This window comes from Phocoena phocoena, chromosome 7 (assembly GCF_963924675.1).
Source record: "Phocoena phocoena chromosome 7, mPhoPho1.1, whole genome shotgun sequence".
Classification (NCBI taxonomy): Eukaryota; Metazoa; Chordata; class Mammalia; order Artiodactyla; family Phocoenidae; genus Phocoena; species Phocoena phocoena.
The window spans coordinates 24,385,327-24,529,505 of NC_089225.1; the positions used below are offsets into that span (position 1 = coordinate 24,385,327).

At 40.1% G+C, this 144,179-nt stretch overlaps 1 protein-coding gene across 1 annotated transcript; it reads right to left on the reverse strand.

Annotated features, from left to right (window-relative positions):
- Nucleotides 1-1,289: 1,289 nt before the first annotated feature.
- NXPH2 (neurexophilin 2) lies at nucleotides 1,290-111,504 on the reverse strand. The gene is made up of 2 exons (XM_065880793.1): nucleotides 111,419-111,504; nucleotides 1,290-2,544 (listed from the first exon to the last, which is right to left on the reverse strand). Exons 1-2 carry the CDS (start codon nucleotides 111,467-111,469, stop codon nucleotides 1,801-1,803), a joined length of 795 nt encoding a protein of 264 aa, XP_065736865.1. The 5' UTR covers nucleotides 111,470-111,504; the 3' UTR covers nucleotides 1,290-1,800.
- Between the last annotated feature and the right edge of the window lie 32,675 nt (nucleotides 111,505-144,179).

Consider the following 144,179-nt stretch of genomic DNA (forward strand, 5'->3'; position numbering starts at 1 on the left):
ACACACACACGCACGAGCACACACATTAAACCACTGTGAGGAAAAGAAACAAGAACAGTCTTAAAAAACAACAACCCTGAAGCCATGTGACAGATTTAGCAAATTCTTTTTATTTACATAGAAATGTGTACACATACTTTCTCTGTACACAGAAAATTCTAAGTTTATATACATAGATGGTTCCCACATATTTTACAATAAATAGTATTTTAATCTTGTTTCTACGTGAAAATAAAAAGAGGTCTCAAAATATTTCACACCAACCACAAAATTACAAAAGCGCCCGATGAACTCAGAGCAAAAATTTCAAGCCTGTACTACCACACACTAAGTCTAGTACAATTTTTACAAAAGACAAAAACCAAACACTGTGCGGATATCACCAAGAAAAGGAAAGGAATGGAGATGCAAAATAGAGATGAGTGCTGCTGGCTTTTTGAACAATGTAGTAAGAGCATTTTTGTTGGTTAGGACTGGTCTTCCTTTAGTCCTCAATTTAATGTTTTACTTTAACTGATATTTTTCAGGTAAGAAGGGGGAAACAAGTTAACGTCTATCGTAAAAAAGAGTAACCATTCCATGAGTCTTACAGGTTCTAGAAACCTTTGTACTGGTCAGCCAGACTGTCTTTCTGTGCTAATTCAAAGACCATCCAGTTCTATGACACAGGATGACCGTCGACCCCCTCAGAGAAGATGAGGAGGACAGGGTTGTGAAGCAACATTATTAGGAAGTCATCTCAAAAGACTGGTGAATCATGCATCTTGGTTATTAACACTTAATAATAATTAGCAATGTTTAAATATACTCTTTATTTCCACAATTTGATCCCTCATGTAAATAATTAAATGCAAGGAGAACTTAATCTAAGAGGCTAGAAATAATGAATATATCATCCCAGGATTTCCTCCTTCCAATTCCAATTTCTTTCCCATTCTAGCCTAGGAAACAATCACTTTCTCTCAATTCAAGAGTTGTTCTACACCTGTATATAAAAACCATACTACCAAATGAATAGAATGAGGTTAAAGGGTGAATACAGATTTATGATATCTTTGACCACCTCACAGTACTGAATTTGACAAAACAATCTAAAAACGTCCTGATCGTCATTATTGTTGAACTGACTTACAATATATCCAGATTTGCTTTCTTAATACACTAATGTTACTACCTGCATGAGAATCCTGAGGCTGGTGACCAAACCAGGGCTAAGTGTTTAAATCCCACTCCACTCAATCACTGTGGCACTGTAACTGCACACATGAGTTTTGAAACAAATTTTACCCCTTCATGTCTCATATCAGTGACAGCACAGATGTGGGAGAAAAGACAGCAATAAAAAAAGAATTCAGTGTCAGAAATGCGATTCATCTACCCAATACAATCTTTTCAGTTGCTTTACTGCATCTGCTATTTTTAAGGTAATCTTCCAAAACATACTTCAAAGGCAGGCTCACTTCAAGAGCAATGTTTATCACATGCATAATTCGGTTCTTTCCTGTTACATGTTGCTACCATCGACTCTTAGAGAAACAACAATACCTGGAGGACTTAGCCATCCTATGTGAGAGCGATGGCTTCATACACAGTTTTACTCTTTAGATTCAGGTACTTATGATCGAAACAAACACAATTCACATTTAAAGATGTTTCTTTTTAAGTTTGAAAACCTTATAGGGAATGAAGGTTCACTGCCAGAAACAAAAGGGATCCCTTACCACGAAGAGCTGGGCTTGGTTCTTGGTCATTCTAATTGAATATATATTTGTCCTTCCTTTCTATTGGCTGTAGAAAGATTCAGCCAGAAGATAAGTATGGAGTCTCACTATGGTAATTGTAGTCAGGACAGACCTTTTGCACAAGTTTATAATCAACACTGTAAAAGGCAATGTAGATGCAAATGACCTTGAAGGGCTTGGAACACAACCAGGAAACGTGGCTCTGAGTCTGCTCCTGGTAGCAGATCTTGGACGGGTCGAAGTTGCACAGGGCAGTCTTCTTCGCCCGATCTGTTTTTTCATACTCAATGCGACAATTAAAAGATTTGGATTCCTTGGTCTCCAAGGTAGACTGTGGGGAAACTTCAAATTCCACCACTTTGGAGGGGGGTACCAAACTCACTGAAACATTGCCCAGGCCTGTGGAATTATGTCGGAAATAAACACTGAAGGTTCCATTTCCATGGTCAACGATCTTCCCCGTGATAAGGAGGTTGAGCTTAACAGTTTTAATGTTGGAATGGAAGTCGCCCCATCCAAACATTTTCTTAAATTTTCCCGTTTTCACTATTGGCCTCCGTTTAGTTCTTGCCAAGGGCTCCTGAACCTCCGTGATATTGGCCAGCCAATCCCAAAAGTTCTCCAAGCTGTCCGCATACGCCAAGTGTCCGGGCTTGGGGACTGGAGACTGTTTAACAAACAGACGCAGAGGATTGATGATCCTTGAGTGTACCACGTTTCCCACCAGTGTCCCGGCAGCATCTTTGTCTTCCCAATCCAGCCCTTCTGTGGCATGCACCACCTTTTTACTGTCACAAAATAGCTGTTCGAAAAGAAGAAAGAGAAACACACTTTAGGTTAGGCTTTGAGTGCCTTTTCTTTTTTTTTTTTTTTGCGGTACGTGGGCATCTCATTGTTGTGGCCTCTCCCGTTGTGGAGCACAGGCTCCGGACGCGCAGGCTCAGCGGCCATGGCTCACGGGCCTAGCCGCTCCGTGGCATGTGGGATCTTCCCACATGTGTGGGAACCCGTGTCCCCTGCATCGGCAGGCGTACTCTCAACCACTGCGCCACTAGGGAAGCCCCACCAGGTTAATTCTTGTAATTTATTTCAGTTCCTGCTAGATAGCATTTCACACACACAGCTGGGCTCCACAGTGTAACAAGATGACCATTTAATTCAAGCAATGTAAATCCATGAGTACGAAAACGGAAATGATGAGATCAAGAAGAGAGTACAGTTGGCTCTTTGTATCTGCAGGTTCTGAATCCAGTGGATTCGACCAACACTGAATTAAGTTAAAAACAAATGAAAACCCCCTCCAATACTCCCGCCCCCAACCAGAGATTTCCAAAAAGCAAAACTTGAATTTGTCATACTCTGGCAAGTATTTACATTGTATTAGGTATTATAAGTAATCTAGAGATGATTTAAAATACACAGGAGGATGTGCATAGGTTACATGCAAATACTAAACTATTTTATGTAAGCGACTTAAACATCCCTGGATTTTGGTATCCAAGGGGATCCTGAAACCGATCCCCCATGGATATCAAGGGTTGATTGTATTTCATTTTAATGGGTTGATGTGGTTTTAGTCTCTGTTCCCTAATCTTTACAATTCTATCTTCCCAGACTGGGGGAAATAGTATATTTTGGTCTCTTATTTCATAAAAACATTAAATTTGTAAGATCTTTTTTTTTCAGGTAGAAAACAACTCCAGAATGCTGAGGTTTCTATCATGGAGCTAGAAACCACCTGAATATAAGATATTGATAAGACTCTTAAAATATTTTTGCAGGTACTAAGGGTATTATTGTATTCAAAGCTTATGTCATATAATTTCATAATTTCTGATATAATTTGACTTCAAATTCTGTAACGAAAAGTAGTGTGAATAGGAAGTTCTACAAAAGTTTTAGTTGAAAAAATATAATTTCAAATTTAGCTGCCTTTATAGAAACAGAAGTAAATTGGAAATGTACATTTTGAATTAATTAATAGACCTATAGTTGATAAATTAAATTTTGTTACAACTGAATAATACCCTGAAAGATAGGATTGCCAGGAAAGAGTCATGTGCATGTGTTTTATGGATTCCACAGTATTTTGACTCAAATCATACCCACTGAAACATAGCACTTTATTTGCATTTGATTTTTCTTATTCTTTTTGTAGTGTAAGAGTCCTCATGATTTCTAAAAATCACTTAGCTAAGTCAATATGAATTTTGAGGGACAGAATCATAATATATGAATCTGTTGCCTGGCGTGAATATTTACGGATGAGTTATAAAGTCTGGAAAATAGAGGCTTCTAGTGGAAACACAGAGAGCCTCTTATCTCGAATGGCACAAAGCACTCTGGTAATGATTCTCTGGAAAAGTGTCAGCAAGATGAAAAGGATGAGAAAGAAGTGGGGCTGTGTTTATGTAGTTTCCCCAACCATTTCAAACTTGGCAAAGCACCTGGTAAAACCAGTCTCAGGTTGTTACAAAAATTATTGCTTTCAATACAATTTTGAAAAAAAAAAAACCTTGAATTATTAATATTGCACCTGACTACATGGTAGAGTTTAATAATATGAGGTTACATTTTATATATTCATAAAAGTTTTAATAGAGTTTTGTGAGAAGTGTTTTCATCTATAGCTTGTACCCAAACACTTTAGAGGAGGAGTCCAAGGACTTAAATATATGTGTAGATTTTTCCTTTTTTTGCTTTGGTGGGGAGGGAGCACATAATAATGTTTTGGTCCCTTTGATTAATTTCCCGAAGGCTTTCCCCCACTCAGGTCTGGTATTTTTAGAAATTCTTTTCTCTTTACTTAAATTACAGAGGTTTGTCAGACTGCATGCTGCATGTTCTTACTGTTTTGGAAACCTAAGTCCGTACTACCTCTTCTTAGGGGCTTACACATCCTGAGTTGATGCTTCTTTCTCTCTCCTGGCGTTAAAGGGCTGGCATATTCACCAGGAAAAGAGGTATCATTGCTCAGGATTTCTGGCTCAAAATACTCTGGGTATTTCTGATACTGTAACTAGCTTTCTGTCTTTGAACACTCTTAATTATAATGTGCACAAAACCTCATTCAGATCAACTGGTCATACAGCTCATGAAGGTCAGTACAGGCTCCAGATATGACTTGAGTTTCCTGGGAACTGATGCAACCTGGTCCAAGTGACTTGTCCTGTTCTCTCTCCAGGGAGACATTCAAGGACACATGGGCAGATAAGAAACCCCTTGCTGATCAAGGTCCAATTTCTCTTTTCTCTGATTATGACTCTTGCTGTCTATTACCTATTGTTTTGCCTGTTTCCAGTATTTCACGAGATGTGCCTTGCTTGGTCATTGCTGACAGTCACAACTACCGTTCCTGAGAATCACTGGTACTCAAGCTTCTCTTTACTTCCTGATCTCAACTCCCCTATTTGTACAACTTCCTCACTTCTTCCCTCGCTCCTGCCTTTCATTCTCTCTTTCATAGGGTAAATTTCCCTTTAGCTTGCTTTTTCAAAAAACGCCCCCAAATCTTAATTCTTACTTTTACACACCATGCTCCTGATGAATACTTTATTAGCAGAATTAAGATCCATTTTCCGTTCAAAAAATTTTTTTCACTTACAAGTATGACAACACTCTTCACTACCAGGAGAAACATGCTCTTTTTTAAAAAAATGTTTGTTTTACATTACACATTTTCCTGAGTTTTTTCTGCCTGGATCATTTTTCTTGATTTAGTCCTTTGCCTTATTTTTCTCCTTCCTTTTCTGTTATTGAAAACCTACCAACATTGAACCCATTGTTCAACAAGAAGTCTTCAATCACGTAGAGTCTCAAGTTAACTGGTATTAGCGTATTTTAGAATACATGATGGGCCCCCTTATGAGATAGACATTATGAGATCCTTCTTTTATCTCTTGGACTTCTGATGTGATGGTTCTGAGATTAGTCAATAATAATTACTCAGAAAGTCATTTATTGACTTTTAAAAAAACTGAAGATTTTCTTTGTAGTAACATGGTATAGCAACTTGACCCAAACATATGTGACTCATCCTAAAGAAATATGAGTGTAAAAAAAAAAACCTAAGCTTATCAAAAGGATACATTAGATATGATTATTTGCTTTTAGAAAGGCTTTTCAATTCTTCAGGAAAGATTCTCCAGATGAGAATTTAAAATGAAATTTGATTCCTAAAAAATATATTCTAACACAATACTCTTCAGGTTCAAACCTGCTCGAGGAGCCCTTGATTTTAAGGTTGGCCTATATAAAAATAATCAAATTTAACTATTAAGCACAGATCTATAATTGTTCTCTGTTCCAGTGAAAACCAGTCACTGACAGTTCCTTAGACAAAAAAAGTAGATGGATGTATCTTTTAGTTTTTTTGCTTTGCCCTAGACCATCACAGTTGTCACTTGCTTTGATAACATTAAACAAGGTGAGAAAAGCTGTGTATAACTTCATCTGTTTTTTACTCTAAAATGCATGGACGGTTCTTACAAGTACTGATTTCCAAATCTAAACCCAAATTTTAAAAAAACTTTTGGATGATGATGTATTGGTAGAAGAGTATAATTAAAAGGGTAAATATATTTCTAGTTGTCTTAAAAAGCCAACAATTGTACCTCCTCTCCCAACTTCCTCTCCCTTTGGTGTAACTTGTTCAGCCTTCTCTCTGGAATATTTTCTTAAAGGCATGCATCACGGCTGAGAGGGCACCCTCTCCTAAACAGGTCTACAAAGACAGTTGTGAGACCAAAGTCCCCAGGGCTCATGCTTCACCTCAAAAGACCTAACCGGGGATGACTGGGGTTTGGATCAACCACAACCCTGCCTGCACTCATCCACAGACTCCCAATATGAAAGCAGCATGGTGGAAAAAGCATAGGGTTTGGTGCCTGATGACCTCATCACCCCCTTAGCTTGAAGTATTTGATGTGAGCCCCAATTTTCTCACCTTTATGTCCTTTGCCGGTTGATTGTAAGGACTAAATAAAAGAATGGATGGAGACTTCCCTGGTGGTCCAGTGGTAAAGAATCGGCCTTCCGCTGCAGGGGATGCAGGTTCCGTCCCTGGTTGGGGAACTAGGATCCCACATGATGCGGGGCAACTAAGCCCTTGTGCCACAACTACTGAGCTTGCGTGCCTCAATGAGAGAGCCCGCGTGCCGCAAACTACAAGAGCCCGTGCTGTAAGGAAAGATTCTGCAGGCCTCAACAAAGATCCCACGTGCTGCAACTAAGACCTGACACAGCCCCCCAAAAAGAAAAAGAATGGCTAGAAATTACTGAGCCCAATCTCTTGCAAAAGGCATTCAGTGACTGCTGGCTCTTACGTGGTCCAAAGTGTAGTCCCATGCCTCCTATCCAAGAATTGTTTTCAAAGGATTTTATGGATTCTCCGGTCTCCAGGAAACTGATTAGTGGTTAATCAAGCAACTTGTTCAGTGCCATATGATACATTAACGAGTAGAAATTGACTTTCTCAACCCCAGAGCATCAGTCAAATGCTGCCTCGTGTTTCCAGTCTCGCTGACATCTGAGTCATATCCATATCACAGGGACAGGTGAGCTGTTTTTGCCAACAAAATGTGTTTGTGGATCTTTTATTCCAACCTACGAAATGAGTCAGCAAAGGATCTGAAAGTACAATGTGTCTGGCAGGTGCCCTCATTCCTATATAGACAATTTCGGTGATATAGCCTGCTGGGAGAGGACCGTAGGTGGTTCTGAGCCTGTTGGCAAACCACTCTGTCCAAGGCAAGGTTGTTAGATGTTATCTGCAAAACACAAGGCTGTATCCCCCATTACTTTTGTACTTGCTGGGGCTTCCTATGCTAATATCAGTATCACTGCTATCTTTGGTCCCACCATATTACAATAATAATGCAAAAACATTTAACGGCATGCACAAAATGGAGTTTAAAAAAGGGAGAAAAAGAGGAATTGCTGTGTTTTATCTGTTTGAACATTCCCTGATTTCAACACATTTATCAAAGCTTAAGTAATTTACGTCTTGGCAGGGTGTATCAATTTCACAAAGCACACACATTAGCTAGATACAATGATATCATATTAGCTTTTTCTGCATCTTAGAGAGGAGCTCAAAAAGATTAATAAAACCTCAAACCCTCATCAATTAAATGAAGCAGGTGGAAGGAAGGAAATAGAGGCAGAAGACTGTATTTCATTTCAGTTCTTTTGTTTTTAGGGGGGAAAAGGAGCTGACAAGTTCAAATCATTCATAACAGGCTGGAGTTGAATTTCACTGATAATTAAATGCATTGTTTCCCAAGAGGCAGAGAGGGTACAATGAATTTTATAGTAGCAGATGTGAGAACTGTCACGAATTATGGAAATAATTTATAAACTAAAAAGCATCTCCCTTTGCAAATACTATACCAGAAGATCTTTTTTTTCAACCGTATTTGTTATGTATTTTTCAATAAACATTTTATTTTAGAATAGTTTTAGTTTACAGAAAAGTTGTGTGGTACAAAGAGTTACCAAATACCCTGTACCCAGTTTCCTATATTGTTAACATCTTACACTTGTCACAACTAATGAACCAATGCTTATACCTTATTATTAACTAAAGTCCATACTTTATTCAGATTTCCTTAGTTTTTCCTTAATGTCCTTTATCTGCTCCAGGATGCCATCTAGGGTCCCACATGACATTTGGTCATCATGAATTTTTAGGCTTGTCTTGGCTGTGACCATTTCTTGGTCGTTCCTTGTTTTTGATGACCTTGAATGTTGCAGAGAGCACTGGTTAGGCATTTTGTAGAAGGCCTTTCAATTAGAGTTTGTCTGATGTTTTTCTCATGATTAGACTGGGCCTTGGGGAGGAAGAATACAGAAGTAAGGTGCCGTTTTCATTACTTCATCTCAAGGGTACATGCTAGCAGCGTGACTTAATCACTGTTGATGTTAATCTCTGGCTTAGGTAGGGAAGGTTTTTTTTTTAAGTTTTGCTTTCAGAATTTTCACAAGGCTTGTACATTTTTGTTATTATAAGCTTAGTTTAATTTACATTTAATTCAGTGGCACTTGGTTTAGGATTGATTTCTTTTCAATGTCAGGAACTCTCAAGCATTTCAATTTATAACCCTTTACCACATCACTGAATTATCTCAAATAACGTCAGAGTTGTTTAGGAAATCCTACACTATTCATAAATTATTCTGGCGCTCTTATGTGCTATAAGTATGTCTGTCATCATCAGTTATTATTATTGCTATTTTATTTAGTATTTATTTCTTAAAAATGGGGCCTATTTTGTTAATTGATAGTTCAATAAAGAAGAGCTTAGTCTATAAATATCTCACATGGAGTTGGAATTACTTAACATATTAGATTCAAACGTCCCTTTTCTCAGTTTTGGAGCTCCATCGTACTTGACTCTATACATCCAATGAGTCAGTATCAACATTTATGTGGGGCTTTCTTTGCAGGTCTGTTTACCAAGGGGAATGGAGCTAAGGAAAGAGAGCCTCCCAAAGCAGAGTTCTACATTCATAGTAAGCTGGGTGCTGCAGGACCATGACCACTACTCGCTTTCCCTTGGCATCTGAGACAGTCAGACCTCTGCCGTAATTATGGGATAACCATCTTCTATATGTCCCTCATTGTGATAGCTTTGCTTCTTCCCTGTCGCTGCATGTGGGGATGGGTCCTAAACTGTGGGGGGCAGGGGAAGAAGAGGGGGAGGAGATTTGTCTACACCCATGAGTAATAGAAAGGAAATGAGGGCATTTAAAATGTGAGCTTCTGGGGTTCAAATTCCATTCAATGTATAGCATACCATTATCAGTTCAAGTAGCTCTGTCCTAACAGGTATTATTTTTTATTTATTATTTGAAGAAACACCTGTGGATGAAATATCAAGACCAGCCTTGCTGTCCAGTCTGGGGTTTAGCAATTCTAATTGACACGTTTATTTAGCCCCTATCGACTCTTCACGTACACAGCACCAGGAAGTTGAAGGAGATGCTTCAATTTCCTAAGTAGTTGAAGCATAGCTCTTCAAGCTCACTGCTTCGAAATACAGCTCAAGAGACTGGATGAACTTAACACACCTTGTTTAAGGGAGTGGGAAACCTCAAATGGTTTAGAAATATTCCCACTTTATTTTTGCAGGAGTAAGTTTATGGCTCCACTGATTTTTATCTTTGCCTGCCATCCTATGAGCGCTACGGTACTCCCACATGGCACTTGCAAATTATTGGACGGAGAGAAAAAGTGAGTGTCCCAATCAAGTCTGTGCATTGCAGAAAAGAATCTGTTGGCACATCCTCCAGTGGCTGAACTTCCGTAAGTAAAAGATTGTTCTAAGAGTGAAGGAATGAATGAAAGAAGCAGGGGCGATGAACCCAATCAGAACAGGTAAAAACCAAAGCAGGAAAAAGCAAGCAATGGAAACAGTAATGCTTTGATTTCCTGGAAGGAGTTGGAGTCAGGAGCCCTGGGATGGAACATTGGTACTGTCACTTAGGTCCCATCACCTTGTGCAAGCCATGTGCCCTCCTGAGCCTGCCCTAAATGGTGAAAATGAAAGGTTGGAGTTGCACTTCAAGGAGACGAAGGAGGCTCTGAGGTAGGAAGTGAGCTAGAGTGAGGTGAGTCCTGGGGCAGGAACACCTGTAAGGAGGTGAGTTCTGTAGTCCAGGGAAGAAGTGCGGAGGCCGGGAACCTTGGTCACAAATGCATGTGTTCATTTATTTTCTTTCTTTTTCTTTTTTTTTTGCGGTACGCGGGCCTCTCACTGTTGTGGCCTCTCCCGCTGCGGAGCACAGGCTCCGGACGCACAGGCTCAGCAGCCATGGCTCACGGGCCCAGCCGCTCCGCGGCATGTGGGATCTTCCCGGACCGGGGCACGAACCCGTGTCCCCTGCATCGGCAGGTGGACCCTCAACCACTGTGCCACCAGGGAAGCCCTATTTTCATTTTTTAAAAAATTAAATTATAGTTGATTTGTAATACTGTGTTAGTTTCAGGTATACAGCAAAGTGATTCAGTTATATATATATATATATATACATACACATATATACATATATATACATATTATTTTTCAGATTCTTTTCCATTATAGGTTTATTACAAGATATTGAATATGGTTCCCTGTACTATACAGTAAGACCTTGTTGTTTATCTATTTTACATATAGTAGTGTGTATCTGTTAACCCCAAGCTCTTAATTTATCCCTCTCCCTGTTCCTCTTTGGTAACCATAAGTTTGTTTTCTATGTTTGTGAGTCTGTGTTGTAAATAAGTTCATTTGTGTCATATTTTAGATTCCACATGTAAGCGATATCATACGATATTTGTCTTTCTCTGTCTGACTTCACTTAGTGTGGTAATATCTAGGCCCATCTATGTTGCTGCAAATGGCATTATTTCATTTTTTATGCCTGAGTAGTATTCCATTGCATATATGTACCACATCTTCTTTATCCATTCATCTGTTGATGGACATTTAGGTTGTTGCAATGTCTTGGCCATTATAAATAGTCCTGCAATGAACATTGGGGTGCATGTACCTTTTGAATGCATTCATTTTAAATCACTGATTCAACATGTATCTATCAAATGCCTTCCAGGTTCAGCACCTGTGCTCTGGGCACTGGGAACACACTGCTAAACAGGGCAGATGCAGTGCCTGTCTTCATGCGATTTGCAGAAGATTAGGGAAAAGGAACATTACATATATAATCATAAATAACATCCCACTGATGAATAGTTGTCATAAGGGCCTGAAAATATATGTATATATGTCTATATCTATCTATCTATCATCTATCTATGAACAGAGAGATATATCAGGCAGGGAGCACTAGTCCTAATAAAAGGAGGCAACGGGCAGGGGGTGAACAGAATTGAGAAATTAATATCTTTATTCTTTATAGAGAAATGAAACCCAAGATATACTAGTTGATTGTTGAAAATGAATGGATCAGTGACAAGAAAATGAATCAATCTTGGTATTTATATTTCTTTTCATCTTGTTCCAAATCGTATATTGATTTGTTTATAATTATTATTTTTTTTGCGGTACGCGGGCCTCTCACTGTTGTGGCCTCTCCCATTGCAGAGCACAGGTTCCAGACGCGCAGGCTCAGCGGCCATGGCTCATGGGCCCAGCCGCTCCACGGCATGTGGGATCTTCCCGGACTGGAGCACGAACCCGTGTCCCCTGCATCGGCAGGCAGACTCTCAACCACTGCACCACCAGGGAAGCCCTGTTTATAATTATTAATGAGAGTGTAATAACAATGTAAGACAACAGTTATATTTTTCCTAGTGAAACACTCATTTTTAATTTTCTTTTCCAACTTTATTGAGGTATAATTGACAAATGAAATAGTAATATATTTAAATTGTAGAACACGATGATTTCATATATGCTTACATTGTGAGAGGATTCCTACCATCAAGTAATTTAAGTAACACATCCATCCCTTCACATAGCTACCTTTTTTCTTTTCTTTTTTTTGGTGAGAATCCTTAAGATAGGGTTCTTAGTAAATTTCAATTATACAATACAGTATTATCAATTACAGTCACCATGTTATATGTTAGATGCTCAGACCTTATTTATCTTATAATTTAAAGTACATGTCCATTTATTTTAACAATAAATAGGCTCCAAGTTTCAGTCAGTGCTAAATTCCTTACTTGGAGGTCTTGTGCTTGGGGGTGGCAACCTTAGCAGGCTTTGTGTTTCACCCTTAAACCTCCTAAGAGCTGTTAAAGGTAACAATAGTTATTTTTTGGGTTCTAGGACAGTCAGACCTTTGCCATAACTGTGGTGTAACACTTTTCTATTACCCTATATGATTATTACAATATATATTAATGCTTCTTGATAACGAACCAAGTATGTTCTGGGTAAATAACAATATTTTGAAATAATGTATGTTTGTCTTTATGCTTATAGGTGTGTGAAGATATGCTAACAGGCAACAAATCTGACTAATGTCTATGATTTTCACAAGAACTGATGAATGCTCTAAATGAAAGGTAGAGAGGACTTTCAAGATGATGGAGGAGTAAGACATGGAGATCACCTTTCTCATCACAATTACATCAGAAATACATCTACACGTGCAACAACTCCTACAGAACACCTACTGAACGTTAGCAGAAGACCTCAGACCTCCCAAAACGCAAGAAAGTCCCCACGTACCTGGGTAGGGCAAAAGAAAAAAAAAAGACAAAAGAATAGGGACGGGACCTGTACCAGTGGGAGGGAGGTGTGAAGGAGGAAAGGTTTACACACCCTAGGAAGCCCCTTCTTGGGCGGAGACAGCAGGTGGCGGAGGGGGGAAGCTTCGGAGCCGCGGAGGAGAGCACAGCAACAGGGGTGCGGAGGGCAAAGTGGAGAGATTCCTGCACAGAAGACCGGTGCCGACCGGCACTCACCAGCCCTAGAGGCTTGTCTGCTCACCTGCCGGGGTGGGTGGGGGTTGGGAGCTGAGGCTCGGGCTTCTGAGCTAAGATCCCAGGGAGAGGACTTGGGTTGGCGGCGTGAACACAGTCTGAAGGGGCTAGTGCACCACGGCTAGCTGGGAGGGAGTCTGGGAAAAAGTCTGGAACTGCCTAAGAGGCAAGAGACCATTGTTTCAGGGTGCACAAGGAGAGGGGATTCAGACCACTGCCTAAATGAGCTTCAGAGACAGGCGTGAGCTGCGGATATCAGTGCAGACCAAAGAGACAGGCATGAGACGCTAAGGCTGCTGCTGCAGCCACCAAGAAGCCTGTGTGCAAGCACAGCTCACTCCCCACACCTCCCCTCCCGGGAGCCTGTGCAGCCGCCACTGCCAGGGATCCAGGGACAACATCTGGGGGGAGAACACATGGCGCGCCTCAGGCTGTTGTAATATTATGCTGGCCTCTACTGCCGCAGGCTCGCCCCGCATCCATACCCCTCCCTCCCCCCCGGTCTGAGTGAGCCAGAGCCCCCTAAACAGCCACTCCTTTAACCCCCTCCTGTCTGGGCAAAGAACAGATGGCAGAGGGCGACCTACATGCAGAGGCGGGGCCAAATCCAAAGCTGAACCCCAGGAGCTGTGGGAACAATGAAGAGAAAGGGAATCTGGAATCTGGAAGCCTCAGGAGCAGCAGATTAAATCTCCACAATCAATGTGATGTACCCTGCATCTCTGGAATACCTGAATAGACAATGACTCATCCCAGAATTGAGGCAGTGGACTTTGGGACCAACTATAGATTTGGGGTTTGCTGTATATGACTGACTAGTTTCTGATTTATATGTTTGTCTTCGTTTAGATTTTAGTACTTGTCATTGGTGGATTTGTTTATTGGTTTGGTTGCTCTCTTTTTTTTTATTACTTTCATTTTTTATTTTAATAATATATTTTTAAACTTTTTATTTTAATAACTTTATTTTATTTAATTAAAAACAATTTTTTTCCCTCTCTTTTTTTTCCCTCCCTTTTCTTCTAAGCCATGTGGCTGACAGGGTCTTGGTGCTCCAGCCAGGTGTCAGGCCTGAGCCTCTGAGGTGGGAGAGTAGAGTTCAGGACACTGGAACACCAGAGACCTTGTGGCCCCACGTAATATCAATCAGCCAGAGATCTCCCAGAGATCTCTGTCTCAACGTTAAGACCCAGCTCTACCCAATGACCAGCAAGCTCCAGTGTTGGGCAAGCTATGCCAAACAACTAGCAAGACAGGAACACAAACGCACCGATTATCAGACAGGCTGCGTAAAATCATAATAAGTTCACAGACACATCAAAACACACCACTGGACTTGGTCCTGCCCACCAGAAGGACAAGATCCAGCCTCATCCAGCAGAACACAGGCACCAGTCCCCTCCACTAGGAAGCCTAGACAACCCACTGAACCAACCTTACCAACTGGGGGCAGACACCAAAAACAACGGGAACTGTGAACCTGCAGCCTGTGAAAAGGAGACCCCAAACACAGTAAGTTAAGCAAAATGGGAAGACAGAGAAACACACAGCAGATGAAGGAGCAAGGTAAAAACCCACCAGACTTAACAAATGAAGAGGAAATAGGCAGTCTACCTGAAAAAGAATTCAGAGTAATGATAGTAAAGATGATCCAAAATCTTGGAAATACAATGGAGAAAATACAAGAAACTTTTAACAAGGAAATAGAAGAACTATAGAGCAAACAACCAATGATGAACAACACAATCAATGAAATTAAAACTTCTCTAGAAGGAATTAATAGCAGAATAACTGAGGCAGAAGAATGGATAAGTGAGCTGGAAGATAAAATAGTGGAAATAACTACCGCAGAGCAGAATAAAGAAAAAAGAATGAAAAGAATTGAGGACAGAGGACAGACAGTAGAAGAAAGAACAACTACAATCCTGCAGCCTGTGGAACAAAAACCACATTCACAGAAACATAGACAAGATGAAAAGGCAGAGGGATATATACCAGATGAAGAAACAAGATAAAATCCCAGAAAAACAACTAAATGAAGTTGAGATAGGCAACCTTCCAGAAAAAGAATTCAGAATAATGATAGCGAAGATGATCCAGGACCTTGGAAAAAGAATGGAGGCAAAGTTTGAGAAGATGCAAGAATTGTTTAACAGAGACCTAGAAGAATTAAAGAACAATACAACAGAGATGAACAATACAATAACTGAAATGAAAACTACACTAGAAGGAATCAATAGCAGAATAACTGATGCAGAAGAACGGATAAGTGACCTGGAAGACAGAAAGGTGGAATTCATTGCTGTGGAACAGAATAAAGAAAAAAGAATGAAAAGAAATGAAGACAGCCTAAGAGACCTCTGGGACAACATTAAATGCAACAACATTTGCATTATAGGGGTCCCAGAAGGAGAAGAGAGAGAGAAAGGACCTGAGAAAAACATTGGAAGAGATTATAGTCGAAAACTTCCTTAACATGGGAAAGGAAATAGCCACCCAAGTCCAGGAAGCGCAGAGAGTCCTATACAGTATAAACCCAAGGAGAAACATGCCGAGACACATAGTAATAAACTTGGGACAAATTAAAGACAAAGAAAAATTACTGAAAGCAGCAAGGGAAAAATTGCAATAACATACAAGGGAACTCCCAGCTGTTAATCCATAAGGTTAACAGCTGATTTCTCAGCAGAAGCTCTACAAGCCAGAAGGGAGTGGCATGATAAAATGATGAAAGGGAAGAACCTACAACCAAGATTACTCTACCTGGCAAGAATCTCATTCAGATTCAATGGAGATATCAAAAGCTTTACAGAAAAGCAAAAGCTAAGAGAATTCAGCACCACCAAACTAGCTCTACAACAAATGCTAAAGGAACTTCTCTAAGTGGGAAACACAAGAGAAGAAAAGGAACTACAAAAAGAAACCCCAAACAATTAAGAAAATGGTAACAGGAACATACATATTGATAATTACCTTAAACACGAATGGATTAAATGCTCCAACCAAAAGAACCAGGCTTGCTGAATGGACATAAAAACAAGACCCATGTATATGCTGTCAACAAGAGACCCATTTCAGACCTAGGGACACATACAGACTGAAAGTGAGGGGATGGAAAAAGATATTCCATGCAAATGGAAATCACAAGAAAGCTGGAGTAGCAATACTCATATCAGAAATAAATACACTTTAAAATAAATAATGTTACAAGAGACAAGGAAGGACACTACATAATGATCAAGGGATTGATCCAAGAAGAAGATATAACAATTATAAATATGTATGCACCCAACATAGGAGCATCTCAATACATAAGGCAGCTTCTAACAGATCTAAAAGAGGAAATCGACAGTAACACAATAATAGTGGGGGACTTTAACACCTCATTTACACCAATGGACAGATCATCCAAAATGAAAATAAATAAGGAAACAGAAGCTTTAAATGACACAATAGACCAGATAGATTTAATTGATATTCATAAGACATTCCATCCAAAAACAGCAGATTACACTTTCTTCTAAAGTGCTCATGGAACATTCTCCAGGATAGATCACATCTTAGGTCACAAATCAAGCCTAAGTAAATTTAAGAAAACTGAAATCATATCAAGCATCTTTTCTGAACACAACACTGTGAGATTAGAAATGAATTACAGGGAAAAAAATGTAAACAACACAAACAAATGGAGACTAAACAATACGTTACTAAATAACCAAGAGATCACTGAAGAAATCAAAGAAGAAATCAAAAAATACCTAGAGAAAAAAGACAATGAAAACACAACGATCCAAAACCTATGGGATGTAAGAAAAGCACTTCTAAGAGGGAAGTTTATAGCTATACAAGCCTACCTCAAGAAACAAGAAAAATCTCAAATAAATAATTCAACCTAACACCTAAGGGAAGTAGAGAATGAAGAACAAACAAAACCCAAAGTCGGCAGAAGGAAAGAAATAAAGATCAGAGTAGAAATAAATGAAATAGATACAAAGTAAACAATAGCAAAGATCAATTAAACTAAAAGCTGGTTCTTTGAGAAGCTAAACAAAATTGATAAACCATTAGCCAGACTCATCAAGAAAAAGAAGAAGGGAACTCAAATCAATAAAATTAAAAATGAAAAAGGAGAATTTACAACAGACACCGCAGAAAGACAAAGCATCCTAGGAGACTACTACAAGCAACTCTGTGCCAATAAAATGGGCAACCTGGAAGAAATGGACAAATTCTTAGAAAGGTATAACCTTCCAAGACTGAACCAGGAAGAAACAGAAAACATGAACAGACAAATCACAAGTAATGAAATTGAGATTAAAAATCTTCCAACAAACAAAAGTCCAGGACCAGATGGCTTCACAGGTGAATTCTATCAAACATTTAGAGAAGAGCTAACACCCATCCTTCTCAAACTCTTCCAAAAAATTGCAGAGGAAGGAACACTCCCAAACTCATTCTATGAGGCCACCATCACCCCGATACCAAAACCAGACAAAGATACTACCAAAAAAGAAAATTACAGAGCAATATCACTGACGAATATAGATGAAAAAATCCTCAACAAAATACTAGCAAACAGAATCCAACAACACATTAAAAGGATCAGACGCCATGATCAAGTGGGATTTATCCCAGGGATGCAAGGATTCTTCAATATACGCAAATCAATCAATGTGATACACCATATTAACAAATTGAAGAATAAAAACTGTATGATCATCTCAATAGATGCAGAAAAAGCTTTTGACAAAATTCAACACACATTTATGATAAAAACTCTCCAGAAAGTGGGCATAGAGGGAACCTACCTGAACATAATAAAGGCCATGTACAACAAGCCCACAGCAAACGTCATTCTCAATGGTGAAAAACTGAAAGCATTCCTCTAAGATCAGGAACAAGACAAGGATGTCCACTCTCACCACTATTATTCAACATAGTTTTGGAAGTCCTAGCCATGGCAATCAGAGAAGAAAAAGAAATTAAAAGGATACAAATTGGAAAAGAGGAAGTAAAACTGTCACTGTTTGCAGATGACATTATACTATACATAGAGAATCCTAACGATGCCACCAGAAAACTACTAGAGCTAATCAATGAATTCAGTAAAGTTGCAGTATACAAAATTAATACAGAGAAATCTCTTGCATTCCTATACACTAATGATGAAAAATCTGAAAGAGAAATTAAGGAAACAGTTCCATTTACCATTGCAGCCAAAAGAATAAAATACCTATTAATACACCTACCTAGAGAGACAAAAGACCTGTATGCAGAAAACTATAAGACACTGATGAAAGAAATTAAAGATGATACCAACAGATGGAGATATATACCATGTTCTTGGATTGGAAGAATCAATATTGTGAAAATGAGTATACTACCCAAAGCAATCTACAGATTCAATGCAATCCCTGTCAAATTACCAATAGCATTTTTTACAGAACTAGAACAAAAAATATTAAAATGTGTATGGAGACACAAAACATCCCGAATAGCCAAAGCAGTCTTGAGGGAACAAAGCGGAGCTGGAGAAATTAGACTCCCTTACTTCAGACTATACTACAAAGCTACAGTAAGCAAGACAATATGGTACTGGCGCAAAAACAGAAATATAGATCAATGGAACAAGATAGAAAGCCCAGAGATAATCCCACACACATATGGTCACCTTATCTTTGATAAAGGAGGCAAGAATATACAATGGAGAAAAGACCGCCTCTTTAATAAGTGGTGCTGGGAAAACTGGACAGTTACATGTAAAAGAATGAAATTAGAACACTCCCTAACACCATACACAAAAAATAAACTCAAAATGGATTAAAGTCCTAAATGTAAGGCCAGACACTATCAAACTCTTAGAGGAAAACATAGGCAGAACACTTTATGATGTAAATCACAGCAATATCCTTTTGGACCCACCTCCTAGAGAAATGGAAATAGAAACAAAAATAAACAAATAGGATCTAATGAAACTTAAAAGCTTTTGCACAGCAAAGGAAACCATAAACAAGATGAAAAGACAACCCTCAGAATGGGAGAAAATATTTGCAAATGAAGCAACTGACAAATGATTAATGTTCCAAATATACAAGCAGCTCATGCAGCTCAATATCAAAAAAACAAACAATCCAATCTAAAAATGGGCAGAAGACCTTAATAGAAATCTCTCCAAAGAATATATACAGATTGCCAACAAACACATGAAAGGATGCTCAACATCACTAATCATTAGAGAAATGCAAATCAAAAGTACAGTGATGTATCACCTCACACAGGTCAGAATGGCCATCACTACAGAATGTACAAACAATCAGTGCTGGAGAGGGTGTGCAGAAAAGGGAACCCTCTTGAACAGTTGGTGGGAATGTAAATTGATACAGCCACTATGGAGGTTCCTTTAAAAAGGAAAAATAGAACTACCATATGACCCAGCAATCCCACTACTGGGCATATGCCCTGAGAAAACTATAATTCAAAAAGAGTCATGTACCACAATGTTCACTGCAGCACTATTTACAATAGCCAGGATATGGATGCAACCTAAGTGTCCATCGACAGATGAATGGATAAAGATGTGGCACATGTATACAATGGAATATTACTCAGCCATATAATGAAATGAAAGTGAGTTATTTGTAGTGAGGTGGATGGATGTAGAGTTTGTCATACAGAGTGAAGTAAGTCAGAAAGAGAAAAAGAAATACTGTATGCTAACACATATATTTGGAATCTAAAAAAAAAAAATGGTTTTGAAGAACCTAAGGGCAGGACAGGAATAAAGATGCTGATGTAGAGAATGGACTTGAGGACACAGGGAGGGGAAAGGGTAAGCTGGGATGAAGTGAGAGGGTGGCATGGACATACATACACTACCAAACGTAAAATAGATAGCTAGTGGGAAGCAGCCACATAGCACAGGGAGATTAGCTGGGTGCTTTGTGACCTCCTAGAGGGCTGGGATAGGGAGGGTGGGAAGGAGACGCAAGAGGGAGGGTAATGGGGGTGTATTTATACGTATAGCTGATTCACTTTGTTATACAGCAGAAACTAACACAATGTAACACAATTATACTCCAATAAAGATGTTAAAATAAATATATGAATAAAAGATAAAACAAAACAACTGAATTTTTCCCCATAATCATAGCATCTATACCTCAAGTGGATGTTTTCAGTTTTTGTTGTTTACACTGAATATAAAATATTTATAGCCCATACTGATTTTCTGTGAAATGCTTGCAATATTAGAAATAATGCACCATGCATAGATTGAATAGATCACCTTCCATTAACAAGGAAGGCCGTATCCTTAACTATTTTATAGTACATCAAAAATATGTAGTCCATCAAGGAAAAATAATTATGACTTTCCAGGATCAGGCAGAATGAGCTGAGTGCTCCAAACTTGTGAATTTATACCAAGCTGGGAGGATTGGCTTTTCCATGATAACAGGACTGGCATATGCTACTAGAGATAAATTGATACAGATCTGTACAAATATTTTTAAAGGCAGCTGGCTTGCCCCCACTGGATATCCTGGAAGCATTTATTAATGTTTTTTCACAGTGACAATCATTGCTAAGTGCCAGTTTGGAAGAATAACTGGTTTAATAGATTTGTTTATAGTACTGTTGCTGATAGAATACATTAATTATTTCACTGGGGTAGTATTAATTCAAGCCAAGGACCCCCAAAGTGACCACTGCTATACAACATAGAGGTGGCCTGCAGATCCCACTATAGCTGAACAATTATAGAACCAATAATGAAACGTGGTCTCAGGCATCATTTATGTTGCATATATATATAGCTTATATAACTGGATTGCTCTAACAATTCTGTCCCGTATCCTTCAGTTAAAATGAAACAACGACCTGCTCAGCAGGAAGAAAAGGGAAAAACCCTCTTATGATCGAAATTAGCACCCCATTAAATTTTTTGCTTGTAAACGAATTTTGGAAAGCATTTTCTCTGGGTCGAAATTTTGCAGAGTATCATCCCTGCTGACAAGAGAACACGTATCTGCTGGACAACCGGCAACACTATATTGATGATTAGTAGTATGGCTTGCCCTGAAGTCATATTTCTGGTGCTCCATTACAGAACTGCCACAGCAGATTAAAAGAAGAATGGCATAAAGGGAATGAAGAATGACAGAATCAAACATATATCAATGTATTAATTGTACCTATTAATATTTTGTGGCATAATGTGGCATTGTTTCAAAATTCATCTTGCAAGTTGAAAAACAAATGATTGCTTAGGAGAAGAAAGCTAAACAATGGACGTCCTTTCTGCTGAGGGTAGCAAATTCATTTTACCTTCCAGATATCTTTTAATAGCTACCCTTTACTTTTTTCTAAATTGATATAGGAACTAACAGGAAACATAAATGTGAAGACAGAAATCTTAGTAGTAAGAGCCAGAAAGCTAGATTGCAAGGCTTGGCATAGTTTTATTGCTAAGGTTAAATATGGCAATTCTTATTTTATCTTGATGACAGTAATCTGGAAAATCGATGACACAACGTCTGCAAAAAATCTTACACACACACACACACACACACACAGAAGCCCACATTCTGACACACAGAAATATCACGTGTATAAACGCATGTGTGCATGCACATACCATAATTTCTGTAAACATTTAAAAGAAATGGTGTGATACTAAGTGAAGTAAGCTAGACAGAGAAAGACAAATATCATATGATATCACTTTTATGTGGAATCTAAAAATAATTATACAAATGAACTTATATACAGAAGAGAAATAGAACCACAGACAGAAAACAAACTTATGGTTACTAAAGGTTGGGGGGGAGGGATAAATTAGGAGTCTGGGATTAACAGACACACACTACTATATATAAAATAGATAACCAACAAGGATCTACTGTATAGCACAGGGAACTGTACTCAACATTTTGTAATAACTTATAAGGGAAAAGGATCTGAAGAAGAATATATATAGATAGATAGATAGCTATAAAACTGAATCAGTTTGCTGTATACCTGAAACTAACACAACATTGTAAATCAACTATATTTCAATAAAAAAGAAAAGAGATGGTGTGAAAGAAAACAGATTTCATTTTGTATTCGCAAGCTGCATAAAAGGGCCTCTTTAACAAATTATGAACAGACTAGAAGTAAATTTTAAGATGCCTTGTGGTAGAGGGCTGCTAAATGTTAGGCTATGGCTATGCTTCCAAAGTAAAACAGGGTCAGAGTGCAATCTCATTTAACCCAAGTTTTGCAGAGTCACGGAAGGTATTCTTTTGATCATCTAATAGAAACAGTCCTTTCACTGTTAAGGAATAAGTGACTCAGCATGGTAAGTGGCACTGTCTCTTTTCACCCCCCATCCTTAGAAGCCCCATCCAAGTTTTCAATGAGAGAGAAGAGCTTTGCATGACAGGAACACATAAATACTTCTGAAATATAATGGCCTGGGAAAGACAACAGGCATCTGTGTCTTGACCCCTAAATGCTGGCATTTAAAAAGGAAAGTTTGCAACAGAGGGAAGAACAGTGAAAGGAGAAGTGGAAATGGCAGATATTGTATTTTTTTACGCCAGTTTAGGCAGAGTTTCAATGCAGGATGAGGAAACATGGCAGGTTGGTGGGTGGACAGGGCAGGAGACAGGGGTTAGGAGAGGTGTACTGTGTATGGCTTTGTACTCTACCATCAAATCCATTTGATATTTCAATCTTCAGTTACCAGTAATCCAGCAATTAGCACATACTGCCTGTGAGGGTTAGTTTTAATTGCCAACTAGGCTAGGCTCTAGTACTCAGTATGCAAACACAAGGTGCAAATACCAGGTGCTGCTGTGAAGGTATTTTGTAGATGTGGTTAACTTTGCCAATAAGTTGATTTTTCTTTTTTCAGTTAAAAATGTCAGCATTTATTGATTACATCTTTCACCAAACATTACATTCAGTAATTTAAAATAATTTTTCAAATGGTTTTAGATACACAGATGATATTTCACTTAAATGTAAATATTCATAGTCTATTGGGGATTTTTACAGGATCCTCCATAAAAATGCTGCTTTATGATGGTCCAATATAAGTATGTTTTGTAAGATCAGTGTCAGTTTCCACACTAAAAAGCATCTATTTAATAAAAAAAAACTCAATGCATATTGCTTGTGTATATGAAACTGATAACTGTGTCAAAATTATTTTTGCATTAATCACTCCTGACATTTATACTGAGAATTACAGAGTTTCTGTAGCCTGAGAGAACTTCAGAGACTTGCCCAAGGTCTAAGTATTGAGAAGTAGCAGTAAGTCTAGAAATCAAGTCTTTTGTATCACGTCACTGCTCTTTCCACACTAATACTGTAATGGACCTGACACACAAAAAAGCTTGAATAATGTAATATAAATAATAATATAACATTTGCCTTATAAATAAAAATTTTTTCTAAGTACAAAATGAAGTTTACTGTAGAAAATGAAACTAAGAAAACTGAAGAAAATTGGTCTTTACAATTACTAATATTTTAATATTTATTTATATTTTCTCCAAATGTAATAAAAATAATATATATCTTATATATTACTTTAATTATTTTTAAGGAAAATACATTGTATTCAGTCACATAATAATTCAAATGGTCTAGAAGAAAAAAATCTTGCTATTACTAAGAGTAAAATCTAAATTCTAATCTGGGTCAGTTTCCCCTAGACCTCCTCCCTAGATCTTGAAGGACATTTTACTGTTCCATCATTTGGGATCATGGATCTTTCTGGAAAGAAGCAAGCTCACTGTCCTCTGGGTGAGCTGCGGTAGCAGCCCCTCAGTCGTAGCCCAAGGAGGTATTGTCAGCCCTGGTCTTTGCATCCATGGCTCTGCCCGCAGAGTCATTCTTTCTTTATTTTGTCCCGTCTCTGTGCCTCTCAGTTCAGGCTGGAAAAGTTTTTTTCTTTTTTTTTTTTGACTGCCCCGCATGGCACGTGGGATCTTAGTTCCCTGACCGGGGATCCAACCCATGCCCCCTTCAGTGGAAGTGCAGAGTCCTAATCACTGGACCGCCAGGGAAGTCCCTGGCAATGTTTCTGATGGCATAAAATTCTTAAAACCTTGTCAGTTTCCTGTGTAGTTCACTGGGGTCCAAGCCATCAATAAGAGTGCCCTCCAAGCATCTTTTCTGGATAAGTGTGTCTCTGCTTCTTGTTTATGCTGAGATAGTTGATTGGATCCATGTGTCATACACCCAATATCTTCAGCAAAAGTTGTTCAGTCACACCCTTTGGTGTTTTCTCCAGAGCGAACAGTTTGACTCTAAGTAGATTATTCTTGATGTTGTGAGTGGGCCTTATCCAATCAGTTGAAGTGTCTTAAAAGCAAAACTTCTTCCCTGAGGAAGAAGACATTCTGCCTCAAGATTGCAGCATCGACTTTTTTTTTTTTTTTTTTTTTTGCCCACTGTTGTGGCCTCTCCCGTTGCGGAGCACAGGCTCCGGATGCACAGGCTCAGCGGCCACGGCTCACGGGCCCAGCCGCTCCGCGGCATGTGGGATCTTCCCGAACCGGGGCACGAACCCTTGTCCCCTGCATTGGCAGGCGGACTCTCAACCACTGCGCCACCAGGGAAGCCCACAGCATCGACTTTTGCCCAAGAGTTTCTGGGGTCTGCCCTATGGTGTCAGAATCGCCAGCCCCCATAATTGCAAGAACCAATATTTTGAAATACAGCTCTTTAGATTATCTATTATCTCTCTCTCTCTCTCTCTCTCTATCATCTATGTCTATTTATCTATCTATCTATCATCTATCTATCTATCATCTATCCTACTGGTTCTGTACCTTTGAAGAACTCTGATACACTGCCATTTGATTTTAATAATTATATCCATGTGTGAATGTCTTATTTTCATGATTCAATTATACCTCTTTCTTTCTTGTCTTCTCCATAGAACCGAATACAGTGGACCCTTGAACAACATAGGTCTGAACTGCATGGTCCACCTATATGCAGATTTTTTTCACTAATTACGCATTACACTACTACACGATCTGTGGTTGGTTGAATCTGTGGATGCAGAACTGTGGATATGGAGGGCTGATTGTACCCAGATTTTTGACTGTGCAGGGGGTGGGCAACTCTTAACCTCTGTGCTGTTCTAGGGTCAACTGTAGAGGGATACTTGATGGTGACTTAATTGCTGGTTCAGATTTAGGATCAAGGGACTTCATGTGGCTCCCAGAGGAAACTGTGAAAGTTTAGATCACTGCACTTGTCATATTGTTTATTATTATTATTAGTTATGTTTTACTTGACTCTTCCTCTTGTAAACTCTTTGGTGGCAGCTACCATATCTTGCTCACCTTTATGTTTCCAGTGTTCTTCACGGTGCTTGATTCACAGTAAGTGCCCAGTAAAAACTGAATACATAAATCTGACAGAACATCCTGGACTTTTCACAACTTTTTATTTCTTTAGGCCTTACTCTTAGGACACACTGGAAAATGCTTTAAATCTTAAATAAAACGTAGTTGGTAAAGGAGTTAAGTAAGAAAAACAGTGGAGATGGAGAGTAAGGAGTTACAAGTTGGGAGAATGGAACTGAATAATAAGTAGTGATAACTGGATAGAAGAATAATGAAACCTCTACTGTAGAGGACAGGGAACTCTACTCAGTATTCTGTGATAACTTATATGAGAAAAGCTTCTGAAAAAGAATGAATATATGTGTATATATAACTGAATCACTGTGCTGTACACCTGAAGCTAACATAACATTGTAAATCCACTATACTCCAATAAAATAAAAAAAAAAAGATTATAGTTATTCGACATAAAAAAGAACAATGAAACCTAAATAAAAATATTAAAAATAATATTTGAAAAAGTTAGGAGGAATTATTAAAAGGATTAATTTATAGGGTGTTACCTTCAAGGGGTCCTCATACCTGTGTCTTCATCTAATACCTATAAGCTAATTCACAGGCCTCCACCTTCAGCCCAGACTCTCTCTGGAGTTCATGATCCGTATATCTCCCTTTTTAAAAGACAGCCTCACTTTAAATGAACCATGAAAAGTATACACCACCAGTTTTGCACTTTGTAAAACATAACATGCTGCCTTCAAGGTTGTGGAAGCAGCAGTTAACAACGAGGATAGAAGGGGATTGGGAAGGCTACGAGCTCTCTGTTAGAAATCAACGGACTGCAACGCTTCCTCATCCGACCTACTGGGCTGACGTTCATGCCTGCACAACTCCCTGAACTTCTAGAAGTACCTTGCTGACAACCGGCACAACCAGGTATACATCCTGGGAGCTCTCTTTCAGTCATCCGATACTGGGCTAAGATCAACTGTGGCTTCTTTCTTGCCATCTGCAATCATTTGTAAACCAGACCAAAATCAAAGTCTCCTCTGTCTCTCCGGCTGTCTCTGCACACCTGGTTCAGAAGTCCTGGGAAAGGTCAAACAGTACGGTCCTGGGATTAGGAGCTGGGTCAGGACCACAGGCAGTGGGCCAGGCTCTGTCTTGCAACCATTTCCTGTCAAACCATATCCATCAGGCATCTGGTCCAGTGAATTTTCTAAGATCTGATTGTGAGCCTTTAAATATCTCCTTATTACCCAGAGAAGTATTTTCACACTTTCAAAGCTCTGGAACCTTTTCCTCCTGAAGTAAGCTTTTGTAGAGTCTCAATAAATACAGGAGACGCAAATGGCATTTACATGCACAGTTATACATGAGTTCAACTGTGTAACAACTATTATTGTAAACTTCATGAATGAGTGCAATAAGGATCTTAAAACAAACATGAAACTTGAAATCAGAGGTAACAGATGATTGTTTCAGTCATATCTGCCTCAAAATAGCTCACGGTAGTACTTCCTCCATAAAGTATCTGTGACAATCTGATGGTCTTGGCTGTTCTCCTTTTGGGCTTCCACCATTACACTCTTATAACAGCACCTGAACTGGTTGGTCTCCCTTCATTAGGCTGAATTCTTTAATAACAGGGGCATTTTCTTGTTCTTTGTTGTATTCCCAAGGCCCAGCACATTGTCTAAAATAAAGTACACATACTTAGTAAACATATGTTGCTGAAAAAGTGTAACCCTTCCCATAAAGTGCCAGTATCATTTCAATATTGACTGAATGACTTGGTTAAACTTCCCCTGAGATTTTATGTATTGCAAAGTCATTCCTGGCTTGTACCCAAATCACCATATAATATTTTTAATTTATTGGGGATCAAATACATGAAGTTTAACTGACTGTGGTTTCCATAGAGAGCCTGGAGAGAAAAGCCACGCTTGAGGAAGGAAAAAGGTGGGATGCTACAAGCTATTCCTGATGGCGTCCAGGCCACCCTGGCCCTTGAAGACTCAAGCATAATCCCATCCTCTGGGATCCAGAAGAGAAGGGTTCCTGGACTTGGTTGGGGGGCGTGGTCAGATTCAGGAAGGGACCTGGAATGGGGTGCTATGGCTTACCCTAGTTAAACAGGAAAAGGGGGAGAAAGATTCCTGTGAAGGGTGTCCTTCCGGGCCTGGGGGAGAATTAGCAGAGCATCCACCAAAGTACCAAGGAGAGAGGATGCTTTTCCAGGAGTGTCCATGTCAAAGTGAAGAATGAAGGAAGGAGTTATTCAAGTAAGTTACAGTGTTGTGGGGCGATCTCATGATTTCAGACCAAAAGTGTTCTGAACCTCAATCACATACATTCCAATCATCACTGTACCGCACTTGGCTTTTGTAGACATATTTAACAATCCACCAAATAAGCCAGAATACTTAATAACAAGTGGAAACCTTTTCAGTGTGTTATTGGGGAAGGGGGAGCAGTCAGTGATTCACTAGGTCTTCATGTACAAATAAGTGTTGAGAACTAATCAATCTGTTGATGAAAGTCGGTTCACTTTGGTGCTTACTGAGCATCTACGGCATACAGACCACGTGGGTGACATCCCCTCACTACAAACTTGCAGTGGAATCGATGGGGCTGCACATGCGGGAAGTAGCTCGAAGTGGTGGCAGAGGGTGGAAGTGGTCAGAAAGCAAAGTTATCCAGAGACTGGGAAACTTGAAATGTAAACTTATCCTCCGCCACGCCCATAACAGGGTCACTTACACTGATTTCCTTTCTGATTTCCCTCCTGTAAAAGTATTCTCCTCCCTTTGCCACGGGATCTCTCATCTGGTGCTTCTCCATCCACCAGTCACTCATCCTAGCTCAGTTATTCTGAGTCCTCCCTTGTTCCTGCCCTCCACAGCTAATTCATCACTAATTCCTATAGTCTATTCCCACATCTATTTTAAGTCTGTCTACCTGTCTTCATCAACAATGAGATCTCTCTCCTGGACAACTTAGGAACCTCATGTCCAATCTTGCCCCTTCCATGGCTCTCTGCACAGCATCCAGAATGAACTTTAGGCAACCAGGCCGTGTCCCTCCACTGCTCAAACTCGTCAGCAGATTCCAGTGCACTGAGAATAAAACTCAGACTCCTCAGACGGTGACCAAGGTCCTCTGGCTCTGCTCCTCCTGGCTTTCCAACAGCATTCCACTCACTCCCAGGCAGTAACCTTGTGTCATCTTCTTTCAATTCCCTTTGAAAACCATCAGACAACTTTGCTCGGGGTTCTCTAACAGCACGTGAGCATTCTGCCTTGTTTTACATTCTCTCACTGGATTGCAGGTTACTTTGAGAGTCTCCCATCACATCCATTCTGCACATATTTGAGGGGCACTCCTGCGTTCCAGGCACTGGGCTGCGACGGTGGATGAGACGGTGACAACTCCCACTTCATGGAGTGTAGCATGGAGTGGAGAAGATGGACAGAACATGTGTAAACAAATGCATTTACAAAATAAATGCAAACTGTGGGGGGTGCAGAGAGGAAAAGCAAGAGGAGATTCATGAGAGAATAGGGTGAATCACTTGAAAGTGGGTAGCATGAGGGGGTGGCATTTAAGCTCACACAGAGAGAGTGAACTGAGCTCACTGTAGGAACAGTGCAGACGGGGTGTTGCGGGCAGAGGGCCAGTGTGTGAAAGACCAGATAAAGCTCAGGGAATCCTAAGAATCAAATGAAGGTGGTTAGTGGGAATGGGGGTGGGGGGATGGGTACAGGTGATGGTGGAGAAGTAGGCAGGGGTCAGATCACTGGTAGGAAGGGTTGCATAAATACTTGTCGAGTTTTCATGAGGTGAATATACTCCAGCTGCAAAATTATACAGGCTAAAAAACTGAGGTCCTTAAAATTAAGAAAGAAAACCTAGAAGTGAGGTCTCCACATTTCCAGTTGAGTTCTCTTTCTAGTATCGTTATAGACCGTTAAGTCCACAGGGAGACACGGAAGCAGAGTGGAGATGTGATCACTCACATCTGAAGATGAAGTGCCAGCTTCTATCATGCACAGATTGAACGTGATTGACATGTACTAATTGACAGCCTTTTATCAGAATGCGTGACAGCTACTGAGTCTCCCTGAGTCCAGCTTCATTCTGAAAGCAGATCCTGCTCTCTGCCTGAATGTTCCCTTTTCCCCAAACTCCTTTTGTCTAATCACGCTCTGTGTTTTTTCCATCTGGGGAGCTTTTTCTCATTCTCGGGACCAAGTTGTAACTCTCATAGATGAACTCTTGGAACCTGAGCAGCCTTGTGAGAAGCTGAAGAACTCTGCTGGAGAGATCTTGTTTGGAGGCTCTGAAATTACATGGAACAGAGCTGAGTCTAAACTTCCGGCCACCCTTCCAAGGCCCTGGGCGTGTGAGTGGAGCCGTCTCGAACCCTTCAGATCAATTCAACTACTAGCTGAGTACCTCCAAGCGATGCCCGTGAATGCCCCTTGGAGCAGGAGAATTAATCAACTAAGCCCTGTCTAAATTTTGGTCCACAACATCATGAGACATAATAAGATGGCTGTTGCTTTAACGTGTCAGATTTTGGGGGTAGTTTCTTACGCAGCCAGTAACTGACACATGGAGAGCATGTGTAACTCTGTGAGGTGAAGAGTAGTAGCCACCAAAGAGATAATCAGAACTTTTCATAAACAGAGCCTGTACATGAGGCTGTCTGTATGTGGAGTGACCCGCAGCATAAGCCTAGATGGTTCAGCCCTGAGCTGTTCTGATTTATGGATCCCACCCAAAGCCCTGGGGTCTGCCTAAACTCTGCCTTTCATGGTCCTCATTGAGGAAGGCTCTTGAAAACTCCAGACCCAATCCCTGGGCTCCCCCGAACACGATCACCTGCGTCCAGACTGCTGGGATGACTTCCACAAAGATTCTAAGATCGTGTTTATACCATCAAGGAACCAGTGCTAGTTCCTCAGCAGCTACTGCAGAGCTTTGGTCAATTTGTAGATTTCAATGAGATTCAAGATATGTGTAAGGGAAGCTTTAGTGACTATCCTCCAATGCTAAGTAACCATCTCTCTACTTTGCTTTGCCTAAGATTTCCTATGTCTTGGGTCTTACTTGGGCACCTTTTTTTGCCCAGAAGAAAATTGTTAAAGGTTGATTCTGAAAGGACAGCAAAAGAGAAAGAAAATCATCAAGCAGGCACTGTTAAGCTAGGCTAACAGAACGCAGGTGACACTCATGATTGTGGGGTTTTATTTATGTAATAATATATTCACAACAGACATCATTTTTATACATAGCTTATTTGATCTTTAGATATATCTCACGCCTCATCTTGATACGACATAATTCTAAAGAGTGGGTGCCTCAGAACACTTGGAGGTTTGTAATATTTATAAAGGAATCACATCAAGGATAGCAGAGGAGAAAACGATCAGAACAGGCATAATTTCTTAAGTCAGTTGTCAGAACTGTAAGAAAGCCTTTTTTGAATAAATTAAAATTTTTTCCTTGTTATACAGTGCACATAAGTTATATTTCCATTGCATGCATGTTCTTTAAGAAATTTCCAACAAGGAATTAACGATTAATAACACTACACCCTGCTTGCCTCTCTTCCATATTATCTCCTTTTTGAATAGCTTTGCTTGATTTCTTTTCATGCTTTGCCTCATAAATGCACTTATGCTTCTCAAGCTTTCTCTCTCAACATGGCTGAAACACTTAGGAGAGGCCATCTGTTCTCACCACCATGGTCAATTAAAAGAAGGATTCTACTGGGCATATACCCTGAGCAAACCATAATTCAAAAACAGTCAGGTACCACAGTGTTCGTTGCAGCTCTATTTACAATAGCCAGGACATGGAAGCAACCTAAATGTCCATCAACAGATGAATGGATAAAGAAGATGTGGTACATATATACAATGGAATATTACTCAGCCATAAAAGGAAACGAAATTGCATTATTTGTAGTGAGGTGGATGGACCTAGAGTCTGTCATACAGAGTGAAGTAAGTCAGAAAGAGAAAAACAAATACCGTATGCTAACACATATATATGGAATCTAAAAAAAAAAAAAAAAAGAAAAAACGGTTCTGAAGAACCTAAGGGCAGGACAGGAATGTAGAGAATGGACTTCAGGACATGGGGAGGGGGAAGGGTAAGCTGGGACGAAGTGAGAGAGTGGCATAGACATATATACACTACCAAATGTGAGATAGATAGCTAGTGAGAAGCAGCCTCATAGCACAGGGAGATCAGCTCAGTGCTTTGTGACCACCTAGAGGGGTGAGATAGGGAGGCTGGGAGGGAGATGCAAGAAGGAGGGGATATGGGGATATATGTATATGTATAGCTGATTCACTTTGTTATACAGCAGCAACTAATACACCATTGTAAAGCAGTTATACTGCAATAAAGATGTTTAAAAAATAAAAATAAAAGAAGGATTAAAAAATAGAAATGTTGATCACCTACTTCTTTACCAACAGCTGTAGGATAAAACTCACCGTTACAAAGGTGTGAGAGTGTCTCTATTACGAGCCTTTGGTCAGGCTAAAAATGTAAGGTAAGGTCCATGTCTGCGAGCTGCCATATACTTTACAGATCCTTAATTGTGGCCATTTCTTGATTTTTTTCATCAAAATGTGACTATATCTAAACTGTGAGCTATGAGAACTCTTTTGGTATATCTGAACGGCTGTCCAATAGAAGCCAGGTGAGATTTCTAACCATTTGCCCTGGGTATAAGTACGGAGACAGAAGGTAAGCAGACTGTAGTTGGTAAAAGAAAATGATGTCTAACCATGAGGACTATCCATCAGTAGAACAGCCTGCTCCTATGATGGGGTAATGGGTTGAGTTGTGTACTCCCAGAAAGATATGTCGAAGTCCTAACCCCTGGTACCTGTGAATGGGACTTTATTTGGAAACAGAGTCTTTGCAGATGTAATCAAGTTAAGATGAGGTCATTAGGGTGGGCCCTAATCCAATATGACGGGGTCTTTTTAAGAGAAGAAAAAACACACAGGTAAAACACCATATGAAGAGAGAGACACAAAGACAGTCTCTGAAGAGGGCGACAGAATTGGAGTTTTGCTGCCACCAGCCCAGGAACACCTAGGGTTACCAGAAGCTGGAAGAGGCAAGGAAGCCTCCTCCCTTAGAAGCTTCCAAGGGAGCATGCTCTTGGCCAACACCTTGATTACGGACTTGTAGCCTGCAGACTGTTACAGAATAAATTTCTGCTGTTTTAAGCCCCCTAGTTTGTAGTACTTTGTTACTGCAAACAAATGGTGGCCCTAGAAAACTAACACAGGTGGTCAGTCTCCCTGTCTTCATCACTTGAGATGTTAAAGCAGAATATCTGAGGTTATAAGGAAATTCATAAATCAACTAAGTATTCACTTAGACAACGTTTATGTTTCTTCCAGTCTCAAAATTGCCTTCATTTTTAATATACTTTTATATGGTCTGTAAACGATATTTGAGGTTTTAATAAGATCATGTATCCCCATTATTATTTAATACTGTTGCAGAAGTTCTGGCCAATTCAATAAGGCATAAAGAAAAATAGTCGGAAAAACTCCTGGCAATGAAATGACTAAATTATTATTACCTGCTGAGAAAAATAAGTTGGATAAACAGGAAATCCAAGGAAATGAAATGAAAAAGATTCCAAATTGATACTAGTCCTGCATAGTAACTAGATAAGAGATTAATATGCAAAGATAAATAGTTTTCTATATTTTAGTACTAACTGTGTTAGAATGTAATTTGAAAAAGATGCTGTTCATGGTAGCAACATAAAATTTAACGTAGGGGTGGCCTAGGACTTCTGTGAGTAAATTTACAGAACTGTACGAAGAGAAATAAAGGACGTCTACATTAAATGGAGACATACGATGTGCTTGACTGGGAAGAATGGATAGTGTGAAGGTATTACTTCTACTCAAATAAATGTATATATTTTGTGTAATTTGATCTAAAAGTTCGAACAGGGTTTTTTGGAGAACATAAAAAATGATTTTAAAGTCCATTCAGAAATAAAATAATAAATGTCAAACATCTCTTGGTATTGGAATTCTGACTAATGAAATTAAAATGCAAACACAAATTGATAAACTATTTAGAATAAATATGGTAGAAAAAAGCTTCCTAACCTTGTCATATAGAGAGATTTTATCAATACATATCATTAAGAAAAAGGAGTAAAAATCACAATGAAAACGTACACAAGGATAAAGACATATAATTCACCGGAAAAGACATACAAATAGACAATGAATATTGTGATAAACACACAAATATCCATTTAAAAACAATGACATAATATTTTCCAAAAGTTAGGTTGGAGTTTTTTAAGTGAAACAACCAATGTTGAAGGTTGGGAAAGTGCCTGGAAAAAGAAACAGATGCAATCTTCCTAGAGAGACATTTAGGCACATGAATCTATAGCCTTAAGAACTGTGATACCCTCAAACCCAATATTCCATGTTTTAGGAATTTACCCTAAAACAAAAGGATGCCCCAAAGTACTGATATATGGAGAGACAAATAGACCAATGGAACAGAAGAAAGTACCCAGAAATAAACTCACAAATAGATGGTCAATTGATTTTCGATCAAAGTGCCAAACTAATTAAATGGGAAAACAGTGGTCTTTTCAACAAACGGTGCTGAAGTATCTGGATATCCACATGGAACAAATGAACCTCTTATACATAATAATTAGATCCACTAGATTTAATTGCTGGATCTAATGGATCTTAGACCTAAATGTAAAATTTTAAACTATAAGACATTTTTTTACAAAAGGAAATGATTTTCAAGACCTTGGCATAAGCAAAGTTTTCTTAGATAGATAGGATTTAAAGAGCAGGATTCATAAAAGAAAAAAAACTGATAAAATTGTATGTCACCAAAATTAACAATATCTGTCTGCTCTTTGAAAGGCACTGTTGAGAAAATGAAAGACAATCCAGTCTGGGAAAACATATTCACAATACAGTTATCTTACAAGGGTTGTATCCAGATTATAGTAAAGAACTCATTCAACTCAACAATAAGAAGACAAGCAATTTTTTAAAATGGGAAAAATAGTTGAACAAAAGAAGATATATTTCACTAAAGATGTACAAATGTCCAATACGCTCATTATAAAATACTCAATAGTCATCAGGAAAATTAAAATGAAATCCACATGAGATAGCACTACATACCAAAATTAAAAAGACTGACGGTACCAAATGGTGGCAAAGATGTGAATTAACTAAAACTCTTATACATTGCTGGTGGAAAAGTAAAACATGAAAGAGCAGTGAGAACAGATGAATAGGGTTCAAGGTCTAAGTGGGTTCAGGGAGCTAGGCCACGGTGGGGTAAGAGTGAGGGCAGATCTTGCTATGCCCAGTTTCTGAGAGAGATAGATGCTAGCAAGAGGGGTATTTTCTGCTGGGATTAGACTGAGTCAGAGCTTCGGGTTAGCAAGTCTCATACCTGATCCCAGCCCCTCTCCTGCTGGGGTGCAAAGCACCAGCTGTGGAAAAATGTTCACGTTTATTTTCTTGTTAATAGTAACCTTGAATTCAAAATCCTGCAGGGGGCCAAAATATATTAAGATATAAACTGAGGCATGTGTGCTAACATGTGCACTCTTGTGTAATAATGGAACATTGTTCCATTCACGTGCTGGTTGTGTCCTTGCGCTGCCTGTGCAGTTTGAGGACATCAGCGAATTCCGTTTTCCCTATTTTCCAGTAAGCCATGTAAGGCAAACTGTAATAACCTCATTTTGCAGCTGAGCTATCAGGGCACAGAGAGTTTAAGCAACTAATCCAAGTTCCCCAAGCAAGTGAGCCCTGGAAAATAAACAGAGCCCAGTTCCTTTTATTACCCTCACAGGGATGCATCTAATAGTCCATTTTAATCCAGCATTCAAACCATTTTAACATAACCTAAGACTTTTCTTCTAATTGAATAAGGTGTATAACAACCAAGCCCTTAGTAAAATATATATTTAGCGCTACAAACACTTAAAAAATAAACCGTAACAATTCAACAAGCTTTTCACCTACTCATACCTGGTTTCTAGCATTTCTGTCGTGCTGAAACAGTTTACGATATTGCTAACAATTACTGCTGGGTATCAGACCACATAAATATTTAATGATGCCATTAATTTCTGAAAGGGAACCTTGACATTAGGTTTAAATGGATAAGGAATTTATTTCCCTATATTTTGCACTGATATTTAATTTGAGGTTCTTGGATTGAAGCCTCAGATCTATGACTGATTAGAATTTGACATTGCTCTTTGGGTGTTTCTCTTCACCTTTCAATATGGGCTTTTCTCTGCCTTGTGCAAGCACATAAAAAGAGGACTATTCAGCTCTCCAACAGACCAGCATCTGCTGACCATTCGTTGGCTGGATTTCTTAGCTAATGTCCTCTCTCCTGCTCATTTCTTGAATGCCTGGGAGATTTCACTTTACATTTGCTAAGGCTGGTTCATTAAAATACTAATTTTAAACTGTAATTATCTGTTGGTTCATATCAACGGCTGAAGCACAGTGGCACTGATATCTTCGAACTGCAGGAGAATTTCACATCTGTTCTCATCCCCTGGAGCCTCCAGCAAGAGTTACCTTGTCCCTCACTCGAAAGAAGGCAGTTTGAAAGAGATGGAGAGAGCTGTATTTTAAGAAGAGGAACAAAGGCAAGCAGGAAGAATTGTAAATATGGTAAATAGACTCCATTGTAAAAGTATTCATGATAATACCTTCTGGGGAAAAAACAAAAGCTATCAAATCGGAAGCATAGCAGGTAATAGTTCTGTTCAGGTTGGGAGGATTTTAACTGTGCAGCAGCTATTCTAATTCCTGGAGGGTTTGCAATCTGCTGGCCCAATCAGTGGGAGCAGGGTGGGGTAGGTTATTCCTTGTTTTAAGAGAAAGGTCAATGATATCTTTAGCCTGGAATGGCATCAGCCAGACAAGGGGATGCCCTTTGGATGGCAGAACTGAGTACAATTCTCAGACTTAAGGTAAAAATATGTGAGAAAGAAAAAAAAATAAAATAAAAGGCGAAATAAGTAAAACAGAAAGGGGTTTTAAAAAGGAAATAGGAATAAAAAGAAGGATAGGATAGAGGAAAGAGCAAGAGGAAGAAAAAAACATTCTAGGGAGCAGCTGCAGTATTTTTTGAGCATGAACTACACACAAGGAGAGAGGTTAAAAGGACCATTCACTGAATGTTTATGATGTGCTTGGTGATTCGGGTCTTTGGGTCAGGTGGGTATTATCTTCATTGTACAGATGAGGAAAATGAGGCTTGGAGAGATCAGAATCTGGGTTTGAGACCCTGGTTGTCTAACCCTATAGCTTTTACATTATGCGACATTGTCCTTCAATATTTCAGAGAGGTACAACGATGAATAAGACAGGAATCCTTCCTTCAAAGAGTTCATGGCCTATAGTATAAATTGTAAAAGCAGTGTCATCCATATGCTACAGAAACTTGCTTCATTTAACCGAGGGCTCTGGCCTGCTTAGAGAATCTGCCTTAGGTCATTTGGAGAAATTCACTTCAGAGCATTTCACGTCTACGTGAATGTCGCCCCTGCGCATGCGCAGAGCTAGCTTTGTTTGTAGGGAGAGGGTCTTCCCGGCTGCCCACGATTGGAGAGGAGAGGGGCAGGGGCGGGTGTCTCTTACTCTGGCGTAGGGCAAGGCAAGTGTGGAGGAATGTAGGGAGAATTCTCCGTAACACTGAGGCTACGTTACCATTTTCTAGAGGCTGTTTCTTTATCTTTTAATATGTTCCAGACTCAGTCCTGACGAGCAAAACTCTAACGTTGGCCCATTGATCGTATCACCTCCTGGTTCCCACACACAGCGTCCACCACCAGAATTATAAGAGATTCAAAATTTTTCTTGTGTCACCTTCCAACTCTACCCGCTTCATCCCCACATTGCTTGAATAAATTAACCGGAGGAAAAAATAATAATGATGGAAGCATAGCAACACTGCGGCTGGAGGGGCAGATGACTTTGACAGGGAATAGCCGGTGCTTCAAGTACAGTGTAAAATGCTGCTGCCTTTGTCTACATGTGAGAAGTAAGTCTCCAGGTGCTGAGAACAAAAAAAGGGAAAGATCTTTTAAATCTTTGAGCAGACAAATAAATGTTTCAACAATGGCCAACCAAAGGGAAGATAGAGAAGTTTAGGAGGACAAAAAAAACCTCTCTTCTGTTCTGAGTGTAGAAGGAGGTAAAGCAAGTGAGAGCTAAGCCCAGCTTAATGAGAGCTAAATCAAGGGATGCTCTATTGACAAATGAATTTGGAAATCGTTTAAGAAAAATTGTGCTTCAGCTCTTATTTATATCTGCTGGGGAGAATGGGCTATGATCTCTCCCTTGTGTTAAATAACAATCATTTAACCCAGGAAATTACAGTCCATTTTTCTTTTATATCTCTAGGACCCAGGGACTGGATTGTTAATAATTTAGCTAACTGAGTAAAACCTAATGCTTCAAATCTTGAAGCAGGGAAATAAAAATTCAAGATTTCCTGTAGATATGGGATGCATAATATTTAATGCTTCAGAGATCATTAGTAAAAGAAAATATTACAGCCATACACACCCTCTGAGAGTCTAATGAACGCCTCCCAGCTGCTGTTGAAAAATCAGCAGCAGCATCGGTACCAATTTCAAGACAAAGCACAGCTGACAGATGTTTGAAGGGATAAATCAGGCTGTACAAGGATTAAAATAATAAGTCCCCAGTGCCTTTTAAAGGCAGAGGTGCCTCAGCAAACTATTTCCAGCCACTTGAGTACAGCTGAAAGATCCTGGGGGTCATTAGCTAGTAGTCATTAGCTCAGTAGGTGTCTGAGTGGTTTATTACTAAAACCCAGCACAAGTTCTTAACCACACCAAGTTTTAAGTAAGAACAGCTTTTGCTGTTACTTCTGTTTTAAGGGAGTCTCAAGGATTCTACTTCAGTTACAATGTTTGGGAAATGCTGTGATTAAATGGGAATCATCTGGCCAATATAATGAAACACAACTGACAGTGATTCTTTTTGTACATTGTTAAGGATGCTTATCATGGTAACACAGCTATCACATAAAAAGGATGGCAAACGTACTCTTAATTGAGAAATGGTACTTATTGGGAATGCATTATGTGTCTATTCCTATTTATCATTTATAAGGTGGGTTAGTGGGATTTTATAACAAATACAAATGGTTAGGGCTTCATTCCAAACTATGGAACCCTTGGGAACTACAGACTTCTCCTACAACAACTCCCAGGATATGGCTTTATTACACCAGTTACTAAAATGCATTGTAATGGTTTGAATGCATGCTAGCTACACCCCCCTTGCCCGTATCAGATGTGAGCCTACTGAGGGCAAAACTTGGATCCGAGTCACCTTCCCTCAGAGCCTTAGATGATGCCTGTAATACACACATTTGATAAAGGTCTTAGTATTTTCCTATGTGTCATAGTGTGATGATTAATTTTATGGTCAATTTGACTGGGTCTTGGGGTGCTTAGATATTTGGTGAAACATTATTCTGGGTGTTTCTGTGAGAGTGTTTTTGGACGAAATTAGCATTTAAATCAGTAGACTGAGTAAAGCAGACTGCTCTCCCTAATGTAGGTGGGCCTCAGCCAATCAGCTGAAGGCCTGAATAGAACGAAAAGACTGATCCTCCCCTGAGTAAGAAAGAAGACTTCCTGCCTGCCAGCCTTCAAACTGGAACATTAGCTTTTCTCCTTGCCTTTGAACTTGAACTGAAATATTGGCTCTTCCTGAGTCTTGAGCCTGCTGGTCTTTGGACTGGAACCGCACCACTGGTTCCTCTCCTGGATCTCCACCTTGCCGACTCACCCTGCAGACCTTGGGACTTGCCAGCCTCCATAATCATATGGACCAGTAAGGATACAATAAATGGTTCTGACTAAAAAAAGTGTCTTTCGGCTACTAAAGTGTAAAATGTAAGCAGTTACAAGGGAGGCAATGACTGACAGTCCAGCCTCTCTAAGTCTGTGGTTCATTACTCTGGCCTTGTGTTAGAATCAGTGCTCCTTCGAGTATGATCCACAAATTGTCACCAGCCCAAGATAAATCCTTCTGTGTTTAGAAACTTTTATAGCAATTTGCCATTTGCAACAGCATCCAGTCATGTGGTTTTTCATTTCACGAAAGTATCAGATTGGAACTTAAAACAAGCAACAACGGCAACAACTGGTCATTTACAAAAAATGGTTTGAGAAACACTGACCTAGAAAGCTTGTGCCACCTCAGACCAATTAATTCAGAATGCGAGGGATGTGGAGACTGAGCATCTCCTGGGTATTAAGCTCCTCAGGGGATTCTAATGTGGTAATACTAAATAGATCTAACAACTGGCTCAGCACAGGTACTAGCCAATCAGAATGGCGGCTGGTCAGTGCCCACCAATCAGAACAGACACAGGCTATAACCAATCAGCACTACAGTACCAGCTGAAGAGCAGCCTTTCACGTTAAAGGGTCCAAATGGGATGAATCCCTAGATGAAGACATCTGAGTTAATTTGGATAGATGAGGCCACATGTGAAAGGAAGATATTTTTCTTAACCATATAGATGTGCTTTAAAGGTATTCAAATTGGAAATTTATGAGTACACACTGGCTATGAAGTAGAGTTAAACTTCGTTGTGGAATGGAGCTAAGGTACACTGGGGTTCAAATTATGTTCTTCAAAATGTGACAGCCATCTAGAGTTAAAGGCTACCATAATGCAGTATCTTGTCTCCCAATAAGAAAATAAAGGGATATCTATGCTATTAGATTGCTATACTCTGAGAGCTATAACTATGTCAAGTGGATCTTATTCACCAGGGTAGAACATATTTTTCAAATAAGCACTATTGAACATTATCAATCTAATACACTTCTTTTCAGATTTGTAAATCATTTCAATTTGATATAACAAATATTTGTGTAGTAGAGATGCAAAATAATCCTCTTACAGAAAATATTATTATTATTAATAAGATCTGTGTTTCTTTGTTTCTTTATCCTTGATTTGAGATATGGAATTCTCATACTGTGAATCTCTCTCTCTCTCTCTCTCTCTCTCTATATATATATATATATGATATATACACATATATATCACATGTATTCTTAGATACCAGACATCTTAATAATCATTCTTCTACAAAGAAAATGTGTTTTTTAAAGTTAAGATGAAGCAATGACACTTCAAACTGTCCTTATTTTGGCAATCTAAAAGCCCAAGGACTGTCTTCTACCTAATCCTTCTTAGTAGATTTTCTTCAATTGCTGATTTCCTGCATTGTCATTATAATTCGAGAAGTTACCATTATCTAATTGAATTCTCCACTTTATTCTGAATTTGCTCTGTACCATCACTGGCAAGTTGGTCATCCTGTCTGTGTTTAAACATGTCCAGTGACAGGTATCTCCCAAGAGATCCTATGTCATCTTTAAATTCTCTATTACAGTTCATCCTGATATGAGCTGAACATTGCCTGCCTATAATATTATTGAGTGGTCTGTGTTCTCTCCCTCTCTCTCTCTCTCAGTCTCTCTCTGGAGTCCCAGAGAAGCAGCTCAGTGAATCTATACAATAAACCTTCTAACAGTGGAAGACATTCATATCACTGAACCAGCCCCTCTTTAGACTAAATGCCTCCACTTGCTTCAATCATAAGCTGTCCTTCAGTTCCCATAACCACCCTGGTGACTCTGCTCTTATTGATACTGTTTCACAGTACATTGTTCACCGCTAGTGGGCTCTTCTTCTGAGTTGAATGTGAGATAGCTATTTGTCCTCATCCTGTTTATGCCACTTATATTGGTCATTTAAATTATATAACTTAATACAATATTACATAAGCTGATGAAATATGAGTGAGAAAAGAAAGTTATCATTTATATGAAAATCAAGTTGAATGCTTAGAGAAACTTGTTGCAGCTGAGTCTCTTAAAATATTTCTGTCCAGCTAAGTGAGAGCAAGAAAACTGTAAAAGGACAAAAGAAAAAAAATATCAAAATTCTAAAAAGATTTGAATGGATTGGAAGTTGTCTTTAAGTAATTGCTCTATTAAAAAAAAAAGCAGCTAGAAATCTTAGATAATTAATGAGGGGGTTTGTTTAAGTGAGAAAATGAAAAACTCCAGTCAGGGGACCCATACGCAGGGGGATGATATTCCAAATATTATTATAACCAATGAGAACATACGCCTAGCAAATGGGAATGGAGGCCAGTCACAAATCACAGATATGGCCGTATCAGGGTGTATTTGGTGGAAGGTCAGCTCCACCAGCAAAGGAAAAGGCTTGATCCTACACCAAAAAATGTGTAAAAGAATGAACATTCATAGTTGAAGTTAAAAGGTTTAATGCACATTTGATAGTTTTACGAATCACTTAAAGAGTTGCTACGATAAGCTGGAGATGCAATCTGAAAAACGGTTGTCTGACCCCAAAGAGCATTTACTTGACATCTGTGTATATTGCCTGAGAATGCTTTATGTTATCACTTTTCTCTTACTAAATACCACAGTCTATTAATACAGTCTAGGGTTGCATAAGCATTCTGTAAAACTTATGCACATTTGGAAAGCTTTGGCCATATTGATGACTCAAAACTTTAGTTTATTGCAACTAAAACTTTTCCATACTTGCTCACCATATATCGTTTATCCTCTGGTGGTGCTGTTCTTTTTGTATCCAAGTGCCAGACCTTAAAATGATCCCTTTTAACTTTCCTCTTTGTGGATTTGGTCCATCACTCTAGCCTGCTGAGATCTTTTTGAAACCTGTCAACCAACATATCCCGCCCCTGTCTCTCTGAGCCTCATGCCATCAGCTAATTTAATAAGTAAGACTTGTGTCTGCCCTTTTAAAATCTGACCTTGTCAGAAGGCTCCCTCGGCAGTCAAGCTGATGACTATAGATACTTCCTCCATTTCTTCCTCACTGGAATAATTTGTGCTTGCAGTCACAACTCTGACTGTCCCAAGATGCCAGGGCTGTCTTTCGGCAAAGCCTCATATGCGTTGCTTTCCCTGTCTTGTCCACAATTGCATTTAGTCTAGTACACAGGGCATTTAATAAATGTATTTAGATCAGAGAATTTCATTCTTTTTTCTGGCATAGGACGATAAGGAAAGCCTATCTGGAAAAAAGCAAAAACAAAAACAGCTGCTACTTTCCCCAGCCATCAGACACACAAACTGCTCTGAAACGATCCCCAAAGCCATGAACCTAAACTTGGGAGAAGAATGAGCACAGACAAATTAAGATGTTTTAGAAACTATCTGAACATACAATTGAGCCAGCACTATTTCTTACGTCAGGATTTGAATATTGCAAAAGACTATATTGATTGCCTAAACCTAAAAATAATTTCATTAATAGAGGCAGATGTAATGTGATTTAATATGCAAATTAATGCTGCATTCACTGAAAAATATTAAATAACCCCATTTAGCAATTTGACTGAAAATCTCTAATAAAATTCAAGATGGCTTTGTTTTCTTTCTTCACAATTTTACTGAAAACTCTTGAAAGACAATAAATGTGTTCTGAATGTTCCACACAGAGGTCTAGAAATAGGCCCAAACTAATGTGAGATAGTGTTTATTATTCTTTGAATATTGTTCTAAATTAAGCAGACAAGTTGTAGAAGAGTTAACTACTGTGAACTGGAAAACCTCCAATTAAATGGTTGGATTCCAACCTCTCCTTGACTCAAAGGCTGGAGGACATTATCAACTCGCAGGGAAATCAAGACTGAAAACAAGGGCTGGTTTAGACAACAAAACACTCTGATTCACTCTCTCCATGTTGACAAAATACTCTATGCCCACAGACCTAGGCTATGTCCACATTCACACACACCAATTGGGAACAAAAACAAGTGAGCGTTTAAATTTAGACCAATTATGACAGCAAAAGCTGTGTTCTCTGGCTTTCTACCAAACCCAACGCTGCAGAAACCAGCACTTCACTATTCCCCTGGCCCCCGTGTGTGCTCTAATAGCAGGACTAGCTATTTAGACCCCGCAGGACTGACTCCTCCGAGAGTCACTTGGGGAAGCTGGGATGTGGGCTGGCGGTTCCGCTTGTGGTCCTGCAGTATCTCAGGATGATAGGAGCAGCAGTGGGACCCAGCATCCCCCAGGAGGAGGTGAGGGAGGGCCCCTCAGGCACTGCATTTTTCTCTCACTCTTAAATCCTACAAGCAACCTTTGCAGCTTCTCTTTTTTAAAAATATTTTAAAATAGTGCTAAAATATACATAACATAAAATTTACATTTTAATGATTTTTAAGTGTACAATTCAGCAGCATTAAGTACATTCACATTGTTGTGCAACCAATATCATTATCTAGTTCCAAAACCTCTTCATCACCCCAAACAGAAACTCTGCAACCATTAAGCAATAACTCCCCATTCACCCCAAGGCCCTGGTAACCTACTTTCTGGCTCTGTAAATTTGCTTCTTCTAAATACTGTGTATAAGCAGACTCATACAGTATTTGTCCATCTGTGTCTGGTTTATTTTACTTAGCATAATGCTTTCAAGATTCATCCATGTTGTAGCTTATATTAGGACTTCATTCCTTCCAATGGCTGAATAACATTCTGTTGTATGTAGGTACCATGTTTTGCTCATCCGTTCATCCGGTGATGGACACTTGGTTTGTCTTCACCTTTGGCTATCGTGAATAGATTCTTCAATGAACACTGGTGGACAAGTATATGTTTGAGTCCTGTTTTCAATTCTTTTCAATTTTCTTGTTTTTCAATACCGAGAAGTGGGATGGCTGCATCATATGGTAATTCCATGTTTAGCTTTCTGAGGAACGGCCAAACTGATTTCCACAGCAAATGCACCATTTTACATTCCAACGAGGAGTGCACAAGAGTTCTAATTTGCAGCTTATCTCCAGACCCAGGCATAGTGGTTAGTTCAGCTGACAGTTACCGTGAAGTTACCTGGCATCCTTACTCCACCTCAGACTCCAAAAGATAAATTTTACTACAAGCTATTACAGTTTACCAGCCCCAGACCTACGGTTGCCCTTGGGAGTTTCCTTCACTAACACCTTTTTTTCTATGCTTTAGGCTAATTACTCTCCCATTAACATAGCCTTCATTCATTCACTCTCCGTCTCCCTCTCTGCTGAAAAGTCTAATCCACCTCCGAATCGAACTCATCTAAACCACCCAGGGCCAACGTTTATCCAAGTTGGCATCCCCACCACCACTTCCTCAGCCTCTGCCTGACCTCACTTGAGCCCTCAGCGTTTCTTCCTGATATCCTCGCTGCTCTTTAGTGAACGTTCCTCTTGCTGCCATCTTCCTAGGGCCGGCTCCCCTCTTACCAAGATGAGGCGAGATGCTGCTTTTAATTCAATGCAGTCTTATGGCCGCAGTAACTGAATTCTATGTAAAACTCTTAGCCAGAGAAAGGAGGCTGATAATTAATGGCCACTCCTATAGGAATCTGCTTCACCTTTTTCCAGCATTTACACTCTCCTTTCATTCCTCCATCTGCCTCCATCCTGCTTGGTGGCTGTACTTATTTCACGGCAACAGCTTCCACACTTGTCCAAACTCGTGTCACTGCCTCTGAAGTGCACCTAAGTCGAATCCATCTTGTCAACTGCAATCACAGTACAGCTCATACAGCACAAATTCTTTCACTCAAACCCCCTTCAACTCTCCCTTGGTTCCTACTCAGGATGATTCCAACACCTAACTCCCGCAGTTGGCCCAACTTCCCACGATGGCCCAACTCACATTCCCCTCGTGATCGCCTACTGTTTCCTAGCTGTGTTTCTTGTCTGCCCAGGCTGTGCACGTCCTCTGCATCTAGCTCATGACTTGGCTTTTGGATTCTCGTTCACCAACACCCTTTGCCTAATGAGCCTCTACACTTGTTCAAGGATAGAGTTTCTGTGATGACTCCAGCTAGAAGTGCAATGCATATCCTCTGCTGGTCTCGCATAGTTTACAGCACCTGGTTTATGTTTTAGTTTGATCTGAAAAGTATTCAGTGAGCTTGGGGTGCTGCTAGAAGAGGGCAGACGGCCGGCTGCCAAATGGTCTCAATCAGGTCACCTTGGGACATTCACTAACATCAGGTGCTATCCTCAGACTGGTAGGTGGGGAACCTGACTTTGAAAGCTTATGTTGGTCAGTATTATTTCTTAGGAATGGGTACACGTTACCTGAGCTTATAGAACTGGTGTGTGTGTGTGTGTATGCATTGTAGGAGACCATGACATTAATTAATTTATAATGACAACTATAACCTACAGGGATCGAAGCCTGCAAGTCACATGAGTAGAAGAGTCTCTCCCTGATGGACAGACTTAAACTAGAAGCCAATTTCTAACCAGAATATTAAGTGACTGCAGAATCACAACAAGTGGCTGGTCGATGACCCAAAACGGGGACTCCTTTGTCACAGGGTCTGAACGGCTCATCTCCTCAGGCCAACGCGCACTGGACTTCGGAGCTCCCTCCTCTCTGGGCTGACGACCTTCTGTCGGTTCCGTTTTCTCCAAACAGCCTAAATACAATTCACCTCAGGATCACCTCTCCCAACCCTAACACATGCCTTGAGACATTCAGGCACCTTTGAGTGTAGCTTTGTTTGCCTGAAATGTACAGCAGCAGATTGTCTGTGGCTCACCCTCAGACCAAGGGCAACGCCTGTGAATGTGTCGAAGTGTACCTTCCTAGTTTACCTCCCAGAGGCAGAGCTATCTTCTCCCTTCTCTAAGCTCTTAGGACGGACTTTATTGTTCTGCCATGCACTGATTACTCTGTGGCACTGTGCACTAACTCTATTGCACTACAAGTACTTGGGCTCAGCCTTTATTTCCACGTCTGGATGGAGAACTCTTTGAGGACTAGTCCAGTGTCTTCTAGGTCTATCTACACCCTATACAGCCTGCCTGCCACACAGCAGGTATTCAGATAATACTATTGAGAAAAGAAACAACTTAGTAAATATTCCATGATAAATTCCCTCCAATTCTTCCTTCTCTCAGCTGTGTCTACCATTTGTGATTGTCTTGATAATTTTTAATGTTAGCTGTTCACGAAAATGCTCTGAATGAAATTAAATAAATTAAAAATTTAAAAATTAAAAAAAATTAACTATGCAATGCATCCAGGCCTCCAGTAGTTAACTGTGGAGAAACAGTCTCTGCCAAGTTGAAAAGGGCTTCCTTTGGGGAGAAAACTGGATTTGGAGGTTATTCGGGTTCTGCTTCCACCCTGCCGAGTGGCTCTTACTTGGGGCTGGGACTGGGCCCTTGGCCGCTGCTTGTCTGAGAATCTGGCCTCCCTTGACTGGAGCAGCAAGTCTCAGAGTTACAGGAGAATACGCCGGATTTCCTCAGCTATGTTGCTGGCCCCAGCAGTCTGAAGAGGGACCCTTATTCATTAGGAGTAACAGATATTTTATTCCCCTGACATCTTTAGATGCTCCAGAGGGAGACAAGATGCAAACCGAGCGAACATGGCTCCCAGCTTTGCGGCACGGTACTGGGTGATCCGGGGTGCTCAGTACTCATCTTCTGATTTCAGTGAGGGAAAGGGAAAGAATAGGAAAGGAGAACACGAGAACAGAAAACCCTTTCTAAAGACTGGCTTTCACTGCACTTAAAGTCAATTGTAGAAATCTTAAAAAAAAAACACAAAAAACCGCAAAATTGATGCAAGCAAAATCTCCACTTGCTGAGGGTCCCAAGAGAAGTGCTATCTCGAAGCATTCTGTGATGAGGCCGTGGGCCCAGATAATAGGACTGGGACAGGACAGAGGGCACAGGGGATGCTTCCCTGCCTTTTGTTTCACACAGACTCAACAATGGACTCACAGGGGAATCCAGTAAGTTTCTTATTGAACCTTTCTGTTTTCAGTGTGAATTACTGAACAATCCTCCATACTGATTTTTATCTCCTCACAAGATAAATTTCAGTTTCTATTGGCACATTCCTATTCAGAGCACCGCTCTCAAATTATGTTAAAAAAAGGAAAAAAACCCTACAGTCAGTGGAACAAGACAGGCTAGAAAAGTCAGTGAGAAGAGCTTCTTCCCTTTTTCTTGTTGTCAGAAAAGTGTAGGTGCTTAAATATATGTCCTAACGCAATATGTCACTCGTTTGGATTATAATTATTGGTTATTTCTGGGTTCAAATTCATACTGGAATAAATTAAATTTATTTTCTATTCCTGCTTCTCTCTCTTCTGTGTGTATATGTGATGGGTGTGTGTGTTAAATAAGAGAGCAAATAAAATCTCACCATTAGCTCACTCCTAGTATGATAGTTTTATGTTATCGGTTCCTTATTTTTAAAAGTACATCCATTCATTGTTTTCATTTATTCAACAAATATTTATTAAGTGCCTGTCATGCATGTACCTCACTTGATGCTGTATATACCCTCATTTAGACAATCTTTGTATCCTGAATTTCTATGAATTCCTAGAAATGGAGTAACCCTTCTCACATAAACATAAGACTTCCCTATTCCCAGCACCTTAGAAAGAATATTACAGTCTTTTTTTTTTTTTTGCGGTACGCGGGCCTCTCACTGCTGTGGCCTCTCTCGTTGCGGAGCACAGGCTCCGGACACGCAGGCTCAGTGGCCATGGCTCATGGGCCCAGCCGCTCCGCGGCATGTGGGATCATCCCGGACTGGGGCACGAACCTGTGTCCCCTGCGTCGGCAGGTGGACTCTCAACCACTGCGCCACCAGGGAAGCCCAGGAAGAATATTGCAGTCTTTTTGAAGATGATGTGCAAGGCGAGTGCTGGATTCTTCTAAACACAGAATCACTGCCCCACAAACTGGAAAAAACACACTTTGCTGACGATGGCCTGATAAAAAATATAAGGTGAGGTACTGAAAACTAGGTTCACCTCTGAGATAACGGTGTTAAGACATGAGAATTACTTTATTTCCACCACGTCCTCCCACCACATTATCTAGTTTGTTTCAATAGATTTATGCAAAATAGCACAAGAACAGAATCTAGAACCTGAAACTAGACCATGTACTAAAACAACCTAACTTCATGCCAAATTTTGTAACCTCTAAAGGCATGCACATATACAAGGTAGACAGATAGATGCTGATACTTTTTTTTCAATTTGTTGCTGTCCATTAACATTAGCTCTGTGATTCCTGTATCCAGAGAAACAAAGGAAATCACAGAAAGCATTACATATGTGCAATATATGTTTAACTAACGTTACTTGCAACGTTAGTTAAAAGGCTTATTAACACATTTTTCTCACACTTTTAAATGAAAATCCATAAAACATTGTGACCAAGCAAATTAATTTAGGATTTAATTAGAGATGTTGGAAAATAGATTCTGGGTTAATACAAAAGAGATCAGAAAGAAAGTTGTTTTCACCGTATTAATATTTTTTATTACAGTTTGTCTTAACTAACCAAATTGTTTCATCCTATGCTCATTTACTTTTGATATAATCACTCATGGCTTCCCAGAACATTGCTAAAACTATTTTATAATGATAACTGGACCAGTGTTGCTGTGAAGGACCCTTCTGCTGTAGAAAGGATCCTAGTGAGGGCATACTTTCTGATTATGATAAAAAAACAAACCATGAGGTGCTCAGAACTAGAAGTAGAGGGAGGGGGCAGGGTTGCTCTGAGGTCTTATGCCTATAGAGGTGCAGTAAATTTGATCCTGAGCAGTGGGTCTACAACAACATTGACAGGCTGAGCCTGAGAATCCTATCTTGAATTGTGACTCTTAAAGAGACCAAATGGTCCCAGATTGGTGTAAACCTTTACTTCACAGCAGAAGCAGATACAAACACTCTCCTGAGGAAAGCATCCCCTTAGGATCCCCACCAATGAAGAAGAAACAGAAAGCCTGAAATCAAAGATCCACAAGCAAAGATTTCCCTGGCAGTCCAATGGTTAAGACTCCATGCTTCCAATGCAGGGGGTGTGGGTTCGACCCCTGGTTGGGGAACTAAGATCCCACATGCCGTGTGGCACAGCCAAAAAAAAAAAAAAACAACAAATTTTATTAAAAAAAAAAAAGAATGACAAGCACAAGATAAGGCAAGCTCCATGAGTGACAGTCAAATGAAATGACAAGGAATAGATCTGGGCCTTCAAGGATGCAGACACTGAAATTGTCTGATGTAGAATTAGAATAGTTATCTGTAAACAATTCAAAGAAATAATATAGAAATTAAAAATACAAGCAAGAAGCAAGGGATTAACAGGAATGACCACGTTGCTATGTAAAATATAAACTTTCTATGTAAAATCAGATATAAACTCTAAAAATGGAAAATTTTGGAGGGACACAAAAGGCAAAAGTGCCATTTGGATAAAGCTAAAGAGAGAATTAGTGGACAGAAAGAGAGCTCTGAAGAAAATATCATCAGAGAGGACAAGAAGATGGAAATATGACAGAGAAGTTCTAGCATATGTCTAATTAGAATCTCAGAAGGAGAGTAGAGAGAGAATGGAGAAGAAATATTTGAATAAGTAATGCCTGAGAATTTTCCAGAAATTATAAATGACATTAATCTACAAATAGTAATCCAAAGAGGATGAGTAAAAACAATTCCATGAGTAGATACATCATAGTGAAATTCCTGAACACCAGTGAGATGTGAAAGAGGAGATGTGAAACTTGAAGAAAAATACAGATTATCCACTGATTATATTAGTGATGGAGACACTGGTGTTCCGTTGACTCTAGTGCTGAAAAGGATTCTATTGCATTGTAGGTGCACTACAGCCACTTTGCTTTTCACTTGAGTCCCTGTACATTTATTATAATTGACTATAAGCTAATAGCTCTCTTGGCACAAAAGCTGTTATCTATTAAGTCGACGTAGAATTTGATTTTTCGCTCTAAACTCAATTTTTAAAAAACAGATATCATTTTATACTAGACACATAGAAACATATTTAGTTCAGCTGTTTAGAGCAGGGTTTCTCAATCCTGGCTGCAACTTAGAGTTAGTTGGTGGGTTTTTTGATGTATATAATTTTGCACAAATTTTACATGTGTAGCTGGATGAATTATAACAAAGTGACACACCCCTGGAGCAGGATGGCTTACTAAACGCTTCCTCTCCTGACTTGGAGGGCAGAATTCATCAGTGATAGTGCACTGGCATGCTGACAGGTACATGCTGGCTTGGAGCAGACAGGAGGCTAGGAATCCCACAAGAGTCAAGGGAAAAAAGACCTTACTCTGGTGGTAGAGGGCTTTCCTGTTTTTATTCCTGGACAGAGCTGCTTCTTTTATATTTTCCTTCACTCTCTGAAGTAGAGGTCTAGAATTACCTAAATCTTCATTTCTTTTCTCTCTCAGGTCCTGTACATTTTCTAGGATTCCTCCGCAATCTCATTAGCCATCTATTCTTTAGAGAACAGGTCTTCAATACTAAGGGCAAAATACTCCCTTGCTAGGCTCTGTACATTGGGGTGGTGTGAGAGTTAGGGAAGGAGCTGGACTGGCTGCTGTAAATGTAGTTCTTAACTTAAAAAATCTTGGTGTTTGGCTGATGATCTGCTCTTGCCTTTGTCCTGACTGTACTTATAGTTTCTTTGGAAGCTATCTCAAGAAGAACTATTCTTATCTCTGGTGTTTCTGGCTGTCTCTCTCCAAAATTTCCTTAAACTTTTTTGCCCATTGTCAACTTCATTTTTATTTTGTCTTGCTTTATCTTCAATCATTGTTGCATTGTTTCCGTATGTGTATATCTTTTTTACTATTTTATGTGGCCATGGAAAATGCGAGGTAGCTATTTTGTCTTTTCCAGACACCAATTCATGATATCATGAATAACCTCTGATGATCAGTTTCACCAAATTACCTGACATAGCTGTAGTCCTTGTTCATAGGACACAGTAAAAGAAGTGTCATATAGTAGAAGAAATGCAGGACTGAGTGACACAAAGCACAAGGTTCCATTCCCCATATGGGCATAAACTTATGTCACTATGATCAAGCCACCTCACCTTTCTAGGGCTGTTTCCTCCTGTTTAAAATGGAAGAACAATTTGTCAATATTTATCAAAATTAAAAATACATTTAGGGCTTCCCTGGTGGCGCAGTGGTTGGGAGTCCGCCTGCCGATGCAGGGGACACGGGTTCGTGCCCCGGTCCGGGAAGATCCCACGTGCCACGGAGCGGCTGGGCCCGTGAGCCATGGCCGCTGGGCCTGCGCGTCCGGAGCCTGTGCTCCGCAACGGGAGAGGCCACAACGGTGAGAGGCCCGCGTACCGCAAAACAAAAAAAAAACAAAAAAAAAACATTTAACTTTTCAGCCAGCGTTCCATCTTTAGAGAATTTATCTTGTAGGTACACATGTACAAAATGATAGATGGATAAGATTATTCATTGAGCATTAAAGGAAAGAATTCCTCTCTCTAATATCTGAAAGAATTCAAGTGTTTCAAACCAATAGAGAAGTAATTAAGTAACTATAGTATACCTACACAATGGAATACTATGAAGCCCTAACAAGGGAGAAAGCTTTTTATACACTGAGAAGGAAAAATCTACAGGACATATTATTGACTAAAGAAGACAAGGTAAAAAGCATGTGCGTAATCATACAGCTTCTCTATTACCCAGCAGAAATACCCCAGTTCTTTTCTCCACATGAGAATCAACTGCAGAAATTTTAACAATACTCACGGCGTGGCACCTCAGGCCAACCTATATGATTCACAAATATGAACAAATAGCAGAATATCAACAGAAAGGTGAGGAAACACAAAGGATCCCAAATGACCTAAAAATTCTAAATATTATCTGTAGAAAAACTAGAGAGGTTATTACACCTACCAAATAAAAAGAATTTTAAAATATGATTGCTGAAATAAAAAATTCAATCGATCACCACATATTATAATAGAGTTAAAAAACAATTATTGATTTGGAAGCTCAGGCAAAGAAATTTCCAACAGTCCAAAGCAAAAAACAAAAATGACACAAAAATAAAAAAAAAAAAATTAAAAATATGGAGAAAGAGTCCAAGAAGCTCAATTGTTGATGAAAATCAGTTCCAAGAGGAAAGATTAGATAGGAAAGAGGGGGATAATAAAAGAAATAGTGGAATAAAAATATCCCAGACTGAAAAAACAAGAGCCCTCATATTGAGTAAGTCTCATCAAGGCTAGGTGAGGTAGATGGAAAAAAAGATCCATACTTAAACACTCTCTGTTGAAATTTCTGGAAAAACAATTAAAAAAATGTCCAAAAAGACAAAAAAACGAGGTCATCTATAAAGGAAGGAGAATCAGATTAACAGCAGATATTCCATTAGCAGCACCGAACACTAAACTCAAAGGAACAAAAACCATCCGAAAACTCGCTGGGGTAATGACTCTGGATTTAGAATTCCATATTTAAACTATTATTTCATGTAACATTTTCAGTCATACAAATTCTCAGAAAGTTTATCACCCTCACAAGCTGTCCATAAGCATTATTCAATAAGGCTCTTATTGAATAATAAGCAGATCAAACAAGAAAGAAATAAATTTTAAAAGACCTAATTAAACTTAAAAGCTTTTGCACAGTAAAGGAAACCATAAACAAAATGAAAAGACAAACCACAGAATGGGAGAAAATATTTGCAAATGAAGTGACCAACAAGGGATTAATTTCCAAAATATACAAACAGCTCATGCAGCTCTACATATAAAAAAAAAAATCAAAAAATGGACAGAAGATCTAAATAGACATTTCTCCAAAGAAGACATACAGATGGCCAAAAGCACATGAAAAGATGCTCAACATCACTAATTATCAGAGAAATGCAAATCAAAACTACAATTAGGTATCACCTCACACAGGTCAGAATGGCCATCATCACAAAGTCTTCAAACAATAAATGCTGGAGATGGTGTGGAGAAAAGGGAACCCTCCTACAAGATATACATGCACCCCAATGTTCACTGCAGCACTGTTTACAATACTCAAGACGTGGAAGCAACCTAAATGTCCACTGACAGAGGAATGGATAAAGAAGATGTGGTACATATATACAATGGAATATTACTCAGCCATAAAATGAATGAAATAATGCTGCTTGCAGCAACACGGATAGACATAGAGATTACCAAACTAAAGGAAATAAGTCAGAAAGAGAAAGACAAATATATGATATCACTCATTGTGGAATCTAATTTAAAAAATGATATAAATGAACTTATTTACAAAACAGAAACAGACTCAGATTTTGAAAACAAACTTACAGTTACCAAAGGGGAAGCGTAGCGGGGAGGGATAAAGTAGGAGCTTGGGATTAACATACACACACTATTATATACATTAAAATAGATAACCAACAAGGACCCACTGTATAGCACAGGGAACTCTACTCAATATGCTGTGACAACCTACATGGGAAAAGAATCTGAAAAAGAATGCATATATGTATATGTATAAATGAATCGTTTTGCTGTACACCTAAAATTAACACAACACTGTAAATCAACGATACTCCAATAAAATTAAAAAAAAAAAGAGTACACCATGAGCCACAAGAGTAGCAGCTGAAATGTCTTATGAGGAAAGAGAAAAACTCAAAAGAAATTAGCGGAGAAACCACTACTATCATGCTTGAATCATCATCCTTTGAGTGGCTGGAGATTAGTGTCTTAACATTATATTGCTTTCTCTCTAAATCCAATAGCATAACGGTTGTACAGTAAATATTTATAAGAGCATAATCTTATTAAAGCCTCTTAAGTTGGGGTTAAAAATTTTGCATTAGCCTATAGACTAAACATGGGATAAATAATCATAGTCATGGAACAGCAGATGTAGGGAAGTAGGAGATGGGAGACATAGTATCACTCATTAGATGGTATAATTTTCATACCAGGAAGTCAAATAGGAAAGAGAGAGAGAAAAATATAATTTAAGCAGTAATGATAACCCCAGAAGAACTACAACACAGAAACTTCCATGTGTTTATTCCTGGGGGAGAATATTCAAAATATAGTAGAAGATAGCTGAACATTTCATTTTTGACCCTTCTGTATGATTAGACTTTAAAAAATACATTATTAAATACCTCCTTTATCAGTAAAGGATTACTTAAATAAATTGAAGTGGAATCAGATAATGAAATACTGTATAGCCTTTGGAAAGAATGAGATTTGTCAACGTATATTTTTATGCAAGGTTGTCCACAATTACATGTTTAATGTAAAAAAAGAAAGGAATTTGCAACATAATATTGTGTCATCCTCACTAAGGTAAAAAAAATATGTCTGTGTGCATATATATATGTAAATATCAGGGAGGAGAAACTATAAACTGACAGTACTGGGGAAAGGAAGGAGTCTTTCAGTATTTACTGCTAAAACTTCTGAATTGTTTTAATGTTAGAAATATGTAAATATTACTTTTAAATTACAAAGGTAATATGTGTTGTAACAAATCAAAAATGTAAATATATAAATGTATAGTGTTCTTACTTTCTTCCTCATTTTTTTTCTTCCTTACTTTCTTCATTTAAAAGTGAATTGTTTAAATATATTACTAACATTCAAATTATTTTTTGCTTTGATAGCCAATAATGCCAATATTATTTATTAAATAAACTCTAATTCCCATGGCATGGAAATGCTCTCATTATCATATAGTAATGTTCCACATTTACTTATATATGTTTCTCAGTTTGATTCTATTCCCTGCTATATTTGCTTTTTCTTGTGCAAAGAGCATTTTTTTTTATTACATTAGCTTTAAAGTAAATTCCAATATCTCGTACTACCTGTTCCACCTCATTATTCTTTCTCCCTCTTACATTCTTGAGCATCCTTGCATTTATTTTTACATATGAACTTTTAAATCATCCAGTTCAGTAGCAAAAATAAATCTGTTGAATTCTGGTGGGATTACATGAAACATGCATTGTAAGTGTAATAAAAAAATTTTTTTTAAATAAAAAAGCAGTATGGTTAAATCAACAGAGGGCATTTTCACCAAAGGGAGGACAATGCAAAGCAGGTCTCCTGCTGATTGTATGAAGAGCACAAGCAGTGAGTGGTAGAGGACTCCATCTTCATGCATCAAACAAAATCCTGGCTAACAGAAAAGATAAGTATGGCAGTAAACGTCCTTGTCGGCAGACAGTAACAAAACATGAGTGTGTGTGCACGGCTGGGGTTATCATAAACTGAAAGAGTAAACCTCAGCAAAGTATGGGGCTTTTCTTAGCCAGCTTTGAATGGGTGGTGAGGGACAAGGTCATGTGGTTAAAGGGCTGACTGGTCTACAGCTGGTGGTGTGTGATGTAATTCCTAGTCATGGTTTTTTACACGGACAATTAATCTTATTTATGTAACTATAAAATTGATGACCCAGGTCATGGAGGCAACGTAGCTGCAAAAAGAAAAAAAAAAAAAAAAAAGGTCTGCCACCGAGAGCCTTGCATCACTTAGGAGGAGATACTGTCACAAAGGTAGATGCATGGCACCCCGCACAGTGCGAAAATTATGGGCACTGGTGCCATGACGAGAAAGCATGACTCAGATGCCTGTTTTCCCACTGTCTAGTCATGGGATCTTGGGCTCTCTTAGCTTCAGTTCCTTTATCTGAAAAGATGGACAGAACTGCTTGTGAGCAGGGCTACTGTAAGCATTAAACAATACATAAAGCCCCTTGAATAACACCTGACACATAGCAGGCTCTCAATAGATGCTCGATACGAAGGACAATCAGAAACGTACAGCAGGAAAAAACTGGGCAGAGAAGGCAGTATTTCAGAGTGTCTGGAGTAGAAAAAAAGTGTTTAAATGTGAAACTGAACGATGTAGGTGGGCTTTATTAAATACTCTTGCATTATGAAATTAAAAGTGGCCAGAGTGGGGGACGTCTGAGCAGAAGGCTGAGAGGAACACAAGAATTCAGTTAGAAAGGGCCTTGTAGGCTAGCATGCCAGGTCAAGGAATCATGATTATATGGTACAGCAGTTTTTCTTTTTCAAAATGGAGCAAAATAATGAGGTTCATGTTTTATAAAGACCTTCCTGGGAACAGTACAGAGGATGTCCTGGAGGTATTTGGAGGTAGGACTTGGTGGTAACACTGCAGGCAGGGGGATCACATTATTTCAATAGAAGCATTAGACTTTTTTTTTTTTTTTTTTTGCGGTACGCGGGCCTCTCACTGTTGTGGCCTCTCCCGTTGCCGAGCACAGGCTCCGGACGCGCAGGCTCAGCGGCCATGGCTCACGGGCCCAGCCGCTCCGCGGCATGTGGGATCTTCCCGGACCGGGGCACGAACCCATGTCCCCTGCATCGGCAGGTGGACCCTCAACCACTGCGCCACCAGGGAAGCCCCCCCTTTTTTTTTTAAGTTGCAGTGGGTGCGATATGACGTGTGCAGAAAAATGCTAATAAAAATGAGTATGTTGAATAGCTAGACAAGTGATACAAACTCCGGGAGTTAAGGAATCCATCGTTAGGTTCCGTCTTGCTCTCTTACCTTTCTTCCCCCCTCTGCAAACCTAAGAGTAACATTGGCTTAAAGTTCCCCAGGCTGAGCAACCTTGTCAGCAGGTGGATAATGCCTGTAAGTTTGCAGGATTTAGATGCAGCAGGTAGATATGAGAGTGCAACTGTGCTTTGACCATTCTGTCTTTGTTGAATGTGCAGACCCACACGAACAATGGATGGAGCCTGGCTATTTTTGCTTGTCCCTGCTTCATTTAGCAGAGAAAGCATGGGCAGCAGAGGCAGACTGGAGGTTGTGGTCTAGTGGCTCCATTTTCACTATGGGTAAGTGAGTTAATGTCTCCCAGAGACTCAATCTCATCCGTAATGCCTCTCTCATGAAATATGGAAGCTGAAGTGACATCAATAAACAAATATATTGCAAAGACGGTATGGGTAGTAAAGAAGAACACAGCAGTGTGAGGGGATAAGAGAGTAACTGAGAACCACTTTTTACATAAGGTGATCAATGAAGGCATCTGAGATAAGGTTTTGAGCACCCACCTGCAGGAAGTGAGGGAGTAAATTTTGAAGATGTTTGGGGAAGAGAGAATTCTAGGCTTCGAACACAGCACATGCAAAGGCTCTGATGTGGAAGTAAGCTGGGCATGGGGGAAGGAACATCAAGGAGCCACGTGTGGCAGGAGAAGAAAAGTGGTGGAGATGAGGTCAGGGAGGGGGTGCAGGTCAGATCACAGTGGGATCCGCAGGCAGCGTGGAGGCTCGCAAAGGAAGCGCTGGTAGGCATCCAGGCCAGCATCGTCTCTGAGTCATCAGAGAGATGGCAAGGAGTCCTGAGAAGAGCAGGGGCGCCACCTGACTTGCCTGAGCCTCACTGGGGCTGCAGTGTTGAGTACAGACTGTAGGGGGTGTCGGGGGGGGCATCATTCCCACAGTGAGGAGGTACTATGAAGGGTCAGTAGAGCCCTGAAGAGGATCTAGATTCGACTAGGAAGTGGAGGTGTTGTGGGGTGCTTATACTCTGGATGTTTTAAGAAGGTGGTGCCGACAGGATTTGCTGATGGATGGTTAAGGTGGGAACTTTGGCTCAAGAAAGTTTTGGCTGGTCTTGTAAGAATAAAGCAAAGTAAATAAAATGCCTAGAATGTGACAGTTGCTCAAAAACATGAGTTCCCTTCCACCTTCCTTGGAGGTTTTTTTTTAGCCTCTCCAGCTGCTTGGCCCAAGAAGAGCTTAGCCATGAGTGGCACAGGGGGGAAAGAAGGATGAAAGAAGAGTAGGAAACTCTGTACAAACTAGATCTGAGTTTAGATTTTTCGCCAGAAGTTCTCTCCTCATCAGTAAAGGCCCAAATCATAAATGACATGGGAGAGGAGAACAGAATAAAATAAAGGGGAAAAAAGTGGCATAAGGTGCTTTTTCAGTTATTATCTACTGCTTCCTGTGTCCTGGACTACTTGTTTTCTGGGTGAACAAAAATAAAGAGGTTAAGTGTCGCATTATTTTTATATCTATCGCCAGGGCAAGCAGAGACAAGAACTCCTTGAGACGAGATATTTTCTTTCTCAGAACAGCACTGAGGAGATTCATTGTAGGTTTTCGCATTGAAGCACAGCCAAGCAACAGAAATAAACACACAAACTGTGTTTCTCAAGACTCAAAGCTTTATTCCAAGTAGCTTTAATGAAGCCCTGAAAAGCAACAATCAACTGTGGCAGAGAATTTAGTTCCAGAGAGAGCAATGAAAAAAAGAAATTCACTGAACATTATAAATACTGAAAAAATGAAAAATGGATGGAAAAAAAAAAAAACATGGTTAAGTGTACCTACCAGAATACCTGACATCTGAGGAGAAACCAACCCCTTTGACCCAAACCTGTTCCAGGAATCTAGTTTTCAATGACTAAGCTGTAAGGCTTCTTTTCAAGTGAGGTTTTCATGTTAGCCCAATTGTTAGGGCAGCAGCCTTGGTTTTCTTTTTAAATTAATTTTATTGGAGTATAGTTGCTTTACCATGCTGTGTTAGTTTCTGCTGTACAGCAAAGTGAATCAGTTATGTGTATACATATATCTCCTCTTTTTTTGGACTTCCTTCCCATTTAGGTCACCACAGAGTATTGAATAGAGTTCCCTGTGCTATACAGTAGGTTCTCATTAGTTGTCTATTTTATATATAGTAGTGTATATACGTCAATCCCAATCTCCCAATTCACCCCACTCCTCCTTTCCCCCTAGGTATCCATACATTTGTTCTCTATGTCTGTGTCTCTATTTCTGCTTTGCAAATAAGTTCATCTGTATCATTTTTCTAGATTCCACATATTTTAGATGCCTAATCCTAGGAACTGAACGGGCAAGGTGCAGCGTTTTATGTGCAGATACAGCCAGAAAAATCAGGATACTAAGAAAACCAAGGCAAGCAGTTCAGTTCCTAGGGTTAGGCATCTCAAAGGCCCTTAGGTTTTATTTTATTTATTTATTAATTTTTTAAAAGATTTTTTTGATGTGGACCAGTTTTGAAGTCTTTATTGAACTTGTTACAATATTGCTTCTGTTTTATGTTTTGGTTTTTTGGCCGCACGGCATGTGGCATCTTAGCTCCCCGACCAGGGATCAAACCTGCACCCCTGACACTGGAAGGTGAAATCTCAACCACTGGACCGCCAGGGAAGTTCCGGCCCTTAGCTTTTAGATCATAAAGGGATACCAACTTTTACTGGCCCTCTGCCTCCTGTCAGGTCCTCAGAACTCAGTTTAATTCTCTCAGTAGCACTCTGGATTGACTATCGGTATTTCCAATTTTCAGAGGTGGAACTTGAGACTAACAGAGGCCAGGTCACTCACCCCCAGCCCACAGATGTTACAACTGACTAAGCAGAGACAGATGGCCAGGCCTCTCCTCTGTGGCCTCAGATGTCCTCCTCTCTCACTGGCTAGTATGTATGGCTTGTGGATTATTTCGCCATTATGCCTAAACCATTCATTTCATGGTTTATTAATACTTGTATCAGGAGCAACATTAGGCAGAGAGAAGATTTTATCAACTTTAGGGAGTACTGCATCACACTTAGCATGACGGCTTTACTCCATGTCTTCAGAGTTTGCAATAAGTGATGAAGCTTCAGCAAGGAATGAACTCATGTCAGACAATTTCAGCAAACCACTGCTGTGCAATGGGCTTATGGGGTATGTGTGTGTGTGTGTGTGTGTGTGTGTGTGTGTGTGTGTGTGTGCGCGCACTTACAAACACTGTATGAAGCATTCTGTATGGGTTGGTGGGGAGAGTTCAGCAGATCACTGTTCACTGTTGGATACCTGTCCCTTTCAATGGTACCTTTCCCGGTACCATTCTCCCCCTCACATTATTTATTGCTATTGTTGCCTTTAAGAAAAGCATAGCCTCACTGGGAAGAAACACTGAGTGTAGCCATAGTATATGACTGCTTCGGTGCTCAGATAATTTGATGAAATGGCAAAACTCTACTACTGATAATTTTGTGCGTATGTGTTTTTTGTCCAAATTAGTCTGTTAATGGCTCAAGAAGAGGAATGTTATAATTAACTAAATAAACATCAACGGAGTGCTTATTACACAGCAGGCACTCATGCATGTAGCATGTAGGCCCCTTTGGAACTTGGCTCTCTTAACACAATAGGAGTACACATAGTTGAGAATTAGTCTATGAATGGAAGAGACACGCTGACAGCAGTCGCTGGGATTGCCACTGTTACTATGACCGAGCCCTTCTTCTGGAGTTCCACATATGGACGGCTCACTATTTTTTTGTTAACAAATGGCAGTGGTGAAAAAGATGAGCTAAGACACAGAACAATTAAAATACAATTTGCATTTGCTTTGAAAATGTAGTCTGAAATATAAACATGGATTATGTCGATTCCATAACAAAAGAGTTGAGAGGCCAGTTAATTATTGGAATATTTTATTCTGCTACTTCAAACCTCTGTAAGTTTTAAAATGTGCAGGTATTTGAGGTAATGCACTACAAATATTTACTAAGTGGTCGATTTTTAAAGTTTTCACTTGATGCTTTGTTAATGGACTCTGCATCCCCAAATAGATAAGACAGACTCACATATTTACCCATCCTCTGAACTCAGATTTTACTGTATTTACTAGTGTCCCAATCTTTGATAAATATTAGATCCTTGGGGGAGGATGGAGAAAAGAGATAAATCCACAAAGCTATGATTTCTTATGTGATATGAGTGTCTGATTCAGTAAATGCTTGTTGACTGAACATTTGTTTATTGAAGGCAAATAATTAATAGATGCTAAATTGTGACTGTTTTAGGTAAAGTTCATGCAAGCTTTTTTTTCACAGATAGTTTTAATTCATGATTGTGGCAACAGGTTGTTACAGATGTAACTTATGTTACATAATATTTGGCATTGTAGATACACTGCTTCTTATTCTTGAGTTTATCCCACATTTGTTCCACCAAACTATGTATATAGTTCTTTGTATTTCAAAATAGTCTTCTGACAATGAGTTGTATTTTCCAGCTTCAATGATCAGTGGCTTTCTCTGACAGTCTCTGTGCTTTTATATTTTCCTGCATTTAAAAATCCATTTACTGTGTGTAGAGAATTTTCAAATGCACAGGTAAGAAGTATTATCATTGTTCTGGGATGCCTGCTTCTAGTATTTACTGTCATTCACATTACCTCCATTTATATTCTTCTTTCCTAGATATATAAGTTTGTTTCATCTGTGCTACAATTTCCTGACTATATCTTGATATTGTAACTATTTGCATATTGACTTTTTCTCCTCAGCACCATTCATAATATCTCCCTTGGTACCGCCAGTTTAGAGTTTAATTAACATAATGTTGATATATTTCCCCCTAGATTATTAATCAAGATGTAGAAATTGTGCTGCTGAAATGAACCATTATTATTACTGTAATACTTTCCTTAGGATTTCTAGAGATTAAAAATACTCAATCCAGGGCTTCCCTGGTGGCGCAGTGGTTGAGAGTCCGCCTGCCGATGCAGGGAACACGGGTTCGTGCCCCGGTCCGGGAGGATCCCACATGCCGTGGTGCGGCTGGGCCCGTGAGCCATGGCCGCTGAGCCTGCACGTCCTGAGCCTGTGCTCCGCAACGGGAGAGGCCACAACAGTGAGAGGCCCGCGTACCGCAAAAAAAAAAATTCAATCCATACCGAAATCAGCTGCTTAATTTGTATCAATTTGAAAAAAAAATAAAAAAGGAACATGCATAAAATATCTCCAACACAGCACCAAAGACCAAATTTTATTTGTTGTGTATATGACATGTTTTCATATTATTTGACCTAAATACATTTCCGCCAACTGAGTTTACTCCTAATTGTTGTGTACCCTGCCAAGGTTTCTGGAAGACAGAGACAGATGTTACTGTATAAGGCTAAGTGAATGAAAATATTAAATAGTAGTTGGAGGCTCAAGTCTCCAGAGTCAGGCTGCCTGGATTCCAAACTTAGCTCTCATATTTCCTGGGTATTTGACCTTGGGTAGGTTTCTTCACATCGCTGTTACGGACTGTGCTGTGTTCCCCCAAAATTCATACTTTGAAACCCTAGCCCCCAATGTGCTTGTATTTGTAGATATGTCTTTTAAAGAGGTTATTAAGGTTAAATGAGGTCATACGGTGGGGCTCTAATCTGATAGGACTGGTGTCCTTATAAAAAGAGGAAGAGACACCAGAGCTCTCTCTCTGAAGGCACCTAGGAAAGGCCACGTGAGGACATGGTGAGAAGGTGGCCATCTGTTTTCCAACCCAGCTGGCACCTTGATCTTGGACTACCAGACTCCAAAACTGTGAGAAAATCAATTTCTGTTGTTTAAGCCACCCAGTCTGTGGTATTTTCTTATAAGAGTCCTAGAAGACTAATATAATCTCTAAAACAGAGTTTTCAACCTTCTGGGTATAAAAATAGCACATACCTGATAATGAGTATTTGAATTAAAAAGAAAGTCATTTCAATTACTTAGCACAGTAGTTGACATATTGAAGGATCTCAATATAAATATTAGCTTTTATTATTTCTGATAAGAGCGTGCTTCATGTGCTAGAAGTCAAACAGAAGGCTTTCACCTAAAACACATTCTTTCTTAAAGAATAAACAATGCTTACAAACACAGTGTAAATAAAAAATTCCTAGATGAAAATACTGCCAGAACAACAATGTAGACACACTTATTCTCTGATAAAAATGTTTGCCATTATCTAGACATCAAGATTTGCATAATAAACAAAGCCAAAATTATAGATCACAATGGGGAAAATCAGTTAAAAAAAATCCAGATGTGGCTTTACAAACTATTTTAATGACTTCTGTTTTCATTTTTCATTCTAACTGTTGGGATTCATGTAGACACAAAGTTATGCTAAAGGGTTGAAGCCATTTCCTGGTAGTTATTAAAATACCTTATGAATCTACTTAATTTTTAGGGTTAAATTTGATCAGAACTTTACTTATATTTCTTCTTATACATATTGGCCCAATTATTATACAAGATTATCTGCTTTTCAGAGAAAACATTTTAGATTACTGTGTATGGGTCCATTCTTCTCCCGATGTTCAGAACTACCCTTATGTTTTGCTAAATATTTTATCAGGTAAGAGGTTGTAGTTGTTGTTCTTAAAAAGAAAATATGTTATTTCCTCTTCTAAAAAATGAGGTTGATGTTGAATTCTGCTTAAAGTTCAATTTTTTTCTAGACGTATACAGAGTTTTAATATCATTCCAATTATTTTCCTGGACAAATTGGATTTACTTGTTCCTTGAAAGAAATGATATTTCTTCTTTTATAAAGTGAGATTGATGCTCCAAAAAAGTCTAATCTTCTACTTTTTTTTTTTTTTTTCATTGAAAGCACAGTTTCCAGTACATACTTGCATGCTTGGAGTCCACCTTCAACTGGGGATGAGGTGGGGAAGTAAAGGATTGGATGTTAGAGGTGACCTTCCTGGTGTTTGCCTTCAATAGTTCCAGATAATTTCTTTCTGATCTGCTTGTGTTACATGAGAAAAATGTGAATAATAATTAGGGACCCTTTTTCATTTCTGGATTATTTTTTTAGGGAAGATTTGTTAAACCCTATTTGAGGAAAGTTCAGAAGATACATTTTGGATCCAAAATAAAACTTTTGATTTGTTTTCCTCTTCCTGTCCCAATCTGTATATCCTTGGTTTTCCCACCCCAGTAAATATCACCATTCACTTCTCAAGCCAGAAACTGGTAGTGATCCTTCATACTTTCAGTTCTCTCCATTAGCACATTCAGTTCCTCCTCAAGACTTGTCAGTTTCACCTTCAAACCTTACTTTGTGTCCACCCATCACTCTCTGTCTTCAACACCACTACGTTTGTCCAAGCCAACAGCTTTGTGCACCTGAGCTGCTCGGTGAGCCTCAGAATCAGTCACTCTGCTTCCTCTCATCCCCTTCCCCCCAGTTGCTTTAACGTCTTTTAAAAATACAAATCAAAACATCATCCTCCCGATTAACCTAAAATTTTCCTGCTGCACTTAGAGCACGCTCTGAATTCTTTGCAGTGGCTTAAACGTCCTCAAATAGCAGGTCCCACCTACCTTCTGACATGACTTCTTCCTGTGTGGTGCCTTGCCCACTATGGCCCAGCTACACTGGCCTTTTAGTTCCTCTGACTGCCAAGCTCCTTCCAACATATGTTGCAGTTTTAAAACATGGTCCCAGAACTTTTGACACTCCTGTCATGAAGAAGTGGGGTCCATGGTGACCCTGTTTGGGTAGGTTTGTGAATGCTCTAATAGAGTATATCATAAGTGATGTTTTGTGATGTATGAATGTGCTTGGGCTGCCATAACAAATACCACAGACTGGGTGGCTTAAAAGAAGTATTTTCTCACAGTTCTGGAGGCTGGAAGTCTAAGACGGTTTCTTCTGAGGCATCTGTCTTTGGCTTGTAGACAGCCATCTTCTTGTTGTGTCCTCACATGGCCATCCCTTTGTCTGTGTTGTCTGTGTCCTAACTTCCTCTTATAAGGACCCAGTCATATTGGAAGGGCCCACCCATATGAGCTCATTTCACCTTAAATACCATTTTAAAAGTCCTAACTCCAAATATAGTTGCATTCTGAAGTACTGGAGGATAGAACTCCAACATATAAATTCTGGGGGATATATTCAGCCCACAACACTTCTGAGGCCAGGTTATAAAAGTTAAGCAACATCTATTGCTAATTCTTGAGGCCCTGAGCCACTAGGTAAGAAATATGATTAGCCCAAGGCACCATGCTATGAGGAAGACCAAGCCGTTGGCCAGGCTATGTGTAGATGCTTGGGTTCATGACCCCAGCTAAGCCTAGCCTCTTTTTAAAAAAAATTTTTATTGAAGAACAGTTGATTTACGATCATGTGTTAAGTTTCAGGTGTATAGCACAGTGATTCAGTTATATATATATGCATGTATCGAAATTTTCATGTTCTTTTTCATTATGATTTATTACAGGATACTGAATACAGTTCCCTGTGCTATACAGTAGGACCTTCTTGTTTATTTATTCTATATATAGTAGTTTGTATCTGCTAATCCCAAACTCCTAATTTATCCCTCCTCACTCTTCCCCTTTGGTAATCATAAGTTTGTCTTCTGTGTCTGTGAGTCTGTTTCTCTTTTGTAAATACGTTTATTTGTATCATATTTTAGATTCCACGTATAAGTGATATCATATATTTGTCTTTCTCTTTCTGGCTCACTTCACTTAGTATGATAATCTCCAGGTCCATCCATGTTGCTGCAAAAGGCATTATTTCATTCTTTTCTTATGGCTGAGTAGTATTCCAGTGTATACATGTACCACATCTTCTTTATCCATTCATTTAGGTTGCTTCCAGGTCTTGGTTATTGTAAATAGTGCTGCTGTGAACACAGCCTAGCCTTTGAGTCATGCTAGCACAAGAGCCAGACGTGGGAGTGAAGTCCTAACAATTCTGGCTCATTTCGGCCCCTAGTAATCCAAGTTATCCAGATATTTTGAGTCATCTCAGGTGATGTCCCATACTTTGTGGAGCAGAGACAATCCGTTCCAGCTGCACCCTATCCATATTCCTGACCCACAGGGCTGATGAGCACAGTAAATCGGCTATTTTATGTCACTAAGTTGGGGGTAGTTTATTATGTAGCAATAAGTGACTCTAACAGCATCTTGGGGCGAGAGGTTCACATAGGCTCTTTACTCTCCCTGGAGTGCTCTTCCGTTTATCATCATCCTTTGATTCTTGCCTTAAACATCACCTCCTTAGAGACGTCTCCTCTGACTACCAAAGTATCCCTTTTCATTTGTCTTAGAGCTCCCTGTTCTTCTCCTTCAGAGCTCCTATTAACAGTATCTAATTCTTTAATTTTTCAGTCTCTGTCTTCCATGATACTACTTGCTTTTGAAGAGCAGGAACCACTTTTCACTTGTTCTCTGAGCATAGGATATGCTCTATGTGTTCATCATAAGGGGATGGGGAATATCTGTTGAATAGATAAACGACTGTGGGTTCAGTATTGCTCTGTTCTGGTTACAAAAAAGTCACTGAAAGTGAACTGATCGGATTTAGGAAGAGGCTCGGTTACATGTAAGCAGTATGCTTTTACGGAGCACCTGTTCTTGCTAGCTCTAATCTAGCAGCTGAGGAAGCAGTGACAACCAGGAACACCACATGTTAAATAAATTCTGGAGGGGAGAGAGCACTGTGGCAACTCGCAAATAGTCTGCATGTTGGCAATAGTCTCTCCAGGCCCTTGGCAACTTAAGGTAGGTGTCAAAGTGATGAGACTATAAAAATGCTCATCCCTGTCTGTGCTTGGTTGGTGAAGTTGTTTCTACCTTCTCCCATAAATGCCAGCCTAAGCCTTTAGAAGTCTATGGACGCTAAAGCTGAAAGATTTAAGCAAACTTGTAGAGAGATTTGTTAGAAACGAGAGCGGTCAACCCAAGGGGAGAACTGGAGGCTTAGGGATGAAGGACAGGACGGGAGACTCGGGACTTAAGACCAGCATGCTGGTCTATGGTGAACAGAGCCATCAAACCATCACAAGGAGGAGGGGGAGGTGATGGCGTGGGCTTGACAAGTCTGACTTCACAATTCCTAAGAGTCACTTCCTTCTGAAATAGTGCCTCTTTTTTTTTTTTTTTTTTGCGGTACACGGGCCTCTCACTGTTGTGGCCTCTCCCATTGCGGAGCACAGGCTCTGGACGCACAGGCTCAGCGGCCATGGCTCACGGGTCCAGCCGCTCTGCGGCATGTGGGATCTTTCCGGACCGGGGCACGAACCCGTGTCCCCTGCATCGGCAGGCGGACTCTCAACCACTGCGCCACCAGGGAAGCCCCCGTGCCTCTGTTTTTGCCCCCAAAGTCTTACAGTTGTTTCTCGTTATTTTCTCAGTTCTCATGCGTTGTACACTGCCTCGACCTGTGATCTGCGTGTATGCACCTCTGCCCAAAGTCTGAACATGATGTCTGGGTAGGCTGCTCCAAGGGGGCCGGTGTGGTTGAAGACGTGGATTAAGAGGAAACAGAAATGAGAAAAACGTGACTGATGTGGCAAAGGAGATTAAAGAACGGCTTGATGGTCCTCAGAAATCTTGGTTTAAATATGGAGTGTGTCAAACTGGAAAGAAGAAACTACAGACTGCGTTGCTTTCCAAGTTTTGTTAATAGCACACGTGCTGTGTCAGAAGCGGGGCTCTGGGATTAGGGATGTATCATCTCAGGCATCAGAAGTATTTTTAGGATACTACTGTAGAGAAATTTGGTCCATGGAAAATCAGAGAGAAGAAGAGGGGGCCAGGGAGCTCCGCAGGTGATCTGTCATGGGGACAGCACCGGAAGAGAGGTAAAAGGCACCATTCAAAAGTCCCCACTGTGAGGATGGGGACTTCTTTCACGAGAAGGTCTCCTGTGAAATTCTGTCAATGTTAGACTGGAGGCTGCGGACCTTTTCTACATGAGGGGAGATCCCCTGGCTCTCTCAGGTCTGGTGGTCTCACCTTCTGATTCCTACACCTCAAACTTTCCCCATGTGGGCCCTGACCTTCTCAACTGCCTTATCACTTTGGCTTTAAGAACCTGTGCTGTTTTCTCTTCGACGTCTCTTCCTGAGCCTAGGGTCTTTTTTTTTTTTTTTTTAATTTGTATTGGAGTATAGCTGCTCTACAATGTTGTATTAGTTTCTGCTGTACTGTGTATATGTTTCTGTGTATATGCATATACACACTGTACTGTGTATATTAGTTTCTGTGTATATGCATATACACACTCTTTTTTAGATTTCCTTCCCATGTAGGTCACCACAGAGCACTGAGTAGAGTTCCCTGTGTTCTACAGTAGCTTCGCGTTAGTTATCTGCTTTATATATATATAAATATATAGTAGTGTATATATGTCAATCCCATATAGTAGTGTATATATGTCAATCCCAATCTCCCTCTGAGCCTAGGGTCTTTTAAATGTTCCCTCTGCTGGTATTCTGAGTCTAGTTTGTGGCCTGGACCTTTTATTTGAAGTCCTGATAACTGACTCCTCATAATTCTGAATAATATAGCTCTTCTTCATTCCATTACTTATTCCTTTTATTCTACTTTTAGAAGTTTGCTCACTGCCATTGATGATACATGTCACAGCATTGAGATTGCTGGTATCCTAATCAGTGTCTAAATATATTTACATGATTTTCAGGCCACTAATACGTAGAGCACGTCTTTGGATTATTATTTTGTGTGCCATCCTTTGAAAGACACTGCCAGTCTAATTTGTGGTGAAAAATCAATCCAGTATCAACACAAAGGAGGTATTCTATTGTCTTGTTAAACAGAACATCTTCATTCTCATACGTAGACCCAGTCCATCATAGTAGAATTTGGATTAGGTTTTGGGTTCCAAATCTGACTCTATTACTTTCTAAAACGTATTTTCTTTATCTGTAAAATGGGAATGATATATAACTAATGGGACTGTTCTTATAATTAAATAAAATGAAGAAGAAGAAAAATACACTTGGAATAATGCATGCATTTAGTGGACTCACCCCCAAATGGTAACTACTATTTCTAATTTTTATTTTGGAAAACATATTTTCACCTCTCCTCCTTGTGTGCAAAAATCTTTATCTAGCCTTTAGAGATGTACCTATTACTTTGGTCCACAAGGTAAAACACTAAGAAAAAAAACACACTGTGGTTATTCAAAGGACTGTCTTGACACTGATAAATGGGTCTTTTGTCCAATACAGATTTCCTCCATCACCTTGGTGCTCATTGCAGAAGCACCTCTGTTCTATTCTCTCTTTTACACTTTTGTTCCTACAACAAAGGAAATCAAATCACCCAAGTTCAATACAATGCAGTGCAACTCTGATCTAACTACAATGAAACAAAGAGTCAGAACCAAGGGGACTGTCTGAATTTGCTCCCCTTGCTCTGCCCAGTGAGTCCTGCTTGCAGGGAAATATATTATCGCTCATGCTGTATGTGCCACAGCATCAAAGGGAACACAATCGGGTGAATTGGGAATTTAATCTCTCATCAGCTTCTTTGGGGATGGACAGACCTATAACACCATCCTCAGGGACCTTGTCTGCTTGCGACTCATAGAAGCTCTAGAGAGTGCAATGAAAGTCAGCAAACCCCAAAAGATACCTTGTCTCTAATAATTAATGAACTCCTGGGAAACAGGGTCTATTTTCTTTTAAGAGGAGAAACTTGTTAAAACAATGGGTTAAAGTCCACATTGGATGTAGGATGGTGCATAAGATTGCAATTATTGTTTCCACTGGCAATGCTGTATTGCTTGAGGAGCAGAGACAACAAAGCACTGCATCAGTGTTAAAAATAAAATATCCACAATAATAACCACAACCACCAACACTGTCATCATCATCATCACCACCATCATGCATTTTCATTCATGCCGCAAGTAACCACTGAATTCCATCTTAGATTCCACACTACACTGCTGTGCTAGGAGGCTCTGGGAAGAAGGACCACTGCTCCTGTGTAACGAAACAAATGGACATATACAAACACCCACGATAATTGATGCCAAAATTTCATACACACACGTATTTGGAAGACGGAGAAGTAATTACTGGCCATGCTGATCAGGAAAGGCTTCACATGCAATGTAGTGAGGAATTACTTTGGAAATATTGAGACGAGCTAAGGCACGGAGGGCACAAAGGAGGATGAAGGAAACCATCAAGGGAGGACACGGCAAGAAGTCCCACGGGCTGGCCACACAGGGTGCCCACAGTGGGACTGCGCTAGGCAGGGTGGGAGGAATATGGTGGGAGCAAGCCGTAGAGGCACTTGGATGCCAGGTTGAGGAACTGTGATTCTCTTCTGCAGTTTAGTTGATGGAAAGCCATCTGCTCTCCAGTAGGGAAATGACATATGATCAAAGGTGTGGTGCAAGATTAACTTAGCAGTTGTGAAGCTGCCTCAGGTCCTTTTTTGGAATGAGGTAAGATCGTTAAGTATGTAGAAAGAAAGAAAGAAAGAAAGGAAGGAAGGAAGAAAGAGAGAAAGAAAGAAACAGAAATATATGTAAAATATAGTGTCACTATACAGAATGGATTAGAATGAGAAGAAAAAACAAACAAACAGAACCAGGGAGAACAGATAGGAAACAGATGGAGAGATGTAGTTCTTGACTCTGGAATTATCTGGATGGACAGAGTCTCAGTTGTTTTTGTAATGACTGTTTGCCCTAATCTACCTATATCTGTTCACTATAATCCTCTTGCGTGAAATGGTGCAATTTTGCACCATGGTGTTCCGTGTCCACAGAAAAGAATCATGCAAACAGGCCCACGCCAGGCTCAAGCTCATGCTCAGGTGGGGCAAAGGGCCTGAGCAGCTGGAGATCAGCTGCAACACTGCAGCAGAAGAGGATGGGGCAATTCAGGAACCAGGGGAGATTTTGGTAACTGGGTCATCCTAGTCACCTTAGGAAGAGAGGGTCCCAGAACCACAGATATCTTAGACAAAGTCTGTCCTTTGGGGAAAAAAAAAGAGTTAGGAGCACAAGGTAAAGTATTATTCTTCAACTTTTTGGCTGGAGATGCTCTGTTTTTCCTGTTTCCTCTCTTACTCAATATGCCACACAGAGGTCCAATTGTTCCTGAAATTTGCTTGCGTGCTTGCGCACCTCTGCAGAAGATTATCAAAGTGGGATGAGGGGTTCCAGTCATCCTGAAATGAATCAGCTAATTAAATTAATTTTATCTTGGGTATGCTGCTCAGTCCAATTAAGTTACTAATCCAATCACATCAGAATAAATCAACCATATTGTTACATAATTCTTTTTAATAAACAGAGTTATAATTATATGCAGGCAATTCTGAGGATACCATATGCTACAAAGTAGGGAATGTAATTCATTTCCTTGATTTGGAGAGATAAACTCACTCATGTGTAATAACTTTTATCATCCAAAATTTTAATTCTTACTGCATTCTAAAGTTGAAAGTCTCTTGCTTGCTTAATAGATCACAGTAAAAATTTTGTTCACAATGGGGCTTGAGGGCGAAAGGGAGGCTACGTAAAAGGCCTGAAATGACGTGCATAACTGCATGCTGCAAATTCTGCTAAAGCAATGTTGGAAACGCGCGCTGGTTCCTCCTGTACTTTAGAACAGCCGATACAACTCGAGCTGTGAGTGGGGGCTGGGTGGGAAAAATACGCCTTGAAATAGACCCTTAAAGTGAAGAGCCATGTTGGGACAATCCCCTCACTTTCCGCCTCCCTCTCCACCTTTTCCTGGCAAGTCATAGGCGCTGTATCCATTCCTGGTGAAAATGACTGATTTTAAAATAGAACAGAAATCCACTTAACAGCTCGGAGAAAGGGAATGAAAACACCTTTGCTCGACAACTAGGCCAGATTCTCCATGAATGCTGTTGACGTTTCGGCTTTGTTGTGCATGGGAACCAGTAAGGCCTGCACTAGGAATCAGTCCACAGAAGCATGTTGTTCACAGGCAGTTATATCTCCGGCCAAGATAGTGCTGGCAGAGCCCTGGACACCCTTGGTCCAAGAGACGGATGGCCTGCACAGCCCTGCACACACTCATTCATCCAGCCACTCAGACAAGGACTAGCCCAGGGAGTTCAGAACTGGTGAAGTATTAGGCTAGAGTCCCTGACAGCTACCTTTGCTTACCTTCCCTTTGAAATGATTTTCAAAAATGCTAGAAAAGTGGGAAATCCTCCCCCACCTTTCCCCCATATTTCTCACTAATGAAGTTCTGAAATTGTAGTGATTTCTGGAAGAGATAAACAAACTGATTTCTCAACTGGAGATGGCACTTCTTGTCACTTAACTAAGTAGTACCACTCATAAGCTACTTGGAATCCTAAAATGAAATAACCTAAACATAATGCAGAGTACTAACCACTATAGATCATGGCAAAATGGAGTAACCTAGACACAAACGTCCAAATTTAACTAGAAAAAAATCTAGACTAAAGCAACAAAAGTAACAAACATTGACTTGAAAGCAAAGTACTTAGTGTATTATATACTTTCTGTAGTGTTTACATCTAATCCTACCCTGTATTGCTGCTAGAAATGACTGGATATCAACCACATTTACTTCTATTTCCTTCTGCCTTTATATAATTAACTGGATGCAGAACAGACAGAAGTAGAGGATGCTCAAAGCAGAGAAACCCCAGTATTGGGCTTGATTTGGGCATTAACAGGGAGAATGTTGCCATGGTAAAATGTGTTACTGCTAATTCATGGTTACACCTTCCACAGAATCTAGCATATTGCTCTCTTATTTAGTAAGCTTGCAAAGTCAATCCCATGCCATCATTTGCCCATTATTCTGGCCAACTGTCAGCATTCCAAGTGAAAGAGATCAACACAAAATTTGGCTCGAATTGAACCAGTTCATTACTGAGGTATTAATCCCAGGAATAATGAGTCTTGGGCTCCCAATTTAGATTGTTTTATTTATCCTCAACAACTTCAGAGCTGGGTGTCCAGCTTCACAGATGTGAGATACCTCTGACTATCTTCAGGTGCTCTGCTGTGATGCGGGGCTGGAGACCTGAAATAGGTGTGGTTTTTTTCTGGAACCTACAAACATTAAAATACTGAGGAATCCTGGGATGAAGTGAGGGCTTTTTAATAAAGCATATTGAAAAAAACAGTAGTTGCTTTTGATAAGCAAGAGATGAATTTGAGTCTTACTAACATTTGTGGTGAATATTCATTTCAAAAAACTCTGGTACGACTGTAGAGTCAGATAAGATGAAAGGTTTTGTCCCAAGGTTTCCAACACACCATAAGTGTCCACTGACAACAGCTGATCCCATGATGTATGCATGTGACAGAAGTGTGTGTGAGACCCCAGCAGGACACATGGAGGAGCAGTGCAAATCTCCCAAATGGCTGAAACTACATCCACTCCTGGCAAGCATGCATCTGCCCTTGCTGTTGAGCTCAGAGCAAGTCAACTTTATTAGATGAACTCAAATAAAAAAATAGTGACATAAATCTTGACTCAAGCTTTGGCAATGTCAGCAGTGTTTTTGAAGCTCAGGTTCCAGATATCTAGCAGGCCTAGAGATTGACCTTGAATAGAATGAATTATATCACAGTAGAGATATGGCTGGGGTAAAAAATGGCCAATATTACTTGGTCTTAGGTATGGCAAACACAAACAGCAACAATATTTTATCCTGCATTTTCACTTCTAAATCCATGCACATTGGTATAATTTAGTGAGATCATTTCTTATTTGCAGGACTGTTCTCTCTGGTAAACACTTGCAACTCACAATTCAAAAAACTTGCCAAAAGAAATCATTTGCAAATGTATTTCAAGAGAGTTATTATAGTGTCAAAGTAGTTCTTTTGATTGTTTGTGACAAAGGCAGTTGGTCTGCAGCGATTAAATAAGGTTTCCCAATGCAAGGAGAAATGGATTTTGTGTATGTTATGAGGTACCTCTCTGAAATCAGGGTCATCTGGGCAGGATCCAGTTCTAGGAGAAATGGACTGAAACTAATGTCCATCAACTGCTGAATGGATAAACAAAATGTGGTATATATTCATACAATGGAATATTATTCAGTCATAAAAAGGGATGAAGTACTGATACATGCTACAATGTGGAAGGACCTTGCAAACATTATGCTATGTGAAAGAAGCCGGTCACAAATGACATTATCATAGGATTCCATTTGTATGAATGTCCAGAATAAGCAAATCCATATGAGGAGTAAATTCAAGTTGTCTAGGGTTGGAAGGGAGGGAAAAGATGGAGAGTAACTATTAATAGGTATGGCATTCCCTTTGGGGTGATGAAAATGCTCTAAAATTAAAACTAGTAGTGATGGTTGTACAAGTTTGTGACTATATTAAAATGCATTGAATTGTACACTTTGAAAGGGTGAATTTTATGGTCTATGAATTATATCTCAATGAAACTGTTATAAAAATGACTGAAGCGATCCTGTTATTTTAATTTATTTTTTGCCATGTCTTTATCCTACTCTTTTTAAGAACATTATTAGTAGAAGACTGACATGGCTATAGCAAAAACTATTCTTTCAGTAGGTATAATGTTATGAATTTGTTGTGACCATTAGAATGTAGGGACTTTTTTAAAAGAATTTTCTTACCATAGGGACTTCCCTGGTTGCACAGTGGTTAGTAATACGCCTGCCAATGCAGGGGGCATGGCTTCAAGCCGAGCCCTGGTCCGGGAAGATCCCACACGCCACGGAGCAACTAAGCCCGTATGCCACAACTACTGAGCCTGTGCTCTAGAGCCTGCAAGCCACAACTACTGAGCCCGCGTGCCACAACTACTGAAGCCCACGCACCTAGAGCCCGTGCTCTGCCACAAGAGAAGCCACCTCAATGAGAAGCCTATGCACCGCAACAAAGAGTACTCACACTCGCTGCAACTAGAGAAAGTCCGCGCGCAGCAACGAAGACCCAATGCAGTCAAAAATAAATAAATTTATAAAAAAATTTTTTTCTTACTATAAATAAAATAGGCAATAAGTTTTTCCCTCTAATTAGTACAGATAAATAATTTGTGAATTGATGACCGACTTAATAATGGATCTCTTTCTTGTCAATATAAAGGAAAGTGAAAAAGAATAGGACAAAAAAAGAGGCTTTTACAGAGGGAGAAAGAGAGGCAGAATGGTAATTTATTGTCATCTTTGGTACTGGTCCTACTATTTCATATTAGTCTTTACAGGCTTGTATAAACTGGCTGTTTTTGAGTGTCCAAAACCACCTCTTAGACTAATCTTTTCCTTGATTAGCTCAATGTTTGGGCAGTGGGTAGGTGTGCATCTGATCTTCCTGACACTTACCGATGCCCTTAATGTGCTACCCTTTGCTGCCATCTTCCCTACGTCTCCCTCCTTCAGGTGTCCAGACTCCCTTCCTCTTCTTGAACCTCCCTTACTTTAATGGACCAACTTGAACATGCTTCCCAGTTACTCTCCTTTGGGTGCAGCTCTGGTTCTTAAGGTCTGGCTTCTTCCAGTGTGAGGGGAAGAGTTCTTCCTGGCTCCAGCCTCACCACGCAAGGACCGAGAGTCAGGCTCACTTCTTCCCTGGTTTGGTGGGGGATCTCTGAGTGCAAACTGCTGCTTCCAGAGGCTTCTTCCCATCCCCAGGCCGCTACACAGTGGACAATTAAGTGGTCACGTGTTCCTGAAGAGTCCGGGACCCTTAGCCGGACCTTAGCAGCCTTCAGGGTGCACGTGCAGAAATGTGTGTCCAGCTGTCACCTTTCCACGTGTAGTTAGCAAAGCTGTGGGAACAGCCGCAGCCACTGCTGTGATGACAAGGCGAGCCCGTCCACCCATACATCGGCTCTTGTAGCTCCAAAGTCTAACAGAGAAAGCCCTCACACTGCTCTGATCATTGTTCTGGTTGCAACCGTAGCTGGGTGCGCCAGACACCTAGCACACTGAGCAAACAGAATGGCTAACGATTCTTGTCTCTTGCTAGAAAGGAGAAGCAGAGAGAAGAGTCATCCCCTAAAACGGGACCGAGGAGATCACAGGGTTTGCACTGGATACTAACAAATTGTTTTCTAAAGTGGTTGTTCCAATTTACACTCTGAGAGTCGTGTTTAAGAGAGTCGGTTTACCTAAATTCTCCCAACACACAGATGGATATGGAATAGAATCTTTTTGCTAGTGATTATCAGTGAGGTTGAAAATGCTTTTAAATGTGTACTGACTACTGATGTTTTCTCTTTTGTTCATTGTTCAAGTTTTCACGTTGCTCATTACGTATATTCTTTATTTTTTTAACTGAATTATTTGGACCTGTTAGGGATTTGAAGTCTTATGTTTAATACTTTCTAATTGAGAAAAAAATAGGAGAAACCTGCAAGTGAAAGGAAAATTCTTAGAAACATAATATTGGGTTAAACAGTTGCGAATGGATATTCATTGTATGATATGATTTATGTACATTTTTAAAACACAGAGAATAGTCCTGAATTATAATAAATTTATTTATATGTATTAAAGCATGTAACATGTCAGGAAAAGCCACTCTACAATTTCAGGAGCAATTTCAGCGCTATTGCATTTGGGGTGGGAGAGGAATTAAATTACAGAGGGGGAGCACGGACAGTAGGAAAGTGCTTTAATTGTGTCTATAATGTTTTATTTACTGAACTTGATATACTTCATAATTACAAGATGATTAAAGGGTCATAACTCCATTTGGTGTCAGTATGGACATCCTACTCACACGGGACGACATAGCTGGTGGCGTACTCCACCAAGTGATTGTCAAATCTTTATCGACCATGTGAAATTCTGGTGGAAGCGTTAACAGTCATGGGGATTGGGGTGAGGAAGGTGGCAGCCCACAACTGGACTTCCTTCTTATGTGGCTATCCGATTGGATGAAGCTGACACCCTGGGCCCATTCTATGAAGGCATTAAGGTGATGTTGCGTGTTGAGCCTGCTGTAACAACCAAGCCCACCAAATTCTCCAGTCTCATCAATTTCGACATAATAATAGCAGATGCCCCTGGGAACCAATGGAGACCTCTTCATGGCCGCCATCGATCCCTCTGATATCTGTCTCTGTTTATCCCTCATTGGGATCTCAAGAAAGGACAAGCTACTAGACAGATTAACCACCTATATACTGTGAAGGGGCAGTTCACTGTGTCTGCAAATACCTAGCAATACAACTTCTGCAACTAAGAGCATCCCTTGTGTAGAAATTGGCCAAGACTTTCGAGGCTCCCTCGTTGTACCTGGCTCCAGTCATACGGAGAACGAAAGGTGACTTGTATCTGACTGTAGGGTGATCGCTGTTGCCCTGCGATAGCTCTCAGAGCAACAGGGAGCTTTGGTAGCCAAACCCTGCCCAATATGCCCAGCTGCCCACCTGACCAAGACTCCCCTGGTGGGTAAGGATATTGCTAATCTTCCTTGCAAACAAAAATATTGAACTAAGCAGATGGGAAGGCAACAAAAGACTACTGCTCTCTGTGGCTCACATCCTACACCCTGGCCTCTCTTACTTAAAGCCCCATGACTCCATTATCCCTGAATAAGTCTCACCGTCATTTCCACATCAGAATTCTGTTGTTAGCATTGTCTTCATCTTAAAGAAGGGCCCAGTGCCACCACATACTTCCTTTAGTTTTTTTTCCCCCAAGTAGATTTCCTACAAAGAAAGATGTTTTTAGACCAGGAGACACTAAAGACGAGTAACTGTATGATAGACGCAGTGCCTGGCCCTGCCTTGTGAGAAGCTTCTCCTTAAATTTATAGGTGCCAACCTATTTCAGGGGTTCATCAAGTACATTATAGTTCCTGCCCACCTAGGGTTAAATACTCTACTATGGAGATAAATCTCAAGTTACTTGAGCATCCTGCTGTTGATAATTGTTCCTAATTATTTGCTGTTATAAACAGTGCTGTGATGAACATTCATGCACATTTATCAAACATCCTCAAGCTCCACAGGGTTATGACAGTTCAGTTCCTATTAAGCCTGATGGAGACCTGGCAGGGAGAGAAAAATGGTGCCCTTGCCTAACAAACCTTGCTGAACTGGTGAGTGTCCTGGGGCTGGTTGTGCTGGGTGCAGAGTTTGGGGAGGGCCTGGTTTATTAGGACAGTCAAGGAGGCACATACCCGAGTTTGGGGACTGTGCTTTGACACCATCTGGATGGACCACTGAAGATCCAACTGAAACTCTTAATACAATCCCAAAGGCTGTTGGGGGGCCCCACATGGTACACTTGGCCCCAGATTATGACCTTTTCCTTGCCATGGCTGTGAGACCATCACAGTGTTGATGGATCCTCTTTGGAACATGGCACCATTGTGGTGCTGGAGGCCCTGCTGTACCTGGGCTTGCTCTAGGACGAGTGTGGATCAGAAAGGTGGCCATAAATCTCACCACACACACACATCAGTGCACTTTAAGAGCTTTTTATCTGAAATCAGGCAAACTCTGGCCGGGTCCATCCTTCTGGGGACAGAGGCCTGAGAAGGCATGCTGGGAGAGTACCTTCCCTGCTTGAAGTTGACCCAGCCTGACCACACAAAAAAATATGCCAATCACTCATAAAATCCATTTATGGGTATCAACTGTCTCTCCAGAATTTGCTAGACTATCTCTCTTTTTTCCAGTTTCAGTTGCTTACCTTCATCTACCCTGCCTCGGACTCATTTTCACCTGCACACCTCCCCTTGTTCTTCATCCTCTGACTTTCTTGCTCAGATCTTCCTTTCTGGACTTGTTTCCCTACCATGATTTTAACAGCTTCCCTCTACCTTATTTTTGAGATTAGGGGAATGGGTTTGGAATCCGATGCCATGGATTCTTGTACGGCTTTGTCATTTACCAGGGCAAGCACCTTCATGTATTCACTCAACCAATGTCTTATGAATGCTGTTATGTGCCAGGCACTGTGCTAGGTGCTAGTGACGTTGCAGTGTGTCAGGAAGGAAGAGGGATGATGAACAATTAATGTTTGTTTAATCTTGCTGGCCTCAGTTTTCTCATCCGTAATGCAGGAATGAAATGGCTATACTGATCTCAGAGGACTGTTGTAAGGTCTGCTGTGAAGCTTTTAGCACGGTGTTTGAGAGTGAGCGCTCATTAAACCTTAGCTCAGTGTCATCATTTATATCCTCCACAGGTCAGCATTGCAACAAGGCATCCTGTTGCCCAGTAAGGCCAGTTCTGGGTCGCCTCCCCATCACGGTCCAATCCTTGCACAAGAATGATAGCAGAAACAACAAAAAGGTGGGCCAAAATTACGGTACCAGCTAGAAAGATTTATTACTGAACTGGATAGAAATGGGCCAGAAATGGAAAATGAGATTTGAGATTCACACAAATACACGTGCACACAATAATACACTGTTGGCAATGTATTTATTGTGAGAGGAAGAAATCGCCATGTTGAAACAGCAGAAAGAGGAACGTCCACTTACTATTGGATTTGCTTTTAGAAATCAAAGATGGCATGGTACTACAAACTAAAAAGAAGAGGAATCAATATACAAAACAGAGCACCTGTTGTTAGACTGAGAATGGCATATTTTTAAAAAAGAAAATTGTGCATTGTGGTCAGCAAGCTTAACTTGTGATTACATAATAAAATGGAACAAAAGAAAAATAGTTTTGCATTCTCACTTCTACATCTACTTCTCTTACCAAAAGGCCACATTTCTGATGACCTAGTTCATTTAGTCCTACATTTTCAGGTTTGATTAGTAAAGTTACTATTAATGATAATACCTTATATATTTATTTTTTTCCCCATCTCAAAAAAAAGTTTTATTTTGAAGTAATTCTAAACTTAATGTGCTGAATTTAATCACATATATGTGATTTCCATATATGCCTCATACATTTCTTTATGTTTATCAAATTATGTTCATACACTTTACCCTATATTATCAATATGTGTTTAAATTTTCTAATGATGGATTTTGATCACGTAAGATATTCAAAGAATAAACTCTTTATTAAAGAGAAAAACAAAAATTTAACACAAGCTCAAGAATTAGAGGTTTCCATACACATTATCTTTTATCTGCCTCTTTAACCCAAGCAGAATTCTCAGTTTAAAAAATAAAACAGCAAAAACATTCAAGGGTTTGAGGATGGTTGCTTGAACTACAGAGAAAAGAAAAAAAAAAAGAGCGATGATTTTAAATCACAAATAGTTAAGAGTACAGTTTATAATGTCAGGATAAAATAATAAATTCACTGACATGAAATATTTCTTTTATGAAAACACCACAGTGTAAGTTTTTGTTCCTCATAAGGGATGAATTTAAATGAGCAAACATTCCTCTACCAACTTAATTTAAGACCAGTGCAAGCGTTTCCTCGTATCTAAAGCAAACCAATAGCAGGGAGTGTGTTGCTTACATAAAGGACTTGTTTTGTTTTTCATTTCAAAAATGCTTCGAAGTCAGGCTGCAGCCAGGAACCCAGGGCACTGGTGCTCGTATTACCCGTGGATCTCAGGGAAGGCAAGCAAATAGCATACCGGGTGTTTCACTGATTAGGGGGTATTTCAGTTTAAACATTCTTTCCTCTTGGCCCTAAACAGAAAATACACAAGGGTGTGTACACACAGAATGATATTCAGTGACACGAGGCTCCTACAGAAGGAAAATAATAATGCAATCTTCTGTTGCCTCCAAAATACAGGAGGCAATTTTATTTTATTTTATTCTTTTATTTTTTTTCCATGGTAAAGACCGAAAAGATGTTTCTTTTTGTAGTTCACCATTTACTATGTTCAAAAGAAGCATTTTATGAATGTGAAAGTCCTTGTGTGTTCTCCTTTTGAGTGTCTCTCAGAACCCCCAAAACTTGGAATATATGGAAATAATTTAATTCTAAACGGTAATATACAGTCCAAATATAGCCGACAATACAAGCAAGTGAAGGATTAAATAATTCATCACTTTTTGGATATAAAAGAAACTCATGAAATAAGAAAAAGTTCTATCTAGAGTATCTAGATATTACAAATATCATGATCTAGCCCAGCAAGTAGAGCTGTAAATGTGTAAGAGCAGCATGAAGCCTCATTCATCTGTCTAGTCACTCATTCATTCATTCAGCAAACATGTATTGAGTGCTACTGTAAGGCCATGAACTCTGCTTAGATATTAGGGACACAAAGGTGAATAAGACACAGTCCTTGCCTATGAAGGCCTTATACACAAGTGGATGACGACAATTCTACTGGATAATAACATGACTTCAAAAATCAAATTAACAGGAAAAGGAGATGTATGCACAGCCCCAGAGACTAAGACAATTTAAAAAAACCCTAAATATTACAGGCTTTTTCACACTGGCATAGGACAGCTCTTTCCGTTGAAGGACCTGACAAGACTGATTGAATGAAAACATTCTGTGGTCAGACAAATGCACCCCTGAACATGATAAAAATAATTGGAAAGAAAAAACATTTCTAGGTTGTTAAAAAACTAACCAAGAGTTAGTCAATGGCACTGAGTTAAACCAAACAGAGTTTATTTTATTAAATACTTTCTAACAAATGCTTTGTTACTTGAAAAAAATATAGAATAAACCCCACGGGAGGCACTAGGTTTAGCTCTTAGAACTATGGTCAGTTTGGGAACATATTTATTTGGTGAACGGTGTATGACATAACCTTAGAGTAATAACATAAAGCTTTCTATTCTAGGAAATATACTTCAAATTCCACGGCCCTAACCTTCTTGCTAGATAAGGCAAGAAGACCTCTTTAAATACTTCTCTCTGCTAAATCTAAACCCTGCCATTGGCTATTCACAGATTATTTTCCTGATTTTACCCTTTAGTTCAGAGTTGATTTCCTGCAGATAAATTAAAAGTATAATTAAAATTACCATACATTTTGCTTTTTTACAAAGGCAGGCCTATGACTTTACTAGGGTCTTTCAATACTGCATTTCAATATTATTCGTAGCTTTAAAAATTTATTTTTAATAAATGGCAAATTTATGTCTCTCAATCCAATATTTTTTTGTGTGGAAGAAGCAAGTTTATTCCCATTATAGTCTTTCTCATCTTATGGAAAAATATTCCAAGAAAAATGTAAGTCTATTTACATCTTTCAAGGACACAATCTCCAGTTTTATTAAACTACTCTTTCAAAAGCTGCCTTGTAGTAGCCCCACCATCATCAAGGGGAGGCAAAAAGGATTCTTGCTGAACCAGACAATATTAAATGGTGTCATACCAGAACAAGCCTTAGCATCCTTCCTTTGAAATTTATATCTACTATTTCAATGCTCTTGTTATTCAATCTACTAATACCTAAAATAGGAAGTAATGGGCATCATTGCATTTCTGTACCTTCTTCCTGGATACAGATTCTCTTTCCCCAGCTATTCCCACTTCCGGTTTCTTCATTTCACTCTGGTCTCAACTCACATGTCATGTCAGGCCTATGTATCCATATAGCTATATACTGCTCTTGGTTATCTAATATATACTCAAAGTGAAATAGAATTTGGAATATATTAAAATACACACGGATCACATTAGAATATCATCTCAAATAACTATGTGCATAGAATTACCATTTACTATTATGTCTTCCATCTTTTAGTCAGGTTTTATGAGAAACAAACGTATACATTTTATTTCCATATTGGCTGTGAAGCTATTGTGAACAATTCTTTTATTTTACCCCCTTGAAATACCCTAAATAATAAATTCTTTCAGAATCTGGAACAGGGGAAAGTTTTGTTTTGCCTCTCTGAGAAACTGGTATTTTCCCTCTTCAAAGGAGACATAATTTGATCACATTCCTTGTTTTTCTTGGCCACCGGGTAAAACAGTGGCAGCTTTCATGATGAATTTTAACAACGGTATTAACTTTTACAGTTAAAGTATTTGTTTATCCTCTCGTAATTCTGTTTAGATGTTTTCAAATTAATTTTACTCTATTTTTCTTCAATTCTTATTTGAAAGGCTGTGAGGAATACTGAATTTAAATTGTAATACTAAATATTATATTTAATACTCAACATTAAATACCTGATACTAACTTGATTAACAGACATCATTGAAATTGTGGGGAGATAACTTTAGGAATATTTGAGATGCCTAAATTACTTTGAGTTTGGTCTCAAAGATACATTAAACTATGAAATGGAGCCCTGAAGGGATTAAAAAATAAATTTTGAGAATAGAGTAATAAAGAATGATTTAATTCTAGCTAACAACATGGTTTAAAAGGCCTCCTGAATCTAACGATGTGAAAAGGAAATGTAAAGAGAAAATGTCCACATATGATTTCTTTTCCACTCCAATCTTATTAACGAGCTATAGAATTCTGATAAATCCTTTATTTTATTTCAGCATTAGTCTCCTTATTCACGGATCTGAAGAAAAACACTGTCTCTGTGGGGTTATGTTCGGGACTGGATGATATAATAAAAGGAAAGCATCAGGTGGAATTCCTGGTCCTAAATTAACGGCAGAGGTTTCAGGAGAAGGCCTCTTATTTGATGAGTTTAGACCTAGCACTCAGCCAGTTCAAGAGATATCTATCTCTATCTGAGATGTGTACATACATCATGCATACCTTAAACATTTTTTTTAAAGTAAACTTTTTAAGCAACATGGATGGACCTAGAGATTATCATACTAAGTAAGTCAGAAAGAGAAAGACACATATATCACTCATATGTGGAATTTAACTAAAAAATTATATAAATGAACTTATTTACAAAACAGAAACAGACTTACAGATTTTGAATAAAAACTTGTGGTTACCAAAGGGGAAATGTGGCAGGGGAGGGATAAATTGGGAGCTTGGGATTAACATACACACACAACTATATATAAAACAGATAACCAAACAAGGACCTACTGGATAGCACAGGGAACTCTACTCAGTACTCTGTAATAAATGGGAAAAGAATTTGAAAAAATAGATACATGTATCTGTATAACTGAATCACTACACTGTACACCTGAAACTAACACATTATAAATTAACTATACCCCAATAAAATTAAAAAAAATAAACTTTTAATTTTAGAACATTTTTAAGTTTATAGAAAATTGTGACAATGCCTGATTTCCCCTATTATTAACACCTTACATCAGTATGGTATACTTGTTTACTGTGATTAATAAATCAATATTGATACATTATTATTAACTAAAGCCCCATACTTTGTTCAGATCCCCTTAGTTTTTCCCCAACGTCCTTTCCTGATCCAGGATCCCATCCAGGATACACAGTCCATTCAGTTCTCGTTTCTCCTTAGGCGCCTCTTGTCTGTGACAGTTTCTCACACTTACTTTGTTTCTGAGGACCTTAGCAGTTTTGAGGGGTCCTGGTCAGGTATTTTGAGAAATGTCCCTCCCCTGGGATTTGTCTGATGCTCTTCTGTTTTTAGGAGGAAGACCACAGAGTTAAACTGCCTTTTTGATTCCATTGTATCAAGGAAATAGACGGTCAATATGACATCACTGTTAATTTTAACTCTGGTCACCTGGATGACCAAAGTTTGCCAGCTTTCCCCACCACATGTGCATTTTTTTCCCTTTCCATACAGTTTGGAAGGAAGTCACTATGGACAGCCTGAGCTTAACAAGTGGAGTTATGGTCCATATCCTTGAAGGTGGAGCATCTCGATAAATCATTTGGAATTCTCCTGCCTGAGAGATTTGTTTATTCTCCCCCACTTGTTTATTCAGTAACTTGTATCAGTAAGGACTCAGAGTTATTTATTTTAAACTTTGGGTTATGACTAATACTAATTGACTTTGTTGCCCACATCGTCCAGCTCTGACCACTGGAAGCTCTTTCAGTTCAGTCAAATTCTATATAATTTTTTAAAATTTACACGCATGAAGATTAATTCTGTACTGCAAAATGGTATGTGCTTTAACAAACGCATAATGCCATGTATCTACCATTATAGTAGCCTATAGAATAGTTTCACCGTCCTAAAAACTCTCCTGTGCTTTACCATTCAAATCCTCCCCTGCCCCCTGAACCCTTGGCAATCACTGATCTTTTGACCATCTCTATAATTTTGCCTTTTCCAAACTGTCATATAATTGGAATCATAAAGTATATAGCCATTCAGTCTGGTTTCTTTCACTTACCAGTATACGTTTCAGAATCATCCATGTATTTTCAAAGGTTGAAAACTCAGACTTTTTATCATTGAATAATAGTCTATTATGGGGTGTGCCCCAGTTTATCTGTTTACTTACTGAAGGACATCTTGAGAGCTTCCAGGTTTTGGTGACTCTGAACTAAGATGCTATAGACATTTTCATGCAGGTTTTGGTGTGCAAATAGGTTTTGAAATCTGTTGGGTAAACACCTAGGAGCTCAGATGCTGAATCATATGATAAAACTATGTTTAGCTTTGGAAGAAACAGCCAAACTGCCTTCCAAATTGTCTGTACCATTTTACATTCCCATCGGCAACAAATGAGAGTTCTTGTTGCTCCACAACATCCCTGCCAGCAATTGGTATTGAAAGTTACTTGGATTGTGGGCTTTCTAATAGATGCGTAGTGATATTTCATAACTGTTTTAATTTGCAATTCCCTAATGACAACTGATGTTGAGCATCTTTTCACATGCTTATTTGCCATTTTGTATGTCTTCTATGATGAGGCTCAGATCTTTTGCCCATTTTAAAATGTTTTATTGTTGAGTTATGAAAGTTCCTTGTACATTTTGGACACAAGTTCCTTATCAGATATGTATTCAGCAAATATTTTCTTTCAGTTTATGGCTTGTCTTTTCATTTTCTTATTAGTCCTTTCACCGTGAAGTTTTTTTTCTTTCACAGACTGCTTCTGGTTTTTTATTTAAAAACTCATCAACAAACCCAAGGTCACCTAGATTTTCTCCTATATTTTTGTTTAGAAGTTTCATAGTTTTGTATTCTACATTTAGGTTTATGATCAGTTTTGCGTTAGTTTTTGTGAAAGATGTAAGGTCTGTGTCTAGGTACAGTTTCTGCATATGGATGTCCAATTGTTCCAGTACCATTTGTTGAAAAGACTGTCCTTTCTCTGTTGAACTGCCTTTGCTCCTTTGTCAAAGATCAGCAGACTATACTTGTGTAAATCTATGTCTGAGCTCCCTATCCTGTTGCATTGATCTGTGTGTCTATGTTACCAACTCTACACTGTATTGATTACTATAGCCTAGTAGTAAGTCTTAAAATTGAATAGTGTTACTCCTCAAACATTGTTCTTCTCCTTCAGTACTATGTTGGTTATTCGAGGTCTTTGCCTTTCCATGTAAATTTTAGAACCAGTTTGTCAATAACTACAAAATGGCTTGCTGAGGTTTTTAACTGGTATTGCATTGAATCTGTAGATCAAGTTAGAAAACAGTATTGAGACTTCCAGTCTATGAACACAGCAAGCATATCTCTCCATTTACTGAGATCGTCTTTGTTTTCTTTCATCACTTTTGTAGTTTTTTACATATAGATCCTGACATAGTTTGTTAGATTTATACTTAAGTACTTCATTATTTTTGGTGCTGTTGTAAATGGTATTTTTTAAAAAAATGTCAAAGTCCAATTGTTCTTTGCCGGTATATTGGAAAGAAACTGACTTTTGTATATTAACCTTGTATCCTGAGACCTTGCTATACTCACTTATTAGTTCCAGAACTTTTTGTTGTTATTGCTGTTGATTCTTTGGGATATTCTAGTTATACAATCATGTCATCCATGAATAAAGAGTTTTATTCATTCATTTCTAATATGAACAGGATTTACTTATTTTCCTTGTCTCAGTGCATTAGTTAAGACTCCTAATATAAACATTTAAAATTTTGATCAAAACATATAAATATGCCAATCTTTCATTGTAAGGCCAAGACCTTTCCCTGAGAATGGGCCCAGTGATGGGAGTTAGGCATCATATTTCTTATAAAAACCACAGCTTTTCTAAGATTTCCAGTGCCAGTTTTTTAAGTACTTCTCCCCCCCACCCCGCCCCACAATGAACATACTTGCAAAGTAATCTGGGTACAGAATCTGCCTAGAGTTTTAGGAAATTTTTTGCTTTTTTCCCAGTTGCCTTGCCCATCCTAATTTTCCGGTGATTAAAAAAAAATTAGCTTTTACTTAACCTTTCAAAGGCATTTAACTAAATACTATTTAGAAATAAAAACATCTTTCAGTTTTTATCAGTTTACAGTAATAATTAATTACAGAATCACAATAACAGAGGTGGCATGAATAAGTTGGGTGCTGACTTGATAACAGCAACTCTATTGTACTGAGAAAGTTCTCAGAAAGGTATCTAGTGACCTCAAACTCTCAGTGCCGCATAGAAGTTTGACAGAGAGAAATGAAGCCACTGGTGAGACTGGCAAACCAGTTAAATGGGTTAAAAGGTAATTTACTGTATTAAATTATAGCCTTACTTTTGGATCAATGAACAAATGAGGCAGCACTTGGCGGGTCTGTGAGCCACTCATTTTAATAACTAAACTCTCACACTAGGCAAAGTGATGTAGCACGCAGTTTTCTTTTTTACTTTGTGAAAGTGTGACTGTCTATAAGGAGTATGACTGCAACAGAAAAGAATAAACATGGGTTTAAATCCTCCACAAAACAAAGCTCCCCGGGAAAGGGAACTAGCTGTTTACAAGAATTGTGCTGAGTACTTTTACATAGAGATTCCCATTAATTTGAACAAGTTATAAAGTTCCTGTGGGCAAGATATATGCTTTAAACTTCCTCTAATTCCTCACTGTGTTGGCCATGTAATGGGCCAATTTGGCTGGGCTGGACTGAATGTCTCAGAATTTTCTTTAAGCTGATAGGGTGGCCCACAAAAGAGATTCTTGTGAGATCTGGAAGGCAGAGGGAAGGAAAAGGGCCATTTGGTGGGTCACACGTGTTGTTGATCTGTTGTGTTGAGACGAAGCAGCAGGTGGGTCTGTGATCAGGCCACCTTCCCTTGGATTCTCCCCACCTCCTCTACTCCTGGGCCGGGTATGTGTGTTTAGCTCGTGCTGAAGAGCCCTGGCTTCTGTAGGAAAGCCTTGTAACCAAGGTCAGAGTTAATGAGACCTGACATAGGTTGTGGTCTACCCTTGTGGGGTTGCAGCTCATCCTTGTTGGTTCTAGACAGCTTGTCATCTCCCCTTCTTGGCTGCCTGTGTGGCTGGCCTTCAAGTTCTAGCATCAAATGCAGAGACAACAGCCTTACAGAGACAGCTTAACCAGCCCACAGATTGCATTAGGTCAGTCCCTATAATAGATCCAATTATGTGCATACATACACAAATCTCTCTCTCATATATATATATATATATATATATATATATATATATGTAATCTATATGTGTATATATATATGTACAACACACACATATATAGATGGATATATGTGTGTATATGCATGTATGTATGTATCTATCTGTAATATGTATATACAGATGGATGGATATATATGTGTGTATGTATGTGTATATATATATATGTAATGTCTATTTATCTATCTATCATCTATCTATCTATCTATCATCTAATCTAATCCCCCATTGGTTCTGCTTGTCTAGTTGACCCCTAATACACACAACCATGAACTTTCTCCCAGAGTCATTTCTGAATGACAGGAGTGATTGTCCAAAGCAGTACCACTGTTACGATTTTGCCTCAGTAAGCTGTGTGATGAGAGATGGGAGAGGCACAAGGATGAATCAGGGATGAGTCTTTTTGATTCTCAGATAGACTCAAGATTTTAGGAAAATTTCTATTTCCTAAATCCACAGACTAACTCTTATAAAAGAGGCCAAAACCCTTTATAAAACAGAGAAGTCCAGAAAAATGAAAAATCATAATTGAATAAGATTGTACCTCTTTTGAAAAATCTGGTCACTGATCTTAAATATTATCACCTGGGTTCTATGTATAACATTATTAAATATTATTACCAAGGAGCTATCCAGGGACCTAGGAGACCTCTGCTTGAAATGTGCTCTGACCCAAAGGACGTGTCCCTCTATCTTTGTGAAATAACTGTAGAATCACAGAATTTCAGGTCTGAGCACAACTTTAAAGCTCATATAATATTTACAAAAGAACATTTAGGTTCAGTGATATGGTGACTTGCTCAGAGTCACACAGCTGGTCAACAAGAAGAGTTCAGTGTTCAAGTTTGACTTCCTGCCCCCAAGCCAGAGTGCCCTACACGATATTATTTCTGTGCCTGACTCACATCTTCACCTATCAGGCCCTGCAAACTCCCACATAAGTCTTCTGGCTGAAACACGCCCTGCCTCACTATCAAACGTCCTACATTTGTTGTCATATGCTTGCATTTGCAAATTCCAGTCCTCAAAATTGAAAGACTCATAATTAGAGACTGTGGCCTTAGAGATCGATTTCCCTGAGGGTGTACCATGTCTGGAGAATCCTGAAGTCATCAGACTTTGGTTTGTACCTCACCAAGAACACCAGCCAAAAGTTCACTCAAAAACGGTTCCGGGACATTTCGTTCTTGGTCTCCCATTCTGAGAGGATGAGAGTTGGTCCAATCACAGTACATTTATGTCACGGAAGTGTTTCCTTTGGCTACCTTAGGAGATACAGAAGTCACCATCTCGGTTCCTGAGACATTTTGTGGCCCCCACACTGAGTTATAAAGCAATTTAGAAAGCAATATATATGCTGGGGAGGAAAACTGTCATTTGAAACTCCTTGTAACTCCTTCTGAACCCCATAAGACTCTGGTGTGTGGGTTTTAAGGATTTTATTTCTTCCTTTTTTTTTTTTTGGCGGTACGCGGGCCTCTCACTGTTGTGGCCTCTCCCGTTGCGGAGCACAGGCTCCAGACGCGCAGGTTCAGCGGCCATGGCTCACGGGCCCAGCCGCTCCGCGGCATGTGGGATCTTCCCGGACCGGGGCACGAACCCGCGTCCCCTGCATCGGCAGGCGGACTCTCAACCACTGCGGCACCAGGGAAGCCCCACAGCTATCTCTGATAATGGTTATTTCTTATTAAGGTCATGCATTCACAAAATATTTTAGTACCCTGTGTCTATTAGGACAGCTTGTGGTTTCAACTAACAAAAACTTAATTACCACAGTGGCTTAAACAGGCAGAAACTCAAGAAACAAGAAGTCCTGAGACAGGCAGACTAGGGCTGGCACAGATGCTCAACAAAGCCGTACGAGACACAGGCTTTGTCATCACTCTTCTCTGCCATTCTCAAGACGTAGCCCTCAGCCCATGCTTGCTGCCTCATGTTCACAGAATGGCTGCTGCATCCCCTGGCTATAATTCTATAATCCAGGAGGAAGGTGGGAAAGGGGCAAAGTGCCAAAGGGCAAAAGGCATTCCAGCCAAATTTATCCTTATTCTAATCAAAAAAGGAAAAGATTTCCTGGCGGTAGCACTCAGTAAATTTGTACTCATATGCCGTTGGCCATACCTGGTCTTATAAGCTACCTGGTGTTAGAATTTTACAAGGAACAAAGAGGTTGTAGACGATGATTGTGACAGCCAGCCAAGAGTGTCTGTTATAGATTCCTCTGCCACTCTTCTTCTATAAAGTGTTTAAATTAACAATCATTCTGAAAAAGCCTTCATGTTCATAACCTAAAACTTTTTCCCCCAAATTAAAAAGTTAAAACTCACCCACAATTTGTTCATTCTCAAAGACAATTGGGAAAATTAAGAAACCCAACCCTGCATTGAACAAATACCTATATATCTTAGTGAGACAGCAGTAAAGTAAGAGGGCTACCTGCTCCCCAGCCACTAGGGGGCAATAATAAACTCATCTTCAAACCATTCTCTTTTCCTTGTTGCATGCTCTGAGTCTGTCCCCACACTCAGTATCTGTTTAAGTTTTAAGATCACTCAGCCTGACCCTCTGAAACAGAAAGAGCTGTCTGTTAGGAACATGCTTACCAACGGTGACATCCTGAGAAGTTACATGTGGAGTATGGGGAACCACATCTCATCTGCCGCATAAAGGGTCCCTGCTTTGGAGGAGAAATACTGTCAAGATCCTTAGCTAATGGTCTGTCATTAAAAGCCACAATGTCGGGACTTCCCTGGCGGTCCAGTGGTTAAGACTCTGCTCTTCCAGTGCTTCCACTGCACGGGGTGCGGGTTTGATCCCTGGTCGGGGAACTAGGATCTCACATGCGGCACAGCCAAAAAAAATTAAAAAAAAAAACAAAACCATAATGTCCTTAGAGGAATATTTTCTAAAACAAAGTAGAACCAGCTCCCTTTAGGTTAGTGTTTCTCAAATTGCCTCTAAAATCTGCCTTGGAAGCCCTGCAAGATGCTGCTTTAAAATGCAGGCTCCTGGGCCCAAACTTCAACACCTGGTATCTATCTCCTGAGCACCAGCCCAAGAGTATGTATCTTTAGCAATCTTCCCAGGTGGCTGCATACTCCAAGTTGAGAGCCACTTTCACAGATTAACATTCCAGACTCATAGGCTGAGTGGACAGGCTGGCAGAGTTCTCAGTCAGACCAGACGTGGACCTTCTTTCCGAAGCCAAATGCTGGTGGGAGAACAAGAATTCCAGTTCTTTACATAAACCATGCTCTGGACAAAGGCCTGAGCTCCCTTTGCCGAGCAACTATTTGGAGCAAGAGTGGCCACCTGACTAAACCAGGCTCTGCACCTACAAGCCTCCAACTGACTAATACCGTGACCAGGTAAATGTCTACTATCCTAAAGGGATTTCAGGGTGCTGGAGCTAGCTTTACCTGAAGCTCAGAGATCCGTAAAGGTCCAAAGCTTTTGTCCTTGTGCCTGACCTACTGCTGCCATATGCCTCAACCCTCCCCTCCATTTGACCTTATCCAGGCCGTTCCAGCCTTCCCTGCCTGGGCTCTGCCGAACCTCAACTAATGATTTCACCAGGGCAGTCTCTAAAATGTTCTCTGGCTGCCCAGGGCTAACCCCTATGCCAAACATTCTCTCTGATCTGTATCACCTGACCTTACCACTCACCTATGGCTGTCAACTGCTCTAGCAATGGGGCAACCCTGACACCCAGCTTCTTGGCCAGGTCCCCAACAGTCAGGGGCCGCAGCCAACTCCCAGTCACACCTATGCATCAGAGCTTTTCAATGTAATGTGGCTGTATTTCTTTGTAGTTTTGAAATTTCTGTGATTTACTAATACATCTGCTGTGCCTCCTGTTGGTTTTAGCAAGAAGCCGAAGCATGTTCTGTGGCAACAGAAATGAGTGCTATTCTGAGAGTATGTTGGAAATCAGAAGGGGGTTTCCTGTGCCATTTGAAGCTGAGAAACGAGGATCCTGGATGGGGCATCAGTACCCGAGTACATCTTCCCACCCACAAAGTTCACTAAAATAAAGTTGGGAAAGTAGTTTTCCGGCCGCTTGCAGCTATGAGAATATTTAACTCTCAAAGATTCTGATTGAAGTACATATCTGAAGCAAAATACGTTTTATCGTGTGCATTCAAATGTATGTATCATCTGAAGATAAAAAAGAAGGTTGGCAGATTCAGCTAAAGAGAAACCTAGCAGCTCTGAAATTTAGAAAAGTAAAAGCCAGGCGTCTGAAGCAAACCATTTAAAAGTGCTTGGAGGTGTTCGAAGGGGATGTCATGGGAATAGTGCTAAATATACAAAAGGTCATCACATTTCAGAGTATACGGTGGCAAAGGTTTAGGCTTCTTAAAATCCAGAGTAGCATAAGGGTCAGGTACAACTGAAATTTAAGAGCGTTTCTTTCCTGGATTAGAGAAGGATGGTATATACAGAACCGGGAAGTAGCCAGGACAACATGGGTCTCCGGAGAAAGAGCTTAACAGGCGCTTCTGTTGGAAAGCATATTAAGCAGAGTCAAAGCTGAGTATATGTGAGAGGAGAGAAGGGAGCAGATGTGAGGACAAAAAGCACGACTTCTGCTTCTTTCATAGCACACCCTCTAGCCTACCCCTGACATACCTGGAGACGAGAGCCTTGAACTACACTCTATTATATCATCAACAAGGTCAACTTGACATAACAGAAGTCCACGGGCTACAACAGTTGTTACATCACCAAAGGAACCAGATTTCATGCCAATGCTGGCACGTCTCTCCCCATGCTTAGCAGTTTACCCAGAAGCCTTGAACATTCCAGAATTCTTAATACAAACTTCAAATCTCTCATTAATAACATTCAAAGCTGACAGCTTTTGCTCACTGCAGGCACTCATAAAAGACTGTTCTTCCACTGTAGGCATTTCATTTAGTAACAACTTGGATAGAGATGCTTTGCCTCTACATCTCCCCAATATAAATCCAAACACAGACAAATCAAAACCAAATATTGTAGAAGGAATGCACTTAATTACCCGGTCACGTGCCTTCACTGTGTCAGTTTTGGTCTACCAACTCCAACGTTGTACAACACACGAGAAGGGCTCATTATACCCTGGTATTTTTGTTGTTCAGAACCCAGAAGAAAAGCTTTTCCTGGATGAAAAATTCCTTCCCTGACAGCCTCTATGGAGTTGCTGTGGATAAACAGAGGATGCCTTTATCACATGGGAGCTTGTGGGCTGTGTCCTGCTTAAACCAGATAGCGCTCTTCAACTGAAAGTAGATCTCTCCCTTATCTGCTGGAAATATGCTTGTTTAGTATAATGAGAAGAGGGGCCATTCCCTACAGAGTCATGCCTGGCGCCTCAGGTCCGGCTGTCCCTACGTGCGTGCACCATTATGTAACGTTTCACCTACTTGTAGAGAAGGTGGGAGAGTTGTGGCATATCTCATTGTTACAACAAAGTTACAGTGCTTATATGGTATGTTAAAACCATAGCTGGTCTTTGAAATTTTTAAAATAATCTAAATCATGAAATGATCACCTTAATTAATGTTAAAGTTAAATAAAAATCTGATTCATAGTGATTGCAATTTGAAAAGAGTAAGTTAATCTATACTAAGAAAAAGCCCTTAGTATATAAATGTCAGCAAATTAAACCTATTACCTCACAAAAAAATAAATAAATGAAATAAGGATCTTAATGTAGAGAAGCACTAAAATATCACAATTAAAAACCAGATCAGAAATCTTGATCCTAAATTTAAAATTGCTGAAGGTCTAAATCCTTATTTTCAAGGTATTTTCCACCTTGATTGTAAACTTTAGAAATAATTTTTTCCTATGTTATTTCTTCTCTAATTATATAAATATTGATATATTAAAAAGGACAAGAGCATGGCATATTGTACTAAAAACACGAGTCAACAATGATGGGAAGAGATTGTAAAGCATTACAAAGTGGATATTTGTGGACAAACATCTTTTGTGGCTAACTGTATTTACTTCTAAAAGGGTAAAAAATGGAACAGACCAGTCCCTTGGCTACTGAGAATATCCTTTCTTTGTTCTAATGTAAGAAAACAGACTTAGTCTTGAGAGAATCAGACAGAACAAATAACAGTCTATTTTGGTTTGGCACTTCGACCTAGGTGTAGAAGTTTTGTCCCAAAGGAGCCTTATGATACTGCTAAGAATAAGAAAAGTTAAGGGCCTTTTCCCATGTAAATCCAGAGCTTCAAAACAAAAGGGCTTCAAGAACACGTTGAAGGAGTTCAGCGACACTGAACAAGCAGACTTAGGGCTTGGATTTAATTTGCCAGCCAAACTTCTCTGTAATCGGTCACAGGTAGTTTTCCATTGACTTGGAAACACAGCCTATCAGGAAGGATACTGAGTGATTTCTCTCAATGGTTCACTCATTCATTCATTCATTTGAGCACTTACTGGATGCCTACTATGTGACTGGCTGTGGTGTTACACAGACTGACATCCACATTCTCTGTGTTCATAGATTTCACTTGGGTTAAGTGGAATGCAAAGAGGAGCACCTGCAGATACAGTGCCATGAGATAAATACTACAGCGGAGGTATGCACAGCATGCAGGAGCCCAGAGGGACACACTTAACACAGAGGTATCTTTGGAGGGGAGATCTGAAAAGCTAGGTGACCCCTGGGGACCTGAGGCATTCTTCCTCCTGTGTCACGGGCAGTGTAATCTGTATAACTGTGGCTCTTTTCCTCGGGGCTGGCTTATATTCCACCAACAAAGGGCCAAGGTTCCAACAGCACTATAAATTCATAAAGCCAAGGGACATCCAAAAGACCATCTGCTCTAGGGGTTCCCAAATCTGGCTGGGCCCCAGCATCACCTGGTGCCTGGGCCTCAGCCTGGAGACACTGATGTAACATGCCTGGAGACTCTGAAAAGGCTCTCTTGCTGCAGCCAGCCCATGAACCAGCGTTTGGGAATCACTGACTCCAACCACCTCCATTTTCAGAAGGAGAATTTTAGAGGAAATTCACACCCACAGAACTGAACTGACTTCAACAGATTTCGGGCACATTAGGACAGCAGTTGTGGAACATCTGGCAAAGAAAAATTTGGTCCAAATACTTTCAAAGAGTAGTTCCAAAGTGCATGATATAAGCCATATAAAACAGGACCATTTGTACAAGGTCAAGAACTATATAACAGGAGAGAAAACGTCAAGAAAACTGGGCTTGGACTTCCCTGGTGGCGCAGTGGTTAAGAATCCTCCTGCCAATGCAGGAGACACGGCTTCGAGCCCTAGTCTGGGAAGATCCCACATGCCGCGGAGTAACTAAGCCCGTGTGCCTCAACTACTGAGCCTGCACTCTAGGGCCCGCGAGCCACAACTACTGAGCCCATGTGCCACAACTACTGAAGCCCATGTGCCACAACTACTGAGCCTGTGCTCTAAGGCCCGTGCTCCGCAGCAAAATCCACCGCAATGAGTAGCCCATGCACTGCAACGAAGAGTAGCCCCCGCTCTCCGCAGCTAGAGAAAGTCCACACACAGCAACAAAGACCCAACACAGCCAAAAATAAACAAAAATAAAATAAATTTATTAAAAAAAAAAGAAAATGGGCTTAATAAAGGTATTTGTTGCAATGAGCTATAAATTACCTCTGCTCTTCCCGGTATGAAAAGTGAAAAAGGAGCCAAACTGAGTTGAAACTCTCATTCTTTAAATAAGGATGCTTGATTTATCAGGAAAACAGGTTTTTGTCCTTAGGAATATATTCCAAGGAAAGGCTTAGCATAGTGTCATGCCTACAGTAGACACTTCAACTGTCGAATAAAGCAATGAATGAAAATGTGAGTATGTGTTAACTAAAAAAGTGTTTTCCTACAGCCACATCCTACATTAATCTTTGACAGAAGCTAAGAGTAAATCAGTAAGTAACGACTTATTTAGGCATTTGTACAGAGTGACAGAAGCATTATACAGGTCTGTAACTTTCACGGTAGAGACAACACATCCTCTTGCAAGTGAAAAGATACCACTTTTTTTTTTTTTGCGGTACGCGGGCCTCTCACTGTTGTGGCCTCTCCCGTTGTGGAGCACAGGATCCGGAAGCTCAGGCTCAGCGGCCATGGCTCACGGGCCCAGCCGCTCCGCGGCATGTGGGATCCTCCCAGACCGGGGCACCAACCCGTGTCCCCTGCATCGGCAGGCGGACTCTCAACCACTGCGCCACCAGGGAAGCCCCAGGATACCACTTTTGATGTAGTGGGAAAGGTTCAGTAGGAGAATGTCATCTGTGTGCATGTATGTGTGTATGTATTAAAGGCATGGGCTGGAATGCAGGAGCCCTGACCTGCCTGGCGTGTCTGTAACACACTCATGGGGAAAGCTACAGGAGCCTATACAAAGGCCTACCCGCCTTGACATAAAGGGATATATCCCTTTATATATCCCTGGAGTGGCAGCCCAGCTGCAGTTCACTGGAGTTCTCAGATTTTATCCCAATAAATAAGGTCATTATTTATGTATAGATTTAATTTCATGAAAATATACTCTATTTCAAATTTTAACACCAGCTGGGATTCTCTTTACTTTTTTATTACCACGTTTATCTCTGGGGAAGAAAATGCAAGTCTTATAGTACCTTCATAGATACAATTTCTTAAAAAATGAGAATTGCCTTAAAGGAGAAACTTAATTAAAAAATGCATTCTGATGTAGAAGAAAGTGATTCATATACCATTTATAAAAAATAGAGTAACTCACAGTTTACATTTGTAAACTTGAAAATCCCCAATTTTCAACAAAAAGAAATGCAGTCTAGCCCTCAAAAGTTGAACTGAATAGTTTTAAGTTACATTTTAAAAATCTCAAAAACTAGGTCAAATCTTCCACTCAAAAGTGTTACTGTCCTGTTTTGATATCCATAGTAATCTGGGTTTGGGATAAATTCTTTGAAGAATGTAATCCCACTATATTTTAATTATAACAAATAGGCACATCGAGGATGTTTTAGTTCACGTTTTTATTAACCAACTATTATTTATGGTTATCATTTTCAGTTTTATTTGCTATCTTCATTACAAAGTAACACTTCCTCATTACTGCATTGTAAATTATGGAAACTCGAAAGCTTTCCTAAAACTCTTGGAGCCAGCCCTAACTACTGGTAAGATGTGTACCTGAGGCAAGATGAAATGTGTGAACTTTTCTTGGAGGGAACTCTTATGCAGGAGAGGAATATCAGGGGGATCACTCATCAATCATTTCCCTCAAAAAGGAAAATTTGTCAGAGATGTGTGCACTGGGCACAGTGCCTGATGGACTTGGCACTCAAAAACTAAACTGAAGGAAACTTGCCTGAGATGGAAAGAAGTGTTAAGAAGTAAACTAGGTCTTTGCAAAATGCTGACCCCTTCCCAACAGTTCAAAGACAAAGTATTTAATTGGGAGAGTCCAAAGAGCTCACCTGGTTCAGCTTCTCACAGCCAGGAATTCCCTTCACTGGTGGTTCTCAGTTGGGGTGTATTTGCTTCTCAGGGGACATTTATCAATGTCTGGAGATATTTTGGGTTGTCACAATTGGGAGAGTGTGCTGCTGGCATCTAAGTGGGTAGAGGCCAGGGATGCTATTAAGCATCCTACAAGGCACAGGGCAGCCACTTTTCTTCCACCCCTTCCCCCCACTCAAGTAATTATCTGGCCCAAAATATCAGTAGTGCTGAGGCTGAGAAACCCTTCCCTGAGGCATGACACAACAGATGGCCTCTGCTTACCTCTTTTTTATAAAATGACTTTTTTGGAGGAATGACTGACACACAAAAAGCTATACATATTTAATGTATACAAGTTGATGAGTTTGGAGATAAGTATACACCTGTGAAAAACCATCAAGCCACAATCTACACCATAAACGTATCTATCACCTCCTAGGGAAGGCGCGCTTATGGCCATGTCCTGAGCATGTCTTTACAACTGCTGGACAGCTCCTACCACTGAAAAGACCCACTTTATCTTGAAATTCACTGATGAATGATATTTGTCAAAAGCACTACAGAAAAAGAAGGGCACAAATACAAAATCACATTTTAAGGTCAAAATGCCTTTTCCAGATGTTAATATTCATTTTCTAATCTATTTAAATGATAGAAGAAATTAGAGCACAGAGTAAATAAACTTACATACTGAATTTTTGTTGGTTGTATTATTTTTAATTCTATTATTTGGTAGCTTTTAAGGCTTTAAGTCTATTTCTTTTTCACCATGTAGAGTTTTTTTAAATTTTTGATTGTTTTACTACTCTGTTTCAGTTTAAATAATATCATTGACTTCTTTTTATGAAGGGTGATGACTGTGCCTATCTCCCTTTCTCCAATTCTTGGTTTTGGTTGGTTGTATTATTATTTGTAAGTCTACTTCTTAATTTATTAACATTAGACAGCTTAAGTTCTTACTATGAAAAACAAGGAAACTGATATGCTCACCTAGCTTCACCTCTTGTATTCCCTTTACTTCCAATTTTTATTATTTCAGTTCATTAATGTTTATTATAGTTACATTCCATTCTTTTTTTTTTGCGGTACGCAGGCCTCTCACTGCTGTGGCCTCTCCCGTTGCGGAGCACAGGCTCTGGACGCGCAGGCCGAGCAGCCATGGCTCACGGGCCTATCCGCTCCGCAGCATGCGGGATCTTCCCGGATCGGGACACGAACCCGTGTCCCCTGCATCGGCAGGCGGACTCTCAACCACTGCACCACCAGGGAAGCCCATTCCATTCTTAAACTATGTTTAAATCATTCCTGCTTTGAGTACAAATCCATTTTAAACACAGCAAATTAATAAATAGCATTTATAAAACTGAATGGTTTAAATGAAATTCCCAGTAGGGCCACAGTGTGACTGGACCACACCAAAGGAAACAGAACCCACATCTCCCCTGGGTCAGAGGCTAATGGACCCTTCTCTAGCCTCCTTTGCTTCTTCTGAGTCATACTCAGATACCACGCTACCCCACATCATCCCCTTGTGCTATATTCTTTCTTGCTTTGCTGATGTACTTCTTTGAGGATTTTTCCATATGGAGTGAGTGGTAACTCCCCCGAGACGCCTGCATGCTCCAAATGTCATTGTTTATTTTCTCTTCCTTCTCTTCCTCCTACTTTTCCCCTTCATGTTTGATTGATAATTTGGCTGTTGGTTCAATATTCTTTCAGAATATTCAGAAATTTGAAGGCATTGTTCCATTGCTTCTAACATCCAGTGTGGTTAATGAGGCGTCTGTTTGTTTTGTTAGTAATCTCTGAAAGCTCTCAGGGTTTTCTATTTTTTCCTTCGAGTTCAGGAATTTCACCAGGATTTTATTTTTTTTATCAGCCCATTCAACCCTGTTGACTATGTTCCTTCCCCTCATAGCCTCCTGTTATCTGTTTCTGGGGCTCCTCGCCGGATTTATCCTCTAAGTCTCGTCACTGTTCTCTCGTATTTTCCATGTTGGTCTTCCGGCTCTGTCATGGCAGGTTCCCTTGATTTCACCTTACAGTTCACCAGCATGATCTCTGTTCCTACTCCTCCTAACCTTCTCCCTGACCTATTAATTTTGTTATATATTTCACTTCCAAGAACTCCTTCTTATTACCTAGTTGATCTTTCTTCATAGCTGTCTGTGAAAAGGCCTTGTTTTTAGGATGCAATATCCTCTTGACTCTCTGAGAATCCTAATTAGGAATTTTTAAAATTGAAATCTGTCCCTTGTATTATTTGTTTCTTCCAGGGTAGGTTCTGTTAGTTTCTCTTTGTCCTTCTCCTCATTATTTTTTTGCTAAAGATTTCACTTAAATGTCTGGTGATCTTGTGGTCTATGTCTATTTACGAGTGGAGATCTGGTTGATTAACACAAAGAGCTGGAATGGGTCTTCACTGTGGGTGCTTGGGTCTCTTTCTCCGAGCTCTTCCTGCGGTGGGAGTTCTGATCACAGGTTCTCTAACAGGAACATATAGTGTTGATTCCCTAGGATGCGTGGAACTGTTCATCAAAGTGTCCCACCCTTCTCAAGCCAAGGCATTATGACCCAAGCCATCTAGGCTCTCTCAACCAGAACATGGCATCTTAAATGAAGTGAAAGAAAAACTTGAGAGAAAAAGATGGACATTTATTCATCATCTTGGCCAATTGATACTTTCCCGATACCTAGACCCTTGATTTTGCTCTAGACATGCCTGATTCTCCAACCTTTCCTGTGAGCTGCCCTGTTTTCACGAATTTCTTCTCTAAGTTTGTCAAAGTCAGTTTCTATTGTTTACCCACAAAAAACCTAAGCTGTTGCAGGTGGAAAGGAAAACTGACCTTCGTTAAGCTACTAGGTAATAGGCATTTCACTTTTTTGGTATATAATCATCACAACCCTAAGAAATAGCTATAATTACCATTATTTCAGGACAAAAAACCCACTGAAATTGAGTAGATGTGTTCTCTTGTCCAAGGTGCCAGAAAAAGCATTGGAATCCAAGTCAGTCTGACACCAAAACCTATGCTTTCTCCTTACTCTGAAGTATTCATGGAGTATAAGGATACAGACCTGGCTGCAGTTAAGAGTATGTGATGAATATTGGATGGGAGATTTAAGGCTGGAAAACCAGAAAGAGAAACTTAGACTCAATGTATTAAGGAAAAGGGAATCACAGTCTCATCCTTAATAGTGGAGTGGCATAGTAAATCAAAGGAGAATTTAAGAAAGATGATCTGTGACATGTGGAATACATTTAGAGGGCTCATGTTGGAATAAAATAGAACAGCTAGGAGGCTGCTGTAGTGATGAAATGGAAGCAGGTGGAGAGAAAGAGACAGTTTACAGATGGATTTGGAAGGAAATTTCACAGGATTTTGTGACTGAATGGATACTGTAGGGGATGAAGAAAGACGAGCCAAAAATGACTAAAAGATTTTGAGTTGCAATGAGGAAAGATGAGTGAATGTATTTACCTTTCCTCTCTCTCAAATTTCCAATGAAATGAACTAGGAATGCAAAAACAAGAACGAGTGCCTAGTGCTACAAAGAGGAAAGGATGCCAAGGGTCCACAAAATGTGAGAATCTCTGGAAGAGGTAAAGAAGAGTAAATCAGAATGATGGAGAAGCCAAGTGTGCTGAGCAGCCAGTAACCAAACAAAGGCAAAAGAGAACAGCACCTGAACAGGGGTTTACCGCCTCCCCCCCCCCCCCCCCCCCCCCGCCCCGACAGAATCCCCTCTTCCCAGCACCAAAATCAGCACGGGAGGAGCTGGGAGTGCAAGCAGGCGCAGGGCAGCTATCAGGAGGATGCATGTCCTTCACTAAAGTAGAAAGAGGGCTGAGGTCCTGAATGCTCACCCCTTAACTCCAGGCTTCATTCAACCTAGGCCACTTAGTTAATCAGCTATGGAATCTGCCCCAGAAAGCTTCTATTTAGCTGCTATATACGATTATTTATAGGTAATATGATTGTCTACATATAAAATTCAAGAGAATCAAATTAAAAGTTATTAAACCTAATAATCCAGTTCAGAAATAGAACTGATACAATAAATATACTAAAATAAGTAGCTTTCTTTAAATTCCAGCAAAAATCAATTTAAAAATGTCAGGCCTAGAAATGTAGCCACAACCCCATAATATATAAAATATCCAGGAATAGTAAAATAAACAACATTTGTGCAAGAGCAATATAAAAAAAAAAACTATAAAAGTTTAAAAGCTGTAGACAAAAAGAACTGAAAAATGGGAAATTATTTAAAAAGGAAGGAATCACAAAATAAATTCAAAGGATTATTAAATATAAGAATAAACTTCACCTTCTTAATAAGTAATATATAACAGATTTTAAAAACAATGAGGTCTTTTCCTCTAACAGATTGAAAACATAAACAAAAAAGCCACTATCCAGATAGGGATATAGGATGCATATCCACTGTGAGTGGTACTGTACAGTCATTAAGGGGAAAATTTATATTTATCAAAATTTATATTGTACATTCCCGGCCTTGGACAAGTATTTTCAATTCTAGGAATTCATTTTGTTTATTTTTTATTTTTTTTTCTATTTTTTAAATGTTTATTTATTTATTTTCTTATTAGTCATCCACTTTATACACATCAGTGTATACATGTCAATCCCAATTGCCCAATTCATCCCACCACCCCCCCCAGGAATTCATTTTATAAATATACTCACAAATGAACTGAAAAAATTCAAGACAGTCAAAATTTTCATTAATAAGAGACTGATTAAATACATTATGGCACATCAATGCCATGAAATACTAAGAATTCTCAAAAATATAAGTTGTACATTGTATAAAAATGGCCACAGTATATTATTGCATTAAAAATACATGTTACATGATGTTATGTTGTGTTGATATAATTATGATGAAAGCATACATATCCGTAATTTCTGGAAAGAGACACATTAAACTACTAATAGTGATCTCTTAGTATAAGATGGCACAAAGCAGGCAGAGGTACGAATAGCTGCTTTAAAAATTTCTGCATGTTAAAAAAAATTTAAACAGACACCTTAGGTTGGGTTCCCCAGAAACAGACAGCAAGACAAGTGTTTGAGTGCAAGTGATTTATAGTGAAGCGCATCCAGGGGAGTCTGGTGGGGAAGCGGGGCAGCGGGGCAGTGAACAAGAGGAAGCCATGGACGTGTGCGATCTCAAGCGAAGTCCCCTTGAGGGGAGCTTTGACCTGCTCTCACAGGGACACTCCAGTGTATTCCTTAAACCTCTGAGCAAGGGAGCTGGGCTTTTCACACTCTGGCACCTGTCAGTCATTTGTCAAGAGCTGTCCCAGAAGGAAGGGAACTGCAGTCTGGCTCTGAGTGCTTTCTGGCAAGGGGCATCCAACACCCCCAGGGAAATCCTCTGAAGGAGAGTTATAGGTGCCCAGTGTTAGAACAGAAACCAAAAAAGGAGAGGGCGCACAGAAATGGTAAGAAGAGATCCAAAGGGATCTGGGTGGAAAGCCAATAACATTCACTATGCTATACCACCTCTGTAATCAAATACATATTTTCATAAAAAGTAAGAAAGGGAGAGAGGGCAAGAGCAAGAATGCTACTGGTAGAGTAAAATCTTCTACGGAAGCTCACAAGTTCTGCGAGTCTAGTAGGTGTCAGCATCTACTAGATGCCTTCCCCCACCCCACTGGCTCCTTCTCACATTCCCACCTGTCCATTAAAAAACCAAGAATAAGTAGCTCTTCATAGTAGTTAAAGCCCTTCTCTCTCTTCCTGTTCACCTTTTCCATCTGAAGCGGGACAGGTTGAGATCTTGAGGAATTAGAGGAACTCTCCAACCCTCTGCTGATCCTAACTGGAACCACATCACTAGGCCGTCCACTTAGCCCTAAAGCTGTAAAAGCTGGAGCACCTGGAAACTAAACTCTGAGGCTAAATTCTAAACGGGACTCCCGATTAAGAGCCAGGCTCTAAAAATCTGTTTACTCTGTTAAACCTGTTGACTTCACGGCAAATTTGTTTAAAACCTTCCTAGAATGAGTGAGTCAAGGTTTCTGCCTCGGCATGGCTGCTGAGCAGAACAGAACATTTCCTGGAAACGTCCCTCAAGCCCTTCACTCTGGGGGTCTATGATGGATCTCACAGCCTTCTGCTACAAACAGATGCTACCGTGACCTTGGGGATGGACTGGGCGGACAATTCAAGTTGCGCCTTTTGTGTGGTCTGTATACAGTCCGTCTTGGAAATCTTCCATGCCTTTGTGTCTTCATTTTTAAAAATGGATGCAATAACTATTGCTCTGTTTACCTTCCAGAGTTGATGTGAAGATGAACCCTGAGATCACACACATGAAATTATCTTATAAACCATGTGATGCTTTATACTAAGTTGCTTGTCCCAACACAAAGATACCAGACATTAAAAAGGGGGACAAGGTAGTGACTTCAAGATCTGAATCCATGAATGTTGGAAGGTTACTTGTTCAGGAAAGCTGTGTGTGGCTGTGGACATGTTGAGTGTGAGTTGGCAGTAAAACATCCAAGGCAAAGAAAGTGAGCTATGGAGAGATGGCCTTGGAGGCTGAGCAGTAGGGTAAGAATTGAGGTACAAATTTGGGAGTCATCAACATGGAAGCAGCAGGTGAATTCATGACTGTGGAAAACACACTTTTGAAAACTTCACCTCCCTTTTCATTTCTGCAGCCACATTTCTTATACTGATCCCAACTATCTTCTGTTTGGGTTATCCAAATGCAAAAACTGTATTAATAAAAATGATTGTTATCATTGCTACAAAGTGTTAAATGGTTCTTTTGAGTCCCTATTCTCTTATGTACACATTATCCGTTCAAAATATCATGCAGATCATGGACTTTTAACAGCCATATAAATTACATACGTGGTCTCTCCCTTCAAGTAATCTTAACTATTTCCTAAGTTACAGTTTTGAGTGAATAAATATACAAGCCATATAACTTAAGGTAAAACTGATGAGATTTTAAAACTGTCGATATATATGTCAATGCTTGAAAATCACCATCTTGCATAATCTTGAATAAAGAGATTTACTTAAGTGTTTTTATGACCTGAGAATCCTTTTATTTGGCCCAAACCAGCACTATCACAAAGTCAAGTTTCATTTTTAAAGACATTCATGTTGTTTAGAATATAGTTGGACTGAACCCCAGGACTAGTCAGTTTGTTTCAGTTGACTTGTCCCCTGATGTTAAAAGCATTAACAATTTCTTCCATCTTTGATAGGTCTCACATGCCAGTTCTTTCTTGGTTTTCTTTTTAAAATTTCATACCATTAATATCAGAATTCCCAAGACCTTTGGAGTTAGTTAATAGTATTCCTGATTTAAATAGGTTGGATTCTACTGAGGTGTACAAAAAGTCACATGCTAGTTTTCTGGTTGAGGTACAGTATTAAGCTGTAATGCTGCTTATCTTAATAATTAGAATTTAACTGAGAGCCAATTTACTTTTTATTTAAATTAAAGAAAGGAGTAGATGTTAGTGGTTTACAATTTAAAAATGGTATATAGGGGGAAAAGCCCTTATTGTACCATTTTAATTTAAATTTTATTGATTTTGCTGATTACATGTGTTAAATAAGTATTTGTCAATTCCCTTTGCCTAGTTTCACTAAATTGTCCTTTTCCACAAGAAGATATAACATTAAGCAGTCTTGTAGTATTTTAAATCTATTTCTAAATAGATGTACCATTTGTGATATGGTTAAAAGCACAAACTCCATGTTAAACTTATATTTAAAGCAATTATGTTTGTAGGTAAGACATACTTTAAATCGTACAGTAAAGATGTACATAATTCATAAAAGGAAAATACAGTAACACTGTTACTGTACATTAAAAAAAGGAAAGAGATGTTAGAAATCATTTTTCATTCTCTTTATCACTGATGACGTCATTGTACAGATGAGGGATTTGAGGTTATTAAATGACCAGCCCAAGACACACACACACACACACACACACACACACACACACACACACTCATATTCTCATAGCAGTTCCGTTTTTTTTACTGTTATGTCCTCAATGTCTGCTACAGTCTCAGTGTAAAGTCAGGGACAAAATAGTAACTATTTGTTGAATATGCAATTTATTTAGAGATAGAACTCGTCTTTCGACTCCAAATACATTGTTCTTTCCAGTACACAAATGGAAACTTTCAACATGTCCTTCTTGTAGATTTTTTGGGAGAAGAGAATGTGATAAACTGTGTGAAAGAAACTTGAAAACAGGTAGGTATATGCAAATCTAAGAGAGCATTATTATCATTGTACTTTAAATTTGTAAAACTTCCCAGTTTTCTTACTATGGGTCCATAAATCTAAGAAAAGCAAAATTTACAAGAATGACAATTTTAAAGACAACTATTTTAACTTCTTGAATGATCGGGCTAAGAAAAATATTTCTTATAGCTTTTGGGTTTAGATAATGAAATATTCATTTTTAATGGTAGTTCTATAAAGAAACAGAATTCCTTATTATATACTGATCTTACAGCATAATGAACCAAACAGTTATTTGAAGGTTTGCATCTAGATCTTCATAAACTAAAAACAACATAAATTGGAAGTTTTCAATCAATCATATCTTAGAATTCTTTCTATAATATGAAAATCTACACTGTAAATTGCTTTAGATACTTCTTTATTGAGCAAGATTTTGAAATAAAGAACAGAGTTGTCATCGATACCGTTGGTCATATCACAAGTAATAAAAAATTCAAACAGATTGTCAGCAAATAAAGACTCTTACAATTTTTAGTAAATAAAGACCAACTAAGGCATCTGAATTTGGCACAATTAAAATTGTTCGTGATGAAACAGTGTTACAATATCTTACAGTGGTTCAATAAATAGGTTAACTTGGAAGAGATTATTGAAAATAATTTAAACATGCTACATTTTAAATTATAACCACTGTGCAAGAATGATATAGAAATTAGTTTCTTAAATCATCATTCCACATACTATAAGAATATCTAGAGAGTAAACTCACATGGATGAGTGCTCAAAATCACTTGGACCAATTTTTTAAAGCAGCTTTAAAATAACTGACTCCCAAATCAAGATATTAAATGCCAACTTCTAACCGGCTATAATGCTTATGGCTAAGATGGAAATGAGATTCTTCACAGAAATGCTGACACAGCCCTAACTGTAGGCATTTGAGCATGTGGCTATAATTCTTTTTTCAAATCTTACCCAGCAAAGCTTCAGGTAAAAGAGACCGCAGAATATGTAAACAGTAGGAGACAGTCCTGGAGCTTTTACAAAAATCACAAACCTTGACACACTTATATTCATCTCTGATTGCTACTACTAAATAATGAGATCATTCACAATGTATTGATTAGCTCTTTAATAGATAAAAGGTGGGCAGTGTGTTGTAAAAATCAACATTTCTTAATTCATTCGATTTGCAAGAGCTACACATTTTAAGCTGAGAATGGAAAACCTCTAATAAAAGTTTTTCAAAAAAGCCTTCTGCCTTATTTAGCATTTTGACCACTAATCAGAAACAATAAAAAATTAAGAAAAAAACTATAAAAAAAAAAAAAAGAAAGAAAGAAACTATGGAACAAAAAGTAACAAGGCTTTTCTTTTCCATTCGGAAATCTATTGAGCTATAAAATAGGTTCCCAAGAGGAGTCAGTTTCATATGTGGAAGGCATTTAAAACTGAACTACACAAACCTAATCTTAAAATAGGCCAAGGGAACACAATTTATACTGGGAGGTGAGTGGCTGGAATAGAGGACTTAATTGTCTAATCCTAGTTCTCATTTTTAAAAATGTCTAAGATAATGATCCTTTTAATGAGGAGTCAATTTCAAAGCCCAGCCAACTCTAAGTCCTAACCATGATATGGTGGTTTTTTCTTCTCCTCTGCGTTGTCATCTAGGCAACAGATGACTATTGATCCTACACTGGAAAATACTGTTCTGATGTTAATTGATCAAAACTGTATAAGGGAAATTGTGATTTCTGAATGGAAGACAGTCATGAGTTATCACTTCTTGAAAATACAGAACTGGGAATAAATATATGTTATGACTATGACACTAAATATTAAAATCAATAATTTGCTAAGATAAAAATATCCTCAATAAGTTCATGTGGGATGATACTATATAATGAGGATGAGCTTAAAATTGTTAACACTTTGCATCACAAGTATTCTGATTTTATAGGATTCTAAAAATTTGCTAACTTGTATCGCTTTTTTAATTTATATTTTACTTGATAAACTCATCATTATATCACAGAAAAACAAGTTGAAATGTATAACAAACTAATTTTTAAAATCACCACTAAATTTTATCTTAAACTCAAGCTTATCATCCATTTAAATTCAAATTTAATCTTTTTACAATCTGCATTTTACTTAGAGGCAAAAATCACACTTATTATGAGTTACAAATAATCATGCAAATCTGTAAGAAGCTGTCAACTGGCAAAGTCTTTACCTTGTATCATGTCACAAAATAACACTCATTATAATATTAACTTCAAATGCTAATTTTCTCTTCATTAGATGGCAGACAAGAGATAATGTGCTATTAGTATTTTTATAAAGATACGTTGCTGAATAAGAATTTCAAAGAAAATAATACATTCAGGATTGATACTTAATTCTGCAAATGCCTAGTAATCTTATTAATTAGGTATAGCAACCTGTCTGTTAAAACACTAGACACAGGCCAGGAAAATTGGGTAAGGACAAATCACAGACACACATACTTCATAGTTTACCTGCAATATTTATCAATTCAGCTTATTGTTTTCTTAAAAATTATAAATATCCCCCAAATAAGTAAAAATCTTCTAGTTATTGTATCAGTATTATATGATAGGGACTTATTTGGGCCCAACTCCCTCTGACTGCTTTCATATGAATCAGGCAATTTTCTTAAAATTAAAATTTCAATATCCCCCAATGAATCCACTACTCATTTAAAAATATTTAGCATTTTAGGATGGCAGTGGGAATGGAAAAGTAAAATCCAGTTCCAGCGATAACCCAACCTCGTCTCCACTCCCTCCCCCCAAGGGCAGATGTACTATGTACACATGGTTCCTAGAAAATGAAAAAATTAGTTTTCAAACATTTTATCCACTTGCTATTGGGATTTACCAAAGAAGTTCAATATTAGCTGAAAAGGTAGACTAAAACTATAAGCCATCCGAAGGGCCAAATAATAACTTTTTTTTTGGATACCTGCTGGGTTGGGGCGAATGGTGGGATTGGGGGGTGTTTTCATTTAGATCTACCCTGCTCAGCCACTCTGTTTTCCTTTCACATCCTAACCCCCTTGTGTTATAAGGCTGGAAACAGCTCTAAGATTGTGGAGAATGTAAACAGCTTTTTATTGTCCAAAAGGATGGCAGTGTAAGGAATGTATGCTTATCACCCAGCTGCAGCTCCCCACCTCACTTACCATGATAAAGTGCTCCAGGAAAAAAACATCACAACCCAAGCACAATCCAAAAATGGGTTAGAATTTGACATACACTTCCTTAAAAACTGATAAATCAAGCCACGCTGTAATATTAGAATCTAGCTCTTAAGGAGGGTATATAATCTTGTCAAGATGTACTTCTTATTCCCTATTGACTCTGGTGGTGTGAAAAAAAAAAAAAAAAATCTAACATTCCCAATACAGTAAACTGATGGAAGAACTTTCCCCAACACATCCCCCAGTATAGCTCCTTATCTTTAAGAGTCTAATACAGTGGAACAGATACACAGTTCATGATCATTGAATGCAAAAATAAATGAACGAACTAAGAGATTCATGAAGATATTCTGAAGATCCTACCTAAGTACCTGAGTTCCCCAGGTTTTTACAGTTTTACTTACACACACCATACAAATGTTGCTTTGTTAAATCACCTTTTTTTGGAATCTAGATCAAACATTTCAAAAAGCAAGGGATACTGAAGAGTATTATGGCATATACGTGGCATGCTTAATGCCTTAGATGTAAAATTTATTTTAACATGCCATCTTGTATATAGGCAGTATGTGCTGGCTCATTTAAGGACATTTGGGAACATCACTGCATTTTCTTCTTGAAGCCATTGAAGAATTTCTTAATGCTGTGCAGGTGAAGCTAATCTCTGTGGAAAAGGAATGGACAGGCCCTTTCGTGCTCTCTCCCCTTCACTAAGACATTTTAGAACTCCTTCCATCCTCAAACTTACAGAGTATCTTTGTGTCTACAATATCATATGTATCATAGAGAAACTTTAATAAGTTACTTGATTTTTCCCTCTAAAGGGAAATGAGAGAGAGAGAGAGAGAGAGAGAGAGAAGGGAGGGATGAAGGAAGGAAAAAAGGAAGGATCATCATCCTTGGGTTCCTTAACCCTGTTTTAACAGCCAGATTAAACTGGGTAAAGTCTTAAATATGAAGACCAAAGAAACCTTGGCTTCTGGAGAAAGCCCTCTTGATAGCACCGTATTAAGACAAGTGCCAAGAGAGCAAGAGAAATCCATCACAGAGGCGGACTGCGCCAAAGCAATCCCCTTCTATAATTGTACTTTAAAAGTTGTCTTCTTGAACGTCTTACTTGGGATCTCCCTTAAACAGAATTAGCTAGCAATCCATACAGCATACAGGTATATTTCGGAAGGAGGAGAGGGTGGCGCCACGCGGGAAAAGCGAGGAGAGATGAGAGGCACCACTGGAACGGTCGCCTAGAGCTTCCCTGGCGGACTGTGCAACCACCTTCTAATACCCTTCATATTCCTCGGTGCCCCCTGAGCCGCCCAGACCAGACAGGAGAGGTCTTTGGGAACAAAATGCGTAGAGACGACGGGGAGGGGGCTCCTGTGTGGAGTTGGATTTGAAAGTTACATCCTGCGTCCCCGCCGGCACAAAACCCCATCCTAGTCCCCAGTGCCAGATAGAAAACGAAGAGAAATCCAATCTGCCTCCCAAATCGGTCTTTTGCCTAAGTTTTTCCCCAGCAAGGAGCCACCAACCGGCCCTGAGAGCGAGGATGCACGATGCCGTGCTTTATAAGTGTTTGCGGGCATCCGGGCAAAATACCACGTGAAAAATAACCACCAAGCCCCCCAAACTCTGGGCTAGAGGCAGGTCTTTCAGCCCATCCTTATCGCGTCCGTCTACCCTTATCCCCTCCTTGACCGCTCCTCAATAAACCTCTTCCTTCTCTCTCACCTTCTTCCCTGCCACTTTCTTCCTTCTTTACCTCAGCCCTCCAGTCCCAATCCTCCATAAGCACCGCACTCGCCTCAGGGTCCCCACTCTGATCCCCGTTCCCTGATTTTTTCCCTTCAACCTCTAAGGCAACCCTAAACTCCCTCCACTGCCTGCGCCCCCCGACCCCATGTCCCAAACAGCCCCAGACTCTGCTTCCGAGTCGGCAGCCGGAGCGGTTTTCCCGCCGAAACGCGGCCCCGGCGCGTGGGGCGTGGGGCGCGCGGCGGGCCGGGCACTCACCAGCTGCAGCAAGCCGGGGACCACGACGAGGGGCAGCGGCCGCAGGCGCATGGTGCCGGCTGGCGCGGCGTCTCACGAGCTGCGCGCCCTCGCCTGCCTCTCGCGCATCTCCACTTCGCGGGGCAGGACTGAGGACGCCAGGGACTCCGCGCGGCGCTTCCCTCCCGGAATCCGAGCGCAGCGCCGCGCCACGCCGCGCGGGTCGGGTGGGCGGGCTGGGAAGGGGGTGGGGGAGGGCGGGCGGGAGATGCTTCTGGGGCCCCGCGCGCCCCTCCTTGGAGGGGGCCGGAAAAGGAGCGTGGGGGGCAGCTCGAGCTCCGGCGTGCTGCGCGGGGTCCCAGCAGCGCCCGGGGCTCCCGCGTCCCGGGGTCAGGGTGAGCGCGGCGGACGCCCGCGGGCGGGAGGCTGCGGCTCCGGCGCTTTGATGCGGGGTTCCCGCGCGAGGCTGCTCCCGGAAGAGCTGAGCGCGCCCGGGAGCCCTGCGAGGCTCGGGGCCTTCTCCGCCCCCGCCCAGCAGAGGGCCGGTTGGGCCGGGTGCCCTGCCCACTGACCAGCTCTTGTTTTGCCGGGGAGGTGGCTGCGGGGATGGGGGGACGGGTGGTCTCCCTGAGTGGATGCAGGAAGGAGCGCGCCGGGAGAGCACCCAGGGAGTTCTAGGGGAAGGCGACGGCAGGGTCCTGAGGCGGGGCGTGGGGCGGGGGTGGTGGTGCTGTGGAGGGGTGCTGGAGCCCGGGACGCCCCGGGAGAGCGCCCTGCTCCGCAGCAGCCCTGGCTCTCAGAGCCCGGCGCAGGGGGTCCAAAGTGAGGCTGGTGCGGCTGGAAGAATGTCTGGAAGTGGAAAGTAGTGGGCACCTAGAGGGACATTGAGGAGGGGTAGCGGCAGGGCTCTGAGAAACCGAGCTAGGTGTAGGGGTCCAGGCTTACTCGGGTTTGAGGATGCTGTCGGCCGCTCGGTGTCCAGGAGGATAGAGCTGCGCCCGGGCGCCTGGGGAGAAGAATAAGGAGAGGAGACCCTGCCGCAGCCTCCCTCGCAGTTGGGAAATCTTGGAGAGGGATATTTCTGAGGCCGCGGCTGGGCGAGGCCAGAAACCTGCTGCCCGCGATCCCTCAACCCCATGTTAACAACTCTCCATTGGAGAGATCCTTAACCTTTAACTATCTCTGTGCTGGACCCTCTAGTGGAAAAGTCAAGGGACAGTGGGGCTCAGGTACTCCCACGTTTACGGCGGGTGAGAATTTAGACATCATCCATCAGCCTCTTTATTGAACAGATGGGAAATCTAAGGTCCAGAGAGGTAAAATCAGTTCTCCAGGGATGAGTCTCTAGGCAGCTACTTCAAAAGAACACTCAAGGCAAGGCTAGTTCCTACATCCTCTTGCAAATGAAAAACACGTTGAGGCAAGAGAGTGGAATTGAGATAGATTTTTATTTAAAAAAAAAAAACAACAAAAAGTGAAATTTGGGTTGGAATTTTAGGGGAAAAACGTTTCCATCTCCTGCTCTTACTGCTCTTCTACCCCCAAATAAAATGAAAGGGGAGTTGGTAAGTCTTTGAATGGTGCAGGACCAAGGGCAGGAGGACTGACCTGGGTAGGGCAAGGTCCCACCCTTCCTTTTACCGGGTGTGTCAATTTTGTGCATATGGGGAGGGAGGTCATTCCAGAGTGTTCTGGGGTCCCAATGTGACTTTGAAAGTTGTCCCTGAGGCTGCAGGTGGGGTACCTCTCTAATACAACTCCATTTCCTGTATGGAGGAAGAGAGGCAAGCGAGGGTTGTATATCCTTCCTAACGCCTCACTTGGCCTGACTGGGAGATTCTGGGGCCCATGGCAAAGGCTGCAGCAGCGAGAACCCACTTTGTCCTCAGACTCTTCCTTTTCCTTGCAACAGACTCAAAAACAAACAAAATCATTATTTGCATATCTAAATATATAACTCACCTCCCTATAGCTACCCTTCACCTCCACAAAAATTCTCTTTACCTAGGCTTAGAGCTCACTTCTAGAAAGTTATTCTATCCTAGAAGCATAAATAAGATAATTTCAAAAATTGGGAGTGATCTCTGTAGGTTGATCTTCTTGTCCAACTTTGTCTCTGCATTTTATTTACAGACAATCTTTGGGAAGTGATTAATAGGGAATGAGTTTGGCAGACATTAGAAGGACCCCTTTTTGGAGAGGGGCTGCTAGAAGAGGAAGAAGGCAAATGGCATTGCAAGAGGCAGTACCTCATACAGACTCAGTGTTTCTGCCGGAGCCCCAGCTGACTCGTCTCTAAAACCAGAAGGTGAGGTCCCTTCTTGATTTAGTAGTTTCCGATTCTGTTATCATTAGCTCTTTAAATGAGGAGCGCATGACTTAACACACTATTGAAATGAATAAGTGATTTAATGACTGGAATATTTCACTCTTTTCTTTAAATTTGTTCCTATTTCTTAGACCATTTCTACCCTTTTGGGAAATTTATGCATAAAATTTTAGAACCTAAACTTGGACATGTGTCCTAATAATACTAAGTATTCTCACAATGGAACTTGCTGCAGGGTGTTGGATTCCAAGCTAAGAGCTAACGGACACAATAGAACGTGTGTCCCGTTGATCAGGCTGTGGCAGAGAGAAGCACCAAGGACCCCCTTGACTAAAGTCTGGTATTACTGTGGTTATTTTTAAGGTGACTACTGCTAATTTAGTGTATTCCCCAAATTTTACTGTAAGTACTATGGGAAAGTGGAAGGAAAGGAAGAAAGGAAGGAGGGAGGGAGGGAGAAAAGGGGGAAAGATAGAAGCATTAAATACATGGACTGTCATTCCGAACATGCAGTCTAACCAGGAAACATGCAACAAACAAAAGGCAGACAATACAGGGGAGTTCAAGTTTAATTGCTGCCTAGTGTAGTTGGAGGAAGGACAGATCATTGTAGACCAGCATGACTGCTTCATGGCAGAGACAAAATGTGAGCTGGCTCAGTTTCTGAGAATAGCCAAGGTTAGTCTATGTGGGAGAAAATGGGGAAAGCTATTCCATGTGGGAGGAACTGCACAAGCAAATGCCCAGTGGAGGGACTTCGTGTGACTTAACTGAGGGATGGACAGTAAAGTGGGTCAGACTGGCTTTGAGAAAAAGGGAGAGAAAAAGTAGGTTACAAGCTAGACTTGTAGGGATCTGGAAATGCCAGGCTAAATATCAATAGTTTAAGTTGGTCTGCAGGAAATAAGACCAAAGTTTGGTCTTCAAACTTTTTGGAGTAGAAAAGTCAGACATCAAGTGGCATAAAGATATATGCAGTGGTAGCAGGCAGGATTGTCTTAAGGACGAAGCTCCATGAAGAGATGGTCATGGTTGCTGGAAAGAAAAGAATGGAGAGATGTGGGTGCAAGAGCTCCTACAGAGGAACAAGGAACTGAATTTGGGGTTGGAATATTGTAAAACTTTCCTGGCATATTAGAGGAATTTTTTTTAACATAATCCCTTTTCCTCTTAGAGGCAATTTAACAACTGGAGAATCAGATCATTGCCTTTTCATTTTGAAAGGGTGGTTTTCCCAGTGTGAGGGGAGTGAAAATGGTCTTTCCATACAGACAAAGTAGCAGAAAGTAGAACTCACCAAATTTTACTGCCATAAGATTCCACTGTAGTCTTTTAAAAAGGTAACTTATAGGGATATTGTCGATGCTTTGAGAGCCAGTCTGTCAACTTGTGGCTCACCGGGACCATTAGCTTTTTCCTTGTGCTTCTCCTCTGCACTTACTTTCTCACCCTTTACTGTTCATTAGCATCGTTACCAGAACGTGGATAAGAACATCATCTGCAGTATAACATTTCAGAGCTGCGGTGGATATCAGACATTAACCAGATTTCTCACTTTACCTTTAAGGAAATGGAAGCTCAACATGTTATGTGACTTGCATCAGGTCATCTGGAGAGAGGCATGGGCCAATCTGAAGCTTGATTCAAGGCCTTCAGTTTCTCGGTGCAGTGTCTTTCCAATTCATCACTCTGCCTCAGGTATTTTTCAGCTGGCCAGCAGTTGTAAAAGTTGTGATGTAGTGAATGAATGAACTTTTAGCGAATAAGAGTTACAGGAATGATCTACGGATGTTAAAAGCCCCTGAGTCGATCTTATTATCAGGAAAAGAGGTTTGACTGTACTGAGCCTGAAGCACTGATCAGGTAGTAATTTTAGAAGGGTGAGAGATATGGAGAATTACATGGCACAGGGCTCAGAGGAGCTGTGCAGGCCTCAGAGGAGGAATGGGGACTCAAGAACATGGCAGTGCTTACCCCAAGGATAGAGGGAATTCTCAGGGACCCTTTGGACCTCTTAGACCTCTGTGATAAGAAGCTGGTGGGCTTTTTGGTAGCAATTCTTAATGAAAATCCTTTTGAGTTGCCATTCTTGTTGAGTAATTGACTATTCTTGAGTCGCTGTTTTATTAAAATGATGCTGCGTTACATTGACTCTCAACCCTGATGGCACTGGGGACTTTAACCTCTTTAAAAGTGGACTCAAACATTGGTATTTTTCACCCGGAGATTTCACTATACAGCCATGGTTGAGAACTAGTACTCTACCAGAAACATTTCTTCCCCCTTCCCTCCCCCCTCCCTCCCTCCCCCCTCCCTCCCTCCTTCCCTCCCTCCCTCCCTTCCCCTACAGAATCATAGGCCACACATTTGGAATGCACTCAGGCCTTTAACAGAACATCATCAGAACCTATTTACATCCTTAGTTTTTACAGAACTTTTCAGGAGAGAACTGGACATTTTCTTTGTAGCTGTTTCGACATGATTGGGGGATTTATGAAGTTTTATCACACAAACGTATCAGTTGTTCCAAGTTCAAACACAAATCAAAGAATTCTTCTACAGTGAAATTGTTTTTTTTTGCCACAACTCTCTCTCTTCACCATCTCTTCCCTTGGATGTCAGAAGATGCTGCCAGCAGTGTACTGGTGGCTAATGCCACTGTCAGAAGCCAAGGGGAGAGGCTGGAGGGAGAGGAAGAGAGGCAGCCTGGGGGTCCCAGTGGGTCCTGCGATAAGAAGGTACCTGGGTGAAGAGAGCATCACTTAAGACCGACAAGGCAGGAGAGAGCATCTCTACCAAATCAGACTGACTTTTGCAAACTTGTCACTGTCTTTCCGTGTGTGTTCCCATGCATTGTTCATATATGCATGATTATTTGACTGAATAATCAATCACCTTTTCTACTGGTGCATCGAATATGATGGATGTCATTACTAGGAAATCATTTAACCTCTTTCAGATGTAGCTTCCTATATGGAAAGAAGGCAGGAGAACAGAACCACAGAAGGTTAGAATTGGAACATCTTGCTTAACCCTTCAGTTTATAGATGAAAAAACTGAGGCCCAGAGATGGAAAGTGATGTTCTCAAGGTCACACAGCCAGACTGTGGCAGAAGAAGGCTAGACTCCAGGGTCAGTGCAAGGGGGAGCTCAATCCAATCTCTTTTCATCCCAGATTTTTGTCTTCCTTCTAGGAACCCTAAGCATTCTCAAATTGGAAAATTGTCCTTTGATTGGCTAAGATAGCATTCTGTAAACGTGTTTTTCCCTTGCTGTCTTTTTCGTAATCATTGTGGATCAGGCAGTAGGCAGTCCACAGCTCCACCCTACCCCAGAGTAAGCCTAGCACAGTCAAAAGAGACTTTTGGTTGCAAATACCCAAACACAACTCAAACAAGTTGAGCACTTACAACAGAAAGCCATTTAATGGCTATGGGAACAGTAAGTTCAAAGGCTAAAGGTAGTTTCAGGCAATTTGAGGCTAAATTAAGAAATTTTTGAGCAGGATATTGGGTTAGCCATTCTGTGTGTAAGTCCATGAAAGTGGGCTGGGAGCACAGCTGTAGAGAGCTTAAGGTTGGACCCTGGAGAGCAGGGAATGAAAACCTGTCCTCCTAGGAACTGACTTTTGTAAGAGCCTGACCACCTCCCATCCACCACCAATTTTCTGCAGAAGGAATTTGAAGTTGTTTCTTTAGCTTTTCACTGATTTTTTTTTTTCAGATGTCTTTTTCCCTTGACATGGTCTTCCCTAGCTTAGGTGCCTCCACTTTTTCTTTGATAGATATTTGAATGATTCTCATCTCCTAGCTTCTCACACTCCAGCTTTCTGTGTCTGCTTGGACAGCAGCTTGATAACCATCACCTCATTTAGCACAGACCCGTACTTGCTGTATCAGATGAACTGAGCTTGTGACATGTGGGAGAGGGTTTCAAAATCATGGGAGCAGGACTTCCCTGGTGGCGCAGTGGTTGAGAGTCCGCCTGCCGATGCAGGGGACACGGGTTCGTGCCCCAGTCCGGGAAGATCCCACATGCCGCGGAGCAGCTGGGCCCGTGAGCCATGGCCACTGGGCCTGTGCGTCCGGAGCCTGTGCTCCGCAATGGGAGAGGCCACAACAGTGAGAGGCCCGCATACCACACACACAAAAAAATCACGGGAGCAGCTCCCTTTACCACTTCCTGCCTCTGAGCAAACATGAGTTGGTTCTTACGCACCGTGGAAGCCATCACTTATCAAAGCATAACAGTAGTTACCCTTATGCGTAGGTCTAACCACGCCACGGCACTGTCCATTGGCTTCAAGCAGTTACAATTCATTTTTTGTTTATAGCCAGGTTCTTATTTATTTAAACATGGCATTCTGAAATGCATATGGCTTTTTAGCAGGATGGATGAATCACAGCGTTTTGCCTTTTTAGTCTTTTTGTACAAGGCAACTGGCATATTCCACTTGTGGTCTCTCTGGACCTCAACATTACCATTCAGGTGCTGCTTTCATGTTTTATTTCAGTCTGTGTCACATGAGTGGTACTTTCCTTGTCTTCCAACAGAAATTGTGTTAGGAAACAAGTGGGCTAGTTTTCCTACCCTAATAAAGTACAGATTTACATTAAGTGGCTGCTGGTGTTTTGTACAAAAAAATCCCAATTTCTAGGTGTTTGGGGGGCATCTCTTTTCCCCCTCTGCTGATCTAAAATGAACTTGTCTAATGTTTCGCTGGCAGAGTGATAATCGCACCGAGGCTCCTTCTCTCCGTTTAGTGGAATATCTTGAGTGCTATCTACTGGCCAAATGTGGCATTGCTTCACAAAGCATGAGCTTCAGGCAAATTGTCATGGGTCTTTTAAGGATAACTTTTGTCGGTCAGCTGAATATATGCCATGTGTTTTAGCACATCCTGACACATACTGACTAAGGACATGAATTTTTAAATGATATCATTGCTAGGGAATTGGTTATTGCCTTCTGGGTCAGAAGACCCCTTGATTAAGAGTCATACAAATTATAGTGTAAGTGAAATGTAACCAGTGGGCAGGTGCCCGCTTGTTCTTTGAAATGGATAACTATGAATATCTTAAATCTGATTCTCACTTTGCTGAGTAATGTCAATGGATAAAAATAAGCCTTTAATTTAAAATGAACTTTACAGAGTCAATCAATACTGCTGTTTTCATGTGTATGAAAAGGAAGAACAGAGCAGTGAAAAAAAAATCCTCTCCAGTTAATTTGCACTCAATACGAGGTAAAAAGAACATGCCAGTACTAATAGTATTGATCAGAATGTTTAAAAGGTAACAGCCAATATTAAGTATGAGTTAAAATTCATCCAATGTTTGCTAGCCAAACTGTATTTTCTGCCTAAGGTCTTTTGTTTTAAGCAGCTTGTAAATTATCCAGAGAAGTATATTTATGCTTTAATCAAGATTGAAGGAAAGAACATATGAGGAAGGAGTGCAAAGCATTGAACAACTGAGAGTCAATGACAAGTGATTTGAGAGTCATGGTCAAAGAACCAAGGGATCTTCTTATTGTAGCAGAATGAATCATTGTTACGTTTAGGACAAATAGCTGTAAAGGAAGGACCAAGGACAGGAGATTGCTATTGATTTTCAGGAAATCATGAAGAGGAAGGGCTAATGTGTTGACATTAATTTAGGCAAACATCCAGATCATGAAGCTGTAGTTAACAGGAACTACTTTATACAGACATATAGATTTAACAATAACAGGAACTACTTTATACAGACATATAGATTTAACAATATACAGCGAAATAGACTCTCCTATCATAATTTTTAAGTTATTAAAATGCAACGTATGCTGCCTTTCACTCGATTATTTTAAATTGTTTATTCAGTAATTTGGAATTATTTATGTCACTTCATACTTATGTATTCTACTGCAAATTATAATTTTAAAAATTGAATATCCTGGATTTTGAGACTGTGATATATGTAACATATTCGGTGATCTGTATGCTACTAAACAATGATCGGTATAAACATTTTGATAGATAATAAAAAAAGAGAGAACGTGAGTTAAAAATACATAACTATAATTTAAAACCATTCTGTTTCAGCAATAGAATATTTAAATATATATATGTATTTATAGGCACAAGCAAAAATCTCACTAATACTTATTTTTCAATTATTCCTAGACTGAGCTTTCTTTTTTTTTAACCCCAGGTGCTGTACATATATTATAACATATAATCATTACAACAACCCAGTAAGGTGAGTATTATCTGAAATTTGCAATGGCAGTGCTGAGAAATAGAGGAATTAAATATTATGCCCAAGATCACTTAACTCTCATGTCACAGGACCCACGATTTGGACCCAGAAACTCTAGAGCTTTCTCTCCTAACTATGACACAACATCGTATTCAACTGTATTGTTGTTTACATCTTGTCAGTAAAGTTCCTGGTCTGCCCAAACTCTTCTTCATTTTTCTCTCATTGTGACCAACAGAAACGGGGAAAGGTAGCATATGGTGTGATGCTACTACAGAAGTTGTGTTTATGTAGGGGTGTGTGTGGGGGGTGTGTGTGAAAATATTTGGCACAGTGCCTGGCACTGAGTAGGAATTCCCGCAAAGCTCCTTAAGTCTGAGTCATGTGAATGCTGTTTTCAGACTGAAAGGAGGTATGCTTTTTTGTTCTTTTTCATTTCACTAGTAACCCAAAAAGGTGGTTTGCTCTGTGCAACGCCATCAAACTGGGAACCACTTTTTCCAGCATCCTTTTCCCCTGTATAGTTGTGTTAGAGTTGGCCAAAGAGATCTGATCTGAATAAGATCTAGAAGGCTGAAGCTCTGGGGCAGCCATTCCTCTCTAAAGGTCTTCAACTTTGAAAGAATAGCTCGGACCCAGCGGTTCCAGCCTGTCCTCGCTGTCTTCCATCTTCCTAAGGGCTCTGCCTGCCGGCCAGCAGCTACCCCAAGCCCACCACTAGATGCTTCGTGGGGATCCACAGGACAGGTAGTCACTCAGACACCTTCCCTTAAATCACCCCACGAGTTCCTCTTCATGTTCCCATTTGGCTTCTCAGAGTATCCTGACCGAACCTTGGCAACGTGAATATCAACACAGTCTTCAAATGGGCAGTAAAAACAGTTTACCCAAATCTGTCAAATTTCTTAGGACTTACACAATTTTTCTAAAATTAATCAATTTTAAAATTAATCTTAATTCTAAAATTAATTCTAATCTTAATTCTAAAATTAATCTTGGGGTTAAGAATCTTGGCGCAGTGCTTAAGAATCCGCCTGCCAATGCAGGGGACAGCGGTTCGAGCCTTGGTCCAGAAAGATCCCACATGCCACGGAGCAACTAAGCCCGTGCGCCACAACTACTGAGACTGCACTCTGGAGCCTGGGAGCTACAATTACTGAAGCCCACGCGCCTAGAGCCCGTGCTCCACAACAAGAGAAGCCACGGCCATAAAAAGCCCACGCACCGCAACAAAGAGTAGCCCCTGCTCGCTCAACTTAAAAAAAGCCCCGCGTGCAGCAACAAGGACCCAACGCAGCTGAAAACAAATAAATAAATTTTTAAAAAATAAAAAGTAATAAAATTAATCTTTTAAGTATTATCCAAAGTGTAAAGGTGTATTCCAACATCTCTAAGTGTTTCTCAAAGTGTATTTTACTAAACCACCTCCAAGGAAAGTTAATAAATATTTACATGAAGAAAAAATTCTGAGTTCAACCTAGTTTGAGAAACACTACATGAGCTGAAGTTAAACAGATTGATTTATTCAAGGATTATTCAAAGTCCTTAATTTTTTTTCTTGGAACTTTTCAAGTACCTCTTTTGGGACTAGTGTGATCAAAAATACACCTTGAGGGCTTCCCTGGTGGCGCAGTGGTTGAGAGTCCGCCTGCCGATGCAGGGGATGCGGGTTCTTGCCCCAGTCCGGGAAGATCCCACATGCCGCGGAGCGGCTGGGCCCGTGAGTCATGGCCGCTGAGCCTGCGCGTCCGGAGCCTGTGCTCCGCAACGGGAAAGGCCACAACAGAGAGAGGCCCACGTACGGCAAAAAAAAAAAAAAAAAAAAAAATACACCTTGAGGGACTTCCCTGGTGGTCCAGTGGTTAAGACTCTGTGCTTCCTCTGCAGGGGCCTGGGTTTGATCCCTGGTCCGGGAACTAAGATCCCACATGCCGTGTGGGGCAGCTAAAAACAAACAAAAAAATACACCTTGAGAGACAGAAGGAGAACCACATAGTAGCCATGTCTTCCTGCACACAGGGATCCAGCAGGATCATCAGCAAAGACTTTTTTTCTTTTTCAGAATTTCAGAATTGGCTATTCTAGTTCCCTTACCTTTCCATGTACATTTTAGAATCAGCATGTCAATATATACCCAAAAAAAGCTTTATGGGATTTATATTGGGATTGCATTTTGAATCTATAGATCAAACTGGGGGGAAGAGATGAGGAATGGGGTTTTGATCATCATTTCTTTTTTTTTAATTTAAATTAAATTTTTTTGTTTATTTTTTTTTTGGCAGCCTTGGGTCTTCGTTGCTGCACGCGGGCTTTCTCTAGTTGTGGTGAGCAGGGGCTGCTATTCATTGCAGTGCGTGGGCTTCTCATTGACATGGCTTCTCTTGTTGTAAGGCACGGGCTCTAGGCATGTGGGCTTCAGTAGTTGTGGCACGCAGGCTGTAGAGCGCAGGCTCAGTAGTTGTGGCGCACTGGCTTAGTTGCTTCACCGCATTCGGGATCTTTTCTGCACCAGGGATCGAACCCGTGTTCCCTGCATTGGCAGGCAGATTCTTAACCACTGTGCCACCAGGGAAGCCCTTGATCATCATTTCTTGACTAAGACAACAAACAAAACCCAAGCCTTTCCTTCCTATTAGAAAGTAAAGCCTGAACACCATAGCCTGACACTGAAAGTTTTCTGTCATTCAGCAAAAGCCAGTTTTTCTCAGCCTTGTATTTTATAACGTTTCAGCCTAGATTCTCATCACCAGCCAAAGCAAATCACTGCCCCTCCAACATTACAATGGCATCCTCATGCCCTTTCACTCCTTTACCTCCTCCAAAATCCTGCCTCCCCCTTTATTTCAAATTCATTTTCAAGCTTTAACTCAAGTGAAACTTTCCCTGCTTCATCCAACTGAGAGTTGTCTCTTGGTTTCTGAGTTCCTTTCACAGATTCTGTGATCACCACTCATTAGATGTTTCCCAAACATCGTGGTGTCTTGTTAGTGTCATTTTTGTCTGAGAATGTCTTTCCAGAAGCACCGCCTGGTAAACTCCCTAAAGGTACAGATTGTTTTTTTTCTATCTCTATGGAACAAGAGAGTATGCAGACACTGATAGATAGTCAAAGTATTAATTAATTAGAACAAACTAACTTTTTTTTTGCTTTGTTTGTTTCAAAAAAACCCCACACATGTATTGTCTCACAGATTATGTGAGTCAGAAGTCTGGGTTTGGCTTAGGTGAGTTCTTTGCCTAGGGTCTGACAAGGCTGCAATTTAGATGTAGTCTAGGGCTGTGGTCTCATCTGAGACTTGGGGTTCTTCTCCAAGCTCAGGTGGTTGTTGACAGAATTCATTTCCTCACAGCTCTAGAACTCATGGCTGTTTGGTTCCTCAAGGCCAGCCAGAGAATTGCTCTTCAGGAAGGATCAAGTTCCTCTTTTAGGGACTTTCCTTATTAAGTCAGGCCCACCCTGGATAATCTGTCTTTTTTTTTTTTTTTTTTTTGCGGTACGCAGGCCTCTCACTGTTGTGGCCTCTCCAGTTGTGGAGCACAGGGTCCAGACGCGCAGGCTCAGCGGCCATGGCTCACGGGCCCAGCCGCTCCGTGGCATGTGGGATTTTCCCGGACCGGGGCACGAACCTGCGTCCCCTGCATCGGCAAGAGGACTCTCAACCACTGCGCCACCAGGGAAGCCCTAATCTGTCTTTTGATGAACTCAAACCCAACTGATTTGGAACCTTAAATGCATATGCAAAATCTCTTCCCTTTTGGCAGGTAATGTAATCTAATCACAGAAGTGAAATTCCGTCATGTTCTGGGATCCCACCCGTATTCAAGGGGAAGATTATACAATAGTCCTTGAGGGCTGTCTTAGAATTCTGTCTTCCACAAGGGATATTCATGAGAACTTTCACTGTTGCATTGAGAACAAACTAACTTTCAGTGTTTGATACACCAGTAATAAAATATTAAGACTTCTGATATGACTCCAAATTTAAATATTTGGCCTGGGAAGTGTTTGGCTTTGGATAGGGCTGCTTATGTAGCTTCATCTTCATAGCTCTAAACTGTCTCATTTTCCACTCACACTCCTTCATCTCCCCCACTCCTGTGGCATCTGGGTGAGTTCATCTGGTACTTGGGGGTCCCATGTCTTAGATCCTCTATGTAGGGCCAAGTTTTCTGGGGCTTTGCTTATTTCATTCTTTTTATCAAACATTTTCTCTCAGCTATACCATGTCCTCAAAGGTCTGTTCCTTTCTAAGTGATGTGTGGAGATCAGAAAGAGAGAGGGGGTTTTGATCTGATTGATTAATCTTTGATGGTACACCAATAGAATTCAGTTTAGAAATTCTAGTGAAAAGTGCATGGTCTTTGAAGTCAGATAGTTCTGTATTCAAATCCAGACTCTACCAGTTACCATCTTTGTGACCTTGGGTGAATTGTGAAGTTTAAATGAAAGCACGTACAATATTTCTAGAAAGTGAGGAGAACAAATATTCTAGAAGGTGAGGAGAACAACACACATTGGTTTCTTTGCCCCTGTTTTTCTATAGTCCTTCCCTGAGAATACAGTAATATCTGTTATTGATGATTTAACATTTTCTGTATGCAAGGCACAGTGCTAAGTGATTTACACACATTTTCTCATAACCCTTAAAGCAATCTTTTTTTTTTTTTTTTTTTTAGTATTACTATACCACTTTTCACAAGAACAAGCAAAGACTTAGTTTAAAGAACGTTTTGTAAGGTCATAAAATAGGAAACTAGTGACATTGGCATTTGAACCTCAATCTAATTACTTCCGAGACCTGGGCTTTTAGTTTCTATCCCATTATCTTGCTAGCTATACGCACAGTGTCTCAGGAATTTCATGGGTGACATCAAGAATGGAGAACGTTCAACATCTAGCAAACTTGTGGGAAATATATTTTAAGTCGCATAGATTTTTCATCTGTCCTTTGGACCATACCACAAGAAGTGGTTACTGTAACACCCATCTGTAACTTACAAAATATATTTTAGTTGGGTAAATATATTTACATATTCATAGCACTCTCTTGGGCTCTTTCTACCCTGACTTCTTATAGCCAGTTAATCAACAAGCACTGTGAAGTCTTTCGTAACACTGTCGCTGGTGTTATTTCCACTGACATTTTAAATGTGGTCTGGCTTGATTAGCAAGAGGTCCACCTCTTTTCTAGTTAAGGTGGAGTTGGCGGTTGTGGATAGGGACCTGGCTATTCATGGTTAGAGCTATGCCTGCACTTCTGCAGCTATCCTTTTCTGGGTTCTCTTCCTTCCAGTGACCATTGTGGCTGTACTTCCCACAGCCCCTGGCAACTGCTAAGCTACCAGCCATCTCTGAAGCGTCGGCCTGTAGGATCTTGTTCCTTCTCTGGCCAGCAAGGAAGTGACTTTTGCTTCTTGTGACCAACTTTCACCTGAGATTTTCAGAGAAGTGCAATGGGGGGTTCCTAATGACATGGTTCTCTCCTCATCTTTCTTCTCCTCCTCCTTCTACTTATTTATTTATTTATTTGCTGTACGCGGGCCTCTCACTGTTGCGGAGCACAGGCTCTGGACGCGCAGGCTCAGCGGCCATGGCTCATGGCCCCAGCCGCTCCACGGCATGTGGGATCCTCCCAGACTGGGGCACGAACCTGTGTCCCCTGCATCGGCAGGCGGACTCTCAACCACTGCGCCACCAGGGAAGCCCTACTTCTTTTAAAATTGTTTTATTTTTCTCAAAGATACGGATACTTTCAAAAGCTTACTTGTTATAAGATTTGTTATGGAAAACAGCAGTCTCATGCTTACCTGTTGCCCTGTTACCTCCCCCCAATCAGCCATTTCTGAGTTTATCTGAGTTGTTTGGTATTTGTTTCTTTTAATTTTCTGTTTAACCATTTTCTCTATTTCTATTTTTTTGCCATCTCATTTTTCTTAAAGAAAATGTTTATACGGCCGTTCTTAATTATCCAATGGTAGCCATTTTCTATTGACTTGCAACTCTGGAAGGTTTCTTTTCCTATTTTGCATCCTTCTACCCCTTTAATGTAGTTATATCGAAGCGTCCGGTATGTACTCTGATGCTGTTATGACTATTGCAGTTGATTCTCGTGGGTAAGCTATGTGGAAGACCGTGACTCCCTTTTCTTGCCTGCACATTTTGTTTTTCCTAGAATTAATAATAGTCTCATATTTCTGTTTAAATTTCTAGGTATTTAATGGCAGTCCAACCACAAACTATCCCACAACTGTTTTAATTTTCTCTCCGTACAAAAGCAATTACTGGTAATTCACTTGCATTTTCTTGGGGGTGCCTCTCTAGGAGTCTTTTGACCTGGTCCAGTCCGCTTCCACTCTTTCCTCCTCTCCTGTGGCACAGAGGGCCACCTGGGATCTCCCTTCCTACTGGACTGGGAACCCTTCATCTCTTTCTTATGATAGTCTTCCTATTTCCTTCCTATTTCCTCTGTGCCGCGCTTTCCTCTTTCTTGGTTTACTGTCTTCTACGGGTGGAGCCTCTCTTCCAGTAGCTTCCTGGGAAAATGTGTATGGGAGGTAAAATATTGGTGTGTTGAAGATCTGAAACTTTTCTTTTCTTTTTTTAATCATCGTGTTGCACTGATAGGCTATCAGAGTATAGAAATCTAAGGTGAAGTCAGTTCCCCTCAGCATTTTTAAGGCATCCGCCTATTGTCTTCTAGCTATCTGTGTTGTGATTGAGAGTTCTCAGGTCACTTTGAGTTTCAGTTTTTATTTGTGACTTCTTATTTTCATTGCATTCCCTGGATGCTTAAAATTTTTCTATTTGTCTCCAGCATGAAAGCCCTATTATCCAAATGTTGGTCCTCTTAGGCTCTCATTACCTAATCTTTTCAATTTTATACTGCATCTCCTTGTCTTTTTTTCCTTTAGTTTCTGAAAGATTTTCTTAATTTTGTCTTCCAAACCTTCTACTGAAGTTTTAGTTTATGTTAAACTGCTGTATTACAAGAGCCCTCATCCTATTCTAGTTTATGGATGAAATACCTTCTCTTATCTTTCTGAGAATATGGTTTTATTTTTGTAATTTTCTTCTGCCTGTAGCATCTCTGATTTTTCCCAAATTGCTTTCCTCTCAGTTTTCTGTGTAAGGGCTCCCCCAACAGCAGTGTGGTCCTTGGCTGTCCTCTCACACTGAGAAACGAGTCACTGAAAAGCTTATTGGAACCACTGTATATATGAGTGTGTCAACTCAGAGCTTCACTGGAAATTAAGTTGCCTTGACCATTTCCTTGGTGAACCCAGAAGTCAGTACCTTTACCATCTTACTCTTGGCCCAATCAGAATGCTCAGAGAAGAATCTTCCAGTCTTCTTCATGGAGGCTACAGGCCTTGCTTCCATTGTTCTAGTAGCTGACTGGTGATAAGAGCCTGCAGGGAATGTTGTCAAAATTTAGTATGAGAATTTTCACTTAATCTCTCTGTGTTAATTGTGCATCTCCAAACTTCTAGGGTGTCTGATATTCTCCAGTCCAGACACTTTCTGTTTTATAGTTTTCAGGGATGAGGAAGGGGAATTTATCCATCAATATGGAGTTGGGGAGAGGATTTAAGGAGTGCTTGTTTCTTAAACACACTTTCAACTAACCTTCCTGTTTTTGGTCACTTTTCCCAGAGATCTCTGAAGCCATCAACTCCTGAGCCTTTTTTGAGAACAGCAAGTAGATTTTCTTCCTCAGCTTTAACAGTATCGGCCTGGGGTTCAACTTTCTCAAGTCTACGGCAGTGGTTATTACAAGTCCTTCTGCTTTTCCAATTTGTGTTTTTAATCCTCTCCTTTCCCGTTTTTTTGACCCTTGAAATTAGCCATTGAACTTTTCAAAAAATTATTAAATATTCCACATGGTTATTTTAACAGGGGCCTGGGAGGGAGGAGAACTAAATGTATGTGTTTTGTTTACTACTTTTTAACTAGAATTCACTTTTATTCCTTCCTGTCTCTTTCTCAGCTGAACCTGGACATTCTGTTCCCTTCAAATCCCAGACCAGCTGCTTAGTCTCGCTCACTCTGCCAGGCCCCTTCACTCATCCGACTGTCTTAGGGGCCCTACCGCTTCTCTTTCAGGTGCAATTTCTTCTAAGTCTTTCTGTGTCTGAACCCCAATGAAGCGCTGGCTTCTTTTCCTCTCCTTTAGGGTTCCTGGATCCACAGTGATTCAGAGATGGGGGTGGCTTTTCTTTCCAGATCTCTAAGCATTCTGTGATCTGCAGAGTGTTCTCAATTCCACATCTGGAGTCTCCCAGAACAGTAGATGAAGTCTGCCACGGCACACGGAAGACAAACCAGCCCCAAAGAATCTCATCTCCTCCCAGGCGAATATTATTAGTTAGGTAATTTTCATATACGATGTCTTTATAATTACCAGGTTACCATTTGCAATTCTAGAAATGCGGCTCCCACTTGGCCACGTTTCCCTCTTTACATTATTTTTCCTTTTCTATTTTTTTGGGGGGGAAATTTTTTTCTAATGCTGCCCTTTTGTTTCTGGTCAATATCTCATTTTTCAAATAACTGTACCTTTTGTAATTCTAGCATCTCACCATATTTATATGCTCTTTTAGGGATAGGTACTCAGCCCTTTACATAAAGCACATTTTTTATTTTAAATTTTATTATTATTTTTCTAATTAAGAAATTAATGTATATTCATTGTGAAACGTGAAGTTCAGTGAGGTTAAGTAATTTGCCTAAAAGTTATCTATCTAACTAGTGTCAAATTCAGTATTCTCACTCACATCCAAAGTATTAACACTCTGCTATTCTACATTTTATTAACCTAAGCTGTCTTTTGCAACAAAAGATGCATATAAATGGTCATTATGTATAAATGATTATAAAATTCCATTGAAATTATTTTCATTTGGTCTTATTGATAGTCAACTTCAATGCTTATTAAAGTATCAGCCATCATTTTCTCAGAAATAATTATTAATGAATTATTTCAAGTTTCAACAGATATTCCATAAGCACCTGTTATGTTCTGGACTGTGCTAGGGGTTGGGTAAACACATGAGCATTTTAGGATAAAAATTCTTGATTTTCTCATTTTGGATTTTGCATGTGGGGTCATCTTTGTCTTTTCTGCTCAGGAGAGAGATTCTTAAATGCCAAGCATTTCTTTAGCTGTGACATTGGGAGGCAATTCATTTTTTTCAGTCTCCACAGTCCTGCAAGTGCATGATAGGCAGTCTACCAGCGGACACTGCTATAAATGACCTATGAATTATTATAAGTCTGGCCTAGGAAATCAAACAGCTATCTTAAATCAACAAGTCTTTGGCTGATTCCCAGATGTAATAGGACTCGTTTCAAATCATCGTCTGTAGTCACTAGTGAAAAATCAATGAGCAGCTCACTGGGATATGTAATGAGGGAAAAGCCATGAGTTGAAAGGAAAACAAACAATGAAAAAATTCAATATTTAGTGCGAAAGAAAATCAACCACTTTTAGTGTTATCAGCTATTTATATTCTTAAATTTATGTACCATCTTGATACTTAAATTAGTGCCTTCCCCTAAAAAAACAAGATACTTCTGAGTGCAGTCAATTTTGTCTTCTAGACAAGGAAGTAGGCTTTGTTTGTGCTGTGGCCTTTATGGTTTTGTCAGCGTGGGGCATGGGCTCCTCCAGGGGTAAACATGCTCTTTCTTCCATTATTTGTGAAGGAGTAACACAGAGATGGCTCACTGATTCTTATTTTTTTTTTTCTACTGAACAACTACGTAACAGTTATATTTTGCCAAACATCAACTTTTGTGGAACTTGGACTTGAAACTGTAATTTGTAACTGGCTGCACCTCAGAGTCATCTGTAGAGGGTTTAAAAACTTCAGGTGCTTGGGCTATGTCCTTGGATGTTCTGAGAAGCTCACATGTGAGTGATTCTGCTGGGCCATCAGGATTGGGAGGCCCTGGGCAGCAGCATAAGCCCAACTGGAGGGAGCTATGTCAGGGGTCCCTGGGGACCCTGAGAGTTGGGTGAAGGCTGAACTAAGCACATCCTGATTAGGAGGACAAAACTGGAGAGATCAGTTCATGGTGGGAATGGAGAGAACGGATACAAATGCCATTAATAAACGACTCAAACAAAATGTTTATTTAGTATGTCTTAAAAAAAGGGTCTAGACCAATGCTGTCCAATAGAAACATAATGTGAAGCACATGTGCCATCCAGAATTTTCCAGTTGGAACATTAAAAAAAAGCAAGAAGAGGGCTTCCCTGATGGCGCAGTGGTTGAGAGTCCACCTGCCGATGCAGGGGACACGGGTTCGTGCCCCGGTCCGGGAGGATCCCACATGCCACGGAGGGGCTGGGCCCGTGAGCCATGGCCGCTGAGCCTGTGTGTCCGGAGCCTGTGCTCTGCAGCGGGAGAGGCCACAACAGTGAGAGGCCCGCGTACCACAAAAAAAAAAAAAAAAAAAAAAAAAACAAGAAGAGGGAATTCCCTGGCAGCCCAATGGTTAGGATGCAGCACTCTCATTGCTGTGGGCCTGGGTTCAATCCCCGGTCAGGGAACTAAAATCCTATAAGCCATGTGGTGCGGCCCACAAAAAAAAAAAAAAAAAAAAAACCAAGAAGACAGAGGCAGAATTAATTTTTTTTTTTTTTTTTAGGATGTGAAAAAGTTTATTTACTCACATACTGCTTTCCAGGGAGAGCAGGGTAGGCTCCTAAGCAGGTATGAAAATGGCTGGAGAAAACAAGGAAAGGAGACTGGCTTGGTTTTTTTTACTGGGTTTAGTGCTGCTATGAACATCGCCATGCATGTATATTTTTGAATTAGAGTTTTCTCCAGTTACATGCCATGGAGTGAGATTGCTGGGTCACATGGTAACTCTATTTTTAGTTTTTAAAGGAACCTCCATACTGTTTTCCATAGTGGCTGCAGTAATTTATATTCCCACCAGCAGTGTAGGAGGGTTCCTTTTTCTCCACACCCTCTCCAGCATTTACTATTTGTAGACTTTTTGATGATGGTCTTTCTGACTAGTGTGAGGTGATACCTCATTGTAATTTTGATTTGCATTTTTCCAATAATTAGTGATGTTGAGCATCTTTTCAGGTGTCGGTTGGCCATCTGTTTGTCTTCTTTGGAGAAATGTCTAATTAGATCTTCCACCCATTTTTTGCTTTGGTTGTTTGTTTTTTTGATATTGAGCTGTATGAGCTGTTTGTATATTTTAGAAATTAATCCCTTGTCGGTCACATCATTTGCAAATATTTTCTCCCATTCTGTGGGTTGTCTTTTTTTTTTTTTTTTTTTTTAAACATCTTTATTGGGGTATAATTGTTTTACAATGGTGTGTTAGTTTCTGCTTTATAACAAAGTGAATCAGCTATACATATACATATGTTCCCATATGTCTTCCCTCTTGCGTCTCCCTCCCTCCCACTCTCCCCATCCCACCCTTCCAGGCTGTCACAAAGCACCGAGCTAATATCCTTGTGCCTTGCGGCTGCTTCCCCCCAGCTATCTACCTTACTACGTTTGTTAGTGTGTATATGTCCATGACTCTCTCTCGCCCTGTCAAAACTCACCCTTCCCCCTCCCCATATCCTCAAGTCCGTTCTCCAGTAGGTCTGCGTCTTTATTCCTATCTTACCCCTAGGTTCTTCATGACATTTTTTCCCCTTAAATTCCATATATATGTGTTAGCATACGGTATTTGTCTTTTTCTTTCTGACTTACTTCACTCTGTATGACAGACTCTAGGTCTATCCATCTCATTACAAATAGCTCAATTTCATTTCTTTTTAAGGCTGAGTAATATTCCATTGGGTATATGTGCCACATCTTCTTTATCCATTCATCCGATGATGGGCGCTTAGGTTGTTTCCATGTCCTGGCTATTGTAAATAGAGCTGCAATGAACATTTTGGTACATGACTCTTTTTGAATTTTGGTTTTCTCAGGGTATATGCCAAGTAGTGGGATTGCTGGGTCATATGGTAATTCTATTTGTAGTTTTTTAAGGAACCTCCATACTGTTCTCCACAGTGGCTGAACCAATTCACATTCCCACCAGCAGTGCAAGAGTGTCCCCTTTTCTCCACACCCTCTCCAGCATTTATTGTTTCTAGATTTTTTGATGATGGCCATTCTGACTGGTGTGAGATGATATCTCATTGTAGTTTTGATTTGCATTTCTCTAATGATTAATGATGTTGAGCATTCTTTCATGTGTTTGTTGGCATTCTGTATATCTTCTTTGGAGAAATGTCTATTTAGGTCTTCTGCCCATTTTTGGATGGGGTTGTTTGTTTTTTTGTTATTGAGCTGCATGAGCTGCTTGTAAATTTTGGAGATTAATCCTTTGTCAGTTGCTTCATTTGCAAATGTTTTCTCCCATTCTGAGGGTTGTCTTTTGGTCTTGGTTATGGTTTCCTTTGCTGTGCAAAAGCTTTGAAGTTTCATTAGGTCCCATTTGTTTATTTTTGTTTTTATTTCCATTACTCTAGGAGGTGGGTCAGAAAGGATCTTGCTGTGATTTATGTCATAGAGTGTTCTTCCTATGTTTTCTTCTAAGAGTTTGATAGTTTCTGGCCTTACATTTAGGTCTTTAATCCATTTTGAGCTTATTTTTGTGTATGGTGTTAGGGAGTGATCTAATCTCATACTTTTACATGTACCTGTCCAGTTTTCCCAGCACCATTTATTGAAGAGGCTGTCCTTCCTCCACTGTACATTCCTGCCTCCTTTATCAAAGATAAGGTGTCCATATGTGCGTGGGTTTATCTCTGGGCTTTCTATCCTGTTCCACTGATCTATCTTTCTGTTTTTGTGCCAGTACCATACTGTCTTGATTACTGTTGCTTTGTAATATAGTCTGAAGTCAGGGAGCCTTATTCCTCCAGCTCCTTTTTTCGTTCTCAAGATTGCTTTGGCTATTCGGGGTCTTTTGTGTTTCCATACAAATTGCGAAATTTTTTGTTCTAGTTCTGTGAAAAATGCCAGTGGTAGTTTGATAGGGATTGCATTGAATCTGTAGATTGCTTTGGGTAGTAGAGTCATTTTCACAATGTTGATTCTTCCCATCCAAGAACATGGTATATCTCTCCATCTATTTGTATCATCTTTAATTTCTTTCATCAGTGTCTTATAATTTTCTGCATACAGGTCTTTCGTATCCTTGGGTAGGTTTATTCCTAGATATTTTATTCTTTTTGTTGCAATGGTAAATGGGAGTGTTTTCTTGATTTCACTTTCAGATTTTTCATCATTAGTATATAGGAATGCCAGAGATTTCTGTGCATTAATTTTGTATCCTGCTACTTTACCAAATTCATTGATTAGCTCTAGTAGTTTTCTGGTAGCATCTTTAGGATACTCTATGTATAGTATCATGTCATCTGCAAACAGTGACAGCTTTACTTCTTCTTTTCCGATTTGGATTCCTTTTATTTCCTTTTCTTCTCTGATTGCTGTGGCTAAAACTTCCAATACTATGTTGAATAAGAGTGGTGAGAGTGGGCAACCTTGTCTTGTTCCTGATCTTAGTGGAAATGCTTTCACTTTTTCACCATTGAGGATGATGTTTGCTGTGGGCTTGTCATATATGGCCTTTATTATGTTTAGGAAAGTTCCCTCTATGCCTACTTTCTGGAGGGTTTTTATCATAAATGGGTGTTGAATTTTGTCGAAAGCTTTCTCTGCATCTATTGAGATGATCATATGGTTTTTCTCCTTCAATTTGTTAATATGGTTTATCACATTGATAGATTTGCGTATATTGAAGAATCCTTGCATTCCTGGAATAAACCCCACTTGATCATGGTGTATGATCCTTTTAATGTGCTGTTGGATTCTGTTTGCTAGTATTTTGTTGAGGATTTTTGCATCTATGTTCATCAGTGATATTGGCCTGTAGTTTTCTTTCTTTGTGACATCCTTGTCTGGTTTTGGTATCAAGGTGATGGTGGCTTCGTAGAAGGAATTTGGGAGTGTTCCTCCCTCTGCTATATTTTGGAAGAGTTTGAGAAGGATAGGTGTTAGCTCTTCTCTAAACGTTTGATAGAATTCACCTGTGAAGCCATCTGGTCCTGGGCTTTTGTTTGTTGGAAGGTTTTTAATCACAGTTTCAATTTCAGTGCTTGTGATTGGTCTGTTCATATTTTCTATTTCTTCCTGATTCAGTCTTGGCAGGTTGTGCATTTCTAAGAATTTGTCCATTTCTTCCAGATTGTCCATTTTATTGGCATAGAGTTGCTTGTAGTAATCTCTCATGATTTTTTTTATTTCTGCAGTGTCAGTTGTTACTTCTCCTTTTTCATTTCTAATTCTATTGATTTGAGTCTTCTCCCTTTTTTTCTTGATGAGTCTGGCTAGTGGTTTATCTATTTTGTTTATCTTCTCAAAGAACCAGCTTTTAGTTTTATTGATCTTTGCTATTGTTTCCTTCATTTCTCTTTCATTTATTTCTGATCTGATTTTTATGATTTCTTTCCTTCTGCTAGCTTTGGGGTTTTTTTGTTCTTCTTTCTCTAATTGCTTTAGGTGCAAGGTTAGGTTGTTTATTCGAGATGTTTCCTGCTTCTTAAGGTGGGCTTGTATTGCTATAAACTTCCCCCTTAGAACTGCTTTTGCTGCATCCCATAGGTTTTGGGTCGTTGTGTCTCCATTGTCATTTGTTTCTAGGTATTTTTTTATTTCCTCTTTGATTTCTTCAGTGATCACTTCATTATTAAGTAGTGTATTGTTTAGCCTCCATGTGTTTGTATTTTTTACAGATCTTTTCCTGTAATTGATATCTAGTCTCATGGCATTGTGGTCAGAAAAGATACTTGATACAATTTCAGTTTTCTTAAATTTACCAAGGCTTGATTTGTGACCCAAGATATGATCTATCCTGGAGAATGTTCCATGAGCACTTGAGAAAAATGTGTATTCTGTTGTTTTTGGATGGAGTGTCCTATAAATATCAATTAAGTCCATCTTGTTTAATGTATCATTTAAAGCTTGTGTTTCCTTATTTATTTTCATTTTGGATGATCTGTCCATGGGTGAAAGTGGGGTGTTAAAGTCCCCTACTATGAATGTGTTACTGTCGATTTCCCCTTTTATGGCTGTTAGTATTTGCCTTATGTATTGAGGTGCTCCTATGTTGGGTGCATAAATATTTACAATTGTTATATCTTCTTCTTGGATCGATCCCTTGATCATTATGTAGTGTCCTTCTTTGTCCCTTTTAATAGTCCTTATTTTAAAGTCTATTTTGTCTGATATGAGAATTGCTACTCCAGCTTTCTTTTGGTTTCCATTTGCATGGAATATCTTTTTCCATCCCCTTACTTTCAGTCTGTATGTGTCTCTAGGTCTGAAGTGGGTCTCTTGTAGACAGCATATATAAGGGTCTTGTTTTTGTATCCATTCAGCCAATCTGTGTCTTTTGGTGGGAGCATTTAGTCCATTTACATTTAAGGTAATTATCGATATGTATGTTCCTATTCCCATTTTATATATTGTTTTTGGTTCGCTACTATAGGTCGTTTCCTTCTCTTGTGTTTCGTGTCTAGAGAAGTTCCTTTAGCATTTGTTGTAAAGCTGGTTTGGTGGTGCTGAACTCTCTCAGCTTTTGCTTGTCTGTAAAGGTTTTAATTTCTCCATCAAATGTGAATGAGATCCTTGCTGGGTAGAGTAGTCTTGGTTGCAGGCTTTTCTCCTTCATCACTTTCAGTATGTCCTGCCACTCCCTTCTGGCTTGTAGGGTTTCTGCTGAGAGATCAGCTGTTAACCTTATGGGGATACCCTTGTGTGTTATTTGTTGTTTTTCCCTTGCTGCTTTTAATATGCTTTCTTTGTATTTAATTTTTGACAGTTTGATTAATATGTGTCTTGGCGTGTTTCTCCTTGTATTTATCCTGTATGGGACTCTCTGTGCTTCCTGGACTTGATTAACTATTTCCTTTCCCATATTAGGGAAGTTTTCAACTATAATCTCTTCAAATATTTTCTCAGTCCCTTTCTTTCTTTCTTCTTCTTCTGGAACCCCTATAATTCGAATGTTGGTGCGTTTCATGTTGTCCCAGAGGTCTCTGAGACTGTCCTCAGTTCTTTTCATTCTTTTTTCTTTATTCTGCTCTGCAGTAGTTATTTCCACTACTTTATGTTCCAGGTCACTTATCCGTTCTTCTGCGTCAGTCATTCTGCTATTGATCCTATCTAGAGTGGTTTTAATTTCATTTATTGCATTGTTCATCGTTGCTTGTTTCATCTTTAGTTCTTGTAGGTCCTTGTTAACTGTTTCTTGCATTTTGTCCATTCTACTTCCACGATTTCGGATCATCCTTACTATCATTATTCTGAATTCTTTTTCAGGTAGATTGCCTATTTCCTCTTCATTTGTTAGGTCTGGTGGGTTTTTATCTTGCTCCTTCATCTGCTATGTGTTTTTCTGTCTTCTCATTTTGCTTATCTTACTGTGTTTGGGGTCTCCTTTTTGCAGGCTGCACTTTCGTAGTTCCCGTTGTTTTTGATGTCTGTCTCCAGTGGCTAAGGTTGTTTCAGTGGGTTGTGTAGGCTTCCTGGTGGAGGGGACTAGTGCCTGTGTTGTGGTGGATGAGTCTGGATCTTGTCTCTCTAGTGGGCAGGTTCACGTCTGGTGGTGTGTTTTGGGGTGTCTGTGGCCTTATTATGATTTTAGGCCGCCTCTCTGCTAATGGGTGGGGTTGTGTTCCTGTTTTGCTAGTTGTTTGGCATAGGTTGTCCTGCACTGTGGCTTGCTGGTCGTTGAGTGAAGGTGGGTGCTGGTGTTAAGATGGAGGTCTCTGGGATATTTCCACCGTTTAATATTATGTGGAGCTGGGAGGTCTCTTGTTGACCAGTGACCTGAAGTTGGCTCTCCTACCTCAGAGGCAGAGCCCTGACTCCTGGCTGGAGCACCAAGAGCCTTTCATCCACACAGCTCAGAATAAAAGGGAGAAAAAGTAGGGAGAATTAGTAGAAGTATGAGTAAAGAAAGAAGGAAAGGAGGAAAGGAAGGAAGGAAGAAAGAAGCAAAGAAGGAAAGAAAGGAGGGAGGGAGGGAGGGAGGAAGGAAGGAAGGAGGGAAAGAAGGAAAAAAGACAGAAAGAAAGATGATACAGTAAAAATAAAATAAAGTATAATATAGTTATTGAATTAAAAAATATTTAGAAAAAAAAAAAAGGGACGGATAGAACCTTAGGACAAATGTTGGAAGCAAAGCTATACAGAGAAAATCTTACACAGAAGCATACACATACACCTTCACAAAAAGAGGTAAAGGGGGAAAAATCATAAATCCTGCTCCCTGAGACCACCTCCTCAATTTGGGGTGATTCGTTGTCTAAAGGAGGGAAGGAAGGAAGGAAAGAAAGAAAGAACGAAGGTTAAGTATAATAAAGTTATTACAATTAAACTTAATTATTAATAAAAAGAATTAAAAAAAAAATCATGGACGGATAGAGCCCTAGGACAAATGGTGGAAGCAAGAGTATACAGACAAGATCTCACACAGAAGCATACACGTACACATTCACAAAAAGAGGAAAAGAGAAAAAAATCATAGATCTCGCTCCTAAAGTCCACCTCTTCAATTTGGGATCATTCCTTGTCTATTCAGGTATTCCACAGATGCAGGGTATATCAAGTTGATTGTGGAGCTTTAACCCGCTGCTTCTGTGGCTGCTGGGAGAGATTTCCCTTTCTGTTGTTTGTTCTCACAGCTCACAGGAACTCAGCTTTGGATTTGGCCCTGCCTCTGCATGTAGGTCGCTGGAGGGCGTCTGTTTTTTCGCTCAGACAGGACGGGGTTAAAGGAGCCGCTGATTCGGGGCCTCCAGCTCACTCAGGCCGGGGGTTGGGGGATGGGGGAAGGAGGGGCACTGCGTGCGGGGCGGGCCTGCAGCGGCAGAGGCAGCGTGACGTTGTGGCAGAGGCCGGCGTGACGTTGCACCAGCCTGAGGCCCGCCGTGCGCTGTCCCGGGGAAGTTGTCCCTGGATCCCGGGAACCTTGCAGTGGCGGGCTGCACAGGCTCCGCGGAAGAGGGGTGTGGAGAGTGACCTGTGCTCGCACACAGGCCCCTTGGTGGCGGCAGCAGCAGCCTTAGCGTCTCCCGCCCGTCTCTGGGGTCCGCGGTTTTAGCCGCGGCTCGCGCCCGTCTCTGGGGTTTGCGCTTTCAGCCGCGGCTCGCGCCCGTCTCTGGGGTTCGCGCTTTTAGCCGCGACTCGCGCCCGTCTCTGGGGTTCGCGCTTTTAGCCGCGGCTCGCGCCCTTCTCTGGAGATCCTTTAAGCAGCGCTCTTAAACCCCTCTCCTCGCGCACCAGGAAACAAAGAGGGAAGAAAAAGTCTCTTGCCTCTTCGGCAGGTGCAGGCTTTTCCCCGAACTCCCTCCCGGCTAGTCGTGGTGCACTAACCCCTTCAGGCTATGTTCAAGCCGCCAACCCCAGTCCTCTCCCTGAGCTCCGTCCAAAACCAAAACCCGAGCCTCAGCTCGCAGCCCCGCCCGCCCCGGCGGGTGAGCAGACAAGCCTCTCAGGTTGGTGAGTGCTGGTCGGCACCGATCGTCTGTGCAGGTATCTCCCCGCTTTGCCCTCCGCACCCGTCACTGTGCACTACTCCGCGGTCCCAAAACACCCCCCTCCGCCTCCCGCAGTCTCCGGGAGGGGCTTCCTAGTGTGTGGAAACTTTTCCTCCTTCACAGCTCCCTCCCACTGGTGCTGGTGCCGTCCTTATTCTTTTGTCTCTGTTTTTTCTTTTGCCCTACCCAGGTACATGGGGAGTTTCTTGCCTTTTGGGAGGTCTGAGGTCTTCTGCCAGCCTTCAGTAGGAGTTCTGTAGGAGTTGTTCCACGTGTGGATGTATTTCTGGTGTATCCGTGGGGAGGAAGGCGATCTCCGCGTCTTACTCTTCCGCCATCTTCAAGGTCCCCCCCCAGAATTAATTTTTATAATATATGTTATTTAACCCAATATATCACAAATCTTATCACTTTAAAAGTTAATGATATGAAACATTATTAATGAGATATTTTAATTCCTCCCATTTCAAGTGCTCAGTTTGAAGATCACTCGTGGCTTCCATACTGGACAGTGCAGGTCTAGGTGGAGGATGGATCTAAATCCATTGACAAGCAGTGTCAGAGCTCCAGCAGAGAAGATAATCTGAGCTAGGAATTAGACTTTTCTTTGGGACGTTTTCAGTACTCTAGGCCTTAAGGAAGAGGTTTTGGAGGATTGTAGCTTCAGTAGTAAATGGAATTGTTGAGCAAATTGGTGGATGAAAGGGGAAACTGGTCACTTTGCAACCAGGCAGTAGAAACCAGGCACTCTGCAACCGGGGCACAGAATAACAAGCAGTTGTTTTAGCATTAACTGTGTGCCAGATACTGCTCTATACACTTAACATATTTTCTTGTTTAATCATTGCAGGAACTCTATGGAGTAGATTGGGGCCACAGTGTTTGGCCAGTCCTGATAAGAATGGTGAGTATCCTCATTTTCCTCTGGAGTTTTATGATGTGGTGGTCCTGAGGTTGCTACTATTATTACCCCCATTTTACAGATGTGGAAAATGAGGACTTTCCTCCTCCTTCCTTCACTTCGGTTTACCTTCTCTCCTCTTCTTAGGGTCTCTGTTCTACAGTGACCTGCTTTTGCCATTGTTTCTCTCTGATTTAAATTGTTGTTTTTCTGCTTCTAGAAAAAGGGAGAGAGTAGGATACTCTATTCTCCATCCCCAAACTCTGCTTCCTGCCTCTCAAACTATTTACTCTTCCTACTTTAACTTTAGAACTTATGAAGTTCCATCTTGCTGCACTGCCTAGATAGGACTCATTACTAAAACCAGCTAGTTACTGATAACTACTCAGGTCTGAAAACTCCAAACAAACAACCAGAAAATACCCAAAGAAATAAAAACGAATATCTCGACTTTGTATTGTAAAGACAGTTGATTTTTTTTAAAATTCTGAATTTGTTGTGCTTGAAGCCCAACAGTCTTCAGGATTCTCCTTTTTACAGTTGTAGGTGATTAATACCAGATCAAATTCCAGCCTAAAGGGAAAGACAGATATCACGGTTTAAGCTAGGATTTCTGCTAATTCCTTAGTAGTCCTTAAACTCTAATTTAAAGTTAAAGGAATAGATCCTTTTATACAAACTGGCACTATCAGGTGACATGCTGGCATATTTTGAAGGGCATGTCACAGCATCTCCACTAAGCACATTCTGTTGGACCCAAGGGTTCTCTCAAAATACACTATATGTGCCTGAGTTACTGCATGCAAGCAGTGGATTTCTTCAGATCATCCTGGAAAAATGCACGGAGAAGGAATAAAAGAATGGAGAATGGAGAACTTAGTGTAATGAAGAAGACAAAGTTAAGCTTCTAAAAACATTGAGGGGAAGAAACCCAAGAATTCATTTTGATTGTTTGTTCTTGTAATTACTTTTAAAGATTTAAAAACAATATGTATTTTACAATTTCCATTGATGCAGTGGTATACTTACAAGTTGCCAGAATATTACGTCTGGTTTTTCAACCACTCTCAATCATTTATTCAATAAATTCCTAAGGAGTGCCTGTCCCTGAACTGGTACCATGGGCCAGTTGTTGGTTCTCTTGGGCCTCAGATCCCTCATGTGCAAAGTAGGTGAATAATGCCAGAATTATAGGTTGTTGTGAGGGTTAGAAATAATATGTATAAGTGGTATGTCACTGGAAGGCAGCAATGGTCAGTGGGAGTTTCTTTTTGTTTTTTAACAAAATGTTTAATCTAGTTGGGCAAAGTAGACATATGTACAAAAAATATAAAATACACTAAGTGTAAAATAAGAGGTATAGCTAAGACATCAGAGGGGAGAGAAAGGTATGGTTTGATTGGGTTGATGTGTCTCTCCCATGCTAGTCTGTAAGCCCTATAATGGTGGAATCCTACTCTGGTTTGCTCATCCTTCAGCACCTGGCATGGAGCCTGGCTCACGGTAGATGTTCAATCAATACATTTGGACAATAATACAAATTGGGAATTCATAAAAGCACCAGTTATGTGTTACCTGCTTTCAGTCAGTGCCTTGGGAAATGCAGGCAGGGCAGATGGGCTAAGGAAAGCCAGGGAAACTTCATGCAGGAGGCAACTTGAACAGTAAATTTAAAGAGCCAGAGTGGGTAGACGAAGGGCATTTCATGCGTGAACAAAGGTGCAAAAGTTAGAATAGTATCATTTATTGAGGTGCTATTAAACAAACCAATCTGACCATAACTGGTTTATGTTAATATTTATGAAGAGGTAAGACTGGTGGATATTTCAGGTAAATTTCAGAGAGCCTTAAGTGCCAGGCTTGTTTTTCTAGCTAAGTGCAGTGGGTAACAAAAATTACCCCTTGAAACTGCTCTAATCAACAACAACCTCCTCCAACTCTGAAAACCCCTAAACAGATAGGAGAAACCTCCCCCTAAGGGTTCCCCTGCCCTCATTTACATTGTAAAACAATTTCTGAAGGTCTATAAGTAGAGATGTAGAGATGCTGCCTGTTTTGCGTGGCCTGATGCCAGGAAATCTTCCATCCCAGCTGGGAGCCCTAGTCAGAACAGATCGCCTTTAAATGCACAATCAAAGCCAGGTCAAATGTGTTCTAGAACAAACTGACAGACGTGAAGCCAAATATGATAAATCGTGGTGAGTAAGTTGGCTGTGAAAGAATTTGGCTGTGTGTGCTTTTTTCCATACATCGCTCAGGGGGTGGTTTGCTTGTTGATTGTTGGGTGCATTTTAGAAGCAGAACCCTGTCCCTTCTTACAAAGGTGGCCAATAACTCTTCCCTGTAAGCTGCATTATTCCCTAGCTGCTACAAGGGGCTGATTAACATAAGCATTTGGTATTGTCTGAAGTGGTCACAATTAGGTGCAATCCAATTTCTGTGAGATAAGCTGGAAATAACCTAGTTATCTCCTCACCTCCTCTAATTTACTGTTTCAATTTCCTTTTTATTTCTTTGCTGTGATTTGATGTCCTGAGCTTTCTTCTGGATCTGACGTGCTTCCAAATTTTCTTCATTCTATACCCTTTCTTTTTTGTTTTTGTTTTTAAATTGTAACTTTATTTGTGTGTGGAGTGGCTTTTTATGTGAGAGTTGCAGAAAGTGATTATTATGTAGAACATTCTGACTTTCTATTTATCTAGACCTTGATTGGGTTGTCATGTAAAACCAAATATAAGGGACATAATAAGTTTAAAGTATAAGATGCTCAGCCCCAGTGACACATTTCAGAGTGTATCCTGAAAGATATTTTATTTTATTGAAAAAAAAATTTTATTCTAAGAATAAGTTGATCTGGGATAGATGAATTTATAAACCTGGTGTCTCCCTTTCTTAAGAGCTAGGAGACTCTGGCAGGCCTACTTTGGATCGTTAGAAGTATTTAAATATACAGTGATGCCAGATCCTGGCTGTGCTTTTTTCCCCCATACTAATAAACCGATATTTTGGACAGCTGCTACTCTTTTGATAGTAGCATTAAAAAATTACACAGCATTTTAAATTCAGAGAGAGGGAGAGAGAGACAGAGAGAGAGAGAGAGAGAATCATTTATAATAGAAAAGGAAGAAAGATTGAAGAACACGGAAATAAATGTTATAGAAAAAGAAGGGAATAAACTTCAAAACATAATTTAAAATATTTAGTTATTTTTAACATGAATATATTTTCATATTTCTAAAAATATTTGTGATTGTTCTCAGCAGTGATTTTTATTTTCTTCTATGTATATTTCTAGATTTTTTTTCACATTCTCTAGAATAATGTTATGTTTTATAATCAGAAAAATGAAATATTAATTAAGCTCTGTAAAACTTCTGTTAGGTTTGGCGAGCTACATTGGCACTATTCCTTACCCATGATGTTAGGGGTGGGGAGTGAGGAGACTTAACTAAGTTAAGACTAATCATGGTTGGATGACCTGGGGCAAGTCATTTAAGCTTCCTGAACCAGAGATTTATCATCTCAAATCACCTAGGGCTTTGCTGTCCAATAGAGTAGACAATAGTCATGTGTGGCCAGTGAACACTTGAAATGTGGCTTGTCTGAACTGAGATGTGTTGTGAATGTGGAATAAACATTGGGTTTCCAGGACTTAGTACAAAAACTGTAAAATATTTTATTGATAATTGTTTTTATATTGCTAACATGTTGAATGATAGTATTTTGGACATATTGGATTAAATTATATATTAAAAAAATTAATTTCACATGCTTCTTTTTAACCTTTAATATGACTGCTAGAAAATTTAAATACATAAATTTTATTTCCATTGAACAACATGAATCTAGAGGATGTAAGGGTTCAATTTAATGATATCTGAAATCCTTCTAGGTCAACTGTTCTGTGAATTGAGAAAAGCGTATAAACAAAGTCAAGATATAAGGTAGGATGAAGATGGAGCATATCATCTTAGGGTTAGTGCAAAAGCAATCTTTGGATTAAGTTTTGGGGAATAGGAATGATGTAACTTTGCATAGTTGCTTGAAACCACCTGAGGAAAATGTTTTCTAAAAAATTTAAGGAAAATGATGGGGAAAAAATGTGGGAAAAAAATGAGTAGTGACACTTCATATTTAATACAGTAGATGCTCTCTTACTTGACTTCTACTTAACCAATTAACTTGATTATATGACAAGCTCCATTTTTTTCTATAAAACATATTATATTATTGGCTGAGGCCCACAAGTGCACTACTTACTTATCTCATGGTTAATCAGGTGCCCAGGAAGCTATGTGCTCATAAATTGAGTCATATACTTACCAGAGGTCACTGGTGTTGGTTCCCTAACCTATTTATGCCAGCTCTACTTGTTTTTGTCATTACATAACTTAATAAGGTACTAAGTAATTGATGAAATACAAGTGTGAAAGAGACGTTGTTTCTATGAAAAATCAGTTTAATACTTTAAAGCCAAGTTGTCAAAACATGGCATCAAGTTATGTCTAGAAGTGTTGGGGGGAACTGTAAAAATCTGCAAGGATTCTGTACTCAGTTTGCTTCACAATGTTATCAAGATCTATGAAAAACCTAGAATCTGTAGATGATGCATTATGAGGTAGTTTATGCAGGAAAGAATGGAAAATTCTAACCACTCTTTGTTCTTATATCAAAAGATAATTCATCTACTTACTTTTGATCTATATGTCTGTTTTTGTGCCAATACCATGCTATT

Bases quoted from the DNA above. Each gene is read 5' to 3' on its own strand.
- NXPH2 (XM_065880793.1), bottom strand. From the start codon at position 111,469: ATGCGCCTGCGGCCGCTGCCCCTCGTCGTGGTCCCCGGCTTGCTGCAG. The intron at 2,545-111,418 runs GTGAGTGCCCGG...CTTTTCGAACAG, and splicing joins TCCCCGGCTTGCTGCAGCTG to CTATTTTGTGACAGTAAAAA.